The 116,819-nt window shown below is 45.0% G+C and overlaps 5 protein-coding genes and 1 long non-coding RNA gene across 11 annotated transcripts; 3 read left to right on the forward strand and 3 right to left on the reverse strand.

Annotated features, from left to right (window-relative positions):
* Nucleotides 1-7,402: 7,402 nt before the first annotated feature.
* On the reverse strand, nucleotides 7,403-35,461 carry ATPsynbeta (ATP synthase, beta subunit). The gene is made up of 9 exons (XM_065452485.2): nucleotides 35,249-35,461; nucleotides 32,931-33,113; nucleotides 32,592-32,845; nucleotides 31,567-31,794; nucleotides 28,055-28,191; nucleotides 25,862-26,006; nucleotides 16,872-17,084; nucleotides 16,125-16,326; nucleotides 7,403-7,644 (listed from the first exon to the last, which is right to left on the reverse strand). Exons 1-9 carry the CDS (start codon nucleotides 35,364-35,366, stop codon nucleotides 7,547-7,549), a joined length of 1,578 nt encoding a protein of 525 aa, XP_065308557.1. The 5' UTR covers nucleotides 35,367-35,461; the 3' UTR covers nucleotides 7,403-7,546.
* Nucleotides 35,462-35,894: 433 nt separating this feature from the next.
* Nucleotides 35,895-37,100, forward strand: Det (baculoviral IAP repeat containing deterin). Its single transcript, XM_065452491.2, has one exon. It carries the CDS (start codon nucleotides 36,146-36,148, stop codon nucleotides 36,611-36,613), a length of 468 nt encoding a protein of 155 aa, XP_065308563.1. The 5' UTR covers nucleotides 35,895-36,145; the 3' UTR covers nucleotides 36,614-37,100.
* On the reverse strand, nucleotides 37,101-66,232 carry CrebB (Cyclic-AMP response element binding protein B). Of its 5 annotated transcripts, none has more exons than XM_065452487.1 (8): nucleotides 66,074-66,232; nucleotides 62,360-62,545; nucleotides 58,079-58,261; nucleotides 54,912-54,992; nucleotides 50,305-50,554; nucleotides 48,282-48,437; nucleotides 47,594-47,768; nucleotides 37,101-38,043 (listed from the first exon to the last, which is right to left on the reverse strand). In XM_065452487.1, exons 2-8 carry the CDS (start codon nucleotides 62,543-62,545, stop codon nucleotides 37,899-37,901), a joined length of 1,176 nt encoding a protein of 391 aa, XP_065308559.1. In that variant the 5' UTR covers nucleotides 66,074-66,232; the 3' UTR covers nucleotides 37,101-37,898. The 5 variants fall into 5 exon arrangements, with proteins under 5 accessions (XP_065308559.1, XP_065308558.1, XP_065308560.1 ...); XM_065452486.2 differs by lacking the exon at nucleotides 66,074-66,232 and adding an exon at nucleotides 65,689-66,043; XM_065452488.2 differs by lacking the exon at nucleotides 66,074-66,232 and adding an exon at nucleotides 65,689-66,042 and having other exon boundaries at nucleotides 58,094-58,261.
* On the forward strand, nucleotides 60,878-62,538 carry LOC135918786 (uncharacterized). Its single transcript, XR_010569768.1, has 2 exons — nucleotides 60,878-61,137; nucleotides 62,316-62,538. It is a non-coding gene; the product is annotated as an uncharacterized lncRNA (long non-coding RNA).
* Nucleotides 66,233-68,810: 2,578 nt separating the features above from the next.
* Nucleotides 68,811-107,838, reverse strand: LOC135918747 (uncharacterized). 2 transcript variants are annotated; one of them, XM_065452413.1, is made up of 11 exons: nucleotides 107,686-107,838; nucleotides 107,551-107,618; nucleotides 107,191-107,337; nucleotides 105,134-105,298; nucleotides 101,629-101,708; nucleotides 99,817-99,940; nucleotides 93,749-93,847; nucleotides 92,243-92,311; nucleotides 91,213-91,353; nucleotides 80,821-80,975; nucleotides 68,811-70,272 (listed from the first exon to the last, which is right to left on the reverse strand). In XM_065452413.1, the coding sequence occupies exons 1-11, from the start codon at nucleotides 107,726-107,728 to the stop codon at nucleotides 70,221-70,223; spliced, it is 1,143 nt and encodes a 380-aa protein (XP_065308485.1). In that variant the 5' UTR covers nucleotides 107,729-107,838; the 3' UTR covers nucleotides 68,811-70,220. The 2 variants fall into 2 exon arrangements, with proteins under 2 accessions (XP_065308485.1, XP_065308486.1); XM_065452414.1 differs by lacking the exon at nucleotides 80,821-80,975.
* A 96-nt stretch (nucleotides 107,839-107,934) lies between these two features.
* LOC135918746 (divergent protein kinase domain 2A) lies at nucleotides 107,935-112,033 on the forward strand. The gene is made up of 3 exons (XM_065452412.1): nucleotides 107,935-108,893; nucleotides 109,210-109,510; nucleotides 111,500-112,033. The coding sequence occupies exons 1-3, from the start codon at nucleotides 108,303-108,305 to the stop codon at nucleotides 111,847-111,849; spliced, it is 1,242 nt and encodes a 413-aa protein (XP_065308484.1). The 5' UTR covers nucleotides 107,935-108,302; the 3' UTR covers nucleotides 111,850-112,033.
* Nucleotides 112,034-116,819: the final 4,786 nt, after the last annotated feature.

The raw sequence follows: 116,819 nt of genomic DNA on the forward strand, positions 1-116,819 counted from the left end.
GCACAACGATAATCGTCATCTGCCTTGATGCGTTTCCTTTGATAAAAACGTCGCGCCCGGTACACTTTCCTGTCGGGAATGCTGTCATGCTGATAACGCGCATGCCGTTCGTTACTGAAAAGAACCGGGCTCGCAGCGTTAAAGAAAGGAAACGCATCAAGGCAGATGATTATTGTTGTGTGACAGACATACACCGCAAAGGGTGCAAACTTTTTTTAGAGTGTATTGTTGTGGGACAAGATAAGCCCCAAAGGGTGTAAAATTTTTCTACACTCTTAGAAAAATTTACACCCTTTGGGGCGTATCTTGTCCCACAACAATAATCGTCATCTGTCTTGCCCGCGTTTCCTTTCTTTAACGCTGCGAGCCCGGTACTTCCCAGTCACGAACGGCATGCGCGTTATCAGTGTGACGCAGCGTTCTTGACAGGAAAGTAGCGAGTTTTCAAGAAAGGAAACGCAAGGAAGGCAGATGACGATTATTGTTGTGGGACAAATATACACCCCAAAGGGTGCAACCGTTTTAAGAGTGTAGGGTGCACAGCGGGCAGCCAGCGCTCTGCGACAGTGAGGAGCAAAGAGCCGCAACCAGCTGGCTGCTTGGTGACGTAAGCACAAATAAGTCTTAAACAAAGAGTGCGGCTATGCGCGTGCTGCAGCCCCCAGTTTCGGCTTCGCTCGCTCTGATCGCCAAATTTGGTTGTGCCACAGTTCTGCGGGAAATCGCCTTTTTTTCTTTCAGATCCAAAAGTCGGTACGGTTTGTACGAAGAGCTCGCTTTTGTTTCCCTATTACAACGAGCCCGCTGACATTGAAAGTTAATTATTGGGCTTTCGTTAGTTAGCGACTAATTACCTCGTATCACCCGTCACCCCATGTTCACCACCGCGCACGGCATCTTCCATAAAGAACCGTCCTTTTATTTCAAAACGGTTATATTAAAATATGAGCGAATGTCCTCGTTATAATATACTGGGCACACGGTATAATATAGTGGGTGCTTCTGCGAAGACTGCCCAAATTGTTTAAAGACCACCTGTGGCAGATAGCATAATCCCGAAGGCTTGAACTGGATTACGCAGGCGCGGACATTATTTGAACGAGGAATCGCAATGTACAATTCACTTATTAAAATTAAGTAGTTCGGTTTCTAACAAATTAGTTACTTTACGGCACATGTTAATTGCAATTCACAAATTACAGCCGGGAAGTTTGCAAGGCAGATTCACTTCTAACGTATTCTCACGATGACACCACTTTCGATATTTAATTACTTCCCGAACTTTGCGAATGAATACATTGGTGGACCAGTTACTTTTGTGCATCTATGCACAAAACGGAGTTCTATTTTTTTTAAAAGTGGGACGACAATAAATTTTTACCGCTTGTTAGGTGGCGCACACATACAGGGTGTTTCAGTAAACACTTTCAAAAAGCTTTAAAGGTTTACTGTGGCAGATATCGAAATTCTAGTTCCTAAGCTGGTCTACTCGAAGCGGCGGACAATACTTGCACAAAAAATTGAAACCCAAAATCGACTAATTAATAAAAATTCACGAATTAAGTTTTAGCTAATTAGATTATGGCCCATATTGCAATTTACAAATTATACCCGTGGAGTTCGCAAGGCGGATCCACTTGGAACGAATTTTCAAGATGACACCAGTTTCGAGATATATATTCCCGAACTTTGCGGAGAAATGCATTGGCGTTCCAGTTCATTTGTTAACACAACGTCCTTTCATGCAGTCAAGCACACAAGTAACTGGAACGCCAATGCATTTCTCCGCAAAGTTCGGGAATTTTAATCTCGAAACTGGTGTCGTCCTAAGAATTCGTTCCAGGTAGATCCGCCTTGCGAAGTCCACTGCTAGAATTTGTAAATTACAATATGGGTCATAACGTAATTAGCTGAAACTTAATTAGTAAATTTTTATTAATTAGACGAGTCTGGATCTCAATTTCTTGTGCAAGTATTGTCCGCCGCTTCGAGTAGACCAGCTTAGGAACTAGAATTGCGATATCTGCCACAGGCAACCTTTAGAGCTTTTGGAAAATGTTCGCTGAAATACCCTGTGGTGTCGCCCAAAGGATTATTTCCAAGTGGGCATGCCTTGCTGTTTCACTGGGCAGCATACAGACACCAGCTGCAGCAGATAGTCCTAATTTTCCAGGTAAAGTGAGCCCTTGTTTACAGTAATTGTCTATTCTTGATGCGAAAGCGTCAAAAATAGATAGTCATTGAAAAAATTGAACAAGAAAACAGACAAAAACAGCACCTAAATTCCCATTGGCTGCAACGCCACGTGTGCGCCTGGACGGGGCAGCGGGCGAAAGGGGACACGCTGATGCCGCGTCAGGTGTTGCGTCAGGGGAGAGGAGATCGCCGCGACGCCGTCACCCTCGCTCTCGGAAGCCTTGTCATATCCGCGCGTACCTTGTCCGCGTAAGCTCTTGCTTGCGTTCTAACTTCGCCTCGATAATCGTTATTAAGAAATCAATGTATAAAAAAAATTTCAAGGAAAAGTGCTGGCGGTGGTGAGTTTCGAACTGATACAACCCGAGCTTTCAGAAACCGAGCGTCTTACCGCACTAGGATAAACTACAGTTTCATACAACAATTATTGTATGAAACTCTATGGGCTAAACCACCGCCTAGAAGATAGCGGGACTGTGCACTTCTGCTTTGCGACACCCTACTTGGATCGAAATTTCCATTGCTATTTCCGGTGTGACGATAGCGGTGACGTCAAAATCACCGCGGCTTACTCGTGAGCATTCCCATAAGATTCTATGGCAGTCGGGCAAGGTAGCATGACGTCACGGATCGAAGTGCACCGGCCATATGCTATCTAGGAGGCACTGTCCAAGAATCATAACAACGTGCTCGCTTGCCCGCGAGTTCATAACTCGATGGATCGCTCAGCGGCGTTCAATTGGACATTAATGAATGAATTTCTATTTCCTCCGACTTCGGCTTATGATCGCAGATCGTAAGACTTCCAACACGTGTAACCTCGCTCCTGGACCTCATTCTAACATCATCGCCCGATAACTTTTATGCGGTGATGCACGTGCCCTGACTGAGCGATCATGATATCATGCATTTTACACTTACAACACAAGAAAAAACACGCCTACAGCGGAAAAGGTTCCGAGATAAAATGCTAACTATCAGACCATCAACAGAGAACTCTACAAATTTCTCACTTTTCTACCACTTCATCTGCGACGCTCGGTAGAAACTAACTGGTTCGTTAAAAAAAAAACAACATCAGTGAGCTAATCACCAGACACGTCACCCTTAGAACCATCTACGCTAACAATAAAGCACCATGGTATAACACATATCTGAGTCGCTTATAAAAAAACAAAAACAAAAGAAGACGTTTATTCCATACAGCAAAACATTCTGCAAGAGTGATGCATTTATTAGGATGTTAAAATGCTGCCAACTATTACCTTAGGGCCCGAAGGTCAGCCAAATTTTCATTCCTTAATTGCATGCTTCCAAATTTATTAAAGAGTAACCCAAAGCGCTTTTGAGAAACTATACAAGCAAATTCAAATAAAACTAGAATATCATTGCTGAAAAGTTATGGAGACCCAGTACCTGCTCTATTATGTTCTACTATGCTTAACAATACTTTTGTTCAGTCATTCTCATCACCTAAGATCGTTGATCAGATGCCAGAGATAAATTCTGCTAACACTTAATGGACCCCATCATTTTCAACTCAACTGGTATAAAAGCCATAATACAGAAAGTAAAACCTAAAGCATCATGTGGGATAGACGAAATCAATACTAAGTTCTTACAAAACACTGTTGAATACTGCTCAATCATACTAGAATGTATTTGCTCGCAATCTTACAACCCTGGCAACTTACCGTCCGATTGGAAAACAGGCAAAATAATCCCTATTCAGAAAACTGGACCAACCCATGATCCACAGAACTACAGGCCTATTTCACTTACATCAATACCATGCAAAGTTATGGAAGACATAATATACACACATCTAGTTGACTTTCTTAAACAAAACAATTGCTTCACAGTTGTGAAGCATGGATTCCGTAAAAATTTATCCTGTGACACTCAAGTGACCTTTTCAATTGCGTACATGACAATTTAGATTATGGCTTTTTAACAGACTATATTTCTGGACTTTTCCCAAGCATTTGACAAAGTGAACCATGCATTGCTTCTTCATAAATTAAACATTCTAAACAGACCCTGCCATAATTAATTGGATTTGTGCCTTTTTGACATCACGTGTTCAATTTGTAACCTCTAGTGATGCTAACTCGCCTTTAGCTCCAGTTGACTCCAGTGTGCCGCATGGGTCCATGCTTGGTCCTTTATTGTTCTGTATATTACCGACTTGCCCACCCACATTTCATCGAACGTTTGTCTGTTTGTGGATGACTGTGTCTTATATCGTAAAATAACTAATCCCTCACATATTCTAGCAATTCAGGAGGAACTCAATAAGGTGCCGTACATGGCGCATGGAATTAAACATTAAAAAGTGCGACTATGAGGATTGCCCGTACTAATGTGGTATGCCTCTCATATACCCTTAATAATATCCCAGTAGAACGTGGAACATCATATCGATATTTGGGGGTTCACATTGCTAGCAACCTACCGTGGAAAACTCACATTGACCACATAACCTCTAAGGCCACTCGTACACTGGGATACTTTCGCCAGAACTTTTCCCTAGCACCATCATCGCCAAAAATATTACTGTACACAACTTACATTCGAGACTTACATTTACATATATATCGAGTACACGATATATATGGGATCCTGGACATGACACCCTCATAGAGTCCCAAGAGGCAATACAAAATTACTCAGCCCACTTCATCCCAAACAACTACCGAAGAACTACGAGTGTCCATAACATGAAAGCTCTCCTACACCTTCTGCTGTTATCAGTCCGCAGAAAACTATCTCACCTATGCCTTTTCTATAAAATCTAACTCGTATTTACATTCTGTATATGTTCAACCATCACCATACATTTCATCTCACATTAACCACTGCCAAAAAGTAAATATCCCGCGTTGCAATACAGTCGGCTTTTCATATTCATTTCTTCCATAAATGAGCAAAGATTGGATTAACTTAATAGCATCCCCACTTACGAGCATACCTAACATTGATAAATTTAGAACAACACTCCACTCTCATTTTATAAGATTGACAGATTTTTCTGCACAATAACTGCTCCTATGCCACATTTCTTTTTTAAGTTATGCCTTGTATTTTATATACATTTTTTTTTTGCATGTCAAGCCATGCATTGTTTATTTTTCAGTTATACTATGGATCTTTTATGCTTGCACTGTTTCTGTTTACCATTCTTATTTTCGATGCCATGTTTGCCACGTTTGCAATGTACAAGCTACTTATCGAACACTACCGGTCCAATGTTTTTTTTACTTTGTCTCTTTTTTTCTGTAATACTGACTTCAATGTGTTCGATTTTTAACTTTTTTTTAATCTATAATCAGGTATGTGTATTTTGCCTCCATATCTACCTTTGCCCCCTCCCCTCTGCAATCTACAACTGTACCTTGAGGGTATAATAAATAAATAAGTAAATAAATGCTTTCACACAACTCCTAAGTGCTTAGGTGACCTTAGTTTTTTTACTGCCATTTCTTTTTTAGAGCTACGCCGTTGTATGTACCATTGATAAGATTTGTGCACTACCAGGTATGGCAGATGTCACATACAAGAAACCAATGGAATCACTCAGCCATTTTAAGCAGAATGGGTAGGTATCAGAGGAAATGTGTCAATTCAACGCAAAAACCGTTTTGCAATTTGCAGGGTTTACAAGGTGCATTTTTAAAGTTGGCCCTTAATGTTCCCGACAACTTCCCCTACTAAAGTGCTTTTGCACAACTAGCAATAATCCCTTTTAGGGAGGTCTGCACCAGACATTTCAGTATATTAACTTTTTTTTTACAATGAGTCACCAAAAACATGAATAACTATGTGTGTGGTTATACTGCCCAATGCTAAACTCAAGGACTTCAAATTATATATATAAAAAAAAGTAATACAGTGCAGCTAATGAAGCTAGAAGCGAGCTACAGGAAAAAGTGCGATGGACACAGATTACCTTTGTCTACATAGCACAATCACACATCAGCCCTCAATGCATAAAACTTAATTTTGCAGTCGCAAAGCCAGCATGGTCATTCAACTCATTGTAGCCTCTCGCACACCACACAATTGGCGGGCTATAATAGGAATTAGATTATGGTCAGCTGTCAGAACCGCAGCCTCGCCGGCTGCAAGGCCATGAAAGAATGCAGTGGCACTGCGCTTTGTATTGCATTGCATGGTAGCATCCCAATTTTCATACCACGAAAACTCATGGCACAGCAGTGGCGCCATTCATGTAAAAAAAAAACACTTTTGGAGCAGTAATGAGCAACAAACTCCAGTCAGCAGATTGGTGCACCATTCCTACCACTTCATTGAGCCCGGCCAGAGTAAAACAATGTTGCCCTGCTACAGCAGCAGACTGCGGTTGCCTTGCCCCTAAATGATAAAGTGGTGTTCGTAGAGGAGCTCCTCAACATTCAAAGATTTCCACATAGTCTAGTCTGCACCATGTGAGTGAGAGTGAAAAAGACTGAAAAACGAGCAGAAACAATGGTTTCCTAAAAAAGAAGAAAGAAAGAAAGAAAGCCGCTGACGAACCACCAAGAAACCACTCGTTTTTCACCGAGTAGAGTCCCATGTTATTACTTAGAGCCACGACTATCCTCAAGGGATAGCTTTTGTCAAACCCTAAATTTCATGCAGCCAACAAACTGCAAATGCACATCTGAGGCACGATGTAACCAAAATAGAAATTTAACAGCCAATATGTGCAGTTTCCTTGCAAACTAAATTTAATGCGAATTCAATTAGAACATGCCAATATGTCAACCAATGCAAGAACACATTTATTGCAACAGATATAAATAATATGTAAAGAAAATTATTACTGACAGCATTGCTAGCAAATGTGCCAACAATTATTCATGGTGACCAATTATGAATGTGCTAGCATGTATTAAGATTCATTGTGCACTTGCTTGAAAAGTGAAAAACAAGGGGTAGCAGAATACAATTTTCTCATCAAGGGATGTTGATTGTCTACTAAAAGGTTACATTAAGCACTGACATCTTGGGGTAATGCTAACTGCATTCTGAATGTCCCACAAGCGAACAAGACAGGCTCTGGTGGACAGTCCCAGATTGCCTGATAGCACAGTACTCTACTGAGTCACTGACAAAGCACAGGCAAATTTTGCAGCCCCAAGGTTATGACTGACCCAGCTCACCAACCAACAGTGAGTAAGAACCAGTAATAGCAGGTCACAAGGAAGACACAGACCTTCCTTTATTAACACCTCCGCTACATTAAAAAAAAAAAAAAAGCAATGATGGCTACCCTATGGCAGTCTGGATGTGTGGCTAGCGGCGGTCACTCGTCTGTCCTGTACATGCAGCTTGCTGAAAACACCCTTTACGTGGCCTCTGCTGCCAACTTCTCGGCCTTCTCACGAACTTCATCTATGTGGCCCACCATGTAGAATGCAACTTCGGGCAGGTGGTCCATCTCACCTGCAAGAACATAAACATTTGACAGAGCTGAGAGAGTGCACATGCCAAAGAATAGCCAGGGTGTCTAGCAAGATGGCATCCAAATTCCCCGAGGTTTCTAAGTTTTCCCCCGAGTGCCTTTGCAAAATTCCCTGAGTAACACAGAACTTTGTTTTATGTCAAGACGGGCTGACACAATGTCACAATGCTGTCACTAGTAAGAATGTTAAAAAATAAAAAAAAACACTCAATCCAGTTTGAATAATAAGTAGTAGTGCTTATTTTCTTCAAAAGGAAAACAGAAGAGAGGAATTAGTAAAATACATGGCAAATCAAATCTCTTCGAAAAGAAATGGCAAAGCCCACTGACAATCGAGCCGCACATATTACAGTATGAAAAAGAAGTGATATACAGAGCATACAGAGGCAAGTATTTTCAAATATGAGCTATTTCTATCAAGTGATAGCAAGCTCATTGGTATGAGGCGCAAAGTGCCACAAGTTAGATTCTCTCTCAGCAGCTGGAAAGCCAACCTCAACTGCTCTGCCATACTCTCAGTGTGCACACGCCTCAGTATTGTGTTTCACTGCTTTTAAAGAGCTTATTTTGGTTTGGGTAAGGGACACCTGCATCTGGGTATCAGCCAACACTTTTTTTGGCTCCAGCTCCTTCAAAGACTCCAGTTAATTTCTCAATGCGTCGGTTCTTTCCGTTATCTACCTCCTTCTGTTGCATGTTCACCCCACGAACCATTTGAAGCATAATCTTGGTCGGTTGTACAGTCGACATCCGATTTTTCTGACTCCGTAGGGGCCACGAGAAAGTCAGAAAAATCAAGCTGTCTGAAAAAATGAATGCACATCTTTTAATGTCCTCAAGGAATCAAATCGCCACAGGCACGTCCGAAAAAGCTCTGAAGGCCTGCCAGCACACTTAGGCATATCGGTGCTTGCACTGTGCCTGCACACGTGTATAATTAAGGAATACATACCGGGTCCCATGACAAGTGCCCCTTCTCACACTTAAGCTTCACTGCGATACTTCGCATATGTTTCACCGCATAACATTGCTGTATTAAAGTGAAGCTTACTTTCGGAAAGCGGCATAAAGCGCCATGCTTTCCAAGCGTCGAGGCCATTAGCAAAGATTACGAAGGTTAAGTCAGCGCAATCACTAACAGTAGCAAACACCGAAGTTGCTAGGCCTAGCCTTGCTGCAGCGGTGGCAACAGCTGCTAGTGGATCTGCGTGCATGAGCGCTGGTTTAAGACGGCAAGATAATCAAAATGGCGGCAGTGGTGGCTTTGATTAATGCCGTTTTGGAGCTGCAGTCACGGAAAAAAATCGGGAAAATCGGACGGTAAAGGGTTCTTGCGTCCTAAGTTTCATAAGTTCTTATGCATTGACTATGGGGCCCGTGGTGGTGCCGCGAAGCCGTCTGAATTATCAGGCATGTCCTAAAAATCGGGCATCCAGAAAATCTGTTGATTGTACACTGGCAATTCCTCCAGCCAACGACACGGTGTCAAAGACAATTCATTATGATTCCTCTGTTACTTGAGCCAGCACTAGCGCGACTCATTCCCTTTCAATAAAATTACAGCCAATTTTCCCTGATAGAAGCACCATTTCCTTGAGTATTTCCAGACTATTCAAATCCCTGAGAATGCCCAGTTTTCCCAATTCGTAGACACCCTGATAGCACACCTTTGCCTATCATACTAAAAAGCAGAACACTGACAGAATAATTATGTTACACTTGCAAACACAGGGAAACATGGGCCACAGGGAGGGACAAGGGCAACTGAGAGCCAACATTTTGGACCAGTAGGCAAACAAGTCTCGCTGTCAAAGCTGCTCCAGGATGATGCTTCCCTTGTTCATCCACTTCTGGGATAATCCACAGGCACAGAATTTCATGAAAAACAAAATTTTACCAAGAAGCTCATATCTTATTGAACAGAATTGTTCGTGGGACAATTATTTATGGTCTGCAGAGGACCTGTGTAAACCAACTTCGAGAGGAATACAGTCGAAATCCCGAGGGAACGAAATCCCCGCCGCAACAAATATTTTCGGATCCCCGGCAAACAGCCATAGGAGTCAATGCATTTCCTATCTCGCGACAACGAAACTTTTTTCAATAGCAATCCCTCGTCAACGAAATTTTCTGAAACGACAGTCCACAAATAACCTACTCATGTAACACTAGTTGTGTCCGGAAACTGCTGAAATGCATTCATTGTGCGCTTAAATTGCATTAACTACCGCCACAGCACACTTGCGTGGCCGCTGCCACCGTTGTTTACAATAAAAAAAAGCCGCGCACCACCTCTCGTGACAGACGACAGCGATGATGATGGTGTTCGTTCACCCGTCGCAATGGGCGACTGCGCAGTGTCCGGGATGAAAATGCAATTAGCATTTAAATGATACAAATAAAAAAAGACAAGAACCGTAGGCGATCTCGCAGTGAGCACATTTTATTTAATCCTGTGTGCCATTACAGCTTGTGCTAAATGCGGAGCGAGACGCCTGCGTGCGTGGCAGCCAAATCGACATCTACTACACGTGAAGGCTCCGATAACCCGGATGACGCTTTAGTATCAGTGGGCTTTGTGTACCACCGAACATGGTCATGTGCTCAGTGTCGTTGGTGCTAGAGTGCATCAATTGTGTGTCTGTGCCAATCGGACCATTTGCTTTGACAGCCTGCTAAGATGCCGCCTCCAGCCAAAAAGAGGAAATTTATGACACTGCAGGATAAGGCTGCAATTATTGCCCAAGCTGAAAAGGGCAGGAAGAAAATGGATATCGCCGAAGAATTTGGAATTGCATGCAGTTCGATATCGACGATTCTGAAAAACAAGGTCTCCATTCTCGGCGCGCTCGGAAATGGTGTGAGTGCAAAAAACAAAACGGTGAGCGCTGCGGCTTTTCCAGACGTTGACAAGGCGGTGTTTGCATGGTTTTGTGAACAGCGTGCCAACAAAGTGCCGCTGTCTGGCAGAGTTCTTCAGCAGGAAGCGCTGGACTTCGCATGCATTCTCGGGCACGCTGATTTTAAGGCTAGCCCTGGCTGGTTGAGCCGTTTCAAAGCCCGCCACGACATAGTGGCCAAAGTCATTTCCAGGGAGGCAGCAGCCGTCGACCATTTGACAACATCGTCGTGGCTGCTTGCCAAAAAAGTAGTGGACCAGTACAAGCCCTCGGTCATTTACAACGCAGATGAGACGGCCTTATTCTACGAGATGCTGCCATCGAAGACCCTGGACTTAAAAGGCCAGAAATGCCACGGGAGGAAACACAGCAAGCGGCGTGTAACAATTTCGTTGTGCACCAACATGGACGGCACAGATAAACGGCCACTGCTTGTAATCGGCAGAAGTAAGAAGCCCTGCTGCTTCAAGGGAAATCGTCGGCTGCCCGTACAGTACACCGCGAACCTGAAGGCATGGATGACCTGGGCCATATTTGGCAGCTGGCTCGAGGCCTTCGATACGGACATGCGGAAGGCAGGCAGATCGGTCTGCCTTTTTTTGGACAATTACAGTGCCCATCATGTCGATGAGGTGGAATTGGGAAACGTGCGCTTGGTTTTTTTTCCACCAAACTGCACTTCCGTGCTGCAGCCGCTTGATCAAGGCGTCATTCGTAGCGTCAAGTGCACCTACAAGGAGAGGCTGATTCAGCGTCTGCTGCCGAACCTCCAGTTGAAGCGTCCCACCGTAGTGGACATGTTCATGGCGCTTGAGATGATGGCCGCCGCATGGGTTGCGACGTCGCCAGCCGTGATAGCTAATTGTTTCAATCATGCCGGCTTCATTGCCACTCGGCAAGCATCATGCGCTGATCCAGTGGCATCGCAAGAAGATTCACCTGAAGGTGCACTAGTTGACAGTGATGACGGCGCAGTGTCGCCATCGCTGGCCCACGCATGGGATGAACTTTCTGCCGTGACAAATGGTGTTCCGGATGGCCTCAGCATCGATGAGTTTGTTCGTGTGGATGAAGGTGTTGTCGTCCATGAAGAGATGACTGATGAGGTCATCATAAGTAGCGTTTGCCAAGGTGCTGACGACGCCGACGACCACCAGCCACCAAATCGAGAGAGGACTGCAAACCCGCGGGATGTGTTGAATGCCTTCGATGTAATTCGATCATTTTTCGGTGAGCATGATGACGACGTGGCAATGGACCACTTCTTGCAGTGCGAGTCGAGAGCAGTAAAATTGCTGCAAGGCAAGGCTAGGCAAAGTAAGCTGACTGACTTTTGGCAATAAATTTTTTTTTTGCAAGCCAATTTCCTTCCCTATCTTTTCTGCCTCATTCTCGCGCTAACGAAATTCCCGCAAAAGCAAAATGTTTTGCTTTCCCCGGCGATTTCATTATTGCGGGTTTCGACTGTGTAGGTGTTCTCTCTAAAAGATTAGAGGAAAAGTGCCCCCTCGTCTTACAAAGCAGCCTTTGGCACACATTTTCTCTGGCCACTATGGGACGAGAGAAAAAATTAGGAAGTGTCACCACTCTTGTTTTTCTTCTATATACTCTGCGACACTACCAGTTTAGACTGTGAATTCGCCAGTTTGGAGTGTTGTCACCCATGGCAAGTTTTCACCGTTCCTATCGGTATACGCGCATAGACTTTTGCCACACGCATTTGCAGTACAGTAAAACCTCGTTAAACCGTACCCGCTTAAACAGTAGTTTCGGTTTAAAAGTAGTAAAGTCAATTCCCCGACTCAGCGGCCATTGAACATAATGTATTTTGTATCCGCATAAACCGTACCAGCTTATTGCGTACGCATCGGTTAAAACGTAGTGTTTCCACTTTTCGTCGCACGAACACGGCGGTGCGTCGTCTCCATCGGGCGGCCCGGCAGAACAACAAGCCTCAGAGATCGGTACAACGGCCTCCAAGCGCCCTGTGCGTTTGCACGTGAAGCCGCATCAACATCAACATCATTTCGACGCCGCATGGACGCCATGCCGGAGAGCGTTGTGGCGTCGTGCAAGCGAGGACTCGGGTCATGCCGAAGCTAGGATAAAAAAAGACGCCGGGTGCTCAGCATAGAAGAAAAATTAGACATCGTCCGTGCTACCGAACGTGACACGAAGAAGTCGGCGCTGGCCCGCGATATGGATCTGCTGTTGACTATAGTGTGTGGCATTTGGAATGCGAAGTTGCTCGGCAGCGCTGCTGCGACCGCGAAGAGATGTCGGCTACGAGGTTCGACTTTTCACCATCGTTGCCGCTGTTGTTTCCGAAGTGTCAACTAGCGACAGTGATGAGGACGACACGGAAAGCGACAGCACGGGCTATTCAGGCCCGACAGTGGCAGAAGCTGCGCGTTACGTCAGCCTCATGAATGCGATCGTCGCAAGGAGAACAGGGGCGCGATAACGTAACTATTCCAAACGAAAAGTTTTCCGAACTCCGGCACCCGGCAATGAAAAAGGCGCCCCGGGACTTATGCAGCACTACCGCGCGCGTGCACGGAGAATACGTAACGCCAACGAGGAATCTGCCGTACGAGTGTTTGCCGAGAGGAGGGGGGCTGGCTGAGAAGCTGGCACGCAGCTTCAGTAAGTTTGAAGCCGCTGTCGTCGTGCTAGGCCGCCGCGATATCAAACGAAAATAACATTTACGTCCCGCGAAGTGAATAAATACTGCATGTTTTTCCCCTTTCATCGCACTCTCTCTGAGTTCCGTTTTCGACAGATAAGTGGGCGATCTCATGCTATTTCGCTTAAACAGTACTACCGTTTAGTACGTACTTTTTCCGAGCTCCGGCCGACTACGGTTTAACGAGGTTTCACTGTAGTTGCTTATTGATCGCCTGTGAACCACATTTCATGCATGCCACCCCCAGTTCAGCTGGTGCACGTTATTACAGTGAAACTGTCTATAGCTAGGATCTGGCGTGTCGCATCCGCGCATAGACCAACAATTTCTCATACACGGGCTGATCCCGAAGATGGTGCAATATCGGGCCGATCCATGGCAGTGGTGAAGCAGGCATTAAGCACTCGCCATATGAGGGCCAATCCCGAAGGTAGTGCCATGCCTGGCCGATCCATGGCGGAGGTGAAGCCGCGGCAATTGAAGTGGTCAAACTGTCAAAATTTTCTATTTTGATCTTTCTTTTTCGCGATCCATGGCCCTTTATTTACCTCGTGCTGAAAAATAACAAAATACGCAGTAGAAATCCAGAAAACAGCACTTTCGTAGATAGCTATCATCAAAAAGTGCGAAAAAAAATCTGGCTTCGGAAGGCCCCGTCGCACCGCGGATCGCCCGGCTATCCGTTGACGCAGTGCTGCCATGTTGGTATCATCGTAAAGAGGAGAGATCGGAGCTAAAGATAGCAGGAGCAATGCATTTCTCCACCGAAAGGTCAACCAGTAAACGCAAGCAAAAAAAGGCAAATGCGGCATTGCAACTGGGCGTAGCAGTCACGTGGGGCACATGGCGTGCTCCTATTGGCTGTTGTAGATTTGAATTGCCGGACGAACCTCTCTTGTGCGCATTTGTGCAGCAGCGAGCTGCGCTTTCAGACCAACGTGACCGACGGTCGTGACAGCTTATACACCTTTTCCGTGATGAGCCCCAAAGGAATGAAGTTCCAAACGGCCCACGTGTACGGAAGACCATTAAAGACGTGGAAAAGAGGGAGAAAACTACTTGTGGACGAGGCACAACCGGCGCACGTGGGCAACTGGGAAAGCGCACCCGCATGCGGTGCTGACGAAACGACCACAGAACACCTGCGTGACTGGGAGCAGTGGTGAAGGCCGCGAGCGACAGTGAAGGCGTGACTGCGAGCAATGGCGACATCAGCGGAGCAGAAGTTTTCACATCAAATATGCAATTGCAGATTTCAGCTCCAACTCCACTAATGAAGAGGTTGCACAAGAGACAAGAGCGGACGTTTTGAATGTGCTGTCACTTGCCTCTGCATGACGGATGGATGTACAATGGCCAAAAAGGCAACTAAGGTGCACGAAACTGCTCACCAGGTCAATATTGTTTCGGTTTCCCATAGCTGTGAACATTAAGCAATAGAAAAACATGAAAACACCGCCTCGGGCTGCTGAAGCCCTGCCAAGCTCGAGATGCGTCAGCATTTTGTGCCTTGTGCAGCAACGATTTGCACAACGTTTCAGATTACGTAGATGTCAACTGCAGTTGAGTGTCAAATTTAGTTACTAATGTGTAAAGATGACCTACATTTAAGAAAGCTGCCAGCTCTACATTTGGTTATCCGGATTCCGTCCGTGGCTGTAGCATACACCGACTCCGCCGCCATTATCTCCTCTGGCAACCTCGACAAGACATCAAGTATGACCTCAGAGATTACACGTTAGACACTAATTCCTGAGGCCTTGCCTTGGCCGCTACATCTACGCCTCAGAGCTTTAACTGCAAATACCAATCTTGGAGGCTAACGCTTGAATTATAGGTCACATCAACATCCCGATCATCACATCCTTTCCGGCAAGCCCGCGCATGGCCTGCTCTTGCCATTCTGTATGTTGAGTTTGCCTTTCCGACAGCATTCACTATTCTGTGCTTGATTTAGATCTCATACCAGACAGCACTCTGCTGGCTCCAAGAAGTCTTTCTCTTCAACTTATTGACAGGTCACGTGAAATGGCACCAATGATGCGCTCACAGTCCAAATGACTCCACAACTGAAGAGCCTGAGCTGGCTGCCAACCACAACGTGCTCAAATGCGGACATCATTGATGACCTGCTAGGCTGCAGCTTCCCAATTTCTGCTACAGTTACATCTGAAGACTTTGCAGACACTGACAGCTTGGTGTTGTGCGCCGAATTGAATGATGATGAAATAATTGAGCAAGTTCTCCCACTGTCAAACAGCAACTCTAGCTCGGATGGTGGTGATGTGCCGTATGCTCCGGGGCCTTCACATGCTGACTGGAGCCTTTGCAGTCCTTGCATCGGCATATAGTGGCAGCATAAAACTGTCCGAAATACAGGCGTACTTGGTTGCATGCAAGCGGAAGTGCATACAGCAACAAATCAGGTCAACAACAGAGCCGTCAAGCCTTATAACACACGTGTTGATGTTTTTCGTTATTCTTTTTTCCCGGACGTGATTGAAACGTGGAATGCCTTACCTGATGTTGTCGATCAGACGGATGTGCACAAATTTGAATGTTTGATTGATATTTTGTATCGTGAACACCCAACCTGATGCTATGAAATGTAAGATTTGCTTGTGTTGTACTATTTTCCCTCCCTGTAACAACCCTCAAGCGAGGGTTAACAGTATTAATAAAGAAAGAAAGAAAGAAATAGACCACTTATTCCTTCCACAGGGGTCTTAAAATGTAAATAAAATCATCTTTTTTGGATACATTCGTTATTTTCTGACATGGTAGTGCAGACTTATTTACGTTTCCTGTGATGTCCGAATCATCGGTTGTCGACTGTAATGACATGCAGCAGAGCAAACAGGCAAGTGATACCTACCATTCAGGATTTGCTTGAAGCCAGTGATGGTTTCGTTGAGGGGCACAAACTTGCCCGCCTGTCCTGTGAAAACTTCAGCCACTTGGAAAGGCTGCGAGAGGAAACGCTGGATCTTGCGGGCACGAGACACAGTCAACTTGTCCTCCTCAGACAACTCGTCCATGCCCAAAATGGCAATGATGTCTTGGAGTGACTTGTAGTCCTAAAATAACACAACAGCAAAAGGACATGAGGGCTGTAGCTACGCAATGTGCACACAAGAATAATTGTACCATTTCATTCTGCATGACAATCAAAGCAAAATTATATTGCTTAGTTACAGACCCAAAAAGATTTCTCACAAGTAGAGACTACAAATTGTCCAAATATTTCGGTGAACAAAATGTTTTGGGAAGAAAATTTTTTGCATTCGTAAGTAGCCAAAAAGCTCAAGTGAATTCTCGATATAACGAACTTCAGGAGAGCATGGCAAATTGTTATTCTGAGAGGTCATTATATGGAAAGCTCCAAAATTAAGGGAGGACATGGTAACCAGATCGCAAAAATCTAAAAAAAAAATTGTTTTTGGAAACTACACGTTTGGCACACTGCTTCGCAGGCTCCTCATTCTGATCAACCCCAGACCACATTATGGACTTGAACATCTGTTGCACAGCATTACCTGGCTACATGCTCATTCACAGCAAGTAAAACACTGATGCCATTCCAAAATATCTGGGGCAACTATGTATTTGAGGGTGGACCTGCCTGGAGAATCTTCTGGACACCTCGTGCAATGTCGTAGTGCTCCTGCCCGACAACGTTGGGGTCCATGATACGAGAGGTAGAGTCCAAGGGGTCCACTGCAGGGTAAATTCCGAGCTCAGCAATACCTCGGGACAGCACAGTGGTGGCGTCCAAGTGGGCAAAAGTTGTGGCTGGCGCAGGATCCGTCAAGTCGTCAGCCGGCACGTAGATGGCCTGCACGGGAGTGTACAGCGCTGTAATCATTTTCTTGACAGAGTGATCACCCAAGACAAACAGCACATCAACTCACACCACTACTAAAAGCTCACTGAACCTCAGCAACAGGTCAGAGCAAGCTCAGCTGAGTAAAAGTTTGGGAGTCTGCACACACATGCCATAAAATTGCACCACGGAATAAAAAAGTAAGCAGTTTTATGTCACAATCTGACAAAAAGATTCAGATATACAAAAAGACAACATGGCATTTGTTTATTTAGCAAAATCCTTTATACTTACTTTCTAAAATAATGACAGGACGTGGTTTTGAGTTTATGCAGTAATATATGCAATTACAAACTCATTAACAACTTTGCCTCTGTCTTGTTAGGCACGGCCTATGCCCCGTAAGTCTGCACACTATTAGCTTGGGATGTGCAAGAACCATCCACACTTGAAGAAATGCTATCATTCGCAAGAAGGGATGCAACCGGCTGACTTCACTACATAATTCTGATTTGCTTTTGTTTATAAAAACAAGGTTGTTGCATGTCTTTTACAGGGGGCAGAGAGAAGCAACGAAAGGCAGTAATGTTTACAGCGATGTAGTTTCTTATAATACTGCAGTATGTTACGACCAGCATAAACAATAAAATTCAGTGCACTGAAGTGCAGTATGCAATTACTTTTTAAAGTGAGGGTTAATATTGTACATGTGCAGTAAGGATACAAAGTCTGCAACACAATGAAGGGTTTCTGTGCAGGAAAAAACTGATATATCAGAAAAACAGATAAAACATTAAATCATGCTTGTTGCGTATTAATGTTTCAAAAGCAAATTGATGATGCTGCTTATTCCTAGTCAAACCAATAAATATGCTAGTGTAGAAAATTCATTACAATATATAGTTTGCTTGTTCGCTTTGCAAGCTTGATAAGCAGTCGCAGCTCGCTGCGGAAGTAACAGAAACTTTAAATGAGATGATTACTCAGGAAAAATATGCATGAAAGCTGAAACCAATACACTGCAACTAAATGGTAGCGCAACGTCAGATACTATGCTGTCGTGTCATATCCCCTCGACCCAGCATTTGATTGTAGTTGCATATTTTTTAAATCGGTCTGTTCGTAAAAAGCATACTGCGCGACAACTGTGGGATTTTCATAGATAGCAAGTAGCTCGTATGCAACAAACCAGAAAATTGGGATGACACCCAAATGCCACATCTTCTCGTGAGGGACACCTTAGTTTTTACAACTCGCAGCGCATGTGAATAACAGAAAGGCACGCAAAAGTTTGTACTATCGGCACCTGAAGCCGACCTGAAAAAAAAAAAGCGTGACTTCATTAGCAACACAGCACGCAAAATAAAAAATTATCACCGAACTGAATCTTACTTACACAAGTTTTTATCTGCCCTGTTTGTGTGTCGATACTGATGATACGTACCGCTCGCGCAATTCATGGCTCGACTGAATTATTTGCACTGTTCAAGCCTTGTTAGGGCAATGTTTATAGATGAAAAAGTATAAACGTGTTGAGCAACCAACGCCATTTCCCAAAACAAACCACGAAATAGCTCTTGCGAGTTCCTGACAAAAAATTTTGACAAAAAATTGCAGCAATCAAGTTGGTCGCAATCGCAGAGGAGGAAGGAGAGTCAACACCTGTGACTGCGTTTCAATCACATGTGAAACATACCTGGTAGCACAAGCAGGCCTTTAATTCTGACAAACGAGTTTCCCTACCCTTAAAGGCTACATTAAAGCTGGCCTCAGGAAACAACATCCCGCTTGTTCTACAGCTGTTATCAACATGCAGCATGCACTTTCTCAGCTGAGATACAGCAGTTACTTGATTCTAGGCAAACTACGAAAATTGTATGTCGTTTGAATGAAGAAACAATGAATTTTAGCACGGTGCCTGATGCTCTTTGGAAGCACACCCAATGTTGTTCACTCATCGTCATAGCTGGCTTTGACAGATTTCTTACCATAGTGTGCTGTCCTCACTTCCCCTTAGCAGGTTCGAGATGCTGCATTTTCAGAATGGACCCATAGCCAGCTCAGCCACAATTTCATCCTACATCACCGTGATCCAGTTCACTGACTATGTGAAGTAGACCTGTCAGCCATTTCAGAGTAGACACACGCCTGAATTTGTTCCGAGCAATGCCTCAAATGTTTGCGGCCTCCCTCATGTTCACCTTTATGAACTATTGATATGGACATTCCCGCTTCTACTTTTTGTCCCGATATCAAAAAAGTCTTTCCACCACTACAGTCTATATATCCTTACAACGGACCTGCACACAACAAACTTTTGGATATAACGGACCATATTTCAATCTTACCCCCATATTCACAAATGAATCTTAACTTGAAGCCCACGCTTGACTTGATTTAAGGGGGGATGAGGGTCTTGAAAACTTTTTTTTTATTTCTTAACGTATCTTCCTGAAAATTCGCATGCAGATATATCTTTCAATGCTGATTCCAAATATATATTCAGATTTGATATATCTCATTTAGAAATGAAGATATCGCAAAATAACTGATCCCACATAGGTCTTTTGTTACGGGCCATTATGGTAATTTCTTAATTGAAAAAACTAGTTTTAAAGAATAGCTGTCATTTCCAAGGACCTACTGCACATCCTAAAGCTAAAGAAATTTTTAAAAAGTCATCATATAGGTCATGAATGAATATCAAAGTAGGAAGAAAAAAACAATGCAGGAGTAATTAGCTTACACCTGACCTAATTGCTAGTCTATTTGGTTTAATGAAAAATGGAAAGCTTTAGGATGCAGCTGAGGTTTCACTGAAAAAAATGATACCTAATTCAATAAAATCAGTTGATGCAAACATTATGAAAAGTTCCATAAGGCAAAGGCATTTGATCAAAAAAGCAAAGCTGAGAAAATTGCATTCAAAGTTTTGCTTACTCTGCCACTTTTGTTTACCTATCACATGGAAAAATTTAATGCTTTAGCATGCAGCCCAGTCATTACTGAACACAATAACACCAAACTCACAGAAATCTGTTCATGTAAAGATTGTGAAAACTTCTGTATTGCGTTGGCCTTTGACAAAAAAAAAAGCTCAAAAAGTCACCTGCTATTTTCTATGAATCTGCCACACATTCACAAAAGTCCTGGGCAGTAGTCCTGGGTTCTGTCAGGCTTGTGTTTCTTGGCCATCCTCTTCTTCACCTTTTCAGCGTTGGTGTGACTTTTATCAGACCTGCACAGCCTCTGTTTATCTTTCTCAAGGCTCCTACGAATGAGGCAGCTCCCAGGACTGTAACCAAGCTGTGCTGCAACAGCTCTGCTGGTTGCTGCCATTCCTTGGTTGAAGCGAGAAACTGCTTCTGCAACAGCTCTTTCAACAGCCAGCAAAGAGTCATGCGTGTTCTTGGAGCTTTGGCTCCAAATGACAGAGTGTAGGCACTCAATGGCGTTCTGTGTCATGCCATCTTTGCAGCGCTCCAAGAGGGCCTCGTCGCCCAGCCTTGCAAATATTGGCTCAAGAGCAGTGCGAACGTGGCCTGGCAGAGGGTTTTTGTGTGGTGACGGCTCCACTTGGTTCGCCAAAGCACGATTGAAGGCACACCACGAATCAACCCCTTGAGGACAGCAACTGTGGTCTGGGGCTTCATCTGTCGAGGTCATGTGCAACAGCGTGGCATGCACTGCCTTTTTCATGCCTGCAACGTCGTGGCTGTGGCTCCGCAAGGCATACCCATAGTAGTTTGTAATTTTCTTTATCTTATCTTGGGTGAGGTTGCCCTTTCCGCCAAGAGATTCTCCTTGTGCCTTCTTCTTCTCCACCAAGTTGCGAAGAGCCGTCCCCATCCGCTTGTGGACATGGTTCAAGCAGTCTTTCTTTTCAATGGATATATATCCATACACTTCTCCTGAGGTCAATGCATGAAAGGTGCGGCTATCACCATCAGAAAGTATAGTTGTGTACCGCAACCCATTTTTTTCCAGAGACCTGTTGAACAAAATGATAGCTGCTTCAGTCTCCATCCGGCCGGCATTGCAGTCGATGTTTTTCATGCACTTGTGGTTCACAGCCCAGTCACCGTACCCATCATCACTGGGATCAGGTGCCCCTTGGCACCCACGACAGTACCTCGAGAGCACAACATGGTCCAGTACTAGGCCAGTGTATAGCTCTATGATGCAGCCTACTGCAATATTTGAATTGTGACCACGTGTCTTCCATGTGCCATCAAATATGACATCTACATTTCCTGGTGGATTCAGGAAGTTCTTGTACATGTCCTTCACCACTTTGACGCTTGCTGCTTCTGTAGCAGTAGCTACTGCCTGGCAAGCTTTCACCATGGTGTCCATATGCCCCCTGAAAGTCTTGTGGTGAAGTCCTCGGTGAGAGAGGTTCATGGTGGCACAAAAATCTGCTAGGGCAGTCGCTCCCTTGCCTATACTTTGAATTCCCTTCATTGCCCGCAAATTGACTTCAAAGGGCGTGATGTTGGATTTCCCGGGCACTCGTGGCGACGAGAAGTGCCGCTCGGCGAAATCGCAATTTGAGCATGTGAGCTCCAACTTCACTGCTAGGCCGTATTCTCTCTCACTGCACTTTGCGAGTTGGAGAGTGGTCATCCCACACTTGCTGCAGCTTGTGGACACAAACATCTTCTTTAGCACTGAGAGATCAACGATGATGTACTCTGTGCCGCGATCGTCATCTTCACTTGCTGTGCCGACGTTCATTAGCTCGAACTTGCGGGAAGTCGCGGACTGCTTCGCCAATGAAGTTTTAATGTTGTCTGCGTAATTTTCGCGCCCCGCGCACTCCGCCTCCGTGAAAAACACCGTGTCGAAGCGTTGAGCACGCGAGCTCGGTTCAGCCGCGTCCGTCGGCACCGAAGCGGCGTGCGGAAACGCCGAAGTCAACGTTAGGCTTAGGTCAGCCGGCTCAGCCGCTTCCGACGACACGGAATCCGAAGCGACTTGCAGCGTCTCAAAAGTTGGCATTTTCGACGGGCTTAGTCCAGGCGCATCCACCGGCACTGCACAGACTTGCGTTAACGAAGTTGACACTGATCGGCACTGTCCAGCCGCGTCCACAGGCGAAGCTAGCGTCGACGGGGTTTGTTCAGCCGCATCCACCGGCGAAGCTGTTGTTGGCGAGCTCAGTCCTGCCGCATCCACCAAGGGCACAGCAGCTTGCGGCATCACCGAAGCTGTAGTTCTCGACGATGTAGCGCTGTTCTTATTCCATGCGCGTCTCTTTTTGCCGACTGCTTTTCGCGTGCTTGCTTTCAAGCGCGCGTCTCGCACCATCGTGACACGCGGAACAAAGCCACCAGGCACGCAAAAGCAAGAAATTCGTGGTTAAAAGAAGCGACCCAATAGCCAAAATATCTAGAAGAACGATAAAGAAAAAGGCAGAACGAAAAATACTAGGAAACAAAGAGGAGCTCGAAAAATGACGTGCGTGCAGGCGAAAGCAGACGACGTGAAGGAGTCGGACAACGCGGCCGCGGAAGGCGAAGCATACGTCACGGCCAATCAGAGGGCTGCGCCTCGAGGAGGCGCCCGGTTCACCCAATCAGCGGCTGTCTCGCGACGATTTCCCGCTTGAGAACGGGTGCCAATCCCTCCGCTGCACGAGGGTCAACAGCGTGCCGAGGGGCGCCAGAATGGAGAGCGGGAAACCAGCTTTCAAACGAGACCAAGATGGCGCCGATCGGTACGCGTCGCGCGGAGCTACGGCAGCTTGGCAAATCTTCGCGCTTGGCGTTCAATTTCGGCTCACCGACGTTTATAAATTACCGTTTATTTTATACTTTGAGTAGGAATTGCGCCATAATATTTTGTAGAGGCATAGTTGGGACATTAAAGACTTCAAAAACGCAATTTTTGAAAATTGCCATTTTTGACCATTTTTCGCGATTTCAAGACCCGCGTCCCCCCTTAAATGATGCCTGTCGTGTACGCCCCAAAGGAAATGCGAGGAGCGTCTTGGGCGCGTTCACGCCAGGCGTCGGGTATATCAAGTCAAGCATGGGCTTCAAGTTAAGATACATTTGTGAATACAGGGGTTAGTTTGTTCTACACAATTTATTAATGCAACAAAGTTCGCTTATAATGAACTGCACTACAGCGAACGAAACTAGCGGAAATTTTTGTTCAAAATTGGGCATATAAAATATACTTTTGCCATGTTAACAATGGTTGACAACTAACCTGCGAGAGTCGGATGATCGCGGCTCAATAATGCTCGCGTGAGGGAGAGAGGAAGGCAGGACGAAAACCCACAACCTTCTTTCGTCTATGTGGCACGCTAGGGGGGGGGGGTGTTGAGGCTAGAAAGAGGTTTCTACTTCAGCGGCTGCTGCTTACAGCGCCACCATATCTTGAAAGCGTTCTGCAATGCGGACAAAGTGCTCAGTCGCACAGATTCCTTATCTTGAAAGCGATCTAAGATGGGGACGAAGTGCACCCAGTGCCAGTAGCTATGTATACACTGTGCTTTTGGCGTTCAGTTCACGTTGAAGCGAGAGACAGCACGACGGTCAATTCACTCACTGCTGCTATCACGCTTATCTTGCTTAATTTGGGATCGCAATCCATACTTCACCTTTAGGGCAAAAAACGTATTGAAATTCGACTTTTTATGCAAACAATTACAGTCGCTGATCAATTTTTCTTACATGAAAAGGGGCTGCAGAGCTTTTCCAAATTCCGAAAAAAGCACATTTCAAGAAGAAAACAATTTTGATTAATTTGAGGGTTGGTGACAAATACGCTTTCATGCCACGCCAACAATATCTTCACATCGGCGGTACAAGTTAAACGAAGCCAGCCAATTCGCGTGCACTCAGCCCCTACGGCTAATAGCGTTGGCTGCACTGGGGCGACGCTATCCCGAAAAGCACCGGCAGCGGGGAGTGAATGCTTTGTATGCCTCTAGCTCCAATGGGTCACCAAAACTCGAGATTACGTACACGACTTTCAATACTAAATGCGCTGGAAGACAGCTTACATGATGCCACGCCGTCTCGGCACGGCCACTCTTCGCACACGCAGCAGGTTACGTCCAAAGCAGGGTGCCCCGCTGCATATGCGCTCAGCTGCACTTACAGCCATGCACAGCCACGGCAAAGACATACGCCATAAATCGCAGTGCGCACTAACTTAACCCCCCCCCCCCCTCGCACGCACTTGATCATGTTACTGCGAGCTCGCTTCCCTCAGCCTCTTTCGCTTCGCTCTCGTGAGGAGGCGGCACTCGTGAAGCCACCATCCTTCTTTCTCACCCGCACACTTTCACTCGCACCTAAAGCACAAAGTGCATGGGGCGTGATAGCATCCTATGGCACTTGGACTTTATCCGGAACATGATGCGGCTTCATTTCAAGGGTTGCTATTCTTGCACCGCACACTACAGTCGCCGACCGATTTTCTGGACTCCAAAAATTTGGACATGCCCGATTATTCGGTCAGCTTCACGGCACCGCCATTCTCCCCATAGACCATAATGTATAACAACTGTCGAAAGTTCGGACACCTTGCAACCCCTCGTCTGATTTTTCGGACACTCCCTGAGCCAACTCGATCGAGGGCATCATGCACCGACTCTGACCGGCGCATAGTTCGATTTGCTGAACGCCATTTTTGTTTTGAACGGAGCCTCCTTGCTGCCCCACGAAGTGGCGCTACTGGAAATCCCCGCTCATCATCGTTTCTGCCTGGTCCGATAAAGTAGTTGTACAGCAGTTCCGGTTTCAGCTTAGTAAGCCATGTCAAGACAATCCAGCAGCTGATTTTCTTTCACGCACAACGCTGCGAGCAGCACGTTTTTCGTTTGTGACTGATGTCGGCACGGTGGTGTTTGCGTTGTGTGCTGTGCCGAGGTTTCGGTGATCCAACGTGGCGTACGGAAACATCGCGTCAAGTGTCTAATGGCGCCGACAGTGCCCGCGCAGACTGCGCTGGGGAATGCCGGCAAGCGGGTGCCGGGAGGCCTAAGATTTGTCGCCTTCCGATGTGCTCCCTACTGACGCGGAAAATATTCTGCCGAGACCTGCACAGTGGTTGCATTGCGATTCCGGACACCGTCTCATTTGACAGTTTCACAAGTGCTGACACTGCTGTACTGACATGCGCAGAACTCGACGACGGCGAGATCGTTCGTCAGGTTTCTGCTGCTCCGCCGGACGATGACTCTGAGTCGGAAGATGACGCACCATGTGCTACGCTGCCGTCGCATGCGGAGCGTGCACAAGCAGTGACTGTGCTTTCAGCCGCCTATAGTGACCGTACGACCCTCTCCGAGATTCAGGCTTATCTGATTGCGCGTAAACGGAACAGCGTGCACTCGCGATTTCTTCAAGCCTACTGCCGAGCCCGAATAAGTGCGTGGAAATCAAGGATTTCATTGTTTTTTTCTTAATCTGCTTTTTCGGACACCTGTTTATTCGGACATTTCTGCAGTCCTCGTGAGGTCCGAATAAACGGTCGGCGACTGTATTTGAGAGGCGCGTTTGCAAGCAGCCTCTTCTAATTGAATCATTTGAGCATCTGCGAAGTTTTCATTTATTGTCGCAGCATTCGTTTGCTGTGAAAGCAAAATTTCATTATCTTGAAATCGTAAAGAGCCACACTTTGTTGAGGTTCTAAATAGATGGTGTTCTATGGACTAGAGGTCAAGAAAAGTTAAATGCTTCATTATATTGAGGATTAACTGCATTCGCCTACATAAATCCAAGTAAATATGTTAATATGCTGGCAAGCGAGAAACCAGGAAGGCTGCCCACCTGTACAGAGGTGATGGAGCCCTTCTTGGTGGTGGTGATACGCTCCTGCATGGTACCCATGTCTGTGGCCAGTGTAGGTTGGTAACCCACAGCCGAGGGGATACGGCCCAGCAGGGCAGACACCTCAGAGCCAGCCTGGGTGAACCTGCACATCAGTAACAGGGACACTGTTCAGCCGCCCTTGGAGGCAAGCCATCTGCCATCTTGAAAGGGATAGCAAAGGACAGCATTGAGACATGCTAGCATTTGTACTTTGGGAATAGCAAGATGACATGCGAGAAGTGTCAACTGTATAAGCCGGTCAGCAGTGTCAAGAAATCCACACAGTGCAAGTCCTTTGGTAGCATGAAACAGACATGCTTTGTTTTCAGTGTTAACAGACACACATGGCCTCCATGAATATTTCCAACTGAATGAACCAAAGTGCTTGACTTAGGCGCACAGAGGGGAGAAAAAAAAAAGAGCAAAGCTCTGTAGTATAAGCATACACTGCCTCCTTAAACTGACAGGATGCAGCTCAACTTCGCATCAGTGTTTTAACTAAACATGAATGGCAAAACCTATTGATCAATGTAAAGTGCTAGCAACAAGACTCACCCATCCTGTACTGCACTCCATGCAGAGATAGAGCCCACAGTTTCAGAATATTGTCCGCACATCACCAAATACCCCTGAACAGCAGCTGTCAATAATGACCAATCAGGAATGATGTCACACTTTAACAAAAACGTGCCACTACACTTAGGGGATTCCCAGGCCAGACCCATCATAAATTCAGACTTCTTACATCTGTCCAATTACCCAAACTCTCCCCATCACTGCAACATTCTCCACAGAACCAATATATAATTTCGAATGCTGTTTTGTGTCTCACTGTCTTTCAGCCTTAGTGCTGTACAGCTGTTGCAAAGCGTTCTTGGCTGCAAACTGCAGCTCTGTTTGCAGACTACCGATGAAGCGGCACTGGTTAACACATAGCCAGTGGGGCACACGGGCAGCAAGCTGATGCAGAAAGCATGACCTTGATAAGTTCGTGCTCATAGACTACATCAGATCAGGTGCAAGATAACGAGTAAAAGCTGGAGTAACAACTATGCATGAAGCAAAGTGAATTAATAAGCAATTAGCCAGCCGAAAATGCAACTTAGCATATTACCACAAATGCCTGCCCAATTTACATGTGCATTCACTGGCTGGCACAACCCAAGTTTGCATGTGAGCCTAATATTCAAAACTAATTTGGCTGACAAAGATAGAACTGGCAGCGATGCAGAGTCAACGTGCCCTACTAAATATCTGACCTTAGCGATGGCATAATGCACATTTAGTTCATGCGAAACGCACTTGCAACCTTGACCACCACAACATTTATTGTATTTCAATGTAGCACAACTGAAAGCGAAAGCAAATGAATTTATCATCGTGCCGAGTTGTAAAAAACAACTACATCAATTTTAGCATTGAAGCTTTTTTTTTTTTTTCAGACCACTTGATCACAGTAAAACCTCGTTAAACCCTACCCGCTTAAACAGTAGATTCGTTTTAAAAGTAGAAAAGTCAAATCCCCGACTCAGAGGCCATTGAACATAATGCGTTTTATATGCACACAAACTGTACCTGTTTATTGTGTGCGCATTGGTTAACACGTAGTACTTCCACTTTTCATCGCGCAATCACGGCGGTGTGTCGTCCCTATCGGACTGCCTGGCAGAACAAGCCTCGGAGATTGGAACGACCTCCAAGTGCCCTGTGCGTTTGCGCGTGAAGCCACATCAACACCATTTCGGTGCTGTGCCATACAGGTGTTCTGTGGCCATGCCAGAGAGTGATGCCAGAAAGCACGAAGTGAATAAATACTGCATGCTTTTGCATTTTTGTCGCACTTTCTTTCAGTTCCGTTTTTGACAGGTAAGTGGGCGATCTCATGCTATTTCAGTTAAGCAGTACTGTCATTTGGTATGTGCTTTTTCCAAGCTTCAGCCAACTACGGTTTAACGACCTTTCACTGTAAACCATTTTTGCAACTCCGTCCGTGTCCAAAGATTCTGTCAGCTACTGCACTTTGGCTTCACAAAACTAACAACAAATTAGCACTGTGGATCCAATTAGGACAACAAGTGCTGTGCCAAGTAGGCTTCCCACACAAGAAACACCATGTGCATGCCATCATCCTAAGCTAGAGACTGTTGCAACCTGAAGATGTTGTCAATGAAGAGTAGCACGTCCTGTCCTTCGTGGTCACGGAAGTATTCAGCCACAGAGAGACCCGTCAGAGCCACACGGGCACGGGCACCAGGAGGCTCGTTCATCTGGCCGTACACGAGGGAGACCTGGAAGAAGTGTATTCAAAAGCGTTCACAGCTGCTTTTGTCAAGAATTTCAGGGGTTTTCAATAACTTCCAACTCTTTCCCTACCATGGGGAAAATGGCCGTTTTCGGTAGATCACACTAGATATCTTTTTCTGAGAAAACTATTACGCTCTACATTCTATGTAACACACGAAAGCGCAGCAGAATGAATCCGCTTTTCAGGCATACAACTATTAAATTCACGTCATAAAAAATGCAAGTTGCTGAACACCCGACTGTAAAATGAAAGTGCTAAAATATTTTTTCAATGTACAAGATGTTTCGCTACCTAATAGCCACAATCTACAAGAAAATCAAAATTTCTCCTTGAAAACTACTTACGCTGCTAAATATTTAGCTGGAAGCCCCACAGTTTGGCGTGCCATGCAGCAAAGCACTTCCTTAATGTGGAAAACAGGGAAACGTTGCAAACCTTGCAGTAAACCCGTTTTCTGCTGCATTTTGCTGTTTTAACATTTCTTGCAGTTTCGCTATGTCTCCATATTAGCTGGCTCATTCTCAATAGCTTCAGATAGTGAAGCACAAACTAGCAGTGCATTCTGAAGTTCCTGGTTGATTTCCATTGTCGTCACTTCTCAAAATCAGAAAGATGAAAAAGCAGCATCCTCTGACTTGTTGCTTGAGCAGCCAATAAAATAAGCTGCACAGACAGCAGAATCGTGAGATCTGCAATGTTTCAGAGCATGCATGCTGCTTCCGAAGACCTTTCTTTGCTTTTAACTCCACTGAGTGTGCGTACCTTTGGAGGCCATTCAAAAATCACGAAGTGAGAAAAAACAAACTTTATAAAAAACACATTTCCTTCTATTACCACATTTATTAGAATCTAAGCCGTTAGTCTTTTTTTCTTTTAAAATAACCATACCATACTCTAAGGTCGGCTTAGATACTAGGGAAAAACATGCCAGCTTTTCATTTAAACTGATAAATATGGCGCATAGCCAGCGCCATCTAGAAAAGTCAGTATCGCAGCCGCTACTACCCATGCCAGTAGCCAACTGAAGTGCACGAGAAACGTCGCCATTTTGACCTATGTTGTATCGGCATGTGGCATGGCGATATAATAGCATGTTATGGCACCAAACATGCGATGCCACCACAGTGCCGCTTTCAAACAAAAAGTTGTGCTAGCCACAGAATCATTGCCAAGCGTTCAAGTAGGGCTGGACTTCAGCATCGATAAGAAAAATTTCGGTCATTGGAGGGAGCAATGGCATATGCTTTCTTTTTTTCGTGCGTCGCAGATGACAGCGCTAAAGAAGATAGCGACGAGGCTAGCAGCGATAATGATGTAGAATGAGCTCCGCATGTTCATATTCAATGTTTTCATTTTGTGAACGCTGTCCTCGCTTTTTTGTTCGGCCTACATTCAATGTACCGTATTTACTCACATAACGATCACACTCCGAACTTGCCGAAGCGATACGTTGTGTGCCAAGTTTAGATGATGATAGTGCTTACCATCTGTATACCGCTGTCGAATGCTACGCAAACGACTGTTTAAGACTTGCCAAGCAGTCTGCACAAACTAAAGGCAGATATCTGCCCCATTTAATTTCATCACTTTCTGCACTTCCAATAAAGAAAAGTATACAACCAAACTCGTCTTGGCTTTATTATTTGTAAGCTTTATAATGGTTGTGGTCAACAACAACAAAAAAGCACCTTTCGATACCTCTCGTCTGCACTCGTACTCGTGGGCATGCAAAAAATCGCGAGCGGCAACGACAGTACCCACATTTACATTATTACATTAAAAATTGGAGGACGCTTAAGCTCCGTCTTCAAGAATGGAACGCGACAGCGTTCCCGTCGACCCGCCAAGGGGTGTAAGACAATGGGCTACGGCGCAGCGATCACTTACGAGGCACTCCGCATCGGTTTTTGCACCCACCAATCAGGCGGTGAGCGTTGAGCAAGGCAGCGTTCGGCCAAAGTCACCTAGACGCGGCAACGAAACGTGCGCCTTAGCAAGCGGAACGAACCGAAGAACTCTGTGTCTTGGAGGGGGAACGCCAGCCAAACGTCGTGATCGGCACGGGCAAAGAGATATATAGTGATCTAAAGAAAGGAAGGACGCTTGATTCTGCAACCCGTGAGAGAGCACGGCGAAGCGTCATCAGGGGAGAGGGAGTCGGGGCCGCGACACACCTCGCACCGATTCCCGCACTGCCCCAATGCGCGCGTGGCGCGCCCCCTGTCGGGGCAGCGCCATACATTGAGAGGAGGGGGTCTTCTGTGTTTGCCGCAAGATGGCTCTGCATGTGCAGAAAGCGCAGAAGAAATGTAGCAGAAACGTACTTCGCTACTCGTGTAACTGCCACTTCTGTAAGTTACATGCTCATAATTACAGACATACACCGCAGTATAACATTCTACGGCACGTTTCTAAGACAACACTGCATTCACTAGAGGCGCTTTTGTACCGCTTTGAAGCATCGAACTCGTGGCTGAGTGGTAGCATCTCCGCCTCACACTCCGGAGACCCTGGTTCGATTCCCACGCAGCCCATCTTGCAAGTTGTTTTTATTTATGAATTGCCTGCCGGGATTTTTCACTCACGGCCAACGCCGCCGACACCGGCTTTTCTGCAACATGAGCTCCTTAACGCTGTCGCGTTAAGTAACACAACTAAGATGTTCAGCCACCCTTGGCGTAAATGTGCCATACTAGGATTGCAGTGAAGACAATTTTTTTCTTGTTACATTCTGCAGACCACAACAGGGTCCAAGCAGGACAGGCACAACATAGTAACTGTACAACAGGAATAAAAATGCGGTACACAAGACAATACAGGTGGAAAGAAAAAAATAGTGCTATTAAAATTACAACGCAGTTGTAGGATGGTTGCATTGCAAAACTACTTGTATAATTGCTATGCTGTGCTTATCACCTAAACAGTGGGTGCAGTGCAAGCACGACAACTCGGTCGACAGCTCCTCGGCCAGTCAGAAACACACTGGCATCAGTGCATTGTTCTTATCCATAATCCTTGCAAGGTGCAGTGCCTCATTATATTGCAGATCATGAGAAGCCCACAAACAAGGAAAAAATGGGGTAAATTACTTGTACTAATTGAATTAAAGAAATAAATTAATGGCAATGAAAGTGGATGAAAAAACTTTCCGCAAGTGGCAAATGCTCCCACGTCTTCGCAATGCGCATGCGGTTTGATATATAACACTTCAGCCATTTGTTCTACAATATTCTAACCTGTTCAGGGCTGCCTTTTAGTAATTAGCACAGTGCAGACAGAATGGCGAGTGCTTACAATGGTATACTATTATGAAATTGGAAAGAAAATATGAGGCCTCATGAAAAGCAAAAGACGATACCTTAGAGCTCTTGTCCGTGAGACTGATGACACCACCTTCAATCATTTCGTGGTACAGATCATTGCCTTCACGGGTACGCTCGCCGACACCGGCAAACACCGAATAACCACCGTGCGCCTTGGCCACATTGTTGATCAGCTCCATAATGAGTACAGTCTTGCCGACACCAGCACCACCAAAGAGTCCGATCTTGCCTCCCTTGGAGTAAGGCGCCAGCAGGTCTACAACCTGGAGAAGGCAGCATGCGACAAGCTCAGATGACGATCAAACAAAACAAGGTTTTCATTTTAAGTACGGCCAATCATAGTCCTCAATTAGCATTATGCTTGCCTAAACTCGGGGAGGGATTACATGCGAAATGAAAGCATGGGTGCATGCTTCCTTTGCATGACACATGGTTTGTCAAATTCTTATAGCGTTTAGAAAGAAAAATCACAAATTGTGGGGTTTTAAGTGCCAAAACCACAATATGATTATGAGCCCTGCTGTAGTGGGAGATTCCAGATTTCACCAGCTGGGCTGCTCTAACATGCACTTAAATTACATGTACATTTTGCATTTAAGGAAGACAAGGCTAATACAGAGGAGTACCAACTTGTCTGCAAAAATTTGTTTATATTTACAGATGCATTTTCGTATGGTTCTTAGTATTTGCATGTTTAGGCAAATAGCAATTCCAGCAAGTGTGAACAGTACATTTCAGTCTTTCTGTACAAATTCTGGTGGGAGTTAGTCTTTCCACGTCTTGGCGATACATTCAGCCTTCATTTTATGACAGGCTAAGCATCCAAGCTCCACTTGACTGTTCCGCAGTGTTTCAGTTCTATCTCAAATTCCCTTCCTTCCCTTAGCTGATGCTAGATAGATGCTGCCCTTGGTGTGAGACAACACTACCAAAGGAATTGTAAGACAGCACAGCTATTGCACTTAAATTCAAATAAAAAAACCAATTAGCCAACATCTCAGCCTTTGCCGCAACATATTTGTGTTATTTTTTGTATGCCTGAAAGAGAATGTTGCACTACCTTGATGCCTGTGACGAGAATCTCTTGCTCGACACTCATATCAACAAACGCTGGTGCCTCCTGGTGGATGGAGAGAAACTTCTCCGAGTTAATAGGGCCCCTTTCATCAATGGGCTCGCCAATAACATTCATGATGCGACCCAAAGTTTCGGGCCCGACGGGGATCTTGATGGGTGACTGTGTGTCCCTCACTTTCTGGCCACGCACGAGACCTTCCGTACCGTCCATGGCAATGGTGCGCACAATGTTTTCACCTGCAGAGAAAAAAAAACACCAGTGTCCAGTTAACACTGGTCACACCTGCAACAGAATTTAGTCCAGGAGAGAAAACACCCTCACCCAAGTGCTGCGCCACCTCAAGGACAAGTCTTGAACTGCGACCTTCAACCTCGAGAGCATTCAAGATGAATGGCAAGTTGCCATCGAACTGCACGTCCACAACGGCACCAATGACAGCCACAATGTGTCCGTTGCTTGGCTTAGCACTCGCTTGTGCTGCTGCATGTCGTCTGTTGATGGGATCTGGAAGAAACGAAATTACAATATTCTAACATTCTTGTGGAAGCTGAACAATTTAAAACAGTCAGTTTTTAGTTTACTAGTCCTGCTCATTTACAGGAGCAGGAGCTAAAGGCTATTTAGACAGATAAAGCCCTCTGCTCCTAAGCAGGTAAACTTGCAGGGTCGACATGCAGAAGCATGCAATAATTGCATGGCTATCAAAACCAGCAAGTATCTACCTTAATAAAAATCACAATTTGCTATACTACTATACAACACTATAGAAACCATATACAATACTATAGATATATATACTAACTATTGTACTGTATGTAAAAAGGCAACAGCAATAACCACACATCAATGACAAGTAAACGAAACTGCAATTACAACTCAATATAGTATTTTATCAAAGCAGATATGAACACACTTGTACAAACACTGATATCACTTAAGCCGTCTGGGCAATTTAACGCAGGGATTTGAAACCCTACACTATGTAGGAAATAAAGTGAATTAAGATATGCGACACCAAAAAATCCAGACCAAGCACCTAGTATTTACTTTCAGCTGAAGTGTTCTTAAGTTAATCAAGGCTGGGTGCATCAAGCCCTTAGTTTTGGCTTTTTTCAATTTTTCTGACGTGTAATGTTAATGTTCTGGTGTGATCCATAGGCATTTCTGAACAATTTAGCTCAGCTACACAATATTCTAGTGATTGTACACCTGTCCCAAATCATTCTTGTTCTTTCTCATAACCACTTTTAATATGTTCAACCATGAAATGTACAAACGCTCAATCCAAAATGTTAGCAACCCAAAATAAAAGCCCAATACTATCTATATGCCAATCATAATGAACATAGTTGCAGATTTTACGACTATTGTTGAGCTTGTACACTTTTCCTCGAACTATAATCAGACTTACTCTCCAAGACTTTACATTTGACTAATCATATTGCATGACCTTCAATTTTACGACATTTAGCTAACACATATTTTGGAAAAGACTTCCACTGCGAATGAACACCTTGTTCACTCTCATTTTAAAAATATACTTCCTTTATCTTATCCAATCCTACACTTGCAAATAGTTCTGAAACACCATCCCCCACTCGGGCACAATAGTGAAGCGCTAGAAGTTTTACAAAGAAAGTGCCTGAAAAATGCTTGGAGGGCGCTACTGTAATAAGGCAGAAGGCGTCCAATAAGTAGAGTTGTGATTTGCTTTTAAATGCATAAGTACTCAATACAAGATGCACGAAGCATTCATTTTATACATGCAGCATTTTCCGGCAATATTAGTAAGTGGCTAAGGAAGACACGGTCGAAAGGAAATGAATTGCAAGTTGTCATTTTATTAGCCTGTTGAACCAGAAACATCTCCCGCGTAGTCGTCCAGCTTTCGACAGGGAGTAACTAAAGCTTCCTTCTCATCCGGCTACCTAAAGGTAGAGGATCATTTGAAAAACCTACACAGGCGAAGTTTGTCAAGTCTAGATTCTGCTGTCTACAGTTTGCTGTCTATGAAACGAAGCTGGTATGCAGGCATCAGCCGAACACTGGCGCTGGATGCCAAAGACGGCGGATAGCTGGGGTCACAATGAGGGCACACTTAACGAAGCAAGTGAAAGGAAAACGTAGGCAGTGCTTCGTAACTGGGCAAGCGTAAAACTTGACTTCATACATGAAGGCTCCAAGGGAAATGAGTTGCAACGCAGCATCGGAGAACAGGCGATAGCCCACTTTATAACCGTTGTGACCTCTACACGTCCGTAGTTTTTTGATAGGTAGGTAAAACAGCAGAAGCAACTAGACATACTGGGAACATCTGCTAATCTTTCGCGACGAACTGACGCAGGTAACCAGGGGTCATCTCTGCAAAGTTTGACCGGCTGGAAGAAGCATGGACGCCGGCACGCGGTCCCAACCAGAGCTTTTGAACAGGGAGGATCATCTTTGAACGCGGTTTCTGGAAGCGCAGACAAACCTCGCAATCCTACTGCTGCTGGTGACTACATTTTATCAACAATGCAGCAGTATTTTTTGCGGGCAGCCCAGTTGTAGTCGGCACGGTTAACCCTAATTGACCCAACATTTTCACCCAAGGGCACAGAGCGGTCGGCTTCGGCCAGGGGCAGGACTGTTCCACTTACGTGTTGCACACAGCGCCGGAAGCAACTTCGAGTTCACCCCGTTAACCTTTACCAAAGAGGCGGCAGGCTTCGCCGCTTTTAGCACGCTCGAGCAGGCTCTTCCCACGACGCTCAGCATGTTGTACCACCCTTGCTATGCACGAAGGACGGACGAGGATCCGACGTGAGAGCAAAGAGCAAGCGAGCACAAGCAAGTAAGTTAGAAAAGGGGAGGAGGTAGCGAAGGAAAGTAAATCACGTGGTAACTTTTTGATGCAACGTCACCAGCTTACTTTTCTTCCTTGCCGCTAAACCTAGAGAAAAGTGTGTGTTGTTGTACTAACCTAAAATAACTTACGCAAATTATCTTATTAAAATATTACCTAAAAATATAGCTTTACAACTGTTGTTTTTTAATGCGCAACGGCTTAAATACTGATTGCTAAACAGGCTATAGCTAAACGGTTCTACCAGGGCGGCTTCGCGCGCCGTGTGGGGAACTATACAAAGCTTTGGGTTTTAAAGACAGTGAAAGTAAACTAGACTTTGAACCGGTAGAAATAACTAAATGGAGGCTATCTGATTGGTGGATTATATCAACACAAAAGTAAAGGAGCAAATACATAGGTATGCTGGGTATGCATGCATATAGTACCATTCAAGGCTACATGGCGCGCGCCACCGCCGCCCGATTCAACGGGTTGAGCCACAGAACACGTTGAGCCTCAATCATCCATCCACCTATCTATCCATTCTTGGATTTTGAAAAGATGGCACTGGTCCACGTTTCGAGAGCGCGCGCATGAGCGCGGGCGTTTTGTAGTCGTGTTTTCAAACCCGCCCTTTTGGAAAAGTGGTGCTGTGCCGAGCGAAGAGGAACACGGTTTGAAGCTGACGCTTTCTGAGCAACCCGACATCATGGTCAAGACATCGAAGCCGTCCGTTGACCTGTCCCTGAAGTCGGTGCTGCTGGCGCTAACGGACAGTGACATGCACCGCTTCGAAACTCGCCTGGCTAGTTTCGAGCACTGGCCGCTGACCGGCGACTGCATGTGCACGCCGGCACGGATGGCCGAGGCCGGTTTCTACCACTGTCCAACGGAGAACGAGCCAGACCTTGCTCGTTGCTACGTGTGCCTCAAGGAGCTAGACGGCTGGGAGCCGAATGACGACCCATTCAAGGAGCACGCGCGCTCGACGAAGTGCGCCTTCGTTCGCTTGGGCAAGAAACACGAAGACCTCACAACACTGGACTATATCAATCTCGAGAAGGCCCGATCCAAGAACAAGGCCCAGAAGTGCATCGAAGTGCAGAAGGCGGAACTGGGAGAGGACATGCGCAAGGTCAAGTATGAACTGGACAAAGTGCGGAGGAAGAAGCGTTGACCGGTTGCGTGTGTAGCACAGGGCGTCAGCGATTTTGTGCTCGTTTTACCGTCTTTTTAAACCTGCGTGGCTTTTTTAATCAATGCACATCATTCTTTTTAACGCTACCTTAATGTTTGACCATTAACTGTACAGCAATGAAAACTTGGCTTTTACAATACTCGCTTACTGTGCTGAAAAAAAAGGGGGGGGGGGGGGTGCAGTTCGGCCAGAGCTCCCGTGTCTCAAGTACTTTTGTCCGCATCTGGCCGCCTCGCGGTATTGTCTAGGTTCCACATTTACCTAGCATGCGTGTGCTCATTGCGGCGATGAGTTATGCAGTTTTTTTCCCCTCAAAAGATGGCGACAAGCTCGACTGACTATACAAATTCCGACTGTGTGGGTACCCGGAATAATGTCAGCAGGAGCTCAAGACCTGTTCTGTGACCATTGCTTTGGTGCAGCAATGCAGCTGCTTGCAAACACAATAAATACACTAAACAAGGTATTCTTGTCTTGAACCCTTTTTATTTTTTTGCTGGGTTACAAAATAGCTCAAGGCACAGCTCAACAACTGAGATCTCTTTAACAGAAAGCAAATGTGTGTCCCGCAGCAATAATTTTAGGGGCACACAAACCGAACAATGTGCGGACTTCTTAAAAATGCAATTTTTACATAACGTAACAAAATATTTAAGAATGTGCTGACTTAGCACAAACAAAAGCAAAAAAAAAGGCCTGTGGGTGAACCACACCAGCACAGGCTATCATTTAACTATAATATATATATGTAATGAAAAAATGGGGGATGGGAAAGGTGACAAGAATTCACATATGTACAATCGCAGATGCTGTCACCATGTAGCACACACAATAATGAGAACACCCACAGGTAACACTTTTCTACAGCATTTGATGATGAAACCGCAGCAGCAGATGGGAAAATAAAGATAGGCTGCGATGCTTTATCTGCACTTTTCACCCCTTGCTCGAAGAGAACATGAACACATACATGATACTATGTACAGTCAACGTAGTGATAATGAGATGGGTGCAACTCCACAGAGCTGCAGGGGAAACTGAATGCTCGCAAAAGAGAAGAGAATAATGGTAACTCCAGCAGGCCCTGTGCACCAATTTGTCAGGGCAAAACAATTAACGACCCTTGTGATGAACTGGTCCTGGTACACAGAGCAACTGCACCATGCAACACTTCGCGTCTGCATGCACTTCATGGCAATCTGTCCCATGACTGTACACACGATGGCCTGAAGATTGGAAGCGGCAATGTCCCGATGAAATTGGCTCATTCGTTCTTTTGACAATACAGCTCCTTGAGCGATTTGAGTTCGTCGATGAGCGCCTTGTTTTGGTTTTCGAGGACGGCAACCCTGTTTTCCAGGCACTTAATGTATTCCTTCTTCTTTCGTCGGCACTCCTTCGCAGCATCCCTGCAAAAAAAGAAAAAAATTATGGGGTTTTACGTGCTAAAACCACAATCTGAATATGAGGCACGCCATCTCTACAAGAATGCACTGCATCAGCACACATCCATTTCTTTGCACACTGATGTCTCTCTCTAGAAAGCTTTCCAGTCACAGATAATATATAGCAGGAATAAATATAAAACAAAATACTGCAAGCAAATAACAGAGTAAACCCTTGTTACAATGAAGTTGCTTAATTCTAATTATCGCTTAATTGAAAGTGTCACATGGCCCCGACCCAAACGCATACATGTTAGACCAGAATACCTGAAGCCTGTGTGCGGCAGTCACCGCTTAGTATGAAGAGCAACCTGACAAAAGTTCCGAATCTTGAAGAGCCTGAGCGGTGGCCTGGACCTGGGCATCCCACCAACAACGCAGCAACAACAAAGTGCGCTGTGCCAGTCACTGCCTGCCACCTACAAAAGTGGTAGCCTTTGAGATATTCAGACTATGCATGCTCCCACTCTCGATCATGCGAAAGCAACATCGGAGAGCCAAGCTAGACTCGCGTGCTTTCACCATTGTGCTTCATACACATGCCACAGCAGTCACTGTGCTAGTGCAGGTGCACGACACATAACATCGAGACTATAGGCTTTCTCAGCAGCTTTTGCGAGGGTCTCGCTTTCATTTCTACACTGTGCACATGCACCACAACAGTCATTGCTCCAGTACGGGCGTGTGGGTGCACCATTGGCATAGCCATGGGGGGTCGAACACCCCCCCCCCCCCTTCAAGAGAACAAATTTTCAGGAGGCAGGCTCAGAAAGAGCAACATTGATGAAAGAGAAAGGGTGAATGTGAAAGTAAGTCAAGTGCTAGTGGCAATCCGAACTGATGGGGAGGGGGATCTTCAGAGGACAATCCCCTCTCCCATGTAATCGCACATACCGTCTTCGCCGTCGCACCAACAACAAATAGGCGGAACATGCAGCTTACTACGCGTCCGATTGTGAAAAAAAAAAAAAAACATTTGCGCCTGTTGGAAGGAGGAAAGAATTTTGCATGCCATACTGGCGATGGCAGATATCTGAACATTGGTGCTGTTGGAAGATGCATGCTGTACTGGCGATAGCTCACATTTGCACATGGGCCGGAAAGGGGGATGGTGCAATGAAGAGGGAACACAATTGGAGAAAGTACAGAGTGGTGACCAATAATAGTACAGAGGGCCTATTAACAATAATTAGTGTTTACAGTAGTGAACACTAGTGCAGTTTACTCATGCATTTCTCCTCCCATGCAGGGGACACACCGGCTAGTGGGAAATTCAGAGAACCCATTTCAAGAGGTGCAAGCCAACGGGCTATTGTATTTAGTAAGATTTCAACAATTCTCAGGGGCCTCAGCTTCGTTCACAGCCGGTCTCGAGGCATTTTTGAAGTGAACACACAAGTTCATCCACATTGCTGCGCCTTAGGCATGGATGCCTATGACAGGTACAGAGCAATTATGGGAGCAAAGAATGAGAAATGAGTTATTGAAGGGACGACGAAAAGCATGCAAAACACTGTCTGAAGCAACTGCACATTTTTCTTTGTTGAAAGAATGACGACCGTTGTTCTTTGGAGAACAACCAGCTTTGTGCCCGTCAACATTTGCGCACACAAAGTACACCACTGACGAGAGCCTCCGTTAATAAGAGATGCGCAGCCTGATCTTGCTGCTTGCAAGTAAATTCAAGGCATGAATACAGAGACAACAAAAAAAAAAAATTCAACTCTAGAGCCCCATCCCCTGAATCCAGTGTCTAAGGACAGCTATGTTTAGGACCCCACTCATTGCACCAAATGAGTGCAAGGAGTGTGCCGCTTTCAGAGAGAAAAGTAGAAGGTGTTGCCCAGCGCCTGCAGCAGGCAGAACATTGCGGCCCCACCAATGACACGCCCGTACCTCATTCCGGACTGTGTTAACCATAACTGCTGAGGGGGATCAGCACTAAAAATTTCACATGCAGAGAAAGAAGGGAAGAGCTTCTCAATTATGTTACTTGACCGAATCGACAAACACGCTGCGCGGAAGAAAAACATTCAGAAAATTTTTAACTTGCTTGTCTAGGAAACATACCATATATACTTGTGTAATGGCTGCACCCATGCAAACGCTACACCCTGAACCTTGTAAAAAAATATCCCCCAAAAGATATATTTAAACATTACCCATGTATATAAGCTGCACGCTTGATTTTTCAGAAGGTTGGCAATGTTATCTGTTGTGTGATGCAAGAATTCCGAAGTTGTGTGATGCAAGAATTCCGAAGCTTTTTCTTTCTAATCAGTGGCAAAACAAGGCAGCCATGCCAAGTTTTCGGCACCTCCAGGTAGCAAAAGTACAGCCTTCGAGATTCATCCATTCAACAACCCTATGAATGTTGAAGAGTGCGACAGTGAGTGATGGAAAAGATTTTTTAAGGAGGGGAATGGGGTGATGGATATGAGGAGTGGGGGAGGGGGGACGACACACATAAAAAGTGTCAAGAAAGAAGTAGGTGAAAAATTATGGACATAGGGAGAGCGGTCATTCCTGTATGCTTAAATGTAGAATACGATATAGTATGCCCACAATGCCAAAAGCACAAGTGATTGATAGGCGACTTGCAAAATAGTGCCTGCCCTATTCCGTACGTTGCTATAGCCAAACCACTCACTCAAGATCTGGTTCGAAAACAACGCTTATCTCCACTGTTACCTGGGCGGCAATAAGTCTGTGCTGCAAACAAGAAGATACAAGGCAGTGCGCTGTCATTTGTTTGGCCCTGTTTCTAGCGCTGTTCATTTGTCTAAGTCACGTACCAGCTAGGTCATCAGCACATATTATATAAATGCATCAATCTATTATAGTTTTGTTATAGTTATGAAATGTTATAGTTTTTCTTTAATATCATACTTCTTTAAAAATAGCATAAGGATGATAGCACAATTTGATGAAAATTGGCTGCACGCCTTAGCAGTGAAATACTTTTGTGGTGTGCAACCTCCAGCCCGCCACCCTACCACTGTTGCAAGTACCCACTGCACCATCCGGGGACATCGTCCAAGCCTCCTCGGCGGCTCTAAGGCAGTACTGTACCAGTAGCCTTGTCCAAGCCATCGCCCAGCTGACACAACAGCGCCGGGTTATGACGAGCGCCTTTGCATCAGTCGGCGGTAGTGCCATACTTCAACCTCATATTGAGACAGCACTTCGGCCCTTCAGTCTTGAACCTGTCCTGCATGGGAATGCCATCCATGCTTCCCATGGCGAATATATCCTATCAAGCACTACTTCGACCTCCAAGCCACTAAGGCATGCCGCTGATGCTTCCTTGGTGGTAGAAACGGCTTCCATGATTACCACAATGACAGTGCTGTCCATAGACACCAGCTCTGGTTTTTCAGCCAGCTGGACATGCTGCCTGGCAGAGATGAGGTGCTGTGACTTCCAGCTGCCCGCTTTGACAGAAATACCGGAGTTTTGCAGCTTTCAAGATGATGCCATTCTTTGGGTTCAACCTATCAATGCCTTGGGCGATTATCACGCTTGGCCAGAACAAAAGAGATGACTGGTTGGAGCAAAACGACTTTGCGGTGCGGCCAAGGCGTAGGAGAACTACGAAGGCATCAAGCAGCAGTCCTGGCCTGAATGGAGTGCAGCTCTGATAGCTACTTTCGGCCAGCTTCTATATGCCCGTGGCAAGTCCAACCAGCACAGTTCTGCACACAACGCTCTAGAGAGCTATCGTTTCAATCCTGTGGCAGGTGTGCCAAGCAATGCCTCGACAGAAAGGTCTGCAGGCTACCCCATCATAGACGCTGGCTCCCCGGGTGTCGCCGTCTGCTTCACCCCAGACGGTGGGAAGCGCATGGCGACCACCACTCCCGCGCCGACCCACCACTGGGTGGCATATCACAAGCCGACACCATCAGCTCCACCACAACCTCTGAACATGCAGCAGGTCACCGCTACTACATTCACACGGCAGACTACACCAGCTGAGTTGCGGCGATGAAAACGTGGCGATGCTCCAGAAGCTACACCATCTCGCCACTGCAGCTGCACCTCTGAAGGTTTTGGCAGATTGCCTCGCCACCTGCCCCACTGTAGCATCCGACACCATACCATCAATTCCAGATACCATGACCACTTTACATTCTCAGCAGTCATTGACGTGGCATTCGCACACATCAATGATTAGGCACAGTGAGACACTGGCTCCTCTTGTACTAGACGTTATACCATTCCAGACTTCCTATAGGTTCTTGGACCACGGAAGCGAGATACTTCCTGACCCTCCGGTGCCACATCTCCAGTTCTAAGGGTAGCCATTAGCCAAAGGCACAGCACTTCGCGCCATGCTCAGCGACCTCTTGCTCAAAGAAGCAGAAGCAACCAACATAGCTGCAATCATCATTGAAGATTGTCCCGTGCAGACCAAATCTACGAGTCACACGTGCAAGAGACCATAGGTTTTGGTGTAGACGCAGCTGTACCCTGTTTGGAACCAACGACCTCCCGGTGGGCAACGACAGCGCTCTTGCAGTCGCCCATGCCACAGTGACCAGGAATCACCCTTCGTTCCATCATCGTATGTGGATCACTCAGCGGCACGTGGTATTTCGCAGAGTGCATTAGCAATGCTACGATGATGTGCCCGACGAGTGAGCAGACAGTTTTACTGCTTGCATGGCACGCCAGTGCAGCTGGCCACTCTTAAATGTCCAAGATCTCCTGGCATGCTTTCTCATTGGCAACCATCCTGAAACAGCCAATGCCACTCACTAGAGCCATCTTCGGCAATTTCTCATTCCCAGAGCCACTTGCGGCAGCGTGGCTGAGTGTAATGAAGAAGTGGCTCTTGAGGGCAGGCACTCGCGCGGCAGGTGTGAGGAAAGAAGAGGAAGTAAAGGTAAAGCCGGCGATCACAGAGGGTTGGCCCTCTTGTCTGCTTCTCTCCTTTTTATTTATTTATTTTTATATATATATATATATATATATATATATATATATATATATATATAGGAGAGGGAGAGAGGGTGAAGGAGGAGTGGCAGTGGCCACTAGCTCGAGCGTCAGCGTCTCGTGCCACAACAGTTCTAACCGAGTGGGTATGTCAAAAGTTCCTGCCAATATGTCCTGCCTGATGAAGCTGCTGACCAAGGCCGAATTTCAGGAGCGCAAACGTAAGCTTACCAAAGCTGCAACAATGACAACATGTGTCTTGGGTAGTTCGGGCCACACCAGATTGGTGCATACCAGCGTGTCGTCTCACTTGACACTTTTCCACGTGACATTGTTCCCGTTGCAGAATTGAGTTTAATACAGCACTGGGTTGTCCAGCCGAATCGAGCGAGAGTAGTTACAGTAATAGGAAAGTGTGCGAGTTGCTGACTGATCCACTACATCACAGGGTGTCTACCAAGTTGACATTTCCAAATTCCCAGAGTTTTCCAGGTTTTCCCCGAGTGCCTTTGCAAAATTCGTGAGTGACACTGAACTTTCTTTTAAGTCAAGATGGGCTGACACCACATGTTAAAAAAAAAGACTTAATCCAGTCTGAATAGTAAGGAGCAGTGTTTATTTTATTCGAAATGAAAACAGAAGGGACAGGTTAGTAAAATGCACAGCGAATAAAGTACCTTAAAAAAAATAGTAAAGCCCATTGCAAATCGAGTCAAACATTTTCGAATACAAATTAAAAGAGATGCATACAGAAGCAAATATTTTCAAATACTGGCTACTTCTATCAAGTGATAGCAAGCTCATTGGTATGAGGCCCGGACTTTGTCACATGCGAGATTCTCTCTCAGCAGCTGAAAAGTCAACCTCAACTGTACTGAAATACTCTCAGCCCACACACAACACTTCAGTGTTGCGTTTCACTGTTTAAAAGAGTTTATTTTGGTTTGGATGAGGCACACGTCCATCTCAGTGTCAGCTAACATTGTTTTTTGAGTTCAAGCTCCTTCAAACTGGCGGCAGCACGCTTCCTTTACCGTTCATTCCTCAATGCATAGGTACTCTCTGTTCTCGTGTTCATTCCACTGCATGTTTGCCCCACAGACCATTTGAAGCACCCTCTTGGTCAGTTGTAGAATCAAAGTCCGATTTTTCGGAGTCTGTATGGGCCGTGAAAATGTCCGAAAAATCAGGCAGTTCGAAAAAAATGAATGCATGTCTTGTACTGCGCCTTAAGGGCGCAAATCGCCAGAGGCACGTCTGAAAAAGCTTTGAAGGCCTGCCAGTACAGTTATTAGGCATATCGGTGCTTGTACTGCGACAGGAGATGGCGTGTGCAAGCGTGTATAATTAAAAGGAATACATACTGTATCCCGTGACAATTGCCCCTTCACATGCTTGTTAAGCTTCACCGCAATACTTTGCATATGCTTCACCAAGTAACACTGCTGTATTGAGGCAAAGTTGACTTTCAGAAACCAGCATCAACCCGAGCTTTAAAGCCAATCACGAGGATTACAAAGGCGGAGTCGGTGCCATTGCTGCCAGCAGCGAATTGAGTTAATGAAAAACACAATACCAGACAGCAAGAAGCTTCAAGGGACACTAAAGGCAAATATTAGGTCAAGCTCGAGAATCTTTAGTATTCGAGAATCTCTAAAGGGTCAATATTATCGCGTACAGAGCCTTAATAATAGAGAAATTCAGATAAATGCAGGACATGATTAGAGACTCCCCCGGGAAATTCAAGATCTGGGCCAATGGCGAAAGGACTCCAGAGTTAATTTCTGTCACTAGTACTCAACCACTCGTTGCAGAAGACATCGTTGTATTGCATTATAAGTTGAAATAAAATGCTACTTGCCCAGTTCCATTTCATTTTTTGAAAAAAAAAAATATTGAACTTATCCTTGACGACGACATGGGCTGTATGAAGGTTTCATTTTCGCTCAACTCTGCATCGCCCGTGCTTTTGCATCTCAATTATTCCGTTAGCGTGTAGTGCTGCGCTGGTTTAGCTGGCTGCGCAAAACTCGCACAAACTGCAAGTAGCAGAGAATTCAACTTTTATCTGATGTCGCGGAATGCCCGAACCCTCTCCACCTCTTGACCAAAAAGCAGCTGTAACGGCGAATCCACCCCTCTGTCTCAGCGCCACTGTCTGTCGGGCGCAGTTTTACTCCCCGATGGCCGCAAAGCGCGGTGATGGCGTATGCAATGTCACCACACCCCCGGTTGTGTGGGGAGTGAGTTGTAGTGCAATAAAGGTATTTGGACCCCTTAAATGCAATTTTCGCATCAATTCTCGCAAGCAAGCATTGCGAGGTTTCTGAAAGAATATTTAAACAGTCCACATCGACTTAGCATGTGCCTTTAGTGGCCCTTTAATGTCAAAGCAGCTAGGCCTAACGTTGCCGTGGTGGTGGCTATGGCTGCCAGCAGTTCTGCATGCGAGAGCACCGGTTCGAGGCATTAAAATCGTGGTGGTGGTGGCTTTGATTAATGCTGTTTCAGACCTGTGGTCATGGCAAAAAGTGCGGAAAATCGTACGGCAAACGGTTCTTGCGTCCAAAATTTCAGACGTTCTTATACATCGACTCTGTGGGGTATGTGGTGATGCCGCAACGCCATCCGAATATTGGGCATGTCCCGAAAATCGAGCGTCGACTGTACACTGCCAACTCCTCCAGCCGACAACACGGCATCAAAGTCGATTTGTTACGATCCATCTCTGTTACTCGAGCGAGCATTAGCGCCACTTTCGTTCCCTTTCAATAAAATTACGGCTCATTTTCCTTGACAGAAGCAGAAATTTCCCAAGTTTTCCCAGAGTATTTCCAGACTAATAAAAATCCTCGAGAATTCCCGGTTTTCCCAGTTGGTAGACATCCTGGTTCCACTACACTGATCTGCACAGTACCAGCCTCTTGGATTGCTCGGGTGGCAAAGCGATTGCCTAAAAGGAGTGTGGTGCTGAGTTTTATCCTCGGAACAAGATACAGTAAACCCTAATTAACTCGAACTCTGATATCTCAAAATACTGGACAAGTTGAAAATTTTTACTGGCCATGGTGTCAACCCATGTGTTTTTCACCCCTTATCTCAATAAATTTTTGCTCCCAGGCTCCAGATATCTTGAAATCTCAACTCCAAAAATACCAGGGAGCAGGCGCAGGGGCAGCATCGGCAGCTTCGCTTGCACTCTCTTTTGGCCCGGTGAACAGCTCACTAGCCAAGCCATATGAAGTGCCAGGCGGCACTCCCATCCCACCCAGCTCTTTAGCTTATCTTTCCCCCTTCTTTCTGTCTATCATCACTTGTGCGCACTTGCTCAGCTGCTAGCTGTCACTGTGTTGTAGCCTCGTGCAGCAGCGGTTACCGGGGAGGTGAAGGCTTTTTTCTTTTCCCTCTTAATTACGGTGCTGTCAGCGACGCATCAACAAGGCCACAGCATGACCTTGAGCAAAGTGATCGGCACTTTTGAGCAGGTTGCAGTCAGCCTACAGCCTGCACCCAAGAGAAGCTAGGGACCTTATTCTCGCGCGATCACTTCTGTTTACAGTTTCACTTTCGCAAGACTCAGCATTCGACAAGTCAAAGTATACGGCCGGCAGTGCTCTTGGCACTACGTGAAGATAGTGAGCTTCACACAGCACCAAGAACGCTCTTAGCTACATACATGGATGTGTCCAATGCCGAGTCACGCAAAATCTTGTGAATGGGAAACTGTCTACGAAAAAGGTTGCCAAAGAATATTGCTGCACCATAAAAACTCACAACATTTTAGCAAGATTGCAACTTGACAAGGATGCTCTCTTCATGCTCGTGCAATAGCGAGGCATCAGTTCCACGTCACTCGTGGGCATCTACTAAAGGCGTGACAATTGCACTCTTCTGCAGTTCAGTTTCAGTTTTTAAAGTGAAATTGTCCGGAATTCATTACAATGCAGAAAGTAGCAGAGTCAGCTTTTTGGATGTTTTGAACTGATTATGCTGTGATGAATGGCTTCAAATATTGCATTAGGATCAATTATCTTCATTCTTCAGTAAAACACACTGTTTTGACACAGTGCCAGTAACGACGTAACTCATAAACATCACTGTGTGTGGTTCTCGATGCACCCAAAAGTGCTCGAGAATATTGCTGGCAGCATTTTGGAAAGGCTTCACGTGGACTATGCGTGTCCAGCGGGCTTGTATTTTCGCGATTTCATATATCTAAAAAAAATTTTCTGGTTTTCACAGCTACGAGTTAATGAGGGTTTACTGTAAATCTTTGAAAGCTTCTTTACAAGGAACATGTGTGGGTTCTCTTTGTAGCTATTGTGCTACAGTCAGGTGGATGCCAGCATTACCCTTTTATAGCTGCAAAAGTGCAGACTCTTTACTACAAGCAAATAACTTTCAGCAAACCAAGTGATAAAATGGCGAGCACACAATGTCCTCGGGGAGTCACCATTATAATGATAGTAAACTAATGAATCACCAATAACAGCATTGTTAATGTTATGTTCTTTCTGTTCTACAGCAATGGCCAAATGACATACTATGCAGTTCAGCACTCCTGGTGGCATACCTGTTCTTGAGTAGGCGCAGCTCCCGCTTGCGCGACGCTTCCTCGGCGAGTGACTGCTGGGTCTGCAGACTGGCCGCAGGTGCCATGACCACACTTTGCGCCAGTGCCTGTGACGAGCCACCACTGCCCGTCGTTCGGATCTGGTACGCTTGCAGGTCAGCCGCGGACACCGTCACTGTAAAGCAACATGCAGCCCTAATTAATCTCTGCTATCGCAGCTGTGCTACTAAGACAGAACGAGTTCAATGTGAGAACAAGCCAAGAGCAGCATACAGATGTGCCAAACTATGGCTTGCTACTCGGCAGACAGAAAGATAGATAGGAAGATGAGGGAAGTGGATCAAGTTTCCATTAAAGTGTCACCTTTTCATTAAAGTAGACTGCGCTTACAAGTAGAAGGAACAAGATGGCAAATATCAATGCCTAGGTCGCTTACAAGCTTTTTATTGCAGCTAACAGTGCTATCAACCTTGCTTTCTTCCATGCGTTCACTACAGTTTCAAAGGATGTTTGTTTAGTCTTTCGTCACATTGCTACCCATGAACTGAGTGTGGCACAGAGGTGGCAAAAAAACTGTGTTGCTGGATCAGTTCGTTTATATTAGCAAAATAATAATAAATAAAGCCAACTTAGATGAGGACAAAAGAGGGAGAGTTACGTATAAGAACAGTGGGGAAACAGTTCTAACCTGGCACAAAGAACTGTCCATCTTGTCCTTGGGCATACTGGACGATGGTGCCAGCAGCTGTACCGGAGCCAGCGTTGGTCATGGTAAGTGTCTGGAGACCCTGCAGGCCACCCTCTTGAGTCACAGTCGCCAGCTGTATGGCTGAAGCTGGGACCACTGCAAGCAGAACAACCACCAAAACTCAAGACTTCGTTACACGATGCAGGAGGCCACATTCAAGTGTTCAGATAAAAAATTGAATTCCAAGGTATTTCGTGCCAAAACCACAACTTGATTATGAGGAATGCCGTACTGGGGGACTCCGGACTAATTTCAATCACCTGGGATTCTGTAATGTGCACCCAATGCATGGTACATAGGCGTTTTTGTATTTCACTCCCATTGAAATGCGGGCACCTTGGCTGGGATATGATCTAGCGGCCCTTTGCTTGGTAGCGCAACACCACAACCACTAAGCCACCATGGCATGTAAGTGCTCGGATAACCCATCACCCTGCAAATTTATTCATACAAAGACAAGAGATAAGTAACCTTGTTCAGAAACAAATGCAAGTTCAATTTGATTCCTCTTCATTAAAAGGAGGAGCTTCCGGCCAGGTCTTGCTACTTTGTGCAAATTCAACACTTCAGGGGCCTCTCAATCTACGAAAATTTTGGCTACCATGCGGCAACCTCATTATAGATAACAATGGACTGGAGTGATGAGAGTTTCAAGATCTTTTGTTTAGGAAATGAAATGACACTGTCCATTTGTGGACAGTGTCATCAAAACAACTTTGGCAAAGGTGGACCTTCTGTGGTGATAACAACGAATTATTGACACGATTTTGAGAGAAACTGTGCATGCCTTCAGTGCACATCGAAGAGAAAAAGAAATTCGCAGTTTCGCCTGAAAGGCGAAGCATCGATTGCGATAGCAAATTAGTGGACAGCTGTATGAAGTAAGAACAGTAGTTTTATCGGCCACATAATCTTGTAAACATAGGCGTACTAACTAAATTAACAAGCACGGTGTCATGCGTACACAAGCAAACGTGAACACATCTCACTCAATGGCCACGAAAACTCGCTGCCAGAACGCTGGAGTGAGGAAGCGCGGCAGCAGCAGCAAGCGAATTGATCTTCGTGCTGCACCTTGCATTAAGGTGAACTAAGTCGTGGAAACACAGAGCGCGGTGGACTGTGTCCCTGTCATAGATGGCTTTCAAGATACAATGGCCCTAAGTAGAATGACCCCCCCCCCCCCCCCACTTCAGAAGCCTCGCACGTGACGGAAGGCGCTTCCTTCCTGCTTCCCTCCCTTGCGTGTGTTAGATTGGCCGCAATCGCTCACCCTTGCACGCTTTTACTTGCACATACAGCATGCGGCATGTGACGACGATTTTATCGCCCTTGGACTTCATGCAGAACCTCACGCTGATGGCAGAAATTCGCCTAGAGCGTCCATATTATTGCTATCGCAATAAAAAAACTTCAAAGATTGCATCAACATGAGTTCACAAATTGTTAATCATGAGAAATTCCTTTAATATGATATGAAACATCAGTCATGATGAAACAGGAAAGAAGCATTTATCCAAGTGACAAAAAAAAAAAAGCTTGCTTTGCATATTTTACTCTTGACCTCTAGTCATCACAAGACCGTTCAACATAGCATGCATGCATGCATATTTACATGTACAGAACCCAGAGGAGTAAATGACCAACCAACATCACTGAAAATATAAGCTGCACGGAGGGTTATAAGGGCTGCTGTAGTGGAGGTCTTTGGGTGTACATTAAAGAACTCCAGAGTGTCAAAAGTCATCAAGAGCGCAGTACAAGCGTTTTTTGCATTCTGCCTCCGTAGTGATGCAGCCAGTGGGGCAGGGAATCGAACAAGCAACCTGGTGCTTTGAGCCAATAGCCATTGAGCCACAGTGGCGGGCGGTGACAGTATTGACCAATTAATGGGAAACTAAAGGCCCATGTATGCAAGCAAAATATTCTGCTCAAATTTGGATGCCCAGTGGAGGTTGCCTACCTTTCAGCAGTCCAGCTGCAGTGTGGTACTGAGTGCCAGCCACTGTGATGGTGTCGGGGTCGTCGTCCTCGTCTTTAGAATCAGCCGCGAGTGACGCTACCGCACCCTGTGCCTCGGTGGACGATAGCTCGTTTAGGATCTTGCGGTACGAGGGCCTCCGTGCCAGTATTTCTCGCCGTTTCTTGGAATCGTCTTCCGCTGTGAGCACAGCTGCCTCCCCTGAGGCATCCAACTTGCTCGCTGGAATCAACTGTAAAAGCAAGTGGGGTGTTCACATTGCAAGTCTTCCCAGCCCAGCGTCAACTAATATCACTAAATGCAATTAGTGCTACAAAGTACAAATCAAATGAAGCGTTTTATTGCTCTTCACCTGTCCTCACTGTGCCCCACTCTTAGCTGCTTGACACGAATTGACATGAGCCTAATGCTTGACAAGACATGATACAGCACAGTGACAGGGGCCAATGATTGTTTTTCAGCTAGAATTATTTCTGAATGGATGCACAAAAGAGCTGTTCTGACAAATAAAATGAATATGCTAACGATTATACTATTAATGGGCAATTTAAAGATGCAGAATGAAACAAACAAATGTTCGTACACAAGGGTAATGAAACCTTGTGTCCGGTGTAGTCTCAGTTTTGGCTAAATCTCAAATTTGGTTTCAATTCAGTCAGTGTGAGAGTAGGTTTGTGCTGGGCTCATTTTACATCCCTTAGTTAGCTGGTACTTAAAGCCCACTATGTCAACATTCACAGACGTCTACATATAACTGACCCAAACGGTAAATTCTGTTTGCCCCCGAAGCTTACACGGAGCAAAACATCATTGCTACACAGAATTCGGCTCGGGGTTGTTTTCACCCGTCGCTACATGCACCTCAGTACCAGTAAACTGGTGCAGTTTGGTCACTGCAATGCTAAAAATGCAACAAGGCTTGAAACAAGAACTTTGTGTCCTATTTTCGTAAGGGTGACTTTCATAGAGGCACACAAAATATGCGAACTGCAATGTCCACTTACTATGTCCACAACTTTATGTTTTTCCACAGAAAAGAATGCTCATTGCTCAAACTGTTCTTGAAGATATGCTACCAGTGTGCAACCCAAGTGATAATTTATTCTCACTCACAAAATCTATCCTACATAATTTATCATTAAACCTCTCAAAGGTGAGAAACTTGGCTACACATGTTACTTAGGGGACAGTTTCCTAATTCCACTCCCTGCAGAGACTACCCTCGAGGAGCACAGCACGATTGTTCAAAATAACTAAACTAGGTGAGCCAATTCACTAACGATGAGAAGCATCGAAATACTGGACATCAGCCAACATGGCAGCAATTAAATTATACGGCCTTCCAAAATCAGACAATAGAGTGCTGTCTTAGAGTGGCACTTTTGAATATTCTGCACGAACTGCTACACTGGAAGATGGTTAAAGAAAATAGGCTTATGCAGTGGCAACGAAAATACAGCTGCAAAAATTAATTTTTAATTTCATTGTTTACCTGCGAGCAATAGTCATTAAAACTGTCTAGTCCTCTGTTCTATTCAATGCATATCTTGGCCTTAATGTAAGATTGCCACTTGTACAACTCTCAGCTAAAGAAAGGTTGTGCAAACAGCTGACGATGGAAAGAATAGTAGAAGACAATGTTGTCAGGTGTTTGCACTTGTCACCGGCATTGATGCTTCCAGTGCAACATCAGTTAGGCTGTCCTGCTCGGTGGTGATCTCCACAAAAATTAGAATCGGGATAAAGCCCCAGGCAGAAGCTGCACATATATGCCCCACAAAAAGCCTGCCCCTGTATAATCATGTATTTCTGTCTACCTTTATGAAGTTCACCACTGATGCAAAAAAAGTCAAGTGAACATAATGTGGCAGCAGTTACAAGATGACAACCTTGACTGAAAGCAATAATGATATGCATATGAAAGCATGCATATCAATGTACCGTGCTTGTAAGAATTCAAATTTGCATGCCAGCTGGCTTGTCAAATATCCTGCGCGACACACTACCAGCAAATCCTAGAGTAACAAAATGAGCAAAGCAATGAAGTCCACAAGCTTCCACTACATGTCCCTCGCATGCTATACACACCTAGGTTAGTATTGTTAGCTGCAGCCACACGCAAACACACACGCACACACAGACATGCTCAACTTGTATAAAACAAAAAGTGCAATTCATGGCACACATGCAGCGCAAATGATCAGAAAGCAAGTTACTGAACAAAACAAAACCTCTGTACCCTTTTGTCGCTATGGGACTACGCTAATTTTATAGCAAGCCTGCAAGCACCATCACACCACATAAAGCAACGAGACTTCTTGCATGGGGCCTGCAGTTGCACCTACTAAAAGCGTAAACTCAGCCACTTACTTCTTCAGCATATAGTCTACGCAGAGCTACTGGCTTTTGACTTCCTCTAAATGGGTGATTACACCTTGGGTTTAACTGACCAAGTGTTGCTTCAAAAACTAGTAACAACATCAATATCAGGAATTTGATACACCATACTCGACAAATAAATGCCAAGTTCTTAAGCAACAACAGCTACATCAATGCCGCTCTCTTTCAAACATGGCTGTTCTTTAAGCTTGCAATTATGCAGATTAAGTGCATGGGCCACTTAAATTTCCTCATGGCTTGTGCAAGAGGCAGCTCTTACGATTGGAAGTCTACAGCAAGGACAGATTATCTCGAGCACTTGCAAGCTGAAGGGTGCAAAAGCAGACGTGGGAGGGAATCGGGGGGTGGGGGTGGGGGGTGGGGTACAATGCAATAATCTTGCACCAGCAGTGCAATGCCTGAAGCAGTAGAGACACCAGATTAGTGCGATTTCTTAGCTCCAAGGAGCCAATTTTCGTTATGCAAATTTTGCCACCAAATGCAGCCTGCTACCTTCACCTCTTTCTGCATAGTGTTTTATGCAACTCCTTATCAATTATTCAACCCAGCCCCTCTAGAACTTCCGCAGTTGCTCGGCTGTAAAACAAAGATGTGCCTTACTACTAAATGTATCCTCGTCCTATTACAAGCCGCAAGGGCCGCATTCACTGCACGGTTAGAAGTGCAGTAGCAAAGGTCTGCTGATTTGGTATTTTAGCAGTACATACTCAGAAACCAACCTGTCCTGCACAAATGCACACCACCCTACGTGCATTTTGGACAAAGATAATTGCACTGACTACATTGGCCAAGGCGCAGAACTTGGAACAAGTTAACTCCCTGTACCACTGAAGCCTACATATTCACTCCCTGGCGCCTTACATTCTGAACATGCCTGGCAGGCAGCTTGCCATAGCCCGAAGCCTCGTTAATGTTGGTCCTAAGCCACTGTGTGTTACGTTTTTGTACAGTGTATGGAAACAGCATCAAACTAAGTACTGAACACACTGGCACCTCCTTTGTCACCAAATGAGCTGGGAATTTATGTTTGCTTTTGAGAGCAAATTGAATTTAGGTTTCCAATGTACTACTCTCACTATGAACACAGTCAAAAGCACCTCTTCAGAACCAATGTGCAGATGGACAGGTTCAGGTATCAATATAGCCAGACCCAAAACAGCAGCTTACTCTTTTCATCTAGAGAAAGTATAGAAGCTGGTACTATCATGGGACCAAAGTTTCCAGGATGCGCGAGTGTATACCGAATTGCATTACTGCGATATCTGCCGGGATCAGCTACACTATCACCTGCACTCAAGATCGCCGGGTAGTGTGGGCCACATATGCGCTTTCCAGCAGTCTCAAGCAAAAATGATAGGGCGGCTGATCCTGGCAGCAATACAATACGGCAGACACTCGCGCCTCCTGGGGACTTGTCCCCGATAGCATGTGATGCATCCTGCATCCCCTTCACATCAGAACATGTAGTTGGCTGCCATACATGTAAAATAAACAAGGCTATGCAAATGTAATGCTTTATCTTAATAATGTGTTCAAGCGACATCGAGGTTATGGTGTGTCCCGACAACGATAACACGACTTGTAGCTTAAATTACAGTATACTGTAAGTCCCCATAACTTCACTGCCTAAATATTTTGCAAGACAAAGACGTCACACACGTTTAAAGTCACTGGATTTGGTGGTTTTCCTCAGCTGTCACATGGGTTTCAGTGTATCTGTACCATGACTGTTACAAGGGAATCAAGAAACTAGAGTCCCATATTTATGCCATCATGTGTATCCTGAATCAAAGAACACAGGAACTCTTTTTCTTTCTTTCTCTTTCTCTTTTTTTTTTGCTTAATATGCTCCTAGTTTCCTGCAAATGTTTGTCAGCATTCCTCCCCTATTCCCCCACCAACAAAAATTTGGTGTCTCCACATTAAAGAGGTGACAGTAGAACCAACATACTCACTATATACTGAACAGAATAAAAAAAAAAACACCTTCACGAGGCATGTGGCAGACAGGCTTTAGCATGAGGGCCACCGGTTGACCACACACAAGCATTGCATAAGCATTCACACAATGCTCGCACAAGCAAAGAAATAAAAATGACTAAAGAAATGTGTGCAGTGCAAGCAGAAGAGAAGCTTCGGGCAGTGTTAGGACGACAGAAGCGCATGTTTGCAAGTCCAGGCGGTGTTACCTGGACAGGGTGGACGCCAGCATCACCGTCGGCACTGTGGATCACTGAGCCCTTATTTACCAAAATGACATTCTTGCCCAACTGGAAAGAAGCAAGCAGAAAAAAAGGGGGGCCCCCCACTTGGAGCAAGAGCAGTGGCGGCAGCAGCAGCAATGGCATGGCAGCCCCAACGCTCCTTCGCACTATTCATCCCTGACCTCTGCGAAGATGGCCAAGTTGTCCGTGTGTCACAGTCTAAACCCATGTCCCTCAATCCAAGTGATTGCAAGCAGTGTTTCCAAACAGACTTGCCCCAAAATGTGCACAACACATTCACTGACTGCAAAGTAAGAGACTTTCAGAAGTCATCAGATTGATTGGGTAAATCTGCAAACTGCATCTAGAAAATCTCACAACAGAATGGAAGCAACCACAGCTAAACACGAACTAGCACCCGCACTGTGGTTCACAAATGTAACAGCAATAGGAAAAGAAGACATGCCTCTACAAACAATCAAGTGCCCGTTTCGTGCAAAGTGAAACTGGCAACTTGCATCACGGAGGCCATGAAGTACCCCCATGACAATAGCCAAAGCTTTTACCATACCTAGGCATTTTACAAAACTACTCTTGTACCTAGTAGTATGTCCCATCCAATATAGATAGCCAAATGGACATGATGTGCTTGTAAACTAAATTACAAATGACATATGACATGCAGAGTATCCAATAAAGATTATATCTACACTCTGTTTCCAAAGCACATGGTGGTAGCAATACTGTAGCATGGGGTGAAATTATATATGATCTAAGAGAGCAACTCTCAGCAATGAATCCGTGAGACGGAAGGTCATGTCTTGAAGTAAATGACTAAGCAAGCCCGATCCAACGCTTATGTGGCAGTACAGGACTTGTAGACGAGAAGTAAATGGCCTTCTTTAAAGGAGCCCTGAACCACTTTTTATTCAAGTGGAAAAAGACATTTGAAGTAAAGATAGGCTATTTCAGAACCACTTTGCGGCAAAATTACTCCAATGTGTTCAGCAGAAGCGGAGTTATCAAAAGCAAACACGGCCTCAGCTATGCTCCCCTTCCTCCTCCAATGCCTTGCACTGCGAAGGCTACGCCGGAGACGTCACCATGGTGTGCAGTTCAAATTTTCGATTTGGTTCCTATGCCGTGCTAAACGTAAGCCAAATGCAGCTGTCCTCAGAGAGCTTCAGTGCGCTTAGCCACTGGACTCGTGGCGGCACCTCGTGGCAGCCGCGGTGTAACCGAGCGCAGCGACCAATAGCAGCCCCGTATTGGAGTGTGCTTTGTTATGAAATAAAGAGCACAGAAAAGAGTCAGGATCATGAGGTTTTCGAAACGAGAGCTTTTGAGAAAAAGGCGACTTCGCGCTCCGCTTGCGAGCTCCACGGATCGCGTACAACAGCAGAACTTGGCCGAGATGTTCACAACAGCGTATGCTACCCGCAGACTATGTTACTTCACAAAGCCCGAGGGGTGGTTCAGGGCCCCATTAATAGGCTGCTGTAAAATGCACCGAGGCCAAACTGAGTCCTTATGATCAAGGAAGGACACTAGAGAAAATATTTAGGTAATGGTGGCAACGAAAGAAACCACTAAGTGCTTTGAACAAGCAATTGGAGAAAGAAGCTACCCTAAGAAACTAATGAAAAACATTTCACAAGGCATGCAGTTATCCAGAAGGCGACCCTTGATGAAAATTATGAAAGGGGGATCGAAGACAAATGCTACGTACAAGCTTTATCTTATTTCCTATACTGTCAAGACCAGAAGGCATTACAGGGAGGAGTAGAGATGATTGTTGATACCTTCTTTCATGTTTCTGGCAATGGAGATGGCAGCGATGGTGGCTGGAAGGTGGTTTCAGTCGTGATAAATTTTTCATACCATTGCTTGGGAAGTTAACATTAGCCTGCCAAGGTAACTAATTTCAGAGCCACCTACGTTACCATGTAATGCAGTGTTGCTTCCAAGAATGTATACGACATGGGGACATGTATAATGCCTAGTGAATGCACAAATGACAGTGGCTGCACCATCACAGATCACAACCACAGAACACAGAAAAGAAAAAAATAATAAGACGAAGGTCAACAGGGATGGGTTGATAAAAGCGTTAGTGCAAGTGCAGGTTACATTGCACCTCTAAATATGCAGCAGATTTAGACAACATGGGACCCGAGCACTCGATGAGCTTATGTTTAAAATGTAAGAAAATACACATTCAAGACAACACATCCTAGGGTCAATACATGTACGGTGGGAAAAAGAAACTGACACTTAAGGCTCCAAAATTCATTGTCACAAGGTGCTCAAGCTTTGTTATAGTGATTGAACCTGAAGAGCCAGTCAGAGGCTAGCATAAGTGGCTTCATCACCAATTGTGTTCAGGAGCTCCTTGCCTATAGCTTAACAAGGCTCAATCGTGTTGTTCAGTCCTGTCTTTGTCCTTTCTTGCACTCAATTTTGTAATAAATCCTTGCCTACCGTCCACTAATACAAGCACAGAAAGAAGGTATGAACTGCGACTGCCCGCAGCCTACAAATGCCAGCTGGGAAGAAATGTTTCCATTGGCTATACTTCCTGGTGCACACATTTTGATCAGGAGCCAGCACAGGTTCTGCCACAAAATTTTATTTCCAATGTGTGCGCACACACACACACAAGCACACACGCACACAGGGACAGGCAAGTCATGTCCTGCTATGCCACTGGTCATACCTATTGTCAGTGAATTTAGCATAAGAACAAAACACAATGCACTAATTAAATGAACAGTAAAGAAAGCAAGTTGGGAAACATGGGTAAATTATGCAGCTGAAGTAGCAAATATTGCCTGACAAAGCATTTATGTTCTGGCGCATTTACGTGCGGTCGGGTGGGTGAGCAGCATACAAGACCAGGAAGAGGAACACAGATGATTCTAACACTCCCCATGTTCAGCCTTGTCAGCTGCCCACTCAGTTGACCATGCCAAGATGGATGCATACCAATGTGCCTAATTATCCATCTTGCCGATTTTATGATTGTGGTTTCCTAAGGAATGTGTTGGTGAGGGACTCGCGCAAGGGATTGCCAACAGTCTGATGTATACCACACACATACAAATGAGCTTTGCTTAACGCGCAAAGAGTTTAAAAAATGGAAGAGCACTCACACCAAGTCCACTTACTGTCTGCAGGGCGGCTGCCCCTCCAGCGGCCTGGATCACCGACTGCTGGTTGGGCTGTATCACTGACTGAACGTGCATGGGCTGGTTAGGGATAGACACGTGCACTATGGACACACCTCCACCTGGCTGTTGCACTGCCAGTGCCTGCGTTGTGGCTGATGGAACCACCTGCGCGGCAATGGATGAGAAAAAGTGCAAGACAGGTCAAGGGGGCCATACTTTCAACGAACAATCACATAAGGGAGCCACACTGTTGGTCAGCCCAACTTTCTGGGCTATGCTTTCCTGCATAAAAGGGGCACTCAATAGAGTAAGTTAAGCTAGCCGGGTAGATTAGTGCTAGGCAATCAGACGTTTACTATGAATGGAGACGTAAAGTAACATCCAAAAAACATAACATACAGCAGCTTCCTGTGAACTCGCAAACTTTGCTAAATCGCAGAATATGTTGTGGTCAATGAAGCAAACATCAAGAAATTAAAGTTTGTTAGATTGTGGATTTTGCCAAGAGGAGGTTTCTTATGTTGAAGTATGATTGCACAAGAGGCAAATCGCCATAGCAGCATGGCCAGCTTACAATCGGACATGTTCCGTACATACAGGCAGAACTTAATTGCATGTGCTCACACAAAGCTCACATCTAGCAAGTTAAGCTTATGTTGAGAGTCTTTCTTCGTACTCATAAGTGCTTCAAAGCTCTCTTTCATAGTGAACTTATAAGATAGGCATGAAGTTGGAAAGATAGTTTTGTGCTCGCCCTGTATGTTGTTTTCTACTTCTCTCCTGCTAATATAGTACTCTGCTTTCAAGTTATATGATCACAACTTCAGTTTTTCTTCTGCGTATATTAGGACCATCATCAATGTCAGCCTATTTTAAGTTAACTGCAGGATGAAGACTTCTAGTGATCTCCAGTTAACCGTCAGGCGTCAAACAACTCTGTCCTATTTTTGAAAACTTCCCAATTTCATTACGCCAGGTCGTCCTCTGTCGCCCTCACCATCTTACAACAGCACTTACAAGCCCCATTCTCTGTTGGCAATATTTCATGGCAACAAATATGGCAGCCTGTATGTGAAAACAAAGCTTGATGGAAGATGTGCTAACCAAGAAGTTTCTTTAGTCTCATCCTCTTCAACAAGTTTAGCAAATCAAAGTGCACAGAAAGTGGCATAGTCTGTAACACAACCAAGAAAACAACTCTGGAATATGTCATGCCCGCCAGGCTCGCCTTTACTTGTCAACGAAAGTGTCACTCTTGCAAGACACTGCTGTTGTAAGGCTGCATTAAGCACATAGTCTGCATCCAGAATAGCTTTGCCGGGTTGGAAGAGTGCTGGCAGCAATTTTCTACTACCCTTTCCTTTCTTCAGGGCTTTCTTAGTGCCACAATCCTCATCTTTATGTACAAAGAATAATTAAAATAAACATCAGAACAGTTATGCCTTAAGGACACAGTGAATACAAGGCCTCAATTTGCTTAACTCCTGTGAACAACACTGTAAAAGTCAGAAGCATGAATCTAGTGGCAGCAGAATCCAAGCTTTTGACATCAAGAATACCAATATTTAACAAGGACAAGTCAGTGCATTAAGCCAATAGGTAAAAGTTATTGCTGTAATGAATGCTACAGCACTCAAATTGTTTACTAACAAGAGACATAAGGTACAAGCTTATCTTCTGTACAGTCCTCTCTTGAATGTGTCACAAGTTCTTACATACAGAAAGACTTACATGTGGAGATTCCAAACAAACTTATAGGTGAATATTTCCTAACACCATTTCAGTGTGAAACAAGCTTCCAGGTGCCATAGAATGCTGCAAGTGCTATACAGGTTTCCCATCTTTATGGATTACCATATTTTAACAATGGTGCTGTGGTGCGTGTACCACATTCTTTTCCTTAGTATTGTCCGTCTGTATAAGCATGGCTTTGTTCTTTCGTAAGTTGCAATAGCCCTCGAGCTATGATGCCTTCATAGTGCACCAAGCTTTTAAAATAAACTAATGTGAATGTTGGTTGAGGCAGGTCAAATCAGACTGGCAGTGCAAATACACAGCAACATCTAAATCTGAGTTCTAGTCTATGAAACTGACAAGCAGAAGCTGAGAGGGTGCCATGTCAATGTGCTGTACTGAATATAAAATGGGCATTTTACTGAAACAAACATGTTAAACATGACAGAGCCTCATATCTGAAACCAAGTTTGGCTATGGCTTTACAGTGACGTAGTTCGAGCCAAAAAGAAAGCACTTTGCATGCACTCATGCAAGCCTTTACATTAATAAAGAAATAAAAAGAAGAGACAGAAGGGAAAGCCAATTCCTAGCTGCTGCACAAATGCATAGGCACCACTGGCCATAAATCAAATCACAGGAGTGCCGCCGGTATGGGTTCTTGATGTTGCAGCTTTCGACTACAATGCCTAATTTGTGCCGCCATTGCTAACACTAAAGACGCTTAGCTGAAATGGTTGATCTGCCACATTACAGACAGTCTATGGGCAGCTGATTATTTGCACGGACACCACATCCCGTACTTCCCAAACTTGATAAGTTGGAGTTTAAATCGGCAAATTAATTGTGCTAACACATTTGGCATTTTGCAAATGTGCAAAGTGCACACGCATGCAGCTGTGCGAGTTTCCAAGATGGCGGCATGCATCAAGGAAAGATAATATGGTCTATACTTGCCATCGTGGACAGCTGATTGGGAAAAAAATAAGAAAAGAAAGAGAGAAAAAGAGAAAAGAATGGACAATGTACAGACCAGTGAACACAAAGACGTAGTACGTGGCTCTCAAAAGTAGGGGCCTACAGCTCAAAAGGCGGAAAACCGTAGGAATGAAATGCACCTTGCAGACAGCAATAACATGCATGCACGGCAGGGGTTTCTACCATTTCCACAACAGCTGCATGCTCATGACAGATGGGTGCCATCTGTGTGTTCATTGTCCTCAACACAAGATCCTGTCGACCACCTGGGGCAATCTCGAAGCAACGGGTGGCTCACATCGGCACTTTTGGAAACCTTTGGAGTAACAGTGAGCGACCCTTCTTTTCTTTCCAAGAAGAATTCAGTATAGAGCAGCATGCCTATGCTAACCCTGCGACGTCGTCAATGAATGGATCCTGCTGTTGTATGCTTTAAGAATTTCTGCACTTGAACTGGTCTTTTGTAGGCCTTAAAGGAGACTGCTCTAGTGTCCACATCCGTAGATATGAAACTGCCTGGTAACAATGACAATCAAAATGCTATTATGTGAAAAGGGTGCACTTAGCATCAATGTAAATTATGAACCTACTAAAACATGACTGAGTAGTTGCAGAATGATTGGTTGCCATACTAAGATGGATCATTCTTAATGGAAACCCCAGCAGAGTTAATGACACTTTCTTAATGTTACTCAACTTCCATATTAATGTCTGACAAATCGACAACATTACAAGAGAGATAGTGTTTAGACAAGAAAAGGATATTCCTCGACAATGCCTGCTTCGATCACCGTTTCTACATGAGAAAAAGGGTCTCCACTAAACAATCAGGATGTACAAACCAAACTACAAAAAGTAAACTTTCGTTCGGAGGAATAAAAAGAAGAGTGAGAGTGTAGTTCTTGCACAAACATCTGAAAAGCAGAAAAGTGCGAAGAAAATGTGGCACAGACATTGTGAGAAACCCCAAAAACATGTATATTGCAATCAGTGCTTGCTTTGTCCAGCAGCTGTACATCCTCCATCAAATGTAAAGTGCTTGTCATGCGCACAGGCAAAGTCATCCTCAAAGAAGCACGGTTGCAACTCTACTAGCACCGGTAGAACCTCAAGCTTGCTGCAATGTTGGCAGTCACGTGCTAGGCTTCGCCATTAGTCATGCACAGCAGGTGAATGCTTGCAAACGCATGCTTTGTAAATTGGTCCATTTCCTGGTTCATGCAAAAGCCATGAAGCCAGGCTTGAAAGCAAGAACTGGAGCCACATGAGAAGACGCCCTTGCTCTGCTGTTTAGACATTTTCGATGTTTACAAACACCGTGGGCAAATTTATAATCCCAACTTCCAGTGGCTGCTTTTACTGGACTTTCCAGTTTTGTTACATAAATGCTGCATCAAGTCTTCATGCAGCTTCCTCCTGGAGCAGTATAAAAGTTGCAAGTTGCACAATGCAGTGTGACAAGCAGAGATGTGCAGGCAAAGCATGATGCAACAAATTTTTTTTCCAGGGATTGCAGCGTCTCGTGGCAGCCACAGTGCAGAACCAACTCACGTTGAGCTGCTTGACCTGTGCCGGGGAGGCAAACACCACAGTGCCGTTGGTGCGCCCCTGGGCAGAGGTGACCACTACCGCACTGGGAGCCGGGCTGGAGCGTGCTGCCGTGGTCGTGCTGCTGGCACGCGAGACGGGCGCGCTGCTGGTCACCACGGTCGCTCCTTCTTCCATCAGCACTTCCATCTACGCCATGCAAGCGGGGTCAGCGCTGGCCAGCCACGACAACACAGCACACGCCACCCGGCAGCCACAGCGGGCACACACACCACCAACCACCCCCGGCAAACCGCTCCCACGACCGAGCCCCGCTCAGAATGCCTGCTGAACCTTCGAGAGTAGCGGCAGCCACAGGGCAGTGCAGCAAGCTGTGCAAGGACACCAGGCACACCTGACGAGGCCGCAACACAGTACAACTAGTTCCTAGATCCACTAAATGACATTGCAGAAGCCCAGCACAGTAAGCAGCTCTGCAATTAAGTGCAAGAGTCAGTTCCAACTAAACTCATGTACTTTCATCCACAAAAAGAAGGAGCAAATGGAAGTGAACTGAAAAGCCAGCCAAACCCCTTTACTACAGCAAACACCAGAAATTTTGGCCATACTAGCGCACACTAAGCACATGCTCCTTTATATTCAATGTCTTTGGCATAACCAAAAATATGCTGCAGGAAGCACAGCAACATTCTGGGGAAGCGGGAGGGGGGTTGTAACTTGAGTTTGGCCCCCTAAAACAGCTTAAATTTTATTCGAATTCTTTTCCGACCCCTGTATGCCACATATTGTCAAGTTAATCTACGTTATTTTATTGCTCTTTATGGGTTCATTCGAGCTACCTCTTTAGAGAAAAGTCGGAAATACCACCAGTCTGTGTACACAAAATTTGCACTTTCTTCAAAGCCAATACCTGGATGAACATAATGGAAAAGGAAAGAAGCTGTGTGGGCACACCATCAGGACAGCACAACTTATGGCACCCTCAACATAAGTCATGCCCCCCCCGCCCCATTTCACACTTCATACACTCTGCAGTTCAGCACTGCTTTAGAACTTGTAGCCGGATTAATTTGTATTCCATCTTGGTAAGAGCTAAGAGTGCAGGAAAGTACACTTTCATGCATGCACCAAAACACCCAATAAGTCCCCCTTGTCCCCACAAGTAAAACCTGTTTCATATGGTGCAATTTTATACTGCATTTTCCGCAGCTACGATTTCCGCATATGCGACCTTTGCATTGCTATTTCACATGCACCGAGCATAGCAGCTGCGATTTTCGCATTTGCGAGCACCTAGCGGAGGACTGAATTATTCTTGCCGTCAGCACGCTTAAACAACTTAGAAACCATTGTTGTGATGGTTGTTTGTGTTTGAGTGCATTACGCTATCAGACGAAAATTAACTAGTTGATGTGTCTACAATCCATGTTGTGATTGGTTCCCCATCCTTGCCACATGAGTTTTCACAGAGGTTCAGGATTCCAAACACAGCATGCACAAAGGGTCTGACGGTCCATTCGCCACAACTGCAAGAATACAGTCAAATTTGCACCATCTGAAACGGACATAAATGTGAAAAGGGGAGTCCATTCTTGGGTGTTTGAGAGCGTGCATACATGTGCGTTGCCTTGTGTTCTCAAGCTGCTAGAAAAAAGAGATGGTCTTGCTTGCAATTAAGCCAGCAGTATCAGCTATGGTAGACACATTCAAACATCAAAATCCATCTGCAACTTGAAATGAATACAAGAGAGTCAAGTCTATGAAATGTTTATTTTCATCAAAAAATTTTAGAATGCTCACTTATCTGCTAAGCTTACATACAAGACTGAAATGAGACTTCACTTAGAAAGCCTTATAGCTACTAACATAAATGCCAGTTCTCAAATCACAGCAGGAATGGGGGCAATGAGAACACGCAGAGGCCCATAACAATAAATCGCACTCCCTTTCAGACTGTATTACAGTAATTATCACTGGTAACATGCACTTCTGAACACATTACCACTTTCACCATTTCTCTGTTCACAGAATAGCAGTCATTAGCAGTATTAATCACACTTATCACGGGCGCTTGAGCATGCAAGGAGTCGCCATGAGACTAAAATTCTGTGAACTACAGTCTGGCAGCATGTGGAATGTAAAATTGACTGCGACATTACTTTGCCCATTCCATTTTATCGACTTTACTCGAGACTTGTGTTGCACAAACAGTCAACACTGCTATTTAGCTGCACGTTATGTGAAAATGTACGACCTGCGTAAATAGCATTTGTCCAAAGTTGTGTGCCTGCAAGGGCCTCAAAACTATCCCGTCTCTCCAGTCTGGGATTTTTAATGCATCACCTTTTGGTTCACAAACATAATTCGGGCAGTTGATTGCTTTCCAAGGAAGGTTTAAAATTTGTAATGTATGCTGTGGGACATAAAACAGAAGAATGGCAAGGAAGAAAAAGTTTTCAACCAGTGTTTAATAATCGCTTCAAGGGATACTACCGCGCACAGTCCGCCCGCATGGGCAGAGGCCATGTAACGGTTTGCGTAAGCGCGTGACGTAACTGCACTGACGTCATGCGATGACGCACGCGACATTTTTATCGACTCCACGTTGGCAGAATGCGCGCTAAAGCACATCCATATGCGACAACCTAACAGCGTTTTTTTACAGCTACATCGATGACCTTAGCTTTCGAAAGTGCCTGGTTTCTCACAAGGAAAACGCTGTGCGTTTAGTCGGTTCAGAACAGTGCAGATTTCTATCGAATGGGACCACAGAACGGACGTATGCGCCAATGCCAACAGCTTTCTGACCTTTTACTAACGCTTAACAACTGCGATCAAAACTCTTAACTGCTACTAAGCTCAATCTACGCGAGAGCCTCAAAATGGCCTACGCGCGAAGAGACTCCGCAGCCACGTTGCAAAACTAATTTGGCTCAAGGCCGCTGCGAGCCCAGGTGCGCGGAAGCGCGGCGCAATACCTTCCATGGCCGCTTCCTTATACCACGCACAGCAGAGCAAAGAATACAGTAACGTTTTATTCCAGGAAACAAGTCAGCTGCTCGAATACGCACATCTCGCACGAATGAAGACGAAATTTCCGCACAAATTATGACCGCAGAACACAAGACTCTCCGCTAGAGGATCAGCAAATAAAACTAATGATCAAATTAAAACGCACAAACGGAGAAAAAAGAAACCACTCAGACTCCATTTAACACGCAAGCAATCATTTCAAAGTCGCCAATATATGAAATGGAATGCAGGACTGTCGGGCGACACGGTTTCACAAGCAACTTGAACACAGTCTACAAGGCGAGAAGTATGTCCCACACCATTTCAGACAGTCGCAGAATCGACGCTTCGCATACGGCTGAGTAGCTCCGTTCATTCGGTCAACTCCTAAGTGGGCAACTAAATGCGGGTTAGAACGCTAGTCGGGGCGCATAGGTTCGCAGTTCCGCGATCGAAGCAGCCGCGACGTACAGTTAGGCCTAACAGATACACACGCGTCTAAATTCAGCGCGATTGCAGCCCTGGTAGCCCTGGCATCCTGCCATATTTGCAGCGATACCATTCCACACTATATCCACACGTTTTCCCAAAAGCAGGGGTCAAAAATTGGGCTAATTTCTAAACTGGCAATCGAAAAATGCCACCACCGCACGAAAGACATCACGCCCGACTGTTATTGTAAGAGGGGCGACTCAGAGCACTTACCAGTTACGTATTTCTCGTCACCAAGTTTGCCGCAACCCGAGTGGGCAAATTGGCAGAAACGTAGGAACCACGTCAAAGTACAACGACGTCGTCACTGAAAGCAGGTCCACATCACCCTCACCTAAGAGCTCAATATCACTGCGCGCTACGTCACCTTGGGCCTTCCTCATTGGACTATTCACAGGCGACGCACACGTGACGATGCGCTGCGTCACCGTCATTGGATGGCCTGTGATGATTCACAAGCCATGACGACATGCAAGACACGCATATGCAAGGACAACATTTTCCATTATATAAAATTGCTTTTTGCAACATTAAAATTGAAGAGATCTCTGCAAAATCCAATAAAAATTAGCGATAGGCAACAAAAAAATACGTAAAGCGATTGTGAAAATATTATTGAGGCAGCGAACAACGGACTCCTTTCTTTTTCGGAGAGCGACACTCGTGAGCGCAAAGGCTGGAGGGGTAGAGGGTAGAGGTTGAAGGAGGGCGTGGGCAGCGAGGTAGCCGACATCTATGGATGAACGCCGTTAAAAGGTGTGCCAGGTGTTCTCCGTGTGCTCGCGGGATCGCAAAATAATAGTACTTATTGTTTTAAATTACCTGGGATCAAATACACTGACAAATATACCGATTGTGCCCTCGTGTGAAAAAAAAAAAAACAGATGAGGGGAGTATGCACGCAAAAAAAAAAAAAGGGTGCTACGCGCGCGCGTGAGCGCGCAAATAATGCGTGGCAGTTCGTAAAATCCTGTGCTGGAGGTCGAAATCGGCGAAAGCATGCAGTGCATGCATGCGCCGACATTCAAAGTGATCGATCGATCGTTGTCAGCGAGCAACTGATGCCGCTACACCAACTTTAGAGTGCCTAAAGGGTTACGACTTCACAAGAGGGCCGCTGCAGCCAAAATTAGACTTCGCACGCACCGCGTGAATTTTCTTGCCCACTGTGTTCACGTAAGCAGCTTCAAATGAGATATATATCCGCAAGTCCTCCGGACCGCAGCGCCGCGCGCGCACTTTGCTCCCTGAACAACGCCCACTGCGTGCCGTACGTTCAAAGCGCGCTGTCGCACCATGGATCGAATATCAAATGGTTAGCTCCACTTCATTCCTTTTAAGCGCACCATGAATCGGTACACACTTAAACAGTTATGCGTGCAGTGTGCCTTTAAGTTTGCTCTGCTCTAGCGTTTAATTTATGCTTCGCCGAAGGTTAACGCTTGCCCTGCTGGTAGTTGCTTCGTGTCTTTCTTCGTCCCGTGTGTTCTTTGCAGCAACTTCCTATATAATGATTCACCATCTGGCCTGCGCCCACACTCTTCTAAGTTGCTTACACAATCAGATTAAAAAAAAAGCGTTAGCACATCGCAACTGGCCCTTCCGCTTTCTTTCGAGGGCGGCCAACTTGAGATGGTGCACCTATATACTCAGGTGTGCAACCCGCGCCTAGCCAGGGTCGGGTAATCGGACTTTCAATGTGAGAGACAAACAAAGTGTTCAATCACACACCCGCTGAAGTCTGGAAAGACGCACGCTAAACAGTAGCTGCGACTCGAATGAAAAAAATAATAAAAGAATACGCACACTCTTCTCCACACGCGTGTTGCTAACAAGTTTCCTTTGATATTATCGCAGAAATAACACTGCAACGCTCTGGACTGCGTCAACATTATAAGTTGCACCGCTTTGCTTTTTTTTTTTTCACACATGACATTTATGGTCGCTTCGACCTTTAGCGATGCAGAAGCAGCGAATCCTAATCAAATCAAAGATTAATCTTGATCACTTTGCCACTGACGAACCAAACTAGAAAGGGAAGCCAAAAAGTTTGACTGGACTGCATGCAAATCAAAATCTCTCAAATCTGTTATCACAATAAACGATAGAGAGAGATCTCAATGCCTTCTAGCTTAATGTGTGCAGCATGCATTGCAAGTGAGAGAAAGGTTAACAGATGCAAACGAAGGGAATGCCAGCAGCAAAAAAGACAACTGGAGAGATGCCAGAATAGCAAGGAATAAGAAGATCAAAATTTCCTCGATTGCCAAGGTCAACTGGCTTGACCAGCACAGAAAAGCAGGTCGACTTCTCCTGTGTACGTATGTGCTGGTTCACCATCTGCTGCGCGTTTTCTTGGCATTTCTAACAAGTAAACAAGAAGTGAACTTTATGCAATCTGCATTGGTAGGAAGCTGCAATATAACGTAATCTTGCTTTGCACAATATGCCGAAGGAAAAAATGCATACAAAGAAAAATGCATGCAGATGCATTCTAAAATAAATGCCTGCCACAGTTCATACAGCTTTGAAAGCGAAAAAAATTCAAGGAATTTCTATGCCCTGCTGAGGTATTTTCAAAGCCATATCCAATGTTACACTTGGCAGTTTTCAACAAAAACAACACTGTGAGAAGACTGCAGATAATTTCTATTGCACAAAGCAATGAGAAAAAATTTTGGCAAAAATTTATTTTGTTGCATTAAATAGGAATAATTCACTAAGCAGCTAGCATTGCAATTAGCCAGAGCAGCAATCCATCTTTGAAAAATTGCTTGCGGAAACTTCAGGGGAGTTCTGCAGCTTTTTCTGTACCGACTAGCTGACATTTAGTAGCTCTTGGGTCTTACTCTTTGCAGATTTCCTTTGCTATTAAACTTTGAATGTAATTCTTCAGGATAAATAAATGGCACGAAACAGATGCGAACTGACAAACACATGTGACAGGACGGGCACCGACTGCTAACTGAGGTTTATTAAGAAACAAAACGGCAATACATAGAATTTTCACTCACACATACACAAAAAGGAGAGAGTGAGCAAGCATACAATACCACATGTCGTTTGAGGTTCTCTAGGAATAATATTTCTTTTTCCATTAGGGCGAGCGATGGCTTCCTAACACACACATCACCAGCTTTAGTGATTTAAAATTCCTCTGCAATTTCATGTTCCTGCTTAGTTTTTGCCTTTTTTAGGAACTTAGCCTTGCCAACAAAGCTTTACATGCACAATTCTTTGCAGTAAACTGCTAAGTGACTGCCATATCCATTTCTTATGTTGTTTTGATGTTGCCTCGCTCTGTGGTTAAAACATTGTCCTGTCTATATCCTACGTAAACTTTACTATAGCTCAGCAGAATTTCATACACTATATGTGATGTACAGTTAGTATATTTCTGCGTGATAAATGGAGCACGCCAGCCCATCCTGTCGAATCGGTCTCTCGGTCAGCATCTGTTTAGCACTGCTTATTTATCCTAGAGTATGACACCAACTAGCTCAAACCAAGATTCTGCTTTAAATATAACAAGCAAGGCCATTTGCTGCTTTCACTTCTTCACTGTAGGAGCCTAATGAAGGCCATTAAATCAACAATGACCCGTTTAAGGTTTCTTCCTTTTTTTTATTATAAGTACAATTTTAGCTTCTTAACAGCCATGACAAATTCCAAATAAATTTTATACAAGTGTAAAAAAAATTGTCACTGTGTGTTATGTTCTTGTCAAAATTGCAAGGAACCGAACACATACACATGTGGAAAAGTAGCACAAATTTCACTACGAGTTAACTCGTCATCGGCACCAGAGGATACTTGTGATGGCTAGTTATCTCGTCAATAACAGTTAAAGGGTTAATGGTGTTGAGCTCTTTCTTAATGTGGCACTTCTTAACCATATTTTAAATCTTCAAATTGCTTCTTCTCTGGTTCTAAGTCCGACTATACAACATACTGCTTCTTCACTGCCTGATATGGCAATCTCAAGCTCGTTTCTGACTGTAATGTCAACAAAGCCACTCGAAGTGATGTGGGTACAGCTATTTCTAGAAACACCACCACTAATTGGGCAACCATGTAACTACTATCTTTCTTCCCCTCATATGCAGAAAATGAGACATGTAACCAACAGCAAAAATATAATAATTTTTGCAATTATAGGCCAAATCGTGGAGGTTTAACATTCTGAAGCAATGCACAGGTTATGAGAGACATCGTAGCAGAGGCAGCTCCGGATTAATTTTGACCATCCAGGTTTCTTTAGGGTTCAACCACCTAGAGTTCTTTAATGTGCAGCTAAAAATAAGTATACAAGTGTTTTTGCATTATGCCCCCATCCAAATGCAGCCACTACGTCCGGGAATCAAGCCCGTGATCCTCTCCTTAGCAGCAGCAGCAGACAGCCCCGAGAGTCACTGCAGAAAGGGAATGTTATAAAGATCCCTTTATAGCTACATACTGCGCAAGAAATGCAATGGTTTCAAGCTCCTTGAAAGGTGCCTTGACAAACCAAACTCAATGCTTTTTTTTTAGCATTTCAAAAGTCTGGCCATCATGGCCTGTATTAGTCCGTATCAAGTACAGTGTCTGTGTCTTGTCCGTCTTGAGTCAAGTGCAAATGCAAATGAGACAAGTGTTTGCTTGAATGCAAATGGCTAGTTAACACCGCAAAAGACCTCTTCAAGCTATCTGTTAATTCAATTGGACATCTATCCAACTGAAGTAGCACATCATAAACAAAAGACAGCAGGAAGAATGAAAAGCTGCCACTAAGTGAAAAAAAGTTGGCACATGTTAACACAAGTCAGGATTGTAGCTCTTTTTCAACATGCACCTGGCAACATATTCATAATTTGCAGTTGCATAACAGAGAGTGCATAATGGTCAGCCTCTAGAGTTTGTGAAGGAGTAAGTTTACCTAGGTTAATTGCTCACAGAGGACCCTGATCATGAGAATGAAATTTATATAAGGATAAAAATGGATTGGAGTGCATAAGTCAAATTGTCAGATCCTGACTGGAAGCTTACCACTATCATTGAAAAGAAAGGTATACAATCAGTGCATTCCACCAGTGGTAACATATGGGGCAGAAACTTGGAGATTGACAAAGAAGCTCGTGAACGATTTAAGGACCGCACAAAGAGCGATGGAATAAAGTATGTTAGGCGCAACATTATGAGACTGGGAGAGACTGGTATGGATCAGAGAGCAAATGGGGATAGCCGATATTCTAATTGACATTAAGAGAAAAAAATGGAGCTGGGCAGGCCATGTAATGTGTACGTTAGATAACTGGTGGACCATTACAGTTACAGAATGGGTGCCAAGAGAAGGGAAGTGCAGTCAAGAATGACAGAAAATTAGGTGGGGTGATGAAATAAGAAAATCTGCCCACACAAGTTGGAATTGGTTGGCGCAGGAAAGAGCTAATTGGAGATCGCAGGGAGAGGCCTTCGTCCTCCAGTGGACATAAGATAGGCTAATGATGATGATAAACAGAGAGTGAAGGTGAGAACATGTTGTGGATGGATGGATGGATACAACTTTCTTGTACGTCCGGCAAGGTTTAACGCGACCCGGGCTCAGGTCTCCCATGGAGGAACGTCAAGGCCCTGCCTCAACGCCGCCTCACGGGCTTGCTGGACTGCCCACGTCTGGATTCCGAGGTCTGAGCTGCGCAGAGCGGAGGCCCACCTCGACGACAGGGTCTCCGGAGTAACTGCCATCCCTCCTATAACTACATTGCACTCCCACAGCATGTGTTTGAGTGTTGCTGGTCCTTCCTGGCACAGTTTGCACCTGTCGTCCTGATGCTTATCTGGGAAGATGCGTTTGAGACGGAATGGATTAGGGAACGTGTTTGTCTGGAGTTGTCGCCAGGCGACGGCCTGCCTCCTGTTCAATTTGGGACTCGGCGGGGGGTATATCCTTCTGGCGTTCAAATATGCACTGGAGAACATGTTGTGGCAGCTTTTTTCTTTTCTTTTACAGAAAATGCATTTGGCAACCCTTAACCTAGAGATTACGGCTATAATGCAGTTTCATTTTGGGGTAAAGCACCAATCAAATATAGACAAAGTAAAACATAAAAGAACATGCTACAGCTTGGCACATGTCACCACACTGACACTACACTCTGCTCATATATCACCCAATATAGCAGTCGAAGGTTAGATGAACCTTAGACTATTACTCTGATTGGGAATATGGGTCTAATTAAATTCTGTGTGTTTTTTTGTTTTAAGAAAGAGCAATAAAACTAAACTGGTCCTTTGGCATGGAGCTCTTACTGTTAAAAAAATTAAATTATGGGGTTTTACATGCCAAAACCACTTTCCGATTATGAGGCATGCCATAGTGGAGGACTCCGGAAATTTCGACCACCTGTGGTTCTTTAACGTGCACCTGAATCCAAGTACACAGGTGTTTTCGCGTTTCACCCCCATCGAAATGCGGCTGCCAAGGCCAGGATTCGATCCCGCTACCTCATGCCCAGCAGCCTAACACCATAGTCATTGAGCAACCATGGCAGGTGCTGTTACTGTCAGTAACTAATGAGATCTCACCAAACAAGAAAATTAATCATTCAGTTGTAGTGTATAAACCAATGTGACTACGCATGCATTGTGGCCATTTAATTATTTTCAATACCTACAGCATCCTAGGGACACTTGTGCAGGCACTGTGAATTCCTATTTATGTTCCTTTCTTCCATAGTCTTTAGGGCTACTTACCTTAGCTATGCTAATGAAGAAATGCTGCATTTTCCAGTGGTGAGATATAAAGCTTCTTTTGTGATCAATGTCGGCTGGTCAGCATTGTCTCACCTATTTCTAGGCACAGACCTCGTGCTCCAAATCCACCATTCACATGTCAAGATGGATGTATCGATGATTGATGTCTTACTCCGACAGCACAGGAAGAAATATTGAGATAGACATGAACACGAGCAATCGTGGCAAGTTTCAGAACTTCAAAGACAGACTTGGAGTTCTTCTCATACAGTTTCTGCTCCGTATAGCGAAAAACTGTTCCAATGGCAGATCGAGTACATCCACTGCATGTTCCGATAGGAGACTAAAAGCAGTTGTTGAGCTGAGATGATTCTGAAGAGTAGATGAGGCTGCTTTAGCGAAATCGTAGAAGTAGTTCGGAACCCCAACAAGCTGTGCAACTCTGAAGCCGGCTTAAAACATGCAATTTGTTGCCTTACTGCCCGAACATTGGGATTTATTGTGCTGCAATCTCGAATTTCAAGATGTCAAAAAGAGGTGCTCTATTACAGTATCTAACAGTATCGGTTGCCCACTCTACAATATTGTGTGCTGTGAAAGCATGATAATTAAAATTCAACATCATGCACAGACAATGTGTTTCCTGGCATTGTATAAAAGAAGCAAAGCACACGTTTTGTCCCTCCAGCACCAAGGTAATACCTAAGTCAATTACAAGACACCAGTATTTAAACGTTAGCTCATTATACTGCAAAAGAGACCTTGCTTCTTGGCATATGGCGTGCAATATCATAACAGGTGCAAATATGCTGCTGTTTTAACCAACATCACTTCTTGTAACTGCCTTCATTCTTGGTCAAAGAATTCCATATTGTCTGTTCAAACAAGGGAGCCTTTCATTCATTTGTTACACTGGGGAGCTCACCATCTCCTCGTGTTCTATTGTGTTGACAATATTGTGAGACCTTGCTATTAAAATAATTGTGTTTATTCATAAATAGATTTGAATAGACCTGCCACTGCTGAAGTATCCTGGAGTGCTGAATTTTTATGCATATTTCACACAAAACATACCTCCCATCTTTATTCTCATGACCCTGATCGTGGTTACTTGTCAGTTTTTGAGGGTTCTACTACTGACACAGCCAAACCTCTTTATAATAAAGTCGCATCCAACACGAAAATAACATCATCGTATACAGCTAAGTCTCTATATGACGAAGCCGGTAAAATCAGCAATTTGCTTCGTTATATAGAAGTTTTGTTACAATAAAATGTGACCTTTTATGCAAATAAAGTACAGTCGCTGATGTATTTTTCTTACGCGGAGGGGCCACAAGATTTTCTGAAATATGGGGCAATCGAACAAATGAAATCTGAATGAGAAAAAAATAATCATTTTGTTGAATTTGAGAGCTGGTGACGAAAGATACGATTTTACGCCTTGTTCGCATCAGAGGTACGAAGCGAAGTCAGCTACCCTTTTGCGTCCACTCAGCCCCCGCAGCTCATAGTCGCCTGCAGTGGCATGACGCTATCATGAAAAGTGCCGGCGAATGCTTCATCCGCCTCTAGCTCCAGCACGTCTCCTAAACTCGAGATTACGCATCTGCCAACACTACACGCTCGGGAAGACAGCGAACAGTGCCATGCCATCTCAGCACGTCCACTCTCGGCACATGCGGCAGATTACCTCTAAAACAGGGTGTGTGGGCCCCATATGCGCTCAGCCATGATAAGCCACAGACGCACTACAAAAAGAGACTCTAGCCAACCTGCCCCCTCCCCCCCTTCGTACGCTCTTGATGGTGTTACATGGAGTTACCGCGAGCTTGTTACCCTCCCCCCTTATCCCCTTGCTCGCATGAATAGACGGCGCTCATCAAGCCACCATCCACATCAAACGGCTCACCCTCGCACGCCTTCACTCGCATATACAACGCGCAGGACGCAATAGTAACTTATCGCACTCGAACCTTTGTACGGAGCATGATGCTGCTCCACTTTGGCGGTCATTCTTGGTTGCTCAGTGTTATTTAAGAGGTGTGTTCCCAAGCAGCCTTGTGTAATTCAACCATTTGACTATCTACTGGCTGTGGATGTTTCCATTTGTCCCAGTATTTCTTTGTGCCGGCGGCAGTGAAACTTCGTTGCATTGAAATAGTGTATAAGTGTGCTTCGTTATATTGAGGTTCTAAATGCATGTTTTATGGACAAAAATTATTAAAAGTTAAATACTTCATTATATCGATGTTTAATGGTACTTGTTTAAGCATATGTTCATTACATGTTGATAACAGCAAGAAATCTTTTAATTTAATTATACCTACGATCATTATACCAAAGTTCAAGTACCACTGTTCTTTCTTTTCTTTTTTTGCTAGAAGGAAAAACTGTCAGTCCAGGCAATAAGTGGACCTATTCCACGACACAAGAAAAGCTGTCGGCACACTACACTACCAAGTGGTCTCTTCTGATGACTGATGGAGGGTCCAATGCTGCTTAGCTTTGGTGATCTCATGATAACTGGTGTAATCAACATGTAACAAACAACTAAACACACTCATATCACCTGTCTTCAAGCATAAGTAACATGAGTTATACCTTTATCTCTACCTTCCACCAAAGGCACAGCTGCATGTGACTTGCCAATGCTAGAGCACTATATGCATGCGAGTGATTAAACAAACCCACATCTTGGCACTTCGATTTTTGTTTTCCTTTCTTTTTCTTTTTTAAAACCAGCAAGCAGTCTTTGCAGAGTGCCTCAAGCAGTGCAGTCAGCAGGTCCAGTTGCACTTCACTCTGCAGTCATCCTCCAGAATGCAAGCCGCCCCATCCAACTGGGTAGTGCTTCGCAGGTTGTTGCGGTGCTGTCGCCAGCCACCGAGATAGCTGTCTGTGGCTGCCACATGTTGCATGGTAGTTGTCAGAGGCTGTCGAGTTTCGAGTTTTGTACGATACGACACACCAGACACTCAGTGGAGCAGGGTATATAGGGAGCTTAATGATTTTAATTTGGCAGTAGCCACCTGTTTTGAAAAGCGAGCACACCTATGTTGATGTAGGTTTAATTAGACGGCGTGTTGCTCGTGTGTTGTTGCTTAATGATGCCACCTTGGACCAGAGACTTGGTTTGTGTGCTGCTGTGACTTTCCATGACAGTAAATGCAGGGATGAACTAGAATATAGTCGTTTTGAAGAAATCGGTGTTGGTTATTGTGGAATGGAGAACAGGCACAGAAGGTGCACTGCAGTCATGTGCGTATGAATAAAGTTTTATTTCTTATAAAGGATCTCCAGATTGCACTACAAAGGCACTACAAGAGTGAGCAAGAAAATCTCCGCAAACTTCTGCCATTGTAACCCAGAGAGCTGGTATGTATAATTAAATTTAACCTTAATGCCAACATTTCAACCTAGATGGAAACATCTGGCTGCCCTACATATTTCTTCCTTATAAATCACTCATCACAAAAGACATATCTGGGCGGATAAAAAGGCATTAAGGTGGCAGCCTGGTCCTCGGAGGTTGAAAACCGTGAAAGAAGACAAACATCTTTTAAGAATTGACATTTGCAGTATCTACCTCTTTTCTTTGCACTAATCTTTAAGACACCTCGCTTCATGGATCAACATTTTTGTCAATTACTAGCAAAGTTAACTTCATAAACCCATGCTCCCCTTGAGTTGTTTCTTGTGGTTTTCTCGAATTTTTTGTTAACTTCTTGCAGTCTACAAGCATTGATATTTGGGGACCCGGGGCAGATAAACTTTTTTTTTTTTCAGTCGAAAGCAGCATGTATGATAAGCAGTGTAATGTTAGCGGATTTTAAATTTCTAGCTACAGAAATTTAAATATTTTGCTCTATTTCCTGCCATATTGCGAAACTGAACGTCACTGTAATATAATGGCACTTTTATTTACCACTCTCTAAAAATACTTGAATTACTGCATTCTTCATGTTTTCGGCTACTGATCCATGCATTAAAATGAAATCTTTATTTTGCCACATTATCCAAATAGAGGCCTGAAATGACTGTATGCAAGTTGTAATTCATTTTCTATAACCCATTGACCTGCACAAAAAATATATATATTTGAAATCGGCATGAAAAAAAGTTGCAGTTTCACTCAAAAGGCGAAGCATCGATTGTGGTAGCAAATTATTAGATAGCTATATGAAGCAAGGACAGTACTTTTATTGTCTATGCAAACTCGTCAACATTCGCTTAGTAACTAAATTAAAAAGCATGGTGTCAAGCGTGCACAAGCAAACATGAACACATCTCATTCAATGACCGCAGACACTCGCTGTCAAAACGCCGGAGAGAGGAAGTGAGGCAGCAGCATCGAGCAAATTGACTGTGTGCTGCCTCTCACTTCAATGCAAACTAAGTGGTGGGAACAAAGCGCTCCCGAAGCTATCAGCGCTTGGCGCACTCTGCCCCTATCGCAGATCACTTTCAAGACAGAGCCTGCACAGCTGTGCCATACGCAGCCACTGCCAGAGTAGAATGTCCCCCCCCTGTCATACCTTGCGCGTGATGGAAGACGGTGCACTGCTTCCCTGCTTTCCTCCCTTGCATGCGCAAGAGAGAACCACCAAAACTGGCTCACTCTCGCACGCTTTCACTAGCATGTGCAGCACACGGCGACATTGGTGCACTTGGACTTTATACAGAACATCACGGTGAGGGCAACGACGATGGCAGAAATGCACCTGGAGTGTCAATATATTTGCTATCACAATAAAACTAAATAAGTATGCATAATTTCACAAAGATTGGTTGAAAAAAAAAAATCGCTTTCAGAACCAGGTTGCCCCCTTAAAGGCGATGAACCCCTGTAGGTTGGTACTTGACCACTTACCAGTGTTTTATTTTTTGTGAAAAGTGCTGTGTCGCTTGAACATGATGCAAGCGACACTATTTAGTACCTTGAAAATAATAACGTTTACAGCTGGCCATTTAAGGAGGCAGGATAACTTACAGAAGAGCATTCAAAAATGACCATCTCAGAGAGAAGGCACAGGGTAAATCGAGGTTTCCGACTCTGGCTGGTGGTGCACGCACCTTCAAAAACTATGGTGCATACAGACATATGCTCAGCACAGTAATGTGACAGCATATGTGGGGACATCCACAAAGGCCACCTCCTTACAACCAAAAAGACTGGCAAGCACCACAGGCATTTGTCAAGTGGCACTACCTGAGCTTCGTCTGCCAGAAAATGAATTTCTTGGCTTCCAAACCTACTAGCTTGGCATGTTTGCACGTCACGAGATTTCCATACGTCAAGAGAATGATTGCCTTGAAGTGCAAGGTTTCTTAAGTGCCTCCACTAATAATAACGAGAGACGAAAGGGAACTGAGGCGCTTGATTTCGTTCATCATGAACACATCAAGTCAACAGACAATGAAGCCAAGGAAAGCATTGGGGAAGTTAACTGTGGTTTAAATTGGAATGCAGAAAATAATGAAGAAAAGGTAAATGAAAGTGGACAAAAAGATAACTTGTCATCGGTGGGAGCTGAACCCACAACCTTTGCATTACGCGTGCGTTGCACTACCAATTGTGCTATGGCGATGGCTATCACTTTGTCCACTAACTTGAGCATTTATGTTTACTAGATCTGGCTCTAGGAGTGTCAGCCTGTGCCAGTTAGAGCCTTTTTTCCCCGAAGGCATCACGTGACATGTGATCCTCGGAGAACAGGCACGTGGCTAATTAACCCTCGCATGCTACCTAACGACATCAAGGCTGCCAGATTCGAGACCCTCACCCACCCTGGCTCTGAGTGGCGCTAGCTAACAACACTCCTAGGGCTAAATGCCCAAGTTAGTGGATGAAGTGATAGCCATAGCTGCAGCACAATTGGTAGTGCAACATATGCATAATGCGGAGGTTCTGGGTTTGGCTCCCATCGGCGACAAGTTATCTTTTCGTCTACTCTCACTTCATTTTTCTTAATTATTTTCAACAGTTCAGCTTAAACCGCAGTTATTTCTTCTATGCTTTCCTTGGCGTCATTGTCTGTTGGTTTTATGTGGTCATGATACACTAAAATTAGTGATGTCCAATGAATGAGTGTCCCTCCACTAAGTCAGCTCCCTTTGAATACGAAAAGGTGTCGTATTATATCACTGGAAAATTATCCACAGCCTTATTATCCACTCGCCTTATCCACAGAGAATTCTCGACTGTAACCTGTCTCTAAGCCCTAAATGGGCCAGACCACAGTACAGTGCAGTCCACTTATAATGGTACCACATATAACAATATATCAGTTATAACGATGAGTTGACCAGAGTATCAATTTATGCATTAGGGCTATGAGAAAAATACCATATATAACGATATGTTATTCACCACATATCAGATATAATGATCTAAATATTGCCTTTTGGGTGGTGTTTTCCATGCAGAACAATCGTGAAATTTGCTTTGATAAGTTCCCATTAACTGAGACGGGGTGAAAAGTTTGCCTACGTGAGTTCGTATCTGCCACTATTACCGCGCAGCCTGTCCCGCCAGTGCGCCGATTCAGAGCATCGCAAGTTGGCACGGCGTGCCACAAGATGGCGTCAGCTGCTTTGCATCGCTGGCGAGCATCCAGAGACAGAGAGATAGAGAGAGAAGAAAAAGCGAGAAGCGAATCGTGCCTGCACTCTCTTTCTATAAGCTCCCTCTTTCCTCGGGGACCGCAGAAATGTGCTGGGGAAGCAGCGGTCGGTGCGCCGACAAAGCGCGAAGCTGTGTCGCTTGGGACGAAGCTGCAAATTTCGCAAGACACGCACAGTTGATGATATCCACGATTCTGAAAATCGATCATTAAGGCTAGAACCAGTGACCGTGCCGATGAACGGAAATGGCAGGCTTAATTGTGCGCTAGGGCGAAACCCTCCTGTGCGAAAACACGGTGCAGGCGCTGACATTGCTGAACTGTGGGACCACGTCGCTACTGACGATAAAATAGGTGGTGCTTCAATGGAGGAGTTTCCAAGTGCCGATAGCGCTGCCTTGTTCTGCGAAGAATTTCCGATAGGGCGATCATTACAGCGACAGACAGCGGCGTTGTGCAACATGGGCGACGAGGTTGACAGTGGCCCGTCTTTGAAACTGACCCCAATGTTCACGCAAAGTGCACTGTCGTCGATAGAGCCGCTCATTGATTTCATTCACAGTAAATTATAGCCGCCGCTGTTCGCACAGCTGCTGGACCCGATGCACACCGAGGTTGTCAATTGAAACTTCCGCGAAAGCAAATGCAGATTTTTTACTATTTCTGTGCCTAACGCTTGACACGCTGTTTAGAGGCATACATAGACATGTTATTTTTCACAGCCTTCTTTATATAACGTCAATTCTATATCGTAAGTGACAAATTTGGCTTTGGAGATATGACGGTATGTTCGGCAGCTTTTTTTTTTTTCTTTCTTTCTTTTATGGCAATCCAGCTATAGCGATGATCAGTTGTAACAATCGGATTTTTCGTTCTTGATATCGTTATAAGTGGACTGCACTGTACCAGACTCATACAAATGAATGTATAACTATTCATTAATACCTAATAAATTAGGTAATAAATTAATTGTCAGACTACCCACTGCTGCTGGCAGCGACAACATTGCAGACTGCATGCACAATGTCCGAGATCTGTGATTCGCATGTAGACGTTGGAAAGTCTGCTAATATGGCGATCTTTTTCTGCCGAAAAAGGCTTCCCGTGGTTCCACTCCACCAGTTTTATCTGACCTGGCATTTCTCTTTCATATCCCTTAAACAAAGCTGTTAGAGATTATGGGGTTTTACGTGCTAAAACCACTTTCTGATTATGAGACACGCCGTAGTGGAGGACTCCGGAAATTTTGACCACCTGGGGTTCTTTAACGTGCACCTAAATCTAAGTACACGGGTGTTTTTGCATTTCGCCCCCATCGAAATGCAGCCGGCGTGGCCAGGATTCGATCCCGCGACCTCGTGCTCAGCAGCCCAACACCATAGCCACTGAGCAACTACGGCGGGTTTAAACAAAGCTGTCAACAACAGCAAAAAAAAGAAAGATGTTTGGCCTTGAACAGGGCATCCAATTGAAAATCTGAAGTCCAGTCAAGTATGATAAAGAATGACAACATATTGCTTGCTGCCTGCACACATTTTAAAAACGGCGCACTTTCTTTTCACTATCAGTTCATTCTGCACACAGTGTTCCCAAGTGTCTTACACCTCCATTGCTTCTTCTCCTTCTTCCTCACTCTCACTGGCAAAGCTTGCCTTGTCTTCCTCATCTCCTCCCTCGGGCTCTGGCCCTAATTCGGCCAAAAGCTCCTCAATGTGTGCCAACTCATCTGCGTCATCAAACTGCACCTTATGGGCCACCTGCACAAACACAAACACACAGCCACGCTTTTGACAAATCAGCAAGATCCACAAATGAACTCCAAGTAATGGTGCACTAGGCCTATGCATAACTATCGGACAGCTATCTTTCGTGCTATGCACACTCAGTAGGCACCTTTGTAACCATCTAATTTCCGAAGTTTGTGGTATCCGGAAATCAACCTAATGCAAAATGTGGTGATGAAAACTTTTGTTCTATGCAAACTCACCTTCTAGACAAGCCACTTGCACAACGAGCCTTGTGCATATTCAATATCAGCCTGCCTTAAGAAGCTAGACACTGGCATTCCTTCAAAAAAGTGTTAGACCAATCATCTAGCTTTGTCTAACTCAGTATATGTGTGCACACACGAATTTGCGTACACACTAAGAAATCCTAGGTCACCTAAGTACATCTTATGAGGTGTGAATTCGAAAGTATTAATGTTTAATTGAACGCCGCTGAGCAGTCATTTGTGTTATGAACTCCTCACGAGCAAGAAAATGTGTTGGGACGCATTGCGCATTTTGATTTGACCTTACCGAGAAGCAGTGAGAATGTAGACGAGAGCTTGTGCAGACAAAGAACGACCGAACAACACAGGCTTAAGAGCAAGAGTCAGAATGATGCGCTATAACAGCAGCCCTTTCGCCCGCTTTGCTCCGTCGAGGCGAGGTTGTGACACAACATTACGACTGATGGGAACTTCGTCGAGGATAGCTCGGGATCCAACGTCACAGCCAATAGGAAATGAGGTGCCGTTTTCTTTCTATAGATGACAGACGCTGACTTTTTCCGTTCAATGCCCCATTTGACGCTCTTGCATCAAAATATACATTGTTATTAATAACAAAAATTGTGGCAGAACCCATCTCACGATGACTGTTGACAGTAATGCGTTAGCATTGAATCAATAGAGCAACACAACATATCGCCACCGTCAAAACAAGTTATGCACGGGGAGTGTACTCCAATGGGACATATCTCTCCTAAGAACTTCTAGCACCGCCATTTAGCACTGGCGGCACTAAACCTGCCCGTGGCATCCGAAATGCACAGTGCGCCAGTACATGCAAACACTCAGAAATGCATCATGCGGCAACCGGGCTTCTCTCTCGCACTTCTATCTGGACACACTGCACTATCTAGCGTCACGGCCGAGAAGCCCGCACATGGCCTCCAAGAACAGACGTGTGGTGTGCCAGTGCCTGCAAACGGTAAGAATTGTTCCCTCGTCTGTTGCACAGTCAGTGACAAGTTGATGAGAGGTTCATGGTAGAGTGGTGCATACCCAGTGCATTCATGGCACAGCTCTTTAAAGCGCTGGCGTGAAATGCGTTCATTGAAAGCGGCACATAACCAGCGCATTTGTGGCGCAGTCTGCTGATGCTGTCTTTCAGAAACCCTTGTAACGAGGGTACAACGCCGCTCTGCACTGAAGAAATTTAAGGGATATTTTTCGTCGTCGTGTTGCAGCACATTCCCAGTGGCACATACCTAATTACCCAAGTTGGCATCAAAGACATTCAATAAAGAGCAGCACACACCTGCTGGCACATACTAAGTGATCCAAGCTGGCATCAAAGATGGTCGCTGAAGAGACCGAGTGGCACATACCCAGTGCTCTAAGTCGGCATCAAAGAGCTTCATTGAACAGTGGTACCTACCCAGTCCCAGACCTACAGTCATTCATGTTGGCAAGAATGACGTTTGCCAGAGAGCGGCACATGTGTAAACACTGCCTCATAATCAGTGGCTTAAATTTGTCCACTAGTTGATTTCAAACCTTGCTACCTCAGCACAGCAGCCCGATGTGCTAACCATTTGACCACGAACTACCCAGTGAACCAGGCAGGCAGGAAAACGGTCAGATACAAACATACATAGATAGACAGATAGCGCCTCCAAAGTGCGTGAAGTATGAGGGACATTCCGAAAGTAAGTTTTGTCATTTACTTTCACACAGAAATTTTATTCCCAGAAGAAAATACACCATGGTATCACGAACTATACACCTTGCACTATTTTTCCACATAGTCACCACCGACAGTGAGACATTTGTCGTAGAATGCAATCAGTTTGAAGAAACCACTCTGGTAAAAGTCGGTGCCCAGCGATGCAAGGCCTGAGACATGATCTCTTCACCATACATGATCTGTAGGCATTCATGGACAATGGACACACCAGTCCCATGTGTTCATTCATGCAGGATACAGCACACACCCTCCACTGGCAACCACGTTGTCAGCACACGTATGACTGCCATCATGATTTGTACTCGAATAACCTCGAGCATGCTGATCTGCTGCTACTCCCTCTTCTTAGGCACTCTGCATGCGCCGTTCCTCCTCCGCTGATGCTCTTTCCCTCGTTAAACCAGCAACCGGTGTGGATTCTTATGTTGATCGTTTGTTTGACCTGGTGTACTGTTTTCGTTTTCAAAAAAATGACGAAACTTGCTTTTGGAATTCGCCCTTGTACACTAAGAATGCTAATACTATAATATAATGATAACAGTACTTACTGGCCCTATCATTTTGGAAAATTGCATGATACAGACACATCTGGTTAGATGAGCTCAGTGTGATAACATTAGCATTAGTGATGAATAACAGCCACTAACACCAATGTCTTTACAGTCCCTTCATCTGGTCCACTTGTACACTCGAACCTCATTATAACAAAACGGTATACACACAACAAAATAATGAATATAGCAAAGTTGAACTCCTCTTGCAATCACCATAGAGATCCACGTATTTAAAGCCTCATTTTAACGAAGTGAAACTGTAAATTGTACAATGAATACAACGAACTAGATTCATCTCCAAAACCCAAAAAATACCCCAATCGTTGCGCGCCGAATACATCACTTTCCACGGGGTGCGGCACTTATTCGTCTCGGCAGTTTAAAACTCCCGTGTCCCCACTTCGGATATGCCGTCGAAACACACAGGTCTTTCTTACTGTCGCGCGTAGCTATGCACCTGAGCACAAGCAGCGGATCACTATTTTACTTCTCCCCTGGCCTATCATGTGCGTGCCTGGATGTGCGAGCCACGCAATGCTGCGTGGTGGAGTGAAAGATAAATGCACTGACTTCCACTGCGTGGCGCAGCCTCCGAGATCTCCCCCCGCACAGTCTAGGGGGTCACGTGAAAGCCTGTGCAAATTGTGCCATGCTGCGCAGCTATGTGAAGCAGTGCGAGAGATTGATGCATTTACTTATCTCAATCTCTACGGCATGCTGTGTAGCCACTCCCGACAGCAGCCAGAATGGAATTCTTTTTTTCACGGACTGGAAGCCACGGACTATCCATGGACTCTCGGAGTTGTCACCAGATTTTTGCTCAGATTGGTGCATGCAGCTATAGCAGATGACAGCTGTCTGAAAAAGATGCGCCCGGCATTTGCTGCCATGTTGTGAAAGATGATGTGTGCTTCTGCATTCCAGATGGCAAATACTGTGCATCCAGCTATCGCTTCTTCTACACCAATACTTTGTGTGCCATCATGTGAGCTTTTCAGAAGCTGTGTAACTGCTGCACCTTTAGCCTTCGTGTTTTTTATGAGATAAACACAGGGGTCAGGTGCACATACTTGCTTTTTTTTTATGCGTTTTGCGAAAGCTGTCATGCTCATTGTTATATGTGCAGTAAACAGGTAGATCAGGGTGTCTACCAAGTTGACATTTCCAAATTCCCTGAGTTTTCCAGGTTTTCCCTCAGCACATTTGCGAAATTCCCTGAATGAGCCAGAACTTTGTTTTATGTCAAGACAGGCTGACACCACGTTGCCCGATGCTGTCCCTCTCTAGTAAGCATGCTGAAACAAAAAAATGACTTAATCCAGTTTGAATAGTAAGGAGTAATATCTATTTTATTTAAAAAGAAAACAGAAGGAAGGTGTTAGTAAAATGCACAGCGGAAGAAATGGTAAAGCCCATTCCAAATTGAGTCGAACATTTTCAAATACGAATGAAAAGGAGATGCACACATAAGTAAATATTTTTTTAAGATCAGCTATTTCTATCAACTGATAGCAAGCTCATCTGTATGAGGTCCTGAACTTTGTCACAACTAAGGTTCTCTCTCAGCAGCTGGGAAGTCAACCTCAACTGTCCTGACATACTCTCAGCCCGTACACAACATCTCAGTGTTGGGTTTCACTGCCTAAACAATTTATTTTGGTGTGGATGAGGGACACCTGTGTCTCAGCGTAAGCCAACACTTAGTTTTTTTAGCTCAAGCTCCTTCAAAAAGGCGGCGGCACCCTTCCTTTCCGGTTAATTCCTCAGTGCATCGGTCCTTTCTGTTCTCATCCTCCTTCTACCATGCTTTCACCACATGGATCATCTGAAGCATCCTCTTGGTCAGTTGTACAGTCAACATTTGATTTTTCGGACTTCCAAGGGGCCGCAAAAAAATTGAAAAAAAAAACGGACAGTCTGAAAAAATTAATGCATGCCTTTAACTGCCTTTAAGGGCTAAAATTACCACAGGCACGTCTGAAAAAGCTCTGAAGGCCTGCCAGTACCCTTATTAGGCATATCAGGGCTTGTACTGTGACAAGAGACGGGGTGCACGCATGGGTAATTAAGGAATACATACTATGTCCCGTGACAATTGCCCCCTTCCCACGCTTGTCATGCTTCACAGCCTAACATTATTGTACTGAGGCGAAGCTAACTTTCGGAGACTGGCATTACGCAACGCGCTGTGCGCTGCGAGCTTCAAAGCCAATCGCGAGGATTACAAAGGCGGAGTCGGTGCCATTGGTGATAGCGGCGAATTCTTTCAATGAAAAACACGGCACCGCACGGCAAGAAGCTTAATAGTGAACATAGAAGCAGCTAGGCCTAACGTTGCCGCGGTGGTGGTTACGGCTGCCAGCGGATCTGCCTGCGAGAGTGCCGGTTCGAGGCGGCGAGATAATCAAAATAGCGGCGGTGGCGGCTTTGATTGATGCCATTTCAGACCTGCAGTCAGGGCAATATACATTGAGTATATGGAGTACGCGGTGGTGCCGTAAAACCGTGCAAATTATCGGGCATGTCCGAAAAATCGGGCGTCTAGAAAATCGGTCGTTAACTACTCTGGCAATATGTAGTGCCGATGACACGGCGTCAATGACGATTCGTTGCGATTCCTCTGTTACTGGAGCCAGCATTAACACGACTTTCGTTCCCTTTCAATAAAGTTACAGCTAATTTTCCCTGATAGAAGCACAAATTCCCTGAGTTTTCCCTGAGTTTTTCCAGACTGTTCAAATTCCCTGAGAATTCCCGGTTTTCCCGGTTTTCCCGGTTGGTAGACACCCTGTAGATATCACCTTTCAGGTGAATGAAACTGGTGTGCGAGAAAGCATATCATACTCCATGTGGCTGTTTCTGGCTGGTAGTTTGGGTGCTATACAATCGTGAACTTTGCCAATTACTGCTTACATAAGTTGATCCAAATCTGTTGCGAAGTTCAAGCATTTGCTTTTTGACATGTACAATTAGTAGATGGCATACATTCGCTCTTTCCGAGATGTGCGTTGGGCTATTAGTAGACGGTCTCATGCGCTTTCAGGATACCAGCAGCCACGTTCTACATGAACAGCGACGTTGTACGATTGCAATTTTGTCTATGTTCATGTCGGAATTCAGCTTAAATTTCACAGGCAACGAGCTAGCCTAATTACAGCGGTTCAAGTGGCATGAAGAGTAAGAGCACTACATAAGTTGAGCTTTGAACACCTGTTCAATGCACTCAGGCGGCGATTCCACTATGCAAGCGCTGTGGCGGTGTCGGCCACACTAATGAATTCGCTGAATAGAGGGGCTACCTATAAGTAACTGCGAGCAGACGACAGCAGCCAGGGGAGTGACTCCTTATTGTGGTGCCTCAGCAGATGGATCATGTGATGGTCACGTGCGCTTCTGTCAGGGCTAGTCAAACTGGAAGCCACGGGCAGTTTACAGATAATTGGGGACTGCATAATCGAAGAAGCCCACTACTACTGCCTGCGGTGCGCCACACGGGCTAGCAGCTGGACATGGCCTCTGAGATCACATTGGCACTGGTGCATCTCGGAGGCCATGAGCCAGTTGAGCCATGTTCGCTGCCTCCTCAATCACACAGCGGAACGCTGTGTTGTGTGCCACATGCTGCTCGACCGTGACGAGCGAAGTGGGTGCAAAAGACCATCCCAGTAAAACGGAGCGCAGCTATCTAAAGGCTGTTACCTAACATGATTGACTGACTGATTGATTGATTGGATTTAATAAAGGCTGTTGCATAACATGATTGACTGATTGATTGATTGATTTAACACGCCACAGCAGCAGTGAAGTGGAGGGCTCCGGGTTAATTTTCACCACCTAAAGATCTTTAAAGTGCTCCTGATTATAAGCACACAAAAATTTTTGACGTTTTGCCCCCATCAAAATACAGTGGCTACAGCTGGGAATTGAACCTGTGGAGTCGTGCTTACCAGAAAACCATCACCACGGCGCGCAGACAGCGGGTTGCCTACCACATTATCGTAAGGCTTCTTCAACATGCATTTTCATCTGTGCCAACTTGCCTTAAGTAACCAGTCTAGCAATATACCTAGCAGACTGTGCCAAGAAATTTCATTTTCACATAGAGTGGCAAATCCAGGAATTCTTTCAGGCTTGACTGGTGAAGGAGGCGTTGTCACACATTATTATGCCAGGTATCCTTGTACACAGACTTCGGGGGTGGCAGGCAGATGCTTAGTGAACCCCCTCCACCCCAGTTGCACCCCTCTTCACACATGGTGTGCTGCGTAGTAGAACTGAAAGTAAAACTATGCAATTTATGCACGAATGTGCGCACTACCATAACTGTCCCTCTGAATGGCTTAGCATGGTACACAAGTGGCAGAGATCAGGCATTCAACCCTGGCATTCTGAAGCTTGTCGGGTGCTAAGAAGTCGTGTCAAAGATTATTTTCTTGTTTTATGCAAATTTTACCACATGTGTGGCCGTGTATCAGTTCTGTGAGCCACAATGCCGCCTTCTTATTTCCATGTTTACAACTGCGCACTCCATATAGCATAATGCAGTAAATGGCAATAATTGATATAACGAAGTAATTTTGGCTCCCCCATCAACTTCGTTATAAAGTGGTTCAAGTGTGTACCTACCAACCACATACAGCTTAATATACTATACGAGATGCCAAAAGATATTACAATTACACAAAGAAATACTAAAATACCATTTTATTTCTCAGAAGCATTTTGGCTACGTGAAATGTACAGCAAACCCGTCACAACAATCCGGGAACATTTCCTGAAGGAGTTCTCTTGCGCGATCAGTAGTCATGAACAGCACATTGTGTTCAACAATGAACGCTGTGGGAATGCGTGATACTCGCGCGTCCCCTGACATGTTGTTTTCCCACCATGTCCCGCGTATCCTGTAATCCAGCTTCTTCGTGTAGCTTAGTGCCGGTGGTGGTCGGTCTGGTTGCAGTGCATTACGAGAGATGGCGGCGCGAGTATGGCGCTGCTAGCGCCACCTAATGGCTCGGGTTGGCAAGTGGTGCGGACGTTCTGTGCGGGCGCCGATGCATGCTTCTGCAAGACTGTCTCATGAGGCATGCACCTGAATAGACTAACGTGATCGTTCTAACGCGCAACCGTTCCCGTGAACATACACGCGAGCGACCAGGCGTTGGTGTCCAGCATGGGGCGAACATATTCGCTCGCTATCTGGTCATGGTGAGTCGGACTTCCTCGATTTGTTGCACACCCATCATGTTGTTGCACAGACATGTTCTGTGGATAGCAACTCGGCTAGCCTACAACTAGACTACAATAGAGCCATACTGGGCAATGGAGATGCTGTGACCAGTTCTGCCCAGTGACTTCGGCGGTCGCATATGTTTGGCTCGCAACCCTCGGCGGCAGGGAAAAGAGCCGGCAGTCACCAACAGCTACTGCGGCTCTCGCCTGCAGGGCTCATTGCCACAAGCAACGCTTGCTCATGCCGCATCACCGTTTTCGGAGTCCTGGCCTGAAGTTGTGCCATCAAGTCTGCAGAGCTGCTGTGACCAGCGGACGCCAGCGGTGTACCCCAAGGACAATGTCAGCTCGCATAGACAGCGCGTGGACATTTCCTCAGCGCAGCCACTGCTGCATGTACTACTACCTCTTGTTCGCAAAGCACGTGTTGATGTTGGACAGTGTGACATGTTTCACCGGAATATGCAGTGATTTAAGGTTGGGGAGATGTGGAGATGCGAGACTCTCACGTGTCCCTTGATATGTTGCTTTCCCTGCATGTCATGCATATCCTGTAATACAGACTCTCTGCGTAGCTTAGTGCCGGCAGCGGTCGGTCTGGTTGCAGAGCATTACAAGAAATGGCGCGAGTGTGGCGCTGTTAGCGCCACGTAACGGCGGGTTTTGTTGCACACGAGAGGGAGTAGGCTCTTCCTCTTTGGCTCAAGGTCGGAAAGTGGCGCGGACATTCCGCGCGCGCACCGATTAATGCTTCTGCGAGATTGTCTTGTGTGGCCTAGCAGCGGGCCACCGGATTGGACAAACACAATCGTTTGAACGGGCCACCATTTGCGTGATTGTACACGTGAGCGACCAGGCGTTGATGTCCAGCACAGGGTGAACATATTCGCTCGCTATCCGGTCGCAGTGAGTCGGACTTCCTCGATTTGTCGCGCGTCCATTGGCATTCTACGTGTTGCGAGTCAGCTAGCAGGCATTAGTGTACAAAGGTGCAATAAATGCCCCTGTGATTGTCTGCACTACTGTGTTGTCGTTCCTTTGCCCCAAGAGCACATTTTAGAACCCCACAACGCAGCAAAAGGCATTCAGCCTGAGTAATATCGACATCTGCTCATCAGCTGCGGACCTCTCCAAGCTTCTCGTGTGAGCCCACTATTTTCGCCAAGTCCTTGTGTTTTTGTACCCAGATGCAATAGCACATCCTTTTGGCCAGCGTGCGAAATGTTGACACTGCAGCAGCACTAACTGCAGTATGCGTACTTTTCACCTTTGTGCAACTTCTTGATCAATAGAAAGTCAGCTGAATAGCTGGGGAAAAATGTTTGAAAGTACTTCTTCCCCGGCATCGCTTAGACTGCTTGCACAGGGTCATGTGCCATATAGCGTCCTCGATCACCTTGCCCCGGGGTTGACCCTAAACCAGAATGGTGCGCCTTGCACCGCCGTGGTGGCGCACTGCGGAGGGTCAACATCGAGGACAAAACTGCACCCATTGCAGGGTGCTTGCATGCAGCGCTACTTTGCCCCTGGCGCGCAAGACGTGCGCGAACACGCGCGCGCACACAATTTGTTGTTTGCAGGTGCTGAGCATCTGCGGCAAGCACTCGAACCTTGTCAAACTGCGTGCTCCGACATACCTGGTTGCAAGCAAACACCAATGGATCTTATAATTAATCCTGACGACCCGTTCCTGACGACCCTTTCAACGAACCTTTCCACTTTCGGCCGTCGATAAGCATGCCGTCTTCGCTGTCAGACGAACTTGAAAAAAGCTCATCAATTGCGGCAATTAGCAGTGCTTCCTTTCTCATTGCCGACATCTCCACTGGCTAATTCCATCAACTCCGTTGCAACCGCAGCTATCGGGCCAGAGCATCCAAGTTTGTATAGGTGTTCTGTGATCCACGGTTCTGCAGTCGGCAGTGCGCGCGCGCGTCTTGCAGTGCTTACTGGGATTGCACCCCGGCGCACCGCCGATTTTCTCGGTGCGAGACGGGGCAATGGAAAACTGCTCCAACAGGGTGCGCTTCCAGTGATCGAGGATGGTAGGTGCGCACCGGTGCGGTTGATCAAGAAAAGTGCACACCAAGGCGCCCCGGTGCGCACCGGTGCGGGTGATCGAAGACGCTAATAGTTTTGCCAGCAATGCACACAGGAGTGACAGGGTTAGCAAAGACGAGCACTTATGTTTCCACAAAGGATCATCAGCTTTGGATTTAGATACGAACCGACAAACTCAGTGTTGCCAACATGGCACCACGACTAGGTGAGATGCAGCAGTTATGGTGACTCCATAAACCAACACTCACTGCATTTACAATTTTGAACACAGATTATGGAAAATTGTAAACATATAAGCACCTATATGGTACTTGCGAAAGTATGTGGAAAATTGGGCACTTTATGATAAAATCATAAAACTTCGTAGGTATGCACTAACATAGCAGTGAAAACGGGAGAATGAAACGTATTCTCACCTGGCGAGCTTGGTTAAGGTAGTATCGCGCATTGCCCCAGAACTCTCCTCCACGGAGGTAGTTCAGCCATCCAAGCAGGTACCACACATCAACCACTTCGTCATCTTCTTCAACCAAGCCATCGAGAACAGTGTTGGCCTCCTGTAAACAAAGCCAAAACACTAATCAGCATCAAGGAAAACTACACGATGTTCTTCATCTTTATTTCTGGCCATGCGGAGCACATCCATACAATAAGATCAATGAAATGTTGTCAGAGTATTTATTTATTTATTTATTTATTTATTTATTTATTTATTTATACACTACTGCAGGCCCAAATGAGGGCCCAAGCAGGAAGGGCAGAATACATAAATATTTGCGTATGCACGTACTTATATATACATACAGACATGAAAAGAAAATACAAAAGCAATGCAACATATGTAAATATAATAAGAAAACAAAAAATGAAAGCGACGACTAATAAGATTAAGAGAAGGTACACTGAAGGAAGGCAACTTGACAAACATTAGAACAGTATCATACGCATATATGAGCACTGGCAACCACTATCGAGAGAGGGAAAAAAAAGTACCAGAAGTTGAACGACAGTTGAACATAAAAACAATTACTACAGTAGTTAACTCGTAGTTGGCTTGCTGAGTTTACTATGTACAAATAAAAACTCACTCAAGCTTAATGAAAAATGTTACTACAGGCTTTGCATTAAGCTTCCTATGGTTAAATCAGAATTTTGAGATATCAAACTTAGCGTAGCAAGAATATTACATCGGGCTTTGTGGGTTGCATAAGAATAAGCGACATTATTCAAGTTTCCAGCTAATGTGCACATCATTTCTTATGTATGCAATGTGAAAAGTGATTTACCTCGTTGTTGTTATTATCAGCCATGCTTTTTGATATTGGAGTCACATAACAAAACAGCTTCTTATTTTCATTTCTATTGTGTGCCTCACATTGATGTTATGTTTCCGACCCTTGTCCAAACAACTGAAGTGCAATAATTTATGTCACGCAGCATACTTACATCAAGCATCTCCAGCTCAATTAGTAGCTTGGCTCCATTTACTCGACTACTGTAACTTAGGGGACAAACCTGAAATAATAATAATAATAAAAATGATTGGCAGTGCATCCATTATTTGGAGATGACTGGCAACATCAATGCAATTAGCAATGCATCTTATGATAATTGCGTAATTGGTGAGGATACGTTTTATTTGTTATGATGTTTACAGTTAAACCCACTGATAACAATATTCAGGCGTCAAGAAAATTCCATTGTTATAACCAATAAATGTTACAACCAGGTTGCACAAAAAAATAAAGAAAGGAAAGCAGAGGGGACCGACATCAAAACAATTTACTTTGACACCATTATAACAGGTCTATTAGATTCATCCAAGTTGCTTTGCACCTTCTGTGCCTATCCATGGTGTGCTCGCTGCACCTAGGCCCTCGATTCTCTGAGGCACAGCGGCACACCCTGCACTCCCGTCCTCTATTGCATGGGGTGCAAGGCAAGGTGCCGCCGCAGTGTAGTGCACCCTTAAACCTTGCAGTAAACGGTCGAATCCTGGCACACCACAACTGGCAACCGCCTGCAGCACCTTTTCATTTGCGGTGCTGTGCACCTTTTTGTGAGTGAAACAAACTTAATATTAGCAATTTTAACAATACATATTCGCATATAACAATCAGCAGCCACAGCATCATAAACTTTTGTGTGTGTTCTATGGTAAAATAAACCGCTTACTACAATGTTCCCACGACGCATTATTCATCATAACAATTAAATCTGGCTACTGGATGTCTGCACCAAAAGGAAAAGGAACATGAAATCATGGGAAAGGAAAAAAAAAAAGAACGACAGAAAGCGTGCCACCATTTTTGTTGCATTGCCAACCTCGTACGCATTGACTGTCTTCTTTTTACCTCTCCAAAATAAAAGTCGACAGTGTTGATGATGGACGATGGCGAGGGTGAATGTTGGAACAGCCGTGTTGTGCATTGGAGTGGTGGACACGAGACGGGGAAGGCGTGCAAGGCTGGCGATGTGGCAGGGGTGGCAGAGTGCACAACACACAGGCAGTTGCGTTGAAAATGTGGCATATAGGCAAGTGCGGAAGTGCACTTTTTTTTTCTTTTTCATAGCCATGAGCTCACCCTTTTTCCCCCCCTATTAGCGCAGACACCCACTAGCCAGATTCAACTGTTATAGGCAATAACGTGGCATGAGAACATTGTAGTAAGCAGTTTATTTTACCATAAAACACACACAAAAGTTCGGGGTGCTACAGATGCTCATTATTATATTCGATATATTGTTAAAACTAGTATTACTATAAGTGGGTTTGACGGTATTATGATGAGTGGGAAACACACATTGACATGGCATGAAAGAAAAACGGTTAGATCAGGACATAGATACTGGAAAGTGTGCAAAGTATCCTAAGAGTGCTGATCACATCAAACGACACAACAGCAAGTAAAAAAAGCACAGCAGCGAGTTTACGTGTCAGCAAGCAATCACCTCCACAGGGTCGCTACTTCCAGCTTCTTCTCCCAGGAGCAGCCGCTCGTGCTGTGGTAGCCACAGGCCAAGACTTCGCTGCATGGCCTCCTTCGCCGCCTGGATTTCAGAGTGCAAGAATTGCTGTTGTTCACAAAACACAGAAACGCTTAAAACTGGAAGGATGTTCCACACCTGTTGCCATTGTCATGAGTGGCACAGGCTAACACTCCCAGAGAGAGAGAGAGAGAGAGAACCTCTTTGCAGACCTAAGTAAATTTGATTAATCATTTGTCAGGCAAGAAACCGGCATATTTTCTCACTAAGGTATCACACTATTGTGATGTACTGTGCTCCTCTACAGATATTATTTTGTTTCCGCAATGCCACTGCTCACATTATCTCTCCGTTGCCATAACTCAGCGCACCTTGCTCTGGTTTACCCACCTGCCGCCAAGGACCACTCATGTGACAAGCACAAATGAACACACTGCCCTCTCCTGCGTGATTTAACCTCCTGCGGAACCTTACCATCAACGACCCCCTGCTGTGCATCCACGGTGGGAGCTATATGAACACTTCCCACATCATATGGACATGCCCACCCATAGGCACCGACTATGAAGGGGGAGAGGGGGGCGGGGTTCCCTCGGAAGTTTTCCAAGGGGGGAGGGTGGGTGTGGCAGAGCCCCCTTCGGCGATGTTATGTTCAAGCTTTTTAGGGTGGGGGGTAGCCAAGCCGCTACCCCCCACCCTAAAAAGTGTCATTACCAGAGCTCTCTCACCCACATCTCCTGAGGTGTCCTTTGAGTTGCCTCTACCTTTCCACTTTTTTGTTGTGGCTAAAAGCTTACTGCATCATTGTTGACGTGGATGTGAACGACTTTTAATTCATACTTTCGCTTTATTTCTGCAAATTCTGACAATAGGATGTCAAACGCATTAGAAGTAGCAGCAGCAGCTACCCCATCCATATTTTCTCACTTCATTATTTTTGTTTCCACTGTAACGCCATGCACAGGCAAAATATATATATGTATGTATATATATATATATATATATATATATTGTGGGGTCTGATATGGGATTCTCACACCGTACTCTTGGGACAAAGGAATGACAACACAGTAGTGCAAACAATCACAAGGGCATTTATTGCACCTTTCATACATCAATGCCTGCTACCCGAGTTGCTATCCACAAAACATGCCGATGGGCGCGCGACAAATCTAGCAGTCCGACTCACCGCGTCCTCGCGAGCAAATATGTTCGCTCCATGCTGGATCCCAACGCCTGGTCGTTCGCGTGTACAGTCACGCGAATCGTGGCGCGTTCGAAGGCGGCCACGCGAGGCGGTCTCGCAGAAGCATGGGTCACCACGCGCACGCGGGAGACGTCCCCGCCGCGCGCCGACCCGCCGGGAAAGAGGGTCGCTCCACGTGCGGGACGGCACGTCCGTCTCGCTTTGGCGTCTCCACCCCAAGAGAGCGCGCCTCGTCTCTCCCGCCGAGGGTAACCCCGCATGGATGGATGGATGGATGGATGTTATGAGCGTCCCCTTTGGAACGGGGCGGTGGCTTGCGCCACCAAGCTCTTGCTACTATGCTGCCTAATATCCTACCTAGGTTAACCAATGAGAAAAAAAAAACACTATGAACTACCACGTCCAAATTTTCTGATACCCTATTGCGAACTGTGCTTTTGTACGTCTCCGTCCTTTGTCGTTTCCCTACTTTTCTTCCACCAATCCTCCAATCGCCTCTTACTGATGTCTATTGCGGACCTGTTTGCTTTACCACTGCTCCCGCTGAACCCAAGGGCTTCAAGGAGGCCAGTGGTGCCTAAATCGACCGCTGGATAGATGTCTGCATAGATGTCTGGATAGCCGCGCAACACTAGCGCCATCTCTCGGACTGCGCTTCAACCACATCGGCCGCGCTGACGTCACCCAGGCCACGCGGCGAAGCGGGATCACAGGAGACGCGCTATGCGGGAAAAACATCAGGGGAGGCGCGAGGGTCGCGCATCCCCACAATATATATACAGTAAAAGCTCGTTAATTCGAACCGCAAGGGGAAGCCGCTTCAGTTCGAATTAACGAAAGTTCGAACTAACGAAAGTGAAGGAGAGCAACAGTACACTGCGATTTGGAAGCAGTAGGGCATGTCAGAAATTTGGCGTGTCAGAAAGTGATTACGTGTGCCGCGGGCACACGCCATCTTCAAGTCGAAGCTCTGGGTCCGACTGTGCCACACCACCGATGTCCACCGAAACGAACGTTAGCCAAGGCTTAACACTATCACAATGATTCGCGACGGCCGATACCTCCTAAGCTGAAAACAGAGGTGCACAACCGATGAAGACTGCCGAGACAAAGACACTGAACATGTGAAGGTGGCGAAGGCCCTGATTCGTTGGTTCTTGATTGCAAGCGCAGCTGCGACGTACTTGATTCGCTGTGTTTTGGCGCTTGCCGTGCCATCTCCGCACAACATTAGCAGCTGTACAAGATTTGCAAAGCCTCCGAGATTCGCAACGGGCAAGAAGTCTTGGAGGTTACGTAGAACGGAGAGGCGGCAGCCGCCACTGCTTTCTGGCTGACCCCGCGTCGGTTAGATTTTTTTCCGATTTTGCCTTCTCTCGCCGTTCTCTCCGTTTCGGAGGCAATACAGCCTTGTGTGTAGGCAGTAGGCGCTTTTCTCTGGCCGTGTGCCAGGTGAGCGTAGTTCGAATTATCCGTGAGGGAACCTTCTCGCGTTCGAATTAACGGACTTTTTTATACATAGACTTCTGTGGAGCTTGGCCGGACCAAATCATACAGTTCGAATTATCCATAAATTCTAATTATTGAAGTTTGAATTAACGAGCTTTCACTGTATATATATATATATATATATATATATATATATATGTGCACAGGACAAAGTGAATCATATTTTTTAATGCAAAGTAGGTAGCCAAGCAGCAATTATTTCTAATGGTATGGATAGCCTATGCCTAGAGAATGAATAAGTTGCTGTATGTTAGCCTCACTTCAAATTGCTTTGTGTGCTTTTTTGATCCTGAAAAAAAAAAGGAAACCCTGCAGGCTTCAGTGAACCCTTCAGCAGAGTCTTTTATCAACAGCATGTGAAATGCACAGGAATTATATGTACCTCAGTATTGCTTCTCTTTCCAGTAAGCAATGGTAACGACTCATGAAAAAAGAAATCTAATAGTTTACAACATTCATTAGAGATGGAAACATCAGCACTTGCATGCATAGGTCATATATATATATATATATATATATATATATATATGTATATATATATATATATTTCACTTACTAACTGAAGTGAGGCTAAACTGGATCCACACGAAATCAGAATCAATAGCAGTCATGTGCAGAGGCACTTATACTTGGACTCAGTGAAGAAAGAGGAAAAAAAAAAAAAATCCACCGAGAATTACGATACTCTCCAATTTGAAATTTGAGCACAGCTCTATATGTGTTTTCATTCCACAATATATTGGCTGGCTTAGACAATCCGTCTAGTGTGGCACGTTCCAAATGACGTGAAGTGTGGCGCATCTGCAATTCACAGCAGCTGCTGCAGACAGATTCCGCTCATGCAACGCTTTGTTTCCGTAAAGACAATGTGCTCTACTCTGGCACCGTATCGTGGTCATCATCCCCACACAGCCCGTCTTGCGCGGCACTACGCTTTTGTTCCACCAACAACGAGAGCAGCCCTTCGTAGCGGAGAAGTCATGCCACCAGTGTCAGTGGCGAAAACACCGAAGGGAGCATGACGTCGAGCCTTAAGGTGCATGCACACTAAAGGAAAAATGCGTGCGGCACGCCGCCGGTGACAAAACGCAACTGCAGCAGAGCGGCCACACCAACTAGTGGCGAGCCACTGCAGCAGTCATGTGACAGCACGCAAATCTCGCCTCCTCTCTTTCCCTCTGCGTGTAGGTGCAAGACGTCACATGCTTTTTTCATCTGCTGACAGGTTGGTTCTGCGTTTACATTCTTTGTTCTTAACACGAGTTACGTCTTATGAAGATGGCGACATCATTGCCACTAATCATAATCATGTTGGTGCGCTCCATCCCGTTGCTACATTGCAGTGTTCAAAAAACAAGGAGAATGAGGAACTGGGAGCCTTGCATCCTTGTTTTCAGGGTTTGTGGTGTCGCACAGAATCGGATATGGTGCACCTTCTCCAAAGAACTTTCCCATCAGGATGTCTCAGTTTATATTCATCCTTGTAAAACACAATCACAAACCACCACAATAAAAACAAGTGTGAACGAGACCAAACAAATCAAACCAAAACAAGCCTGAGCGAGAGCTGACATGAGCAGACGATAGTACACCACACACGAGTACGAATTAAGTGGTTGGGCGTGTCCGCATGACACCAGTTTCCAACGCGCATGTCACTGAAGGGGCCGCTCTCATTGGTCTCCAGCGTTCGCGGCTTGCTTGTCGCTGCAGTGATCTCGCTTGCGGCATGAGTAAGTTTCCATGAGGCAGCTTTCGCGGCAGGCATTTTTCTGCTAGTGTGCGTACTCATAGCCGCTCACTATTACCCCTTGAACAGGTATTCCACTACAAAAATTTAACTACAAGCACTGCAGGTGGGCGTGTCGGGCTGCAGCCGCGGATGTTGCGGACTGGTTTGCGTCGTCATTGCTCTCAGAGTCAAAGTCCGACAAATAGGCAGCATCCGGAGACCCGCTGCTGCTCGATCCATTGATAAAATCAACTGCAGACCCACGGGAATTGTGACATCTGCAAACTTTCAGAGCGCGCGTGCCGCTACTGGAGGCGGCCATTTTTTCTTTCTACTTTGACGACTGCGAAACTTCGGAGCGCATTTAAATATCACCACCTGGCGTGAAAAAATCTAACTACTTAGAAACAAAAAAAGGAGAAGTTCTCCTCCTTCACGTCCAATAAAGCAGTGTGTCCCTGAGCGGTGCGTAAGGTCTCTAAGGCGGCGTTTCAAACAATCGATAGAGGGCGGCCATTTTTGCTGTCTAATTTGACGATAGCGAAACATCAAAGTGCGTTCAAAAATCACTGCCTGATCAGAAAAAAGCAAACTGCTTAGAAAACAAAAAAACAGTTCCTTCACGTACAATAGTGCAGTGTGTCCAGGAGTGGCATGGAAGGTTTCGAAAGCAGCGTTTGAAACTATCGTTGGCGGGCTAACTATGTCCAATGAGCGCGGTATGTATTGAGTTCATGTGCTTAACTAAATACTTTTGTGTTCATAAAGCAATTTTCAATACCCACTTGGCTTGTAGAGGTATACAATGATACATGTGCAAAATGTCAGCTTGAAATTTTTGTTCCCGTGCTTCTGGCAACTGCTTTGACCTTAATTTGGCTCTTTTGTAAATTATTTTAGAGGGCCCCACAGTAAATTGTTAATATCTTGCGCCACCTTCAATCGACCTATACACTTTAATCTTGCCCACAGACTCCATGCAATGTCCCCCATATTGCTGCAAAGTTTAATTCTGATTGATCTCTCAGTTTTCGTAAAGCCATATTAAATAGCCTCTCTTATTATCTTTGAGGCATGCTACAGTTATTGCAGCTTTTTATAATTTCTTATGACTTCCCCAGTTATCCCACATCTCCGTAACTTATCAAATGTCTTCTGCAAAGTATCCACTCTATTCCTTAAACTTTTCACTGCAGTCTGATCTTTAAACTTTCCCACAACAATAATTTCAAATGTCCTGGCAAGTGTTATTTGCAATCAACAAATCTCTGGTAAATTCATGACTCCCACAATAAAGCGAGATCCTATAACTTTCCCTCCAACCCTCCAAATGATATCCAATGTCCTTTGTATTCCAGAAAAGTTCCATCCCAATCTGACTATTAGTTCTCTTGTATATGCTCAGCAATACCTTTCTGTGCATGCTTTTTCTAGATGCGAAAGGTGATTCTAGTAGTATTAGCAGCTTTGTTGTAAAACAAAGAGTCCAACAGCTTGCATTCACATTCACCTTTAAGGACTTGTATATGTATAATGATTCAAGTACTATGGTCTTCAGTGCTTCATACAGACAATTCTCCGAACCTCATGTTCTTGTTTGACAAGCAGGAAGCTGGCCTGGACTTGGAAGGCTTCAGGGTTGCTGGGATCGGCCTGGACACTCTTCTGCACCAACTCTGAACACTGCTGCTCTGCCTCCTCTTCATCACTGTGTAGTCACAAAACATGATTGCTACCAAACGGAGCCCAGTAGTGGTTAAGAGACTGATGGAAAGATAGGTTGATCAACATCTTGATCAATCAAACAGTTATTTCCATCGTCAACATGGTGCAGCATAGATGCATCAGTGGTAAGAAAAAGCTACTCTTCACCAGCACCACAATGCAGAATTAAATATTTATTAAATGCATCCAAACTTAAACTTCATAAAAACTTTACACAGGAGAAAAATATTTGGCATACAGAAACTGTTAACTTTTCTCTTTGTACAATGCAAACAGTAAGTTCAAATTAACATGTTCATAATGATATAAAACAGACACCAGCATATAATATAACCAGATATTGCTTTCTAAATGTAATTCCATATCATCAAGCCTAACCATGTGCAGGACAAACGCTTTTCAGCATGCCAAGGTAGCTTGGCAGGGTAAAAGATAAAACAGAGAAAAATAAACACTCAAGGAGTTTTGTAATCCTGAAGTGTTAAATCACAGCAGCAATATAGATTTCATACAAAGTTGGGATGCTCATTTACATGAGCAAAGCTAATAGTAGATGCACTTGCACTCATTATAAGTACATGTTGCTTACAATAAGGATAAGACGTGAGGTTGGTTGTCTCTTCAGGTCATAGCTATATTTGATTTCACTTGTAACATCCAATGCAGCAGATAAGCGTGCTCTTTACTGCAGTCATTGAATAATCAAGTATAGCTCACTAATATATAGGGTGTCACAGCTAACTTTAGCAAGAGTTTAAAAATGCGCAAATGCCAAGTCGCTGAACAGAACCAAGGTAATGTTGTTTGCCTTTGCTTGGAGATACCATTTTTTGTTTCATTCTGCCTAATTATATCATTAATCTTAAATAATTAATCAACTTCTCGAATATTATATTTAGATGAAAAGCGTCAATGAGAAAATTTTAGTGCAACATGAAAAACTCCCGATAGAGGCTTTCTGTTGCTCAATACATGCTACATAAAAGTGTTTTTCCAAGTGTGAAAGAAGCCTGCGAATACACACAAAGTACCCTGAGCGGTCAATCGCGGCAATTTTGCGTGCATTTGCAGGCTGCTTTCACGTTCTGAAAAACACTTTTATGTAGCACGTATTGAGCAACAGAAAGCTATACCTGGAGTTTTTCATGTCACTCTACAATTTTCTTATTGGCAGTTTTCATCTAATTATAAATTAAGGGAGTTAATTAATTAATTAACTAATTATCTAATTGTGTGTAATTAAAAATTATTTGAGTATGTCCAAGCAACGACACACAACATTACTTTGGTTCTGTCCAGCTACATGACATTTGCATATTTTTTAACTCTGGCTAAGGTTAGCTTGGACACCCTGCATTAACGATATGCAGCTGTTCCAAAACGCAACAAATGCGAAAGTAGTTGTATGGTTGTCCTCTGCTAGAATAAAAAGAAGGGGATGTAGCGAAGAAGATGCATGCTCCAAAGCCAAGCTGCCAAAGCAGGCACCTTGATCTGGAGACAGTTTTGGTTAAGCCTTGACGGTAACATCGCCCGGTTCCTGCTTGATGCAGATTTCAACATAATTCTACTAAGCTTCCTAACAGGAAAAGAAAAAGGGCAGAGGCAGGGGGAGAGGGACAACAAAACAAGCAGGCCTTCCTCATCTACAGAAAATGCCAATTAACTCACCAACAGTCAGTCATGTAGATCTCAGCCATGGCACAGTATGCTGATGACAATGCTCGATTGAGGTCAGTCCCATTACATTCCTAAAAACAAGCAAACAGCAATGTCAAACGGTTTGCCAACAATGAAGATGGTAAACACACACTTCTTCAAATGTGCAGTCAATGCAGTCATGCTGCATGTTTCTCCCAGTTATCTCGGATAGCCTAGTAATGTGAGACCCAACATTCAATGTGTGCCGAGTCCCAAAGCATACTGCCACTTATTTCAAAGCAACTGCCAGCCATGACGAGTGATTTACAATGGATTAAGTGGAGAGAGCAAAAGGATTGCGAATTGGGCAAGTTCAGAAGTATTCATGATGATCAGCATGCACAAAAATAAGTAGATATAGGGTTGAAAAAACACGGGACAGACTCTAACAACCGAGTGTCTACTGGTAACAAAGACTGCGGCTGCGTTGCTATAGGAGCTTCTGTCAAGCAACATGGTGTCCTCGACTTTGGTTATTTCGTTGTACACCAGACCATGAAGCCATGTCTCCCACTTCATTAAAGCGGCTGGGTCAGCCACTGAAAGTGGTTGCGGTAGGCCCTGACACAACAGAGCCTATTACATCAGCGACAGGATGCCCGAGTCCCTTTTTATTGGGAGCTCTGAAGGTGGCCTTACAGTACAATTCTCAAACCTGAAGGCTTCGTTTCACTTCCTCGCTAACTTAGCAGCCAAAATCAAGTGTTGTTTATGGCACACAGGTGGAGGGGGGCAAAATTAGACAAAGGTGGCACTTCCTTGATCATTGATCACTAGATTGGATTACAAGAGAATGCCACTTCTCGCAGTGATTCACCTGTGACCTTTGTCACCTGTGTGCATCTCCCACAACACTACAGTGTCCTGCAATCACTCACTTGCAGCTAGTGAAATATTCACTAGTGCAACTCCCATTTAGCTGAAATACAGGGGCTCACAACTTCCTGAAGCTGATGTCAGGCCAGGTTGATGCGGAGCTCCTGACGGCTCTCTCTAAGGACCCTCAAACCTGCCTTTCAGAGGTTGCAGAGCCTCCACACGCTGGATTATAGGGAGATCAGAGTGCCCGTGAACTGGCGGGAACATAATAGTACATCAGGCGATGTGAGGAAACATAAGTAAGCCAGCCATCAGTGGTGCTGACAAATGAATTAAGTTTTTGTATAGCGCCCGACCATTTGTATCGCTGCTTCTTTTTCACCACAAATATATGTACATATTTTTTAAATAATCTGTATTACTTTCTTATTTATCATTATATATATATTTTCCTTGCATTACCAATAGATGTTCAGGTGTCCCATGTTTTCGTGGTCTTGTGCCTGTTTTTGTGCAGCTGATCATAGGAGGAGACCTTTCGTTTTCCCAAGAGGGGGGGGGGGGGAGGGGACGTGATGAGCTTCCCCTCCTCTCTCTCTCCACACACACAGACCAACACACACACACTATATATATATATCCCCTAAGTGCAATGCTAGAACTAAAATGCAAATGAAAAAAGGACCTACACCTCCTTTTACACTTAAAGGGACACTAAAGTGAAAAATGATTTCTTCTGTATCAGTAAATTACTGTTCTACAACACCAAAAACACCAATCTTACAACGATAAGACATTTGGTAAGCCAGAAAAAGCGCAAGAACATAATACGGGTGGCGATGCCTACTTAAGTTCCCGCACCTGGGGACTGTGACGTCTTGGATTTTGATGGCATCTTCTAGGGCCTACTAATTATATATAGCAGTACAGATTGACTACATTGTGTTCTAAAGGAATCAAACATTAAACATGCCAAGTGTCTGGAACCTTTATTCAGCCAACGCGGCCCAAATGCGAAAACATACTTTGGAATCCCTGACGTCACGCTGACGTATCGGCGCGAAATTCAAATACTGATACTTGAACCTTCATTTTCTCATCTAATAATCAAACTATTTTTTTTGAAATGACTGCCTGCAGGGTTCTCAAACAATGCCTCATTAGTCTAAACTGATTTATTGTTTCACTTTAGTGCCCCTTTAAACTTCATACTAACTTATAGCCCTCGTGCTATGCGTTCAGCCTTCATATCTGTGTTTATATACTAGCATGCAGGTGCTCCCTTTCATGGGGAAAGATACAACATATTAAAATGTTTACAGCGCTTTTTCTTGCAGACTGGAGCGTAGCCAGGGAACATGGCCAGAAGCTGAAATAACACCCATAATTCACAGCATCTTCTCCAGAATGCACACTGGCTGCAGCAACACACTGCGTGAGACATACAAAACGAAAATGACCAACTCACGATGTTAATTGCTTCAAACCCTACGCAGGTATCTTCAACCTTCTATGCCACATTTCAAGCTTAATTCACCATACTGCTTATTCATGCCATTTGTCGACCATCTATATAAGATGTTTATTGCCTTTTAAAAATAAATGTATGCTCTTGGACACACTTTTATTGTAGAAGCTATAATAGAAATGTAAGTTTCTGTGTAACAATGCATAAGTACCTAAGATTAGGTTTGTGCGTCAAACCTCACTTTGCCATGAACCACAAAATAAAAAATTGCGGCAGAACCCATCTCACGACGACTGTCGACAGTAACACGTTAGCATTGAATCAGTATAGCGACACAACATCCTGTCACCATTGAAACAAGTTATGCATGAGGCATGTACTACAGCAGGACTCTTTCCTTGTGCTTTCCTAAGAACAATCGGTGTCATCTAGGGCTGCCGCCGCAAAGCCTGCGCATGGCCTCCAAAATGCATGGCGTGCTGGTGCGTGCAAATGCTGAGAAATGCGTCAAACGAACTCCTCTCCCGCCCTTTGGATATGCTGCACCATCTAGTGGCATTGCCAAGAAGTTTGCGTGTGGCCTCTCGAGACGAGAGGCATGGTGCACCAGTGCCTGTGAATGCTGAGTATTGTTAACATGCATACGCAGTAACATAAGCCAGCGAGAGGTTAACCGAAGAGTGGCACATACCCAGTGCATTAATGGCGCTGGGTATGTGCCATTAATTAATTTTAAAGCGTTGGCATGAAAGGTGTTCACTGAAAAGCAGTACCTACCCAGTGCCGCATCTACAGTGACCTATGCCAGCGTGAAAGAAGTTCGCTGAAGAGTGGCAGGTATGTCCACATTGCCACATAATCAGTGACCCAAGTTGGTCCGACGATTGTTTTCTAACCCTATGCCCTCAGCAAAGCAGCCCGATGCACTACCCAGTTGACCACGAACTAACCAGTGATTCAGGTAGGCGGGAACATGGTTAGATACGAACATACAAAAGCACAAACATCGTACATGCATAGATAGCCCTCAAAGGATGGATTAAAAGTGAAACTTACCAGGACAAACATGTGGCTGCATCAGTGCTTAAGAGGAGTGGCCACTTATTGCCAGAAGCCACTGAACCTCTTTTCCAAGCCAATGGGTAAGCCTGCAAGGGCTTGTGCAGCAGAGAGACAGTTGGTACTAACCTCAGAGGAAGCAGCCAAGCCATGTTGCTCTTGGAGCAAGTTGCACAGTATCTGCACTCCCTTTGCATAGTGTGCTAATGACTCCTTGCCATCTGTCAGTTGGCCCAGGCTGAGATACTTCCTGAAGCCCCCATCCGGATCCAACTGTACCATTCTTTGCAACAGCTGCACAAACAAGCATTGGGGTGATTGCATTCTTGAGAAGAAATTGGCATGAGAAAGTGAGCAGGGAGGGAAGTGACATGATAGGGTGGTGGGGAACAGCCTGAATGACACATCTGTATCTTTTTTTTTATGCGAAGCATATTACGAGAGCTCAACCCAGCTCCTCAGACGCGGCGGTGTCGCCTTCAATGACCTTTGACCCCATGCCATACCACGTGACACCGTGACGTCACGACAGAGGAGAAACGGGGCTCCAACTCGCGCCGTCGCGGCGGTATATAAGCAGCTGCGCTTGTTTCTAGGTGGCTTTGGCTCAACTCTTGCAAGATGGGCTGGGTGGGAATCGAACCAGGGTCGCCGGAGTGTGAGACGGAGACGCTACCACTGAGCCACGAGTACGATGCTTCAAAGCGGTACAAAAGCGCCTCTAGTGACTGCGGTGTTGCCTTAGAAACGAGCTGTTTCTAAGGCTCAGGCGTGCGTCGCTTGCTCAGGCACACATTTCGTTGCCGCGCCGAATGCTGCATTGCTCGACACTCACCGCGTCCAATGCGGGGCGCATAGTCGCTGCGCCGTAGCCCATTGTCTTACACCCCTTGGCGGGTCGACGGCAACGCTGTCGCGTTCCACTCTTGAAGGCGAAGCAGAGTAACGCATGAGTTGTTTTTTTCGTCTAGCCGAACCAAATATAGCTAAGCAACAGCAGTTCACCAGGCTAAACAGTGGTTCAACAACTAAAATAAAGGCTAGTATGCTTCGCATCCTGGGCTTAACCTTAGCTGAGCCACAGCCATTTTTTTTATTTAAGAAACCATACACACACTTTGGTACACTGAAAGGTCCATAGGCTGGACATGTCAAGTTCAGGCTTATGCAGGACGGCTTCGCTGCTGTTTCTTTCCTGCTTGAAGTGAGTGGATTGCCCTGCGCACTAGGTCATAAAATGTTCAACAATCTTACAAAAGTCGGGTTTCATTTCAGGTTAACTGAAATCACAGCCACTTCATCAGCTAAAACTTAATAATCATGATCAGCATATTTAGGTTCACTGCAGGATGAACGCCTCTTCTAGTACTTTCCGAATGGCCCCTTCCCAATATCAGCCAACTCTATGGCATACCTACAAGCTTCCTATCTCGCCACTCCATTAATTTCTGTCTCACACTCAACTGCATTTCCCTTCACTTGTCACCTATTCTGTTATGATAACAACTGCTTATCTGTTCTACACATTACAAAGCCTCTCCAGCTCTACTTCTACCTCTTAACCTCATCTACAATATCACTCACCTGCATTTGTTCTCTAATCACTCTATTAACATTAGTGCCCATCATTTTCCACACCATTGTTCACTGCCCAGTTTTCCGCTTCCTTAGAGTGCCCTGTGTTGTTGAATCAATGTTGATTGCTCAAAATTTAGTAATCAGATATATAGCGCTAACTTAAAACAACCTTTCTTGAACAATATTTATTTGTTCGTGAATAATGGAAGTGGACATGCGTCAACTGGAAGGGAATGACTGAAAGCAATGCTGAAGGGAATAAACAGTGTGCTAAAACGTGTACTTTCTAGTTCAAAGGAAAAATTTTTAAGAGGGTCACATACGTGCATGGCGATTCTGTGGCATGCAAAAGCAAGAACTGAGCGACAACACCACATAATGAAAGAATACGCAAGCTTAGAAATTAAAAGGAAGGTAAACGAAACATTGGCTAACACATATGCATTTTGGTGTCAGGAAATCGTTACGGTGACTCTGATCATGTCCCTATGCAAATCTAGAAGCTAGAGCAAATGGAGGAAATGCAATCAAACCTGTCGAGGTTTGCATGCTACCGCAGGCTCACCCCAAACCGTACTACAGAAAAATTCTGACGCTGCTGGTCTTACCTCGAAGGCTTTTGTGGAATCGCCCATTTCGAGCAGCAGACTGGAAAGGACGTCGAGTGCTTTCAGGTTCTCCGGTTCCATTCTTAAGGCGTTTTCGCCAAACTCCCTTGCTTGATCGTAATTCAGTTCGTTCACGCAGCTTTCCATCTGATCGATAAAGAAAGTCACAGCAAAAGTGATAACCACGCCAATGACCACGAGACAAGAAGACAACATAACGTTAACTTAACATGCGAAACATGACATTTACGACTCTCATTTTTCAATGAATGGTTTTGTTACGCTGGGTTGACCTCTCATCTAGCAACACAGGACCTTAGCGTTCAATGTCGTCAGAAGCAAATAATTCGAAAGCGGTACCTGGGACAAGAGCTCGTCGACGCTGCATTCTGCTTTGAGGTTTTCCGAACTTTTCTTCCTGCCTGGCCCTGAAAGATTGACGCGCAATGGAGAGTGGTCCTTCAGACCCACAACGTTTTGTGTTTCGGCACTCACTTAGTTTGTTCTCCTTATTTGTCTTCTTCTTGCTTCTTCCCATGAAACCGTCTCACTTGCCGCACTGTCGGCGATGTCGGACGAAGCAAATCACACGAACGCACGTGCACGCACGTCGGAAACAGAAACCTGCGTGAAAACGCAATCCGGAGCGTGATCCGGAGTCAGTGCTCTAGCCCTTTCAGGGGCCGGCCTTAGCCAATGTAGAGCCGAAATGTAGCCGAAAGCCTCTCTCACATCTTTCCACCCAGATGCCGCGGAACCGCGGGTTTCGTTTCCTTTGCTGTCTGCTATAACTATTCTGAGGTGACAATTCAAAGGAATGGGTCGGCACATGAACCGCATGGATTTAATGCGCCTTAACTTGAACATCCGAACTTCTTCTAAATGTGCCGCGTGCAGCCAACTGGAAAGGACGAAACGTCACCGAACGGGCTCTACATTATTTTCGCCGTTTGCTGCCGCCACCAGAAGCCTCTACGCAAGACCAGCTCAAAAGGACAAGTGAAAGCTTGTTCGGCACGCAGCTGTTAGATTTAGCAGCAGCACTGATCATCTTCAAGCATTTCGGTTCGCTGAATTATTTGGGGCATTACCTTGAACATTATTTACTCGGCATGGTGCTAGTACGCCACTCCCGGGCTCGATGGCGACTGTTCTGGCTGCTGGCGTCGTGTGTGTTCGTCTACGCGTTGTTCCTTCTTTCTTTTCACATAGAACCGGCATCGGAAGCCTTCCACGAGTTCCACAAGTGCCCCGCCTGCTTCGGCGACGGTCTCTGCCCGCACATGCGAGCCGTGAAGTTGACCGGCTGGTACAGTCGTAGCGCGCTGCGCATCTTCAACGTCAAGAACGTCTTCATGGCGGAGCTGAACGGAACGCGTGTGGTAGTCAAGAAACTGGCACACGACGATGAGTTCCGCCAAGTGGATCGCCGCTGGTGCCACAGTCGTCGGTGTAACGTCGCCAACGCGGTTCGCAATACCGTGGACAGCGGCAAAAGCCACGAAGCGGCATTGATGAAACACATGTCCGCTATCAGAAAGGAGCAAGACATGACGGCGTGCCCGTCTTCACGCTTGACTCGCCGAATGCTGATGATGCTTTCGTACAAGCCAGCCATGATCGCACACCGCCAAGGAGCACTGAGGACGGCCGATGTGTTTGCTTATACCGTCACCGTCAATGCCGAGCCACTTCTTTTGCAGGTGTGTAAACTAGATGGGGATGGTTCTGTAGCAGGGTTTGGAATAACAGTTTGGAATACAGTTGTACCTCGATATATTGAGCACGGATATAACGAAGTAAATCTAAGATGTCTCTCGCAATGTCAGCATGTAACAAATACATGCTTATAATGAATGGATGTTGGATATAACGTAAGTATTTTCGTGCTATAAATAAGCTTACCTGTATAGGCTACATAAAAAAGCGTTTTTTCATGTTTTACCAGCCACTGGCTCCTGTCTACTAGTGCTACGTGGTTGTTGGTTAATCCAACCTTTGCTGCACAACTCCACGCAGACATTTCCACGCATGGATGACTGGCCATTCCCAACATTGCTGGGCAGCTGCGGTCGCACAGTGGTGGAGACGTATGAGGGAGAGCCTCTCTCACACTTTGAGCAGGCCAGCTGGACTGTGCGAGCCAACATCTCTCTGCAGCTGCTCGACATGGCCGATTTGATGACCGAGAACCCAACTCAGTATGCACTATATATGACTGATGTGAGCATGGACAACTTTGCTGTCAACCATCTAGGCGAAGTGAGGCTTGTCGACTTGGAAAATATAGTTGTGGTGGACCGCGTGCAGGTTCGGGCAGGTGAGTTGTAGAATGATTACGGGTGCTGTTTTAGCACAGGTCCACCCTATTTGGGTGGATGTGAAGTGTAGAAACATTCACATTACACCAGTAGCGAGTTATGAAAAAAATACTTTTAGCCTAAACTTGCAGGATATATATTCCAATACGCAACTATGTTTACACAACTGACTGCACAGAGGCTTTATAGCACTGGTATGATGTTGATATATGTTTGGCTCTTCTAGGGGCATGCTAATATTTGAAACTTTCGAATAACAAATAGAATGGCGTCCTATTTGATTCGAAGACTGAATTGAATAGTCACTATTTGTAAATGCCAATATTTTTCGAATACTTTATGAATATTTCAGAACTGTGCCCAAAGCAACGTAAAATATGGGCAAAAGTATGGTAAATTATCACTCCCATAAAACATGAGAACTTGCATTGCGGAGCAGGCTGCATCACTTCGGTAGCCATACTTTACAGGCTGTGCAGCGATCATTTGTACTCTCTGAAGAGCCTTGTGCTTGCATAGAAACTACTTATTCTCTCCTAATGCTCTATTTGTGCTTTTAATAAACAATGCTTCATAACATACTCTGCAATGACAGAAACCTGCCGACTTTAAGAATACTGGGATGTGAACAACATTTAAGATAATTGTGGTAACAGCTGTTCATGATTCGAAAACTATGCAAAAGGTATTCAATTTAATTTGGTTATTGCATTATTCGATTCGGTCTCAAAAATCACTATTCGCACACCCCTAGGCTTTCTAAATTTTCTGCCAATGCGAATTGTTAAAACATGGTAACATTGGAACACATTTGTTTTGGTTGAACATGACCTCAGCAGACACAGTCACCAGTGCTGCAACTTCCAGCTACATCTTGGCATGATGATAATGTGGCTGTGAGGGACATCTCAAATGCCTGGTGCAAGATGTGCCAGAACAGTAAGGACAGATGAAGTCATTACACCATTGGTTGGCCACTCTTTTCTTTCCACATGGTAAAAGGTCCAAGAAATTGGGGACGGGGACATCCTCCGTCTGTCTTCTCTTTGTGATGCCACTGGCAGCAATGGTTATTTAGTACATGTACCATACACCCACAAGAGAAAGTAGGGGAACTGCATTTATGGCAAAAATTCTCTGTGGTCTAAATGCGCAGTCTGAAACTGATGAATTCTGCATTGTAGTGAATGCTAAATGTATGTAGCATAGCTGCATTTTATTTTCAGTTGTCAATTACGGACTGCATGCCTAAACTCCAAAGAAAATGTATCTTTGCGGAAGCCAATGGTGTGCAAACGTAGAGGCTATCCACTGTCAGGGAAAAGCGGCGGGGGGGTGGGGTAAGGACTGCATATTATTATTCAAACAAGTCTGGACTCAGTAATTCATTTCTTTAAAGCACTCTTAAAGCACCTTTGGAATATTGAATGCATTGTATATAACCATGCATATAATGTACAGAATGCCATGATGATCATCTTTGGCAAGCATGGCAGTGGTATGCTTTGTTGGGAAGCCACAAATTAAAAGCAATCCTGTGCTCCTCTCCACGATTTTCCAGTCCCTTCTTCGAGCATTGCGACAACAGCAGAGTCACGTGCATGTGCTTGCATGTATGTGCATGCGTGTGCACCTTAGTAGAAGCTGTCGACTGGTTGGGAAACGAGAGCAACAATGTGACGAGAGCTGGCTGTATGTTCTAAAAGGGAGGGGGATTTGATCCTCGTGCACCATTGATCCTTCTGTGAAGCTTCTATGGTCGGGGTCACACTTGGGGCACTCGGAGATGAACAATATAGAGGATTTTCTTCTGGTTTTCTGAAGGGAAACAGACGTGACAACTTAAAATAAATTTATATACTCAAATGAAAAATATATTGGCAGGTATTTGTGTCAAATGTATGCTGCTATGACTGCTTTAACACTTGTGAGGCGTTTCTCCTAGGACAGATATAGCAGGTTAAAATGCTTCACTCTGTGTGCTGCAGAAAGGAGGCCAGGCTGGAAGCAATGGCTCGAACACCGGGAAGAGATGTGCCATGACTGCCTCAGCTTCAATGTGGAGGACCTGTGCTCGCATGACACAAGTGACCACAACTTCTACGCTGTGTGCAGTGGTTTGCTTGCACCCCGCGCCTTCTACTCATCCTATGGGGGCCTGATGCATGATATTCCAAAGGACGTCGACAAGCAGTACGGCTTGTCCAAGCTGCTAGCCATCTGTGACCAGCCAAGCGACGCCAAAGAGAACCGCTTTGCAGCCTCCCGCCTGCTGCGCAGAGCACTGGACAGGGTGCTGCGGGCATCTGCGACAACAAGTCATGACAGGTCCTTGTAGGGGACGTGAAAGCCACACTCACATTGTTGTACTGTAGTGCTGCAAGTTGCCACAAGTGCCCATCTGCATTTTTTTTTACTCTACCCAAAGCAGAACTGTACATTTTGTGACTGTGATATCATGCATTTTATGTGGTGACACGAACCTTTAAAAAGTAACTATTGCATTTTGGTTTTCGACTGGATTGTTGACGTTTTCTGTGTTGTTTATAAGTGTGCAAGAGCACAGCAATTTTCAAGCGCTGGCTTCTTGCCCTATGCAACGTGCTGACTTTATGTGATGCTAACTTAATTGAAAGGCACAAATACTGCGGGTAGTCTGAACATATTTCCAGTGTCATGAAATAAGGGTAAAAATTTGGTGTACACTGCACTCCATTCACAAAATGCTTTTAGTTACTGTCTACACAAACAACTTAACCTGCCCAGCTGTCTTGAGTGCATGTTTCGCATGAACGATACTGATGAATGCTTCTTCAAGGTTTTAGTGCTTCACCCACTCATGAATTCGGACAAAAGAGCAAAAACTGTGACATCTTCACATCATTCTCACATATTCAGCACAAAAGAAAACCACAGAAATTTTCTCAACATATGAGCATTTAATTTCTGAGAAAAACTACTTTGAAGGCACAAGGCCCTGTCTCACAACATGTTGCAATCTCTCACTGTGACATATTGCAACGTGTGTCAACCATGCACCTGTTGACTATCCATGTCAGGACTGCAGCAACAATTCTTACACAGCAGCTCAGCAGGCCTGGATAGTATCAGAATGCGCAACTTATATGACATTTCTTTGGACATTTCGCACAATACAAATGGTTTGCTGCGCTATTTGGGCAGCACATGGTGCTTCAGAATGTTCAAGCACCCCTCCACCACAGGCGTGCGTGCAAGCTTTGCATGATGTTTCATTCATGACAGTGCAACGCAGACAGTTGACAGCGGTCCTTTGGTAGTTCTTTGGTTGGCCAAACTGTTGGTCAAGGGATGTTTCTGAAATATGGTTGCATAACACTGTGAAAAACAGTATCCATTCAAATGATTATAGGCCTTCTGCTCCAAGATGAACACATTCAACCAGTCTGAACAGTACATATTGCAAACCAGCAGTAGCCGACAGTTTCTTCAACTTCCATGCAAATCAGACACATTCAATCATGCCAGCTAGCTTTGACATAGGCGAGAAATGCAAGCATATCACTGCATGACATTATCGGACATATCAGAACCTTCAGAAGATGCAAGTTTGTGATCCTCCTGCCACAAATCTCGTTGAGCTTATCTAAGAATAAATAGTCATGAGCATTGAAGTTAACCATTTGGTGCCTTTGAGCAAATGCCTAAAGCCTCTAGCTTTATTACTAGCGTAACTGAAGACTATATTGCACTTATGACTACGCACTCTCTTCTGTGTTTTAAAACTGCATGAAATTTGTCCACATCAGTACATGATTGTAACAATAAATACTGCAGTTTTAGCATGACTGGTATTCCACTAAACACAGGCTGACTGGGTGTTTTGCCGGGTGGGCAGAGGTGCACACGAGTGGCCTGCATAGTGCAGCCACTTGATGATGCAGAGCTCAACCAGACAAACAGAGAGCTAATGTTGCAGTAAACATGTGTGTTCCATTTTGCTTTGGGTGTAAATTGTCAGCCGCAGTGTAACCGCCAAGCAGCAAAGTGTCGTCTTCTCATTGAATGGCGGCCCTCTACAAGGCTTACTAAAGAACTTCAACCGATGGTACGACTTGGCTAGAATGTAATTTTCCAGCACTATGCAGTTGTGGCCTTGAAATTCGGCTGTCTTTGTAATGTCACCCTGGACTGCTTCAACGAATTTTTGACATTGTCGGAGAAAGGAGTTACTAGCTTTGCCATATTGGACTAGATTTAAGTATTCCTATTGTACTACCATCTGGGGCCTCAACACTAGGATATAGCCACTAGTATGTTCATTGTGCTGGATTTGGTTTTATGAGCGAAACAAAACGATTACCATGTTCTCATCTTTTTCTTTACTCTTTTTCTTCTTTTCTGCCCACTATTCACTCAAATTAATTGAGTCTCCACATTCTTCACTAATGTGGTCTTTTAATCTCTCCTTCATTAATACCCATTTCATAATTGTGTAAGTCTGACTGCCCAGTTTAATACTATTCTTGTTTTTCTATGCCTGCATTTTTCATTTCTTTGGATAATTACTTCTGGAATTGTAGATCCAACTGCCCAGTTTTTGGTCTATCCCTCTTTGTGGGAACATACCATGGCCAAGGATCACCACCAGCTCAAACCAAGGCCAATAAGGGTAATCTTCAACTCTCTACAACCTTATTACATTGGTCACAAAAGAAAAAGTTGTGCCGCATAGCCTTACTTTCGTTTCACCGAATGGTTTTGATTGGTCAACATTAAAGTTAACATCACCAAATATGAAATTCCTTTGGCAATTCAAACCAAGCCACAAGAGTGCTGTTTCAACTGATGTGCTACGCTTGTCAATTACAAGCACCGTCAAGAAGACGAAAAGTGAACTAGCATGAAACAAGATAAGTGCAGAAGAAACTTTCATCTATGCATTTACCCAAAAGGGGTCTTCAAAGCAACGTAAATTACTGGGTTGTGTTAGGGCATGCATGGCATTGGAGCTGCCTAGTGCAGTTGGACTCGGGGCTGTTGTTTTTCTTTCCAAGACTCGCTTGTTAAAAAGAGAGGCTATTGTGTTAAAATGCCTGAAGTATCCTTACACAATGCATCAGCATTGATGTAAGCATACTTGTGCCATTCACTCGTTTAACAATGCTAGTCATAGGTGGTCTGGTAGATAGTCCTCTACACAACAGCTAGCACATGATGTAACATCTTTATCCTGCAGCCCAATCATTAGTCTGCACAACCCAAAAAGAAACTTGTAGAACTGGAAAAAAAAACTCCACAGTAGAGAAAAAAACAGGGTTGATGCAAAATCAAACCGTTTGTGCAAATGAACTTGAATTTGAACTAGCGGTTTGCGAATATTCGATCCGAGTCGGTTAGTATTCGATAGACACTTTTACTGTTAAAAATATTCGAATCTACTAAAAATTGCTGCAGTCAGTTTTAAGTCAGCTTTGGCACAGTACAGTCGTGTTATGCGGCGAAGCATACAGATTGTGTTGCGGTAAAGCATATTTGCCGTGTAGAGAAGCATATCCAAGGTAAGGGGGCATTTAAAACACTAAGTACGTGTACTACTACGACCTCAGCATTGTCAAGCAAGTTGAGCAACAGTGCCATGAAGCCCATATCAACAAATTTACATAACACATGCCTAACATGATTGATTGATTGAGTTTAACACCCCAAAGCAACAGTGGCGGTACAAGGAATATCGTAGTGTAGGGCTCTGGATTAATTTTGACCATCTGAAGATCTTTAAAGTGCACCTGATTATAAGCACACAAAGTTTTTTTTACGTTTTGCCCTGATCAAAATACAGTGGCTACAGCTGGGAATTGAACCTGTGAAGTTGTGCTTGCCAGAACACTATCACCACTGAGCCCAGACAGTGGGTTGCCTACCACATATCGTAGGGCCTCTTCAACATGCATTTTCATCTGTGCTGATTTACCTTAAGTAACCACTCTAGCAGTACAGCTGACTGTACCAAGAAATGTAGATGTTCATACAGAGTGGCAAATCCAGGAATTCTTTCAGGCTTGACGGATGAACGGGGGTTGTCGCACATTATTATGCCAGGTATCCTTGTACACAGAGATTTCGGTGGTGGCAGGCACATGCTTAGTGTACCCCCTCCACCCCAGCAGCACCCCCTTTTTACACATCGTGTGCTGCGTCGTAGAACCGAAGGTAAAACAATGGAAATTATGCACAAATGTGCACACTATCATAACTGTCCCTCTGGATGGCTTAGCATGGCACACAAGTGGACAGAGATCCTGGCATCCTGGCAAGCATGAAACTCTAAACTCATAGACAACTTTCTGTGGTAGTGAAGGAAAAGCCGTGGGGGCGGCACTTCTGCACATGTCTTATTGCACAAGTAGTCCGGCAGCATTTTCCCTTTGCAGATACTAAATCCACGTAGCTCACACAATGGTTTTGCACTTGCACTGATGCAGAAGAGAAAAGAGAAACATAAGTCAAATTTAGCACTCAGTGGTGTATTTTAACTTGCTGTTGTAAATGGGCTGTTTGTGTTCTGTCTTCCCCAGCTTAAACTGACACAGATGAAAATGCAAGTTTTTCAGAAGAGCTCTTATTTGTGTGCACTTTGCCTCCATAACTTTCCCTTCATTGCCACAGGAAGTTGTCTGTGAGCATGGTTGTACACATAGCTCCTGTGACACTGCTGTTGGTTAGCTTTCAGGTTCCACTCTCTTTGGATATAGCTTTACTAGAGTACTGTGAAAACTTTTCGGTAAAGGGGTATACTGATATGACATTTCTTACTTGCAACTTTTTTTTGCATTCAATGAAGCTTCAAATCTTCTAAACCCTGTAAGAAATACTCGCAAGTGTCAGAGCATGTTAAGTAATTTACTCGTTCACAAACCAGAGCGAGTTTCTGCATCCAGGAGCAGAGGTGAATGCATCATGTCGTCACGTTACATGAACTCACTTTAATTCCTGTGATAGCCGTGGCTGCCAAACGTGAGCACACCCTGAAGTGTGTGGTGTCGTTGTGAATATTTTTTTAATGACTGACGTCGTCATACCTAGTCATACTACTACACAACATCAGCGAATTTTGCTTATTGTCATCGCATTGCAGTTGTGATGAGACCAGATCTAGCATCACGAGACCAACTTCGGCACCAAATTAAAATATGTTTCTAACCATCGTGCCAGTTAAGTGTTATACTTTCACATGCAAGCAGCATGTGGTATAGTTTCTACAGCTTCAAAAATATGTGTCGGTAAGATATGGCTACAGAGAGCTCGTTTATGTCCCCTTGCTTAAAA

This window comes from Dermacentor albipictus, chromosome 1 (assembly GCF_038994185.2).
Source record: "Dermacentor albipictus isolate Rhodes 1998 colony chromosome 1, USDA_Dalb.pri_finalv2, whole genome shotgun sequence".
Classification (NCBI taxonomy): domain Eukaryota; kingdom Metazoa; phylum Arthropoda; class Arachnida; order Ixodida; family Ixodidae; genus Dermacentor; species Dermacentor albipictus.

Excerpts from the sequence above, each read along its gene's own strand:
- ATPsynbeta (XM_065452485.2), bottom strand. The coding sequence starts at position 35,366 with ATGCTGAGCGTCGTGGGAAGAGCCTGCTCGAGCGTGCTAAAAGCGGCG. Across the intron at positions 32,846-32,930 it reads TGAGGTGGCGCAGCACTTGG|GTGAAAACATTGTGCGCACC; the intron begins GTGAGGGTGTTT and ends TTTTCTCTGCAG. Across the intron at positions 26,007-28,054 it reads TTCATTGACAACATCTTCAG|GTTCACCCAGGCTGGCTCTG; the intron begins GTTGCAACAGTC and ends ACTGATGTGCAG.
- Det (XM_065452491.2), top strand. The coding sequence starts at position 36,146 with ATGGTCAAGACATCGAAGCCGTCCGTTGACCTGTCCCTGAAGTCGGTG.
- CrebB (XM_065452486.2), bottom strand. Across the intron at positions 47,769-48,281 it reads TGGACAGTTCTTTGTGCCAG|TGACGGTGTCCGCGGCTGAC; the intron begins GTTAGAACTGTT and ends GTTGCTTTACAG. Across the intron at positions 38,044-47,593 it reads CTGCGCCTACTCAAGAACAG|GGATGCTGCGAAGGAGTGCC; the intron begins GTATGCCACCAG and ends CTTTTTTTGCAG.
- LOC135918747 (XM_065452413.1), bottom strand. The coding sequence starts at position 107,728 with ATGGGAAGAAGCAAGAAGAAGACAAATAAGGAGAACAAACTAA. Across the intron at positions 105,299-107,190 it reads ATTCCACAAAAGCCTTCGAG|CTGTTGCAAAGAATGGTACA; the intron begins GTAAGACCAGCA and ends TTGTTTGTGCAG. Across the intron at positions 80,976-91,212 it reads ACCTTAACCAAGCTCGCCAG|GTGGCCCATAAGGTGCAGTT; the intron begins GTGAGAATACGT and ends GTGTTTGTGCAG.
- LOC135918746 (XM_065452412.1), top strand. The coding sequence starts at position 108,303 with ATGGTGCTAGTACGCCACTCCCGGGCTCGATGGCGACTGTTCTGGCTG. Across the intron at positions 108,894-109,209 it reads CCGAGCCACTTCTTTTGCAG|ACATTTCCACGCATGGATGA; the intron begins GTGTGTAAACTA and ends AACTCCACGCAG. Across the intron at positions 109,511-111,499 it reads CCGCGTGCAGGTTCGGGCAG|AAAGGAGGCCAGGCTGGAAG; the intron begins GTGAGTTGTAGA and ends TGTGTGCTGCAG.